The 144,179-nt window shown below is 41.7% G+C and overlaps 2 protein-coding genes across 2 annotated transcripts; one reads left to right on the forward strand and one right to left on the reverse strand.

Moving 5' to 3' along the window:
• Positions 1-17,132: 17,132 nt before the first annotated feature.
• PIK3CA (phosphatidylinositol-4,5-bisphosphate 3-kinase catalytic subunit alpha) lies at positions 17,133-58,213 on the reverse strand. Its single transcript, XM_070944984.1, has 22 exons — positions 57,901-58,213; positions 44,249-44,501; positions 42,252-42,666; positions 38,456-38,662; positions 37,251-37,501; positions 36,242-36,487; positions 35,535-35,620; positions 34,451-34,556; positions 34,102-34,254; positions 33,267-33,401; positions 32,131-32,255; positions 30,999-31,080; positions 30,381-30,545; positions 29,665-29,768; positions 28,468-28,639; positions 27,930-28,036; positions 25,736-25,857; positions 23,804-23,882; positions 22,752-22,922; positions 21,048-21,165; positions 20,086-20,237; positions 17,133-18,570 (listed from the first exon to the last, which is right to left on the reverse strand). Exons 3-22 carry the CDS (start codon positions 42,601-42,603, stop codon positions 18,300-18,302), a joined length of 3,204 nt encoding a protein of 1,067 aa, XP_070801085.1. The 5' UTR covers positions 42,604-42,666; positions 44,249-44,501; positions 57,901-58,213; the 3' UTR covers positions 17,133-18,299.
• Positions 58,214-75,609: 17,396 nt separating this feature from the next.
• Positions 75,610-87,105, forward strand: ZMAT3 (zinc finger matrin-type 3). Its single transcript, XM_070945741.1, has 5 exons — positions 75,610-75,924; positions 77,292-77,411; positions 83,826-83,992; positions 84,361-84,464; positions 86,212-87,105. The coding sequence occupies exons 1-5, from the start codon at positions 75,649-75,651 to the stop codon at positions 86,421-86,423; spliced, it is 879 nt and encodes a 292-aa protein (XP_070801842.1). The 5' UTR covers positions 75,610-75,648; the 3' UTR covers positions 86,424-87,105.
• The last annotated feature ends 57,074 nt before the right edge of the window (positions 87,106-144,179 follow it).

The following is a 144,179-nucleotide window of genomic DNA, read 5'->3' on the forward strand; positions in this document are numbered from 1 at the left end:
CCTTATGCCCCCAGGCTTCAAATTTTGGGCTTAGACAACTTAGAACTACGCCGACTTCGGTCCAACCTAAGCATAATACATAAAATTATCTGCCACAATGTCCTTCCTGTCAATGACTATTTCAGCTTCAGCCACAACAATACACGAGCAAATAATAGATACAAACTTAAAGTGAACTGCCCCAGTCCCCTAATCGACTTTGTTGCTCTTCTCTGCACTTTTTCTAGAGTCTCAACATCTTTTTTTATAGCGTGGTGACCAAAACTGGATGTGGTATTCTAGGTGTGGTCTTACTAAGGCTTTATAGAGTGGTATTAGTATCTCACATGCTCCTGATTGAATCCCTCTGTTTGGGGTTGCCTTGATGTTGGCTTAAGCGTGGCTCTGGGGAAGGAGCCCGTGTCTTCTGAGATGTAGAGCGTTACCTGAGACTTTGGGCATCAAAAACAGCATGGGGTGGCCGTGCAACTCTTAAGGGGATCTGAATACAGATCTACGGCAGTTTCCATTAACCAGTTTCACCTAGCAGGACAGAAGGAGTATGGATGCTTTTGAACTTTGGCGTTGGAGAAAATTCTGAAGACATCATGGACAATCAAGAAGACAAACAATGGATTATCAAACAAGTTGATCCAGAGATCTTATTCGAGACCAAAATGCCTAGGCTCAAATTATATACTTCTTCAGTCACATTATGTAAAAACCTACCATATCTGTAGAGAAGGCTTATAGAATAAAAATTGTTGGAAGGGACCGTGGAGGTCTTCTAGTCCAACCCCCTGCTCAAGCAGGACTGTGGTTGTGTTCCATGGTTCTCTTTAGACCTGGAAAGGTTCTAGTTGATCTTTTGCGGTGTCCTTCAACCTCGTGAACCTGGAAGTTGACTTGGGTTATCCTGTTTGCTAATTTCTTTCTCTGTTCTTTCTCTCTCCTGCAGATTCCTCTGGTCATGAGCAACCATTACTTCCGGAAAAACCAATCGTTCTGAAGTTAGTCCAGGGGTGGGTTCAAAATTTTTTTACTACCGGTTCTGTGGGCGTGGCTTATTTTGTAGCATGGCTTATTTTGTGGGCGTGGCTTGATGGTCATGTGACAATTATTTAGGATTTAGCAGAGGTACTGGTCTACCAGGCTGTACCGATCTACCCATTTATTTTTGCAGGCACTGATCTACTCATGTATTTTTGCAGGCATCGGTCTACTCATTTGTTTTCTTTTAACACTGATCAGCTGTAGGGCGACCCTTTGAAGCCCCGCGGCAACAGTTTTTTTCCCTCTAGCCATCATCTGGGAGTCAGGAGGCAGCAATAGATTGGAGGTGGGGCCAAATAAAAGGTAAGAATAACACGGAGGGTGGGTGGAGGGTCAGGGGGGTCGGGGGGCAGAACCGGTTCAGTGACATCATATCGTCACCGCTACCGGCTTGGCGGAACCGGGAGGAACCGGGAGGAACCCACCATTGAATTAGTCCCACGATAAGGTGGCCGAGAAAGTGAGGAGTAAAACTTAGCCATGTCTGCATCATCCCTATAGTGGATGCAACAGTTATGGATTTTGTCATCTGCAGAACCTTGGAAGAAAACCATTGAAACCATTGAACTAAATACCGGTAGCTTGGGAGAAATGGACCAATTTGCTTTAAGTAGCTCTTATAAGTTTGAAATCATAACAGTGCACTTCATAGGTATGTGGTGGCGAACCTTTTACTCACCGAGGGCTGAACAGGTAGGCGTGTGCGTGTGCTATCCGTGCTAACATGCTCCTGCCCGTGCACTGTGCGCACAATCACACCATCTGCGCATGCGTGTGGCTTTTGCGCGGTTCCCCTGTGCGCTGCATGCACAATCGCACCAACTGCACATGCATGTGGTTTTCACATGCACAAGGTACACACGCAAACACCGTCTATGCATTCATGCGCTATGTGCAAGTACTCTCGTGCACATGCACAAATGTGGGTGCATGCACAGGAGAGCTCCAAAAACCGGCTGGGTCCCCTGAATTGTACACATGCGTACCAGAGGCCCAAACACCAGCTGGAGCGTGTGCACATGCACAGCTGCAGGTGAATTGAGTGACTGCACGCGTGCCCGGAAAAATGGCTCTTCGTGACACCTCAAGCACGCGTGCCATAGGTTCGTCATCACGGTCATAGGTGGAGGAGATGTTAATATTTGTTATTGTTGGTGGTGATGATGTATAACTTGATATTTTGAACATTTTTGACCTATAAATTAAGCTGGTGATGAGTCCAGTTAGCAAAGAGCCTTGGTGGTGCAGGCAGACTAAAGTGCTGTTAAGTAGCACCAGCTGCCTGCAATTACTGCAAGTTCAAATCTCACCAGGCTCAAGGTTGACTCAGCCTTCCATCCTTTCGAGGTAGGTAAAATGAGGACCCGGATTGTGGGGGCAATAAGATGACTTGGTATAAAAAAGAACACCACTTGGGGTGGGGGGCGAAAGCCCTATTAAGCAGGTATATACAAAAGTATGAAGGCTATTGCTTAACGCATTGAAAGCCGCCCTGAGTCTCCGGAGAAGGGCGGCATATAAATCGAACCAACCAATCAATCAATCAATCAATCAATCAATCAATCCAGACTGCATATGTACCTGAGATGGACTGTTCTTATCACCATCAGAATTTGGAAATGTTCACCAAGAAAAATCAACTGAATTTTTTCTCTGTGATATCCGCTGATATCCATCAATAAGTAAAGATGATCTCATCCAGCCTTGGAGAGTCTGGAAACAGTGGCTAGATGGGGCTTTCATTAGAAGGAGTCTGTACCACTGATGAATTTTAATGGTGTTTTAACTAATTATTAAATGGCTTGGTTTGCATTTTGTTTTCACTTTCTTTCACTTTTTTCTTCTTCTTGAGTTGCTTTAGTAGAACCAAGGCGCGCTCAGCATCTCGCCCCTTTTCTGCCCAGGAACTCAAACCATGTGATCCTGTCCATCATTAAACCATCTTTCCAAGCAGTCTCCATGTTTCCAGTGTCTTTTTCCCCACTTGGAACTGAACCCAGATGGATATTTTCTTCCAACAGTTGATATTAGTGTTTGATGGATTCATAGTTGGATGAATGACTGTATAGTGCTGGTTAATGCTTCAGCTTTTGCTTAGAGAGAAGTGTTGAGTGGATTGATTATCAAGTTTGCAGATGACACAAAGCTGGGAAGGATAACTTTAGAGGAGACACTTCAACAAACCTACAGAGGCTTCATTTGGGTGCTGAAATGAATACAATAGAATCTGCATCTGGGAAGGAAAAATGAAAGGACCACGAGATTCTTGTACTGAAAGACTTCTACTGATTGCCAGTTGTTTTCAAAGTGAATATTATTAATCTTTAAAACCCCAAACGCTTAGAGTGTGACTATCTGAGGAAAAGCCTCTCTCGTTATCAAATTATCTTGTTAAATAGAAGAAGCTTACATATCTGGGAACTGGGCCAAGGCCGCCTCCTGTGTCTAATGTTGCCAGGTGTCCACTATTTGAGCGGACAGTCTGCTTTTTTCACATTATGTTCACTATTTTTTTTCACAAAATAGTGGACATTTTTTTTATTCAAAAGCTTTATGATGAAATTAAAATGTAATTTAATATTTTACATATTATTATAATATATTTGATATTTTGAATTTTAAGTAAAGTTTTGAAGTGATTATTTTAATACTTGTTAAAATGTTTGTAGGAAAATATATAATTTAATTGTAAATTTTTTTAAAAAATTTTACTACTTAACCCCCTGGCCCCCGCCCACTTGTCCGCTATTTTTTGGAAGCAGACCTAGCAACCCTATGTGTCACTTTCAGCTTATAGAATGCTTTTAAACATTTTGTTAGAGGCCTTGAGTATTTGTTCAGTAGAAAAGTGGAGTTTTAATTCAATATGTTAAATTGTTCGAGGAAGATTGTTAGTCAGACCAAGACGTAGCACCATGTATAAACCTAATTTGAGTAGTGAACATTCTTTGTATTCTGTCCTACCCATAAACTCTATATTAAAAACAGGTCTTTGAAAATTACTGTTGGAAGGAATGTCCATCTTGGTTCAGTTCCAAGTGGGAAGAAAGACACTGGAAATATGGTGGCTGTTTGGAAAGATGGGTTTAATGGTGGACAGGATCACATGCCTTGAAGATCTTGGGTGAAGAAGAAAAAAAAAGAGAAGAGATGCTGAGAGTGCCTGAGTTTTATATCCTCTCTGGGCTTTTGAATTTGAGCTTGTATTCTGATTGGTTGTCAGACTCCCACGGGGCCATGCAGGGCAAATCCTATCATGTCCGGAGGGCCATGTCTTAATCCCATCACCCTGGAGCTGAAGGTCTTTTGTGTTTTAGATAAGATGTCTCTTGTCTTTCTGGGGCTATTAACAAAGGTGGGGGGGCCGCTTTCCGAGAGCATGTTTCTCCTTTTCTCATCCAGGAAGGTATAATATTCTGCCTTTTTAATATTTCCTAGAATATTTCATTTTTCTAGGACAGGGGTGGGTGCTAACTTCCTACATTACAAAAAAGATACATCATGTCACTTAAATTTCAGAGGTGGGGGGAGGTTGCAGGCCCATAACTCCCCCTCCCCACTTTTTTTGCATTTAGCATATTTTTCCTTATCCTATTTCACCTATAGGCTGAAATGGAACCCAGCCCTACCAGTTCAAGATGGTATCAGCTCCGGTTGCTCTCCTTGTGCTTTTACTCAGCCTTCGTTGTATATCCAAAACCATTTTTTAAAAAAAGTGAATGGCAGCTCAAAGAGGATGATGCCACTCCCACTGTGTTCCCAAGAAATATCAGCGCGCCCATGGACATGTCATCATCAGGCACTTGCTGGGATTTCTACTTTACTTGGCTTCTTTATTTTTAAGAATGTTTCTGAAGCTCCCACAGCATAGATAGAAATTATTTGAAAATAAACTTGGCACCTGGCTATAGTCCATTTTTGTGTGTGGTGATGGTGGGGAAATGTCGACACTTGCCAAGAGTCTTCATGGGAGAAGACAGAATCTTTCAGAATGTTGGGAATTACAGGAAACCGCCACATCCATATTATTTGACAGCTGCATCCCTATGATATATCAAGTCACAGTCAACTCTATTAGCCTCAATATTTGTACTTCGTTCCAATTGGCCTTTGCTTTAGATTAGAATAACACATGCTAATAAATGCAGCATGAAAAGCTCTGGTGGACTTATTCCCTCTTTATTATATAAAAAATAATAATTAGTTTGCTGCTTGAAAAGGGAAATATAAGTTTCACAAGATGAACCTGGTCAAAGCCAGCATCCAATGAATGAGTGGGTCAGCGCTTATTGTGACACGAGGCAGCCAGTGGGGTCTAGGCAACAAGGAGTCAGACCTGGGAGGGCCTGGAGAAATGATCAGGGGGAGGAAGGAAGCTAAGGGTTATGGAGCAGGAAGAAGGAATCCAAGTGGTTTTAGACCAAAACACAAACGCTGCAGTGAAGAGTAGGAAGCTGAATGAAACAGTTCAGGAGCAGATCACAGAGCTGGAGATAACCAACCAGGAGAATATTCTAGAGCAAGAAGAAGGAATACCAGAAGATAGCACAGAGCTGAATGAAGATATCCCAGAAGAGAATGGAAGGGACTGTGAGTTCGTGGCTGGTGCTCGCCCAAAGATCAAAGAGCAAGTTCAAGGAGGACCAGAAGAATTTACAGAACCATCTGATGAAATCCTAACAAGGAACGAAGAATCGGTTGGGGCAGGCCAAAATTTGTTCAGAGGGTTTTCAATCGGAACTCACAAGAAAATCCTGAGGCAGGCTGGGAGATCCTGGGAAGAAGTCACAGAGCGAGTGGGAACAGGACAGAGCCGGACGGCAGAAGAAGACCGCCAAGGCCAAGAGGCAGGCCTAAAGCTAGTCAGAGACCTATTGGCAGTTGTCACCAGGTCTGACCTTCCACTTGAGGAAAAGTTGGAGTTGGAATTTGTGACCCTTCAGTTTATGATGGGAGGCAATGTGCATCTGCTTGGGGAATTGCAAAGCCAGGCGGTGGTGGAGAACTTCCGACAGGAAGTGTTTGCAAAATTCCCTATCCCAGCTTTCCATGTGACCAGCTCAGTGATCTGTTGCGATCAAGCTGTCAGCCAGTGGCCTGAAAGGTCTCAGCTCCTGAATGAAAATGGCTGCTCCAGACAACAAGAAAGAATCTACTCCCAGCTCATCTTCTTCCTGTGCAGAGCTCCTTTCCTTAAGTCTTGGGACCAACTGGATCGACTGGCTGAAATGCTACACAAGCTGAAGAACTGCATCTATTACAACCCAGTGGCCTTGGTTGGAGTCATTGTGCAGGTGGATCCAGACCCAGGATTGGATGCAGAACAGGAGGCCCGAGCACGGCGCTGGCTGAGATGCTTGCTTGATGGGTTCTTTTGCTGTGATTTGTTGTTAGACCACGATGGGACAGAACCAGAAGTTCAAGTCCAGGTAGCAGTCTATCAGTCAGGCCAACCCGAAAGAGCTTTAGAAGTCAAGAGAGCAGCTTGTCAGGCAATCCGAGCAGCCCTGAAGTTCTGAATGGGCACTACTGATGACCACTCTGATCACATGAGGTAAGCTCAAAGGCCTAGAATAACAGTGTGCCTTTGGGTCTCACATTATGCTGAGCTAAAGTTTGCTTTAACAATGTTTGTTGAGTAAACCTCAGCACAACATATACAGCATGCCAAAGCAATGTCAAGCAACCGCCGTCTGCTTCTAGAACTGATGATGTTACCTTGTTGGGTAATGGAACATCTGTACAAAAAAAACCAAGCTCAGAGAGTACCAAGGACCCCATAATATCAAGCAAATTTGGGACTTATTAAAAGAAAGAATTGATATTCTAGTTGGGTCTAGTGGTTTAAGCACCAGGTTAGGAAGCAGGAAACTGTGAGTTCTAGTCTTGCCTTAGCCATGAATGTCAGTTGGGTGACCTTGGGCCAGACATTCTCTCGCAACCCAACCTACCTCACAGAGTTGTACTGAAAGAGATAGGAGGAGGGGAATGTGGTGGATATTTATGCCACCTTGAGTTCTTTGTAGAAATAATAAAGGCAAGATACAAATAAATAAAATCCTAACACCAGTGAAGGAGATAGAACATGTAGAGAGCAGCTGCTCAGTTCTAATAAGAACCAAACAGGCAGAGGTGGTATTCAGCTGGTTCAGACCGGTTCTCCTGAACCAGTAGTGGAAATCGTGGGTGGGCGGGCCCGCCTGCCCATCCCCCCATCCCGGCTCTATGCCATCCTATTTAGGCATGTTTTTGAGGCCAGGCGCATGCACAGAAGGTGTGTGTACGAGCAAAGCACATGCACGGAAGGCCGGACACATGTATGGAAGGCAGGCACACACATGAATCGGGTGCATGTGGGGCAAACTGGTAGTACTGTGTTTCCCTGAAAGTAAGATCCTGTCATATATATATTTTGAACCCTGAAATAAGCACTTGGCCTTATTTCCAGGGAGGTCTTATTATTTTGGGGCATATGAAGCAAGAAGGGGCTCCTCTTGCCATCTTACCTGATTTCCAGCTCTGTCTCCCTAACCCTAACCAGAGGAAATGGCGGGGACCGGCTGCACATGCATTTAAATATTTTCAGGGGAGGGTTTATTTTCAGGGGAGGGTTTATTTTCGGGGGATGTCTTATTTTCGGGTAAACACGGTTACATAATGTGAAACCCACCGCTGCAAACAGGTACCTGAATGAGAAAGAAGCTGAAATAATTTTGTGCGGTAAGAGAAATAAAATAAACCATCCACACACTTGGTCCATGCCTATTTTGAAAGATTCACGGCAGTAGACGAAGGTGGCTGGTTCAGACATCATTGTCTTAAAAAAGTATTCATGAGATTTATATCCAGAAGTTCAAGATAATATATGTAAGATTTGTTTCTCTATTCCCGCCTTCCAAAAAAACCCAGTGTCGTGAGATAGTTGAATTGAGAGAGAGAGAGCCTAAAATCCAATGAGTGTTCATGGCTGAAGGAGGATTAGAATCTGGATCTTTAAAGTCCTTAACTTAGCTTTCCTTGCAAATCATAGTGTGTGTGAGCGTTTGTGATGGGGGAGAGAATGGTAGCATGCAAATGCTGTGACCTGGGCACTTGTGTTCAGAAGTAATGATATTTGTGGGTACTTGTAGTATCTGCAAGTGCTCCATCACTGGAAGTTTTCAAAAATATACTAGACAACCGTTTGATTGGGAGGATAAGGTCCCCTGCCTTTAGCAGAAGGTTGGACCCTTCCAGGTCCCTGGCCAACACCCACATGTGCATCACATGACCAATCCAAGCACCGTCCCAATTGGAGATGCCTCCCAGTTCCAGCCTTCCAGGTGCAGGGCAAGATGGCCTTGACTCCCTGAGAAAGAAATGTTATTATGACTATATATCACCTATGCTCCATACAATTTCCCCCTCCTAGTTTCCCACATGTGGTAGGTCTGAAGATCCAACAAAAAAGATGGCTTCCAGGCCTGACACCAGCCCTATGTTCTTGTATGACATTGAGCATGTTTTATCATCATCCTAGCGTTTTTCCCACAGGTGCAGGGTCTGCTTTTTGGATCAACGAGCACCATCTTGTGAGATGAAATGCAGCATCTGGGTCTAACTGGCTATTTTTCATGTCCGCATTGACTTTGCTTATCCGTCACAAAAAGGGGATCACATGACCACGGGACATTGCAACCGTCATAGTGGTGAAGCGGGTGAATTTTGATCATGTGACTAAATGACTGTTGTGTGTACTTTTCCTGTGTATTCAGTGGGAAAGTCGGATAACTCATCTCATCCTATAGCACAGAGAAGAACGTGCCAGATTTCCTTAGTACTGTAGTGCTGACTATTGCCATTATAGCTGAAAATGTCTGGAAGTTCCCTAAACTTTCAATTTTATCAGCATCCAACTACCTTAAAGATTCATGTTTTTCTGTCATTTTTTCTTTACAGATCTCCAGTACTGTGCAAGATCTCACCATCCCTGGAACATCATTTAAAATTCAGATTATTCCCTCCAAATTTTCTCTGTGTGTTCTTTAATTTTGGAATTGTTTACACCAATATGAAAATGTCTCAACAGGTGGCAGCACCAAGCTGTTCTTTTGTCTGGGTTTGCTAAGCAGGGTCAGGTCTGTTTAAAGGTTACTATTAACCTTTTCATCGTTCCTATCACCCATCTCCTCCCACTTATGATTGTATGACTGTAATCTTGTTGCTGGTATCCTTAAGACTTATATTGACTGTTTCCTAATATGATTTGATTGCTTATTTGTTCCCTATGACTATCATTAAGTGTTGTACCTTATGATTCTTGACAAATGTCAAGAATATACACTGAGAGCATATGCACCAAAACAAATTCCTTGTGTGTCCAATCACACTTGGCCAATAACTATTCTATTCTATTCTATTCTATTCTATTCTATTCTATTCTATTCTATTCTATTCTATTCTATTCTATTCTATTCTATTCTATTCTATTCTATTCTATTCTATTCTATTCTATTCTATTCTATTCTATTCTATTCTATTCTAATGGAAAGACTCAGGGACTGCAAGATTGGAGACCAGTTTGGGAAGTGTCTGTCCATCCATCCATCCAGGAAGAAAACAGTAGCAAACAATTTTTGTATTGTTGCCAAGAAAACTTCATGGAACTTCACTTGGCATTAAGTTTGACTTGAAAAACCCTTTACTTTTAGTATGAAAAAACCTAGCTCTTCATACCCCAGGAAGAAGGGGTGAAGAAATTTAAGGTCAGAGCAGTCGTCTTTTTGATAAAGTAATTTAAGATATACATAATTAAAAACTGAGACAAGAAGTAATACAGGAAGTCCTCGATTTACAACAGTTTATTTAGTGACCACTCAAAGTTACAGCAGCACTGAAAAATGTGATTTATGACCGGTTTTCACAGTCACGTTTGCAGCATCCCCATGATTCATGCGATCAAAATTCAGATGCTTGGCAACTGGTTCATATTTATGACCATTGCTGTGTCCCAAGGTCATGTGATCACCTTTTGCAAAGGCAATGAGGAATCCAGATGTACTTAACAACTGGGTTACTAACTTACCAACTGCAGCGATTCACTTAACAACTGTGGCAAGAAAGGTCATAACACGGGGCAAAACTCACTTAAGACATGTCTCACTTAACAACAGAAATCTTGGACTCAATTGTGGTTGAAAGCCGAAGACTACCTGTACAGGTAGTTCTCAAGATCGACTGGTCACTTAACAGCCATTCAATGTTATAACAGACTCCTCTCCTCAAAGCTACTTATGAGCCTATTTTGAAGTTACAGCTGCTGCAGCACCCGTACCTCTCCCCCCTCATTCCACCTCACCGGGACCCTGCAAGCTTTGGGCCTACTAATACCTGTCACCCATCACACGCTTAGCTTTTGAAGACTTCTGGATCTCATGTTGGGAAAGGAAGTCAGGCTATATAGTCCCTGGGCCACATGGCTGCCTCCTGGAAGCAGCCGTCCTCAGCGTGCCTGCAATTCTTTGTGGGTGCATTAAAATAGTGGGTGCTTTTGTGGGACTGACAGAGAGCCCAGGGACATAACTGCTCCATTTTTTTTTTGCCTTTACACTGTCTACACAGTGCTGCAACTTTCTGCAGTGCTATGCAGACTGTGTTAAGGCAGCAAAACGGAGCAGTTCATTCCTTGCCCACATAGCAGCAACCCAGAAGTGAGGCCCTTTCGGCCCAACCACATGGGCATGCCAAAATGACTGCTTCCATGAGGCTGCCCCATGGCTCAGGGACAAACTGTTACATTTTGCTGCCTTAATGCGGCCTGCGCAGCCCTGTAGAAGGAATTGCAGGTGCACTGAAAATGACAGCCATTTCCAGGAGGCAGCGACATGGCCTGTCCTCTTTCCCCAATATGAGGTCTGGAGATCTTCAAAAGATAACATATTTTTCGGAGTATAAGAAGCACCTTCATTTTTGGGGAGGAAAGTAAGAAAAAAGATGATTGGCGGGTGGATCGGCCTCCTGGAATACCCCCAATCTGCTGTTCACAGAGGTGAATTTTAGCAACAGGTTCGTTGGTTGTGAGCTCTATGCCTTGCTTTTTTTTTCAGCCTCTGAAACTTCTGAAACTCTGTTTCAGAAAAAAAAAAATTCCTGCCTCGGAAAGCCTCCGAAACAGAGCTTCAGAAAAATAGCCTCCGAAGCTCTGTCTGGGGGCTTCTTTTCTGAACCTCTGTTTCAGAGGCATATTTTCTGAAGCTTCCTTTTAGAGGCTTTTTTTCCTGAAGCTCTGTTTGGAGGCTTTTTTCTCTGAAGCTTCATTTCTGAGGCTTTTTTCAGCCTCTGAAACCTCCCTTTGAGAGACTGGGCAGGGCTACATTCAGAGTATAAGATGCACCGATTTTCACCCTCTTTTTTGGGGGAAAAAGTGTGTCTTACACTCCGAAAAATACGGTAAGTGAGGAGGAAGACCCAAGGAAAGGAAAGGCCTCTGGGGACCATTGGGAGGGAAAGGCTTGCAGAGACCAAGGGTGCAAGCGGAGCATGGGGTGTCTTGGGGAGATGACTAAGCCTCCGAAGACCTTCCTCACCTCTGAGGCACCCTGTGCTCCATGCGTTGCATAAGGGAGAGCAGGGAGTATGGGTCATTAAGTGTTAAATGTTCTACGTCGAGGACTACTGTAATATCTATTGCTGTAACTGATACAAAATATAAATCACATTTTGGAATTATTTTTCTAGGAAATTGTTAAAAATCAAATGAACAATTAAAAGACAATAATACCTCTCTAACATTCATTTTTCTTTTAAAACTAAAGTGCAGCCAGGAGAATCTTATACTATTGCTTACTATGCCTCCAAACATCTCAATACTGCCTTTTGGTCTTAAAAGGGTTACCATAATAGCACTAAGGAATTAAAAATACAATTAAAAAAACCAAAGAAGGGCTATAAAATTCCAAATCAATCGTAGTTAGGTCACAATGAGAGCCAGGTTCGTATACTGGTTAAAGCATCAGACTGGAAACCAGGTGACTGATCTCGTCCTGCCTTAAGGACAAACCCATCTGGGAAATTTTGGGCCAGTCACTCGCTCAGCCCTAGGAAAGAGGCAATGACAATCCACTTATAAAAAAAATATTGCCAAGAAAACTACAGAGGACTTGTCTAGTTAGTTGCTAGGAATCAAGAGTGACTTGAAGAGGCACACACAAAAACTGTGCACTAAATGCTTGTTGACTAGGAATTCTACCTTCAGCATATGTGGCCACCGAAAAGCTGTCTTGCATCCCCTGCAATTAGCATTAGCATCTTACCCTTAGGTGCATGCTGAATGCAGTGAAGGGAAAGGCAATAGCGAGCTACAACCAGTTCAAATAAGATTCCACTGAAAAGCATGTTGCATGTACAATGTTGATTTACACATTTTTGTTGAGAGATATTATATATTTGCAAACAAAACATGTGACCAAGATGCAAGTAGCAATTCATCAATATCACTTTTATACACAGTATGTGAAGAAATATCTAGTGTGACAAAATTCTTCATAGGCATCATAGATTCCCAAGGCTGTGACCTTTTTCAAAATTGCTTAAAGACTTAGCAGTGTGAAGGTTCAGACTTCTAGTTAGTTAAACATACTAGTCTGAAACAGTCTGTATCCTGGTATTTACTCCATTCACTTCAACCAACGTGAAGGAGGATTTGTGCTAGGTTTGTTACAAACTAAATTTGAATTTAATTCCATTCTGTACCTCTTGAGAGTCTGAAGAAGCAGCCAGAATAACCACATACACCTACTTGTACACAAAAAAAAGTGAACCGTCAATGCTAGTCTTACATAAAACAGACCTAAAGCACATAACTTGTGATGCAGAAAGTCAACAAATAAGTGCCTTAAGAATTTGTGCAATTCTTTAGCTTTTCAATGTTAACTTAAAATCTGTAAAAACTTTAAAAGCCAGTGATTATTTTGTTTAATGCAAAACTATTTCAGGTGTGAACACACACACAGGTATTTTTGTTTTTCCCTAAAAGAATCCAGTTCTAGTCTGAAAATTGGCAGGCAGTTAAAAATGGGTAAGCTTACACAGAAAATGGAGAATTAATACACATTTTATAAAATGAAGTGAAAAAAGACTGAATGTTAGAAAACTTGCAATGACCATTCATAAAAGTATTTTTTTTCAAACAAACAAAAAAAGGCCAGAGATGACCAAACCATCTCATTTCCTTTGTTCTTGAGTTCTAATTTTCTCATGTGATTTCAGATCAATACAATTCAATGATGCTAACATGTTTTTCAAATTCTTCTGTGAATATTTCTGCAATAAACTATATCAAAGACAGACAAATCACACAGAACTATGAAGTAGTGAAGGATTCCAGATCAGAAGCAGAGTTTGTTTTGCTACGTGTGTATCTGGTTGCCAGCGCAGGTGTGTGATCTGTCTACTCATATTCACAGCAACAATACTGGGTTCTAAACATCTTAAGAGGATGGAGGCCGAGGATCTAGCAAGAACAATTCCAGAAAACTTTGAGAGAGCAACAGAAAAGCAAAGATCGTAAACAGAGGAGCAAAGTTCCTTACTTTTCCATGTATCCAGGTAGAAATAGTAGTTGCTGATAAGTCATTTAAAACCTAAAACCTGACTTGGTGCTTCTTAAAATCCGAACCTGAATTTTTGATCATTATAATTGCCATACCTGAGAATTGTAATATGACACTATATCACAATAATATATGTCAAATTTTAAATAGCACTTTAAAATAGAGTGCCCATAAAATACTTCTGTTCACTGGAACAACAAATAGGAAATTGGAGGTCAAACCAAGTTTATAATGATTTTCAGTAGATATTATATATTTTATCCAAAATAATCCTTCACAAGAAAGCAAATTATAGGTTATAACTGATCATTTAAAATTGGAGAGCTATATTTTCAAGTACTTACTGTATGTATTATTTCCTAAGTAAAAGTGCTGGCAATCAGTGTAGAAAAGTAGAACACAACTGTTATGCTAGATAAAAATATATTTATGATCAGAAGGAGCACAGCTGCAATGACCTGTAGAAAATTCATAGGTTCAATTCCTGGTGTTTCCAGATAAAGGATGGAAAGAATCCTGGATACATCTGGTTTACTAATACAAAAAATACTGAATTAAGTACATCAAATATCTAGTTTGGTATAAAGTAATTTCCATTATTCCTATAAAACAAATACATGGCACATTAGACTTCTGGGTGGTCACCTCTTAGCAACTACATGGGAGTTTCTTCATGATAATCTGTTCTTAACCTGGCGTTTCAGCTCTTCCAACAGAGTACTCACAGCTACTCAGTCTATTCACCTTGCCATGGTTGTCTTCACCTTTCCTTCCACTTTGTCCAGCGAGTTAGGTCTCAACATAATGTGTTGGAAGCATAATTCGAGCCTGGTCATTTGTGTCTCTAGACAGAACTCTGGTTGGTTTGTTGATCCATTTATTTCTTTTCTTGGCTGTCCATGGTTATTTCCAGCAGTCTTCAACACCAACTTTTAAGGATGTTCATCTTCCTATCCAACCTTTTCAACTTTTGCTTCCACAGAATATCACAGGGAATATGATTAGCATGATTCTTGTCTTTGTAGACACAGGGACATCATGGCATTTAAATAAATAACTCCTAAAGACAGTTTGTATCTGTTCCTTGTCTATAGTATTAAAGAAACAAACTTAATCACAAGTGAACAGTAATGCAAAATGAGGATCTTTTTTCAATTGGAGACATTGACTAAGAAACAAAAGTTGTAGTTTTAGATACCTAAAAACAGATTGATCAAAATCCTTCCTATTCTAAAACATCAGATTAAATGTTGCTTTTGAAAGACAATTTGTTTTGAGGGGTTCTTGATCCTCTCAGAGCTTGGTTGTTTCTGGCAGACGTTTCATTGCCCAAACTAGATAACATCTAATAAAAAACAAACTAGGTAAAAAAAAATAGGCAAAAGAATGGGATGGCAGAGAATGAGGTGGCTGGATGGAGTCACTGAAGCAGTCGGTGTGAGCTTAAATGGTCTCCGGGGGATGTAGAGGATAGGAAGACCTGGAGGAAAGTTGTTCATGGGGTCGTGATGGGTTGGACACGACTTGGCAACTAACGAGAACAAGGCAACATCATCAGTGCTAGTAGAGATTAATCGTGGGGTTAATCTCTCTTCATCCGGGTGATGATTGCTGGTGGGGAGGTGTTCTGGTCTTTTTGTTTCCTTTTTTGGCTTGTTGATTGTCTCTTTTGAATGGTATATAGATGTGCCTATTGATGGCTGAGTGCCAGGCTTCCAGGCTTGTCAGAGTGCCAGGCTTCCAAGAATTCTCTTGCGGTTTTGGATTTGGCTTGGTCTATGATGGTCACAGTGTCCCACAGTGTAAATTCACATTCAATTTACCATAGGATGAAGGGATTTTTTTGGGGGGGAGGGGGGAATACAAATCAAAGGCATAGAATTAGAGGTACTTTTTTGTAGGGGGTGGGTGAATCCTAACTGCATACAGATTATCCTCAGACAAATATTAGAATGGTGAAAAGTAGTCCAGATAACCCAAGAAATATTTTTACTCCAATTCCAGGTTTCCACAGTCATATATGCAGGTTAAGGGATCCAATGACTGTGCAGATATTTATTGTAAAATTATGGTTCCTAAGCAACTCTACCTTAAATGATCAATGATTAGGGATATTTTAAGCAAACATGTAAATTGTTGAAATATATATAGAGTAAAATAAATAATAAATGAATAAATGTTCATCAACATTAGGAAGGTTGCAGATTCCTCTGTCCTGCCCTATGGTATCATCTCTACCAACATTAGCTTTCAAGATGCGTGGATTTATGATTTTTGCAAAGAGCTGTGCATAATTGTCATACACATTATCTGTATTTATAAAAATAAATTCAAGATGCAATTACTAACAGATAACAAATGTTTACATTGTTCAAGAAATATAGCCTCTTAACCGTTTATGTTCTATACAAATTTATTTGTTATATTCTACTAGCTACTGTCAGCACACCATATTCAAATTATATTGCACTCTGAATACCTATTGGGGGGGAGGGGAAGGCAAATGCGATCAAATATCCAGATTTCAGGAACATTTTCAAATCCTATGAACTTGGTGAGACAACATTAGTATAAAATAAATGGCACCTTAGGTTCTTGGGCTCAGGATACACAATATTATAAAAAAATATTTATGGAACAATTTGTACCAGCCACTATGCTGGTTGATGCCAATTTTTTGTCAGTTTTATATTGCAATAAAGACATACAGTATATACAGGCACAAACGTATCTATAAAATATTGATTAGTTAGTTCTGCATGCTATGAATTATGTAGCATTTTGAAGACTGTTTAGTGATCAGATTTATATTATTATTTCTGGTTTGTTGGCTATTCTAATTAAGCAATTCCTTTCCAGCAGTCTAGGAAGGAAAGCCAAGGGAGAGGTGGAAGGCAAGTTAAAAATAATCAAGATACACCAAATATTTTTTAAAGAGCATTGCCTGAGATTTTTAGGAAGACCTGAAAGATGTTATGTGATTCTAATGCACCAAAACTAGCATAAAGAAGAATCAGTTTCTATTTCCATAAATAGATTTTCTTATAGAACATTCAAATAGTTACCAATGGAAACAAACTTTGTGGTACTACTTTGGTCAGGAAGCTGAAGACACAAATTCTCCCCTTTTCATCCAATTGTTTCTCAGTCTATTCAAGGTTATTTTCTGACTGTGTTAACCACAGGTATTAAGAATTATTCAACTTTTATAAGAGTGTTATAAATATATGATGTTCCCTTTTGGATAAGCTTAAAATAAGTCAAAACTCTTTAGATTCCTAAATTACACTTAGCTTAACTTTACCATCTGAACTTCAGCAAATATGCTCGAGTTCTGATTCAACTTCAGCATTTAAACATGTTTATTACTGACCATTTCGGCACTCTCCAGATATGTCTGGGTATAACTCCCATCACAAAGCGAGTTCTACCGGGTAGGGATGATAGCAGCTGTAGCCCAAGAGATTTGGCAGATGGAAAGGTAGAAAAGGCAGTTGTAGACAATGGAAATTGAGCATTCTGATCACAAGTCATATTTATTTGGAAGCAAGTGTTACCAGTTTCAAAAGATTTCCCCCTTCCCCATTGTGACGGCACAGACAAGGACTTGCAGGCCCTGACCTCATCCTGGAGTCCTAATGCAAGTACAAACTCTGTGCAGCTGCCGAACTTAAGTAGCCTTCTGAACATATGAACTGTAGGCATACATATCCTATTCAATTTGTCACAGAGAGTTCTCAACATCTACTCAGCACGTGCTGAATAAATCCCTGGATGTAGTAAAAGTATGCCCTGCATTGTCTATGTTTCTGCATGTGAGCTGGTTCTAAAGTCAGGACTTGGTACATACAGAGAAGCCATGCCTGGAACAGCACAGGATTCTTTAAATCTGATCCTACAAGTCACTGCATCAGTCTAGTGGTTTATATAAATCTGTTAGACAAAGAAGTGGTCTGTAAAATTAAAATGACAGAAAATCAACATAAAGAAATATATATTAATAAGTTTCTGTTATATAAATAACGTTTATAAAAATAATCTTTAATTCTAATAACTCACCTCTTTTTTTAGGCTCTGGAAAGCATGCATGAAAAATGTTTTGAGGTTTAGGTTAGAAAAAAAATAAAATCCAAACTCCAAAACCTAAGAAAAACCACTACTCTTAAATCCACAAATTTATCTGACATTATAAAGGCACCATCCCCTCTATTTTTTTTTTTTACTCAGTACAGTTCATGGGAGAAGAAAGCTCTTTTAGAAACAATGAACAAAATTGCTAAACTTTCCTTTTTTTCATTATTCTGTAACTTATCTGAATCCCTTTTTTCACTACATGAAAGACTGGACATATGAAAGATTGGGCTGTTATGCTGGCATAAATTCCCAATTAAATAAACCAAGATGAACAAATCTCCAAGTTACCTTCTTACACTTAAGGCATTAACACAACTACACATATAGGAAAGTTACATGTTGAAATGCATGATTTATAGTGTTCAAAATACTACAAATGTTTTATTTAAATAACTTTGCATTTTTAACCTTGTTGGAAGTTCAAACGCTGGCCTTGGTTTGTGCAACTGTGATGCAACAAGGTTTTTTTTTTTAAGCTGTTGAGACAACAGTGCAGTGGAACAGCCAAAAAACTAGGCTTATCAGTTTTTCATTATCTTTACTTTAGTTCAAGGCATGCTGCTTGATTGTGTGGAAGATCCAGTCCATTTTTGTTGTCCAACCACCATGATGAGCATCATTCATCTGTTTCATGAAATACTCAAGTGCTTCTTGTTCAGTTTTGTCTAAGGCAAGAGTCTTGCGTATATATGCAATGTCATCAAAAGACTGTAATTCTGGCATCCCTGAACCAAGCATCATGGAAAAGAGGTTTATGAAGAGGTTGGCATGTTGTCGAATTGCTAGGTAGGCCTTGTAACACATTTCTTGGAACCTTGAAAAGAGAAAATGCACCCCATTAAAGTCCTATCAGATTAACAACACGCTTGAGATCAGGCCAACAAATACATAGGCATCCTTCTGTTTCAAACGATTATCTGCCTGAAAATTTTTTTGTTTAAGTGTTAAGGAAAACAATTCTACAGTACAGACGCAATCTAGGACCCTTCAGATGTTCTGGATTACAACTCCTCAAATTCTAAACCATCACGCAATCAGATCATGTGAGCTTAAAGCTACAGGAGCTGTAATCCAACACATCTGGAGACATATTGATTGCCAAAAGATATATAATTTCCAAGGAATATCTTTGGAGAAATAGTTTCTTTAAATGTAAGAGTAACAAACATTACTCTTGAAAGAGCTTTACATTATTCAGCTCTGTATACTTTTGATAATAGTCACAACCAACAACCTCTGCACTCAGCATTAATAAGCATAATTATCATGTAAATACACACAGGAAGACAAAAGAAAATACAGCTTTTTTTATATGAGGCTTACGGGTGGTGCCAAATTCATTTGCAATTTTCAGTGTAGAGATAATAATAAGGCCAAGATATGTCTTTGCAAGTTTTCCACTTGCAAATTGTTCTAAATTGTTCATGAACAAAGGCTTATAAAGGTGGTGCTAGATTGGTTCATCACCATCATAATTACCACCGTCATTATTTTGGTAATTTTTATGTTGTCTAGGTGGCTTAAAATATTAAAATGACATGTAACAGATACAAAATGAAAATATCTCAGTTGCTGTGCCAAATTAAAAATCATTGCTTTCAAAAACAATGTACAACAGAACTAATTTTACTATTTTCTAAAGGATAAGAAGACAGTAGCTAATCTGTTTTCAGGAAGGAAGCTGTTCTACAGTGAAGGGGCTCAGAGGAAGTAACCTTCTGGGCCCCAATCCCCTTGAGGAGTGGGTACCTGCACTATAAATACTCCTCTCCTAGCTAGACTATCTAGAATGAGCAGGTTCTACTTGGAGAAGATGATCCTAAAAATATGAAGAACCTAAACAATAAATCACCAACAGCTTCACTTATGGGCATCTCCCACAAAGTAACTGCAACTGTATTATGCCAAATATTCTTGTGATAGGTAAACTTTTGAAGTCCCTTCAAGGACAGCCACATGTAAGGCAAAGTGCAATAGTTTAACTGAAAGGTAAGAAGGATGTGAGTCAGCACCTTCAGTATTTGGTAACATTTTTTTGTGGAAATCTCTCTGTGATCATATGGCAGACTGTTGCCCTTTGGCTTCTAACCAGATTTTTTCTATTACAGTAACAACAGGGCCTCATGGGCAAATGTAATTGTTTACTAAAAAATGTAACTGAAAATTGGACCCAAATTTTTGCTGTTACCTAATGCACAAGGTTTTATTCAGGAAAACTCAAGGCAACTCAAATACCATTTTCTCTATAAGACATAATGTCATGTTTTTGTACCACCCTGCAACAGAAATTTGGTCAGACCAAATAGCATTTCTATTCCCGCTTACTCACCTTTCAAATTCTCTTGTTTTGGTACATTCTTGTGCTCCTTTACTAATCACTATCAAGAAATCTTGGGTTAAGACAAATGGCACGCGCTCCCGTTTGTAACCAAACTTCTTCTTTTTGTGATCCAAAAAGTGTCCAAAATCAATGTGAAACAGCTATGGAGAATATATTTTAGACTGTTATTAATATGAAGAAAGAGCAAATGTTAATTTGCAGAGAAGAGCAAGAAAGATGTGATTGGAGACTAAAACATATAAACAATGGTTTCTGGAATTGGGTATGTCTATTTTAATGAAAAAAAGGACTAGGGGGTTTCAGGATAGCAGTGTTCCAATATCTCAGGGGCTCCCATAAAGAAGAGGGAGTCAAACTATTCTCCAAAGCACCTGAAGGTAGGACAAGAAGCAATGAATGGAAACTAATCAAGGAGAGAAGCAACCTAGAACTAAGGAGAAATTTCCTGACAGTTAGAACAATTAACCAGTGGAACAACTTGCCTCCAGAAGTAGTGAATGCTCCAACACTGGAAGTTTTTAAGAAGAGATTGGGCAACCATTTGTCTGAAATAGTATAGGGCTTCCTGTCTGAGCAGGGGGTTGGACTAGAAGACCACCAAGGTCCCTTCCTACTCTGTTGTCCTGTTATACCTGCTCTGGTGTTTCAGTCCATATGCCAGGGTACAAAACAACTCTATAACATTAGCACTCTTCAAAACATAGTAAAGAACTCGGGCATTTATTAGAAGTTTGTTTGGAAAACCTTAACTATGCCATTGGGGGGGGGGGGAGAGGTTTCCCCAAAACAATGAAGTTTCCAATGAAATGGAAAACAATTGGTGAATATAGACACAGGTCTATAGTATCCTCAACAGCGGCACAAAATATATCTCCAAGATAGAAAATATGACAATTAATGCACCCCTTAAATAAAGATACTGAAAGGGAATATATTTTAAATATTTTTACCTGCCCATCATCTTTTACCATAATGTTGCTATTATGACGATCACCAATTCCCAATATAAAAGTAGCTACACAATAGCCAGCACATGAGCGAGTAAACAAATCGATAGCTGGATCATACCTAGGAAAAATAAAAAAAAAGATGTTAGTTTGGATAAAGACTACTTTGTTATTTTGGACATGTCAAATAATGTAGAACAATTACTAATTCTTGTAGCCATCTTGTAATAATCTTACAAACATTTTGGCAGAAGAAAAAGGTTTTTTTTTTTCATTTTTAAAGATTTTAAAGATTCAATTTTAATTAAAGTATTAATAGCATGATTTTTAAGTTAACAAAATATAGACGGCTGGACTATTGTAATGCTCTCTATATGGGAGCACTCAGAGGCTCCGACTGGTCCAGAATGCAGCTGCGCGGGTGGTTATGGGAGCAACCCATTGTGCCCATGTGACACCCCTCCTGCGTGAGCTGCACTGGCTCCTAGTGGTTTTCCGGGTGCAATTCAAGGTGTTGGTTACCACCTTTAAAGCGCTCCATGGCATAGGACCCGGGTACCTTCGAGACTGACTTCTGCCACCAGTAGCCTCCTACCGGCCAGTTCGCTCCCACAGAGAGGGTCTCCTCAGGGTGCCATCAGCCAAGTTATGTTGGCTGGCGACACCCAGGGGGAGGGTCTTCTCTGTGGGAGCCCCAGCCCTGTGGAATGAACTGTCCCCGGAAATGCGTAAGATCTCTGACCTCAGGGTATTTCGCTGTGCCCTTAAGACCCTGCTGTTCCGCCAGGCCGGGCTATCAATGTAATGATTTTAAATTGGATGTTTTAAATTTTGGGGGGTTTTAATATTGAGTCGAAATTATTTAATAATTTTAAATAATTTTAATTGTTGTTTGTCTTTGTGCTTTTAATAGGCTGTACACCGCCCTGAGTCCTTCGGGAGAAGGGCGGTATAGAAATAAAATTATTATTATTATTATTATTATTATTATTATTATTATTATTATTATTATTGACAGTGCAAAATCGTATGTTGACCTTTGTCCATTATCAAAGGAAAAAGAGAAAATTTGCTTTAGTTATGAAAATACAGCCAAGAAGGTATCACACAAATCTCTTACAGACTGACAGAAAATAATCCCTTTGCACTTACTCTTGTCCAGCAACCCCCCAACACTGACAGACTTCAGAGGAACCCCTGCTGTCCAATAATTTTGTGATGAAATAATAAACCTTATTATATCTATGCTGTAGATCATTACATCAGATTCCAGTGCCAGCTCCAAAACTACAACTTTTACAGTATTTTGGCATTTTCCAGCTGCCAACACCCACCATTAATATACTGTCTATCACATAAATGTAACTAAGCTTCTGTAACATTTACAGAGAACTCTGGCATTTATTAGAAGTTTGTTTGGAAAACCTTAACTATGTGGTGGTGGGGGGAAGGAATTTTCAGAAGATACAAGGTTGTGCATGCTGTTACATCACCCTAACTTCACATCTCAGCCACAATCAAGGAAGCTGGATGACCAGAGTCAATCACCCACTGGGTTCTATACTCTTATGTGTAGAAGAATATAGCGTATGTGTGCTTAATGTCCTTGGATTGTGAGCACAATAGTCTTTAGCAGAGGAAAAGTCAAGATGATTAGCCTTCATCAAGAACAGATGGAAAATAAAAAAGGTTAGTTATTCAACTCACATTTCTCCTTTGTTCTTGTCTTTGAGCCACTGGTGTAATGTGTGGCTGTTGAACTGCAGCGCACCTTTAAGGCCACCCTTGCACTGGATCTGCATGATTGTATGTGAATTTCTCACAACTTCAATAAGCCCCACACAGTCACCAATGGATAAGCATCCATAAGGTAGCATCCTAAAAGAGGAAAATGATACTTTTGTTTTCCGATACAGTTGTCAAAATATTAGTATATGAATATGTCCATCGAACAAAATGCACAGGTATACAACCCTAGACTGCAATAACTAAGTTTGGATTTTCTAATGGAATTTAATTAACTTCACATCCATCATTGAGCTATATTGTCATTAAGAAGAAATTTTAAACAATTGTGCAAATAGTTCCAAGAATCCAGTGCATATATATTTCTATATTTCAAACATGAGCCACCCAACTCATGTCTGAAATAGAGAAGTTTCAAACACTTTGTGGTATAGGGCTAGATCTGTTCTTTCAAATGAGGGTAGGACAAGAAGCAATGGGTGGAAACTAATCAAGGAGAGAAGCAACTTAGAATGAAGGACAAATTTCCTGACAGTCAGAACAATTAATCATGGAACAAGTTGCCTCCAGAAGTTGTGAATGCTTCAACACTGGAAATTTTTAAGAAGAGGTTGGATAACCATTTGTCTGAAGTGGTGTAGGGTTTCTTGCTAAGCAGGGGATTGGACTAGAAGACCTCCAAGGTCCCTTCCAACTCTGTTATTCTATTCTATTCCACTGTGAATGCCTGACAGGGCTTTTTGAATCTTGGCAAATGTGTACAATGTAGATACACAAAACATTAGAACACAGTGGTACTTTCCTGAGCTGCTTGAATGAAATAAAATGCAAAGTTACCCTGCAAAAAGAAAGAGGCTGCAAATAAATTGAAACATTTGTAAAACTGATAAAGCCGTAATAAGTGATGACGTAAAGTTTGTTGCAAACTCTTGATCAAGATCATATTCTTTATTAGACTGAAGCAGAAAGGAAAAACACAAATAGAACTATTGGCAGAATTTAGGAATACTTGCCTAAGATCAAGGCCTTGATTTTGCCAGATGTTCTCCATAATTCGAATTATTTGAAGCGTGAGCATATCCTGGCGTAGGTCTGGATAAAAAATGCATTATGTAAGGGATGAAGTTTGGAAAACTGAATATAGTTTTAAAAACTTTGTTTTTTTTATATAATCAAACATTGGGCATCCTCCTGGACACACGGCTGTCTTTAGAAGAGCACATGACGGCCGTGGCCAGGGGGGCTTTTTATCAGGTTCGCCTGATACGCCAGTTGCGCTCCTTTCTGAGTCGGGATTCCTTATGCACAGTCACTCATGCTCTCGTCACTTCTCGCCTGGACTACGCCAACGCTCTCTACATGGGGCTCCCCTTGAGGAGCACCCGGAGGCTCCAACTGGTCCAGAATGCGGCCGCGCAGGTGATTACGGGAGCGACATGGCACTCCCATGTAACACCTCTCCTGCGCGAGCTGCACTGGCTCCCGGTGGTTTTCCGGGTGCGCTTCAAGGTGTTGGTTCTCACCTTTAAAGCGCTCCATGGCTTAGGCCAGGGTATTTACGAGACCGCCTTCTGCTACCCTCTCAGAGAGGGCCTCCTCAGGATGCCGTCGGTCAAGCAATGTCAGCTGGCGGCCCACAGGGGGAGAGCCTTCTCTGTGGGAGCACCTGCCCTCTGGAACAAGCTACCTCCCGGAATACGGCTGATTCCGGATCTCCGCACTTTCCGTAAGGCCCTGAAGACGTTTTTATTTCAGCAAGCCGGCCTGGCCTGAATAGGTTTTATGAGCTAGTTTTTTAATTGTATAGCTAGGGGTTTTAAATTGGGGAGGCCTTTTAATTTAATTTATTTTTAATTATCTTAACTTTTATATTGTATGTTATTTTAATTCTTGGCTGTTCACCGCCCTGATTCCCTTCGGGGAGAAGGGCGGGATATAAATTTAATAAATAAAATAAATAAATAAATTTTTTAAATTAAGATTACTTTAAAGACTTTTAAACCAGCTGATGTTATCATCCAGTTTTAATCCAGAGATGTCAAGTTTAGGAATAACATTTATAAACTTTGTGATAGACACTATGGAGGACAGAGGCAGAGATGACCAAATGTTATGGTCAGGTCTCAACTTCAACAAACTAACTTCAATTCTTGGTCAAAAGAGAATATACCTATAGCAGTCACTGCATGTATACTCTGTATACATGTATTTACTCCGTGCCAGACAAAGGTAATTCTTTTGTGATCCTATTAGATCAGAGTAAAAGAGAACAGGAACAAACAGCAATGTCCCTGCAAGGGCTTCTCTGTTGAACAAAGCATCTATTCCACCCAGTGCTTCATCAAGAACACTGTAGGATCCCCAAATATTTAGGAGGAAGTTCAACTATGATATCAGCGTTGTTCCCTAGGCTGTAAATTTCCCATTCCACTTATTTCTCATTGTGTCTCCAATGCTCTGTAAATCAATTGCACTGTCTATCTAAATGGAAATGATATGAGTTTTTGCCAGAGGTTTTCATACAAATATGAAGTATAAAATTTCTTCCTTAAAAAAACAGAAAAGAAATTTGCCAGGAAAAAAATCAGTTGAGCATTGCTACAATGTTATTTTCAAAATGAAAAGAGGTCTCTCACATAGGATGAAACACATATGAACTGTTCCATAGAAAAGAATACCTTCCCTGCTCTGTGTGAAACCTTCACCTGATACCATTATGCTCAACAAATATGAATAAATTTGGATTTAGAAGGGCAAGAAGTACCTTCAGAAAATAATCTGAGATATGGGATGCACAGGGATACAACTGTGTCAGCATCCAAAGGACAGATATTCGTGTGAAATGTATGTTTATGCTAGCTAGGATATAAACTCTGAATTGGAGTGTTTCAGGCAGGATAATGAAAACAACAATGCAGAAATTACAACAAAATATTTTTCTTTACCATCTCCATTTTTAAAGATGATCTCATTGTTCTGAAATAGCAGCTCAGACATAATATCTGGGTTTTCCCAATTAAGCCATAACGGCCTTTTGGCAGACGACATAATCCTGCATTCCTCAAGCCTACAAAGAAATCGATAACTGTTTAAGCAAGTTTTGTTCCAGTATACATAAATTTATTAGATTTTTGTAGATCCCTTAGAAGTAGATTAACTTTTCACTTCTAATGATCATTCTCTAATTATAATTTCTAATGAAAAGGTATCACTGTGAATTAGTTTTAACCACAAAACATATCCAGTCTAAAGCAACAGTGTCACTGTTCTTGTCATGAACCAAAAAATTCTTAATTGAAGTCTATGGAAACATTTGTTGGACAATAATTTACATTTTTTTTTTGAAGGAGTAGGTTCTCCTTAATTAAAATAAGCAAATAGAACCATGAGATTGATTTCTGATTAACCCTATCTGATTTTGGAGTGATTTAGAATTTATTAGAACTTAACAGAACTTATAAAACAGTTATAAAGGGAATATAATACATTGCTAATGCTTGAATAAATTTAATTTTATATAACTCTATTTATTGCAATATTACAATGCTATACTCTGCTACAGTGAAATAGTTTTGCAGAATACAGAACATAAAGGCACAAGTTTAATTTGACCTGGTTTTAGGTTTGACCAATTTTGCATTTATCAATGACAATATGTATCAACTGAAATTAGATTTCCATTTGGTTCTATTGGTGCGCAAATACAGCATTAATCTGATTTAGAATGTTCACTCTTAAATAGACACTCAAAGCAAAAAAAAAAATGTAATTGAATGTAGATAATCTAAATAAGGCATGTTATTTAGGTACAATATATGTGTGCAAAATGTTTTGAGCTTGCAACAGATTCTTTTGACTTTATTTTTCCAAGTTTGAAACATTCAAAATTTGAAATACTTTTACTTTTAATCAAAATCAAACAACTGCATTGGACAAATTTAAAAGTTAGTAATAGGAAAGATGCAAGAAAGCTAATTAAGAATCACAGGTTCAAAGAAATCAGCAATGATTGGTTTAATAACCTACCAGTATAGTTTCAGTTTGAATTTGTTAGGATATGGTTTGAGCCTAACTATGTTGTCCAGGCAAGTGTACTGTTACTTTATCTGTATATGTATTATGTGGCTTTAATGCTGAGTCATGCTGTAATCACATAATTACTGGTTGTGAGAATATTTAAGCAAGGTACTGCAACGTGTTCAGTTGCTGCTATGATATGCTGTTGAGAGGTTGCTGCTATGATGCTGCTGTTGATGATAAGCTACCATTGAAAGGAGTTGTTATCTGCTAATTATCATTGGATGGATCTGCAACCATCGTGGTTTGTGAACCAGAGTGGGTTTGTTATTCTAACCAACTACTGTTTGTTGGGTAAGAAGATTCTGTAACTACTGGACTGATTTACTGGCAAAGACTTGGAATTTGTTTAAAGACTATGAAACTGTTTTTCTACTATAAAGTAAGCTTTTGATAAACCAGTTTGCTTATCTCTTATTCATTGCTCTCAGCAACGTTTCTCTGTGCAATCTACTCTGCTGGTTGGTAACACAACAACAATAACCTTAACAGAATTGGTAGACTCTAGGTTTTAACTACAACCAACAAACTCTAGTCATGGAGTGAAAAGTGAAATCTGAGTGTGATAACAGAAACATGGTGGCCAACAGATGATGAGATGTCTTCTCTAGGTCACTAAAACACTTATGCTGACTGAAAAGAGGGAAATTACATCTTGGGTGCTAAGGAGCACACTGATTACTTTTTTCTAACTCTGAAAGTCTTATTTATACTATCTCTTTCATGGTTTCATTGCATTATTTGAAATAAATAATAAAGATATTTCAATTGTTTTATTTATTTTAACACACAATTTTATTCATTTATTATGCTCTGGTTATACAAAATGTAACAATTACTTTGTATCATCATTGGTTTCTTTATGCCAATAAATTTAATTTTTTTCTTGGGCCATCTTAGTCCAACAGTCTTTGTCCCACAAGTGACAAGATCAAATCAGGATGAAGGAGACAAAGTGAACTCATATTTTAAGAACTCATATTTTGATACCATCCTACTGATCCATTGTTCATATTCCATATATATTCCCGGCTCTAATAATTTCTGGAAAGGAAACGATACCTCAGGGTTCCAAGCTGATGAGCAGGATTAAGAGGAGATATGAAGCCTTGAAGAGCATCCATGAAGTCCGGCCGCCTCATTTGCTCCACAAGGAATTTCATCTGTACCTGTTTAATGACAGCTCTGAGTACGTAATGATAGACCCATATATTTCAAAAGTTGCTTTTAGCATGAATACCAGCATGGTATTTGAAACATTTCAACGGGAGAAAAATAGAGCAAATTCTACAAATGCTGCTTTCTAAATACATATAGTTAGAGCCAGTTTGGTGTAATGTCTAAGTACTGACCTAGAAAACAGGCATAGATGAGTTCTAGACCCACCTTAGGCATGAAAGCTGACTGGGTGACTTTGGCCCAGTCATTCACTTTTAGTCACCTGACAGGTGTTGGGGAAAATAAGAGGAGGAAGGAGTATATATGACACCCTGAGGTACTTATAATGTAATAAAGGCAATATGAAAATCTAATAATAAAATAAAAATATAAAACATACCATAATCTTAAACCTTATTTTGCTCATGCATAATAATTTTACCTTTTGTGTTTCATCCTTTTTCTCCTGCTTCAGGATATCTGTGAGATTAATCAATTTTTCCATCGCTTCCACTTGCCGACTCAGATGTTTTAGGTACATTCCACAAGCTCGGCAGTAGGAATCCAAAAGCAGACCAAATCTCTGGCTCACATTTTTATTGTGCATTTCAGACCTATATATAAGAATATATTAGATTAAGTAATGATACAGATTGCTAAAGATGTTCATAAGAGCCTTGATAGTACAAGGGTTTAGTGCACCCTGTTATTAACACAGCTGCCTGCAATGTTTGCTGGTTCGAATCTCTCCAAGGCTCAAGGTTGACTCAGCCTTCCATCCTTTCTAAGGTAGGTGAAATGAGGACCCAGTTTGTGGGGGCAATAAGCTGACTTTGTATAAAATATACAAAAGAATGAAGGCTATTGCTTAACGCATTGTAAGCCGCCCTGAGTCTCCGGAGAAGGGCGGCATATAAATCAAATTATTATTATTATTATTTTTTTAAACACATTCAATTTTATGTTATAATAATGGTTTAATATCATCAACTTTTGGCATTTATTTTACAGCCAAAAGAGTTACTGGAAGATCTTGTTTATCAAGTATATTTTCAACCATATAAAACACTATAAAAATAAAAACTATTTTAGCCTCTTAGTCACAAGATAGTTAAGCTTAGATTCCTTGTCTTTATAATACAAGGTATTATAATGTAATACTCTTTAAGGGAGATGGGTGGTTCAGAAAGTTGAATAATAATAAATAACAACAACAACAACAACGAAGCATACAATTTATTGATATCACTGTACCAGGAGACACCAGAGTAGAAGAAAAAGAACTAGGAAAAAAATCACGAGATATTGCGACCTGGCCATCGAAACTACGCGATTATGGATGAAACATGTCACAGTGATACCCATTGTTATCGGGGCACTTGGCACCATGTCCAACAATTTTACAAAATACATCAAGAAATTACAGCTTCCTGCAATAACATCAGCGGAACGGAAAAAAATTGCGCTACTCGGAACATCATACATTTTAAAAGATACTTGGTCGATACCTAGGATGCTGGCAGCAACCCGTAGCAACCATCAACACCAGTTAATGATACGTGTGATACATTTTTAAATGTTCAGTTGACATGAGTTTCATGTTTAATGAATAAAAGAGATAATAATAATCTAAACTTACTTTAAATGCCAAAAGAAGAAGTGCCCTATTCTCTGATTAGTCAGTGCCTTCTTGAGTAAAAATCTTACCAAGAGGTTATCCAAGTATTGTTCATACTTCAGAACCTAGAGATAACAATGAAATTAAATTGTGATTGGCGTTATCAGTATTTCTAAGGCTGGAACACTCCTGAGGACATCAGCATGGCTATTTGTGTACAGGTAGTCTTTGCTTAATGATGGTAATTGGGAACAGCTGCTACAATGTAACTCTAAGCCTCTTGTAAAGTGTCTGACGAACACATGGAAGTGGGGACACTGCGATGGCAACAACTACGAAGACCTGACATAAGTCCCCCTCATTTAGCACCATGAACAAGCGGTAATTCAATAAAGACATCCTGTACTATGGTTTCTGACTGATAGCTCTTAAGCAGGTATTGGGGTTTGGTAATTGGGCGGGCTAATGATTTAGGATTTTATCTCATTTTTTTAAATGATGCTTATTTGTGAACTGTAGATGCTTGTGCAGAGGTAACTTTTCATATAGCTGCCCATAAAAAAGTTCTTTTCAATTACATTCTTTTCTTGCTCTCCTCTGACTAATTCCAAATCACTTTTAAAATTTCATGAGAAAAATTCTGTCATACTGTCCTTGGGAAATTCCATTTAAGTATGTAACTTTTGAATTCCTGTACATATGATAGAAGCACAGTTATTTCAAACAGAGCACAGTACCTGAACCAGCTGAATCAAATACTGAGAGAGTTTGTCATCTGTCAAGTATTTTTCCAAACACCGAATTGCAAAGGCTCGCACCATTGGATCTGGATAATTGCAGTCCAAAAGCTCCATTGCTTGCTCTGGCCTGATTTGCGGCCAGTCTTTTATCAAGCAGTACATCTGTATGAGATACAGTAAGAGAGCAAAATTGACTATAGTCATGAAAACAACCTTCTGAGTCAGACCAAATTCTTCTCAGTGGACTAACAGGTATCTTGAGAAGGGCAGAAAGAGGATATAAGATAATGGCTGCCTTTTAGTCCATACCACTTAGTAGCTAATGGTGCTTCATCTCTGAATATGGATGTTCTACTAGGCCCAGTAGCCCCAGGGAAGTTTATCATGTTATCTCATATTGCATCAGATATAATATTATAGCATCCTACTATAATGAATGAGCTTAAATGGTCTCCGGGGAATGGTAGAGGACAGGAAGGCCTGGAGGAAAGTTGTCCATGGGGTCGCGATGGGTCGGACACGACTTCACAACTAACAACAACTATAATGAAACATTAAAAGTCCTGCTTAATAAATAAGTTTTTAAAGGCATTTGTTCAGCAATAGAGTTGTTACCTGGACTACTTCATCCCTGGAATTCCATTTAACAGACAAAAGCAGCTTAGGTAGAATTTCTGGCATAGATACACAATAGTGCCTGAAAAAGGAGACAGAGAGAAGTATATTTCACAAATAATTCTATGTATTACTTCTGTATGAAATCTATATGAATCAAGAAATAATATATTAAACTAAGGATAGTATTTTTTTAAAAAAATAGTTTGTTTGAAAAGAACATTCTTAAATGTCAGCAGAATTCCTATGAAAAGAATTCTTTATGAGTCTTAAGGCAGGACATGGGCCCATACTCCAGAAAAGATATATAAAATCAGTGTCACCAATATAATCTCAAAAGACCTTGGTGGCTTTAAATAAAACAGATTTAGATCACCTAACACATTTAATACTTTAGAAATAATCTCCTGTCTTGAACTGGAACTGAACTCTATATATTTAGAGAACTAATATGTTGCTTAAACAAATGCAGATAGCACAAGCTACTCCCTGGTACATTTTTTTAATTTCTACATTCAGCACAGACTAGGACAGTGATGGTGAACCTTTTAGATACCGAGTGCCCAAACTGTGCGCACGCGCGTGCCCAAATGGAAAGGTGCATGTGTTGAATGCGCGCATGCGCAGACATGTGCAAATGGGCACATGCGTGTACATGCGTGTACATGCTCAACAGAGACCCGAAGACCAGCTGGCCAGCGGGATGCGGGGCATCTCAACACTGGCAGTGCGGCAAGAGGTAAGATCTTTTTCTTTCGTGAGCTTCTGTTTTGTCGTTTGCAGGGAAACAGAAGCTCACAAAAGAAATGCCATGGAGATCTAACCTGGGGCGATGGTGCGCATGCCAGCAGAGAGGGTTCTGTGTGCCACCTCTGGCACACATGCCATAGGTTCGCCATCACAGGATTAGGAATGATTTATTTATTAAGATTTCTTTATTTATTAAGATTTTTTTTATGGCTGCCTAATTCATTCATAGTGACTCTGGGCAGCTTACAGAAATATAACTCCATATAAAAAAACTCAATAAACCTCTGCTTAAGGTTTAGGGGCAGCTGGATCATATCTAAGGACCATAGACACAGCTATGCTCTGTAATATCATTTACATACTGAAAAGCTGGTTGTTATACCTGTGGCTCCAAAGGAAGTCTTTTTCTTGTTCAGTTATTTCAGATAAGGGGTCTCTAGTACAGATTGCCCGGAGCTGCTCTTTGTCGTTGTCTCTTAACTCATTATCTCTAGCTATTCTGTTACTCTGTGGAAGAAAGGAATACATAGCATCATTCATATAATGAGCACCTTGTTCAAATGTTGTTATTGACAAAAGTGCTCAAAAAGACTAATTTTATCTTCTGAACCAGCTGACGGAAAACTGCTTGGGAATATTTCCGTTACATATAAAGGTTTGTAATGGAAAAAGTGTTTCTTTGTTTAGCACTAAAGAATGTACATGAAGCTCGAGAGATCTTCGAACAGGTTTTGATGCTTCCTTAAATGGTTTAAAAATACAGCATTATAGACATAGACATGATTTTTTTCCCCACTATGATATAATTTGATGAACTAAAATCTGTGTTTTTCCCCATAAATCAATAATCTTTCAACATATTATTTTTTTTAAAAAAATGTTTATTTTAAATAAAAGCTACTCAATAACTTAATATGGAATATATCCAAAGGAAGGCAATAATATTAATGAGCCTGTTTGGAGTTTTCAGTCAGGTGAGGACTCAGGTAAACAGTAATTTACTTGGTTTCTCCAACAGGTGAATACAGAGAGTTACAATTTTATTGTTAGGTCAAGTCACAACACTGAACTCATACAATTAGTACCATGTTTCCCCGAAAATAAAACTCTGTTTTATATTTTTTTGAACCCCAAAATAAGCAGTTGACCTTATTTTTGGGGAGGTCTTATTATCTTGGGGCACGTGGAGCAAGACGGGGTTCCTCTTGCCGTCTTACCTGATTTCCAGCTCTGCATTTAAATATTTTTGAGGAGGGCTTATTTTCAGGGGGACGCTTATTTTAGCACATGTGCTCAAAAGCCCGATTGGGCTTATTATCAGGGGATGTCTTATTTTCGGGGAAACAGGGTACTATATAATTTTGAATTTTACATTTTGAAGATGTAAAGCAATTGCTATTTTATTTTGGTACCTAGAGAGCAGGTTGATAGCTATATTTCTATACACAAAGGACCTAAGAATTTGTTGTTCATCTTCTTAGCTCCAAGAAAATTAGAGAAGAAAAAAAAAGTACTCACCAGCCCTGCATGGTTGTAATTAAATCCCTGTTCTCGAGAAATAATCCAGATAGCATGTTCTTCTATTACTGACATGTCAGGAAACTTGACAGGACTGCTAAACCAATCAAATTCCAGTTCCAAACAAGGAGTTTCCTAAAGAGAAAACATGATTTAAGAAATTGGCTTGAAACATTTTATTATAAACACAATAATGTGAAATCACAGCTGCCAGTTCATTAGCAGGTATTAGACTTCAGATGCATTGAATTCTGCCCAAGAATTTTGAATGCTATTATGTACCGGAATAGTTTAAGTGCAGATCCAAGCAGTGTAGCCTTTTGTAATTGACAGATGGAAATTTTTTCAATGCACAATTTTTTTAAGTGCCATCCAAGATGTTTTGGTATAACATCTAGTATTGGGATCACCATGGTCATCTGTTTATTTGTATCCTGCCTTTATTATTTTTATAAATAACTCAAGATGGTAAACATACATAATGTTCCTTCCTCCTCCTATTTCCCCAACAACCCTCTTAAGATAGGTTGGTCTGAGAGAGAGAGACTAACGGGCCCAAAGTTACCCACCTGGTTTTCATCCCTAAGGCGAGACTTGAACTCACAATCTCCGACTTTCTAGCTTGCTGTCCTAACCACTAGTAGACCAAACTTCTCTCCAGTTTTTTCAGCTTGGATTTTCATATCTTGGTACTTTTTGATCTTCTCCAATTCTTTGTCTTATACTCTACTCTCCCCTGGTATTATTATTATGGTTGGCCGCATAGTCAACCAGATGCTTGGACTGAGTTTGGCATTTTTATCTTATCTATCGAGTCCTTATTATTATTATTTACCTTATTTGGGTTGGATCCGGTGACTCCAATGGGATTAAGAAGGTCTTCTAACCCATGGGGGACAGGCCACAGATTCAGAGCCATTTTGCCAGAAACAAGAGTGTCTGTGTAATCAAACATATTAATATTTCCCCACGCCAATGGGCAGTGCTCCTTCAAAAGAGCAAACAATCAGTGTTTAGTCTCCTCTATTAGTAAGATATTGCAAGCTCAGATTTAAAGGAAATAAACGAGGAAACATAAATTACAGTACTACTTTCATCAATCAAGACAGTATAAATGTTGAGAATATTTGTAAAACAACAGTTCGTCCTACTTCATTTCTAATAGTCAATGAGGAGAATTTTACCTCCTTTGCACCCTTTCTGCCTTTAACAGAGCAGATAGAAAGGCAAAGCCGAGCAGCACGTGGAAGATCAAGAACAAGCATATCATACTGCAGCCATTCATTCCATCTAAAAGAGATATAAGTTTATTGCCAAATATTTTTCAATTACATGGTAAATCAAAAATTGATAACAAAGATTTTTAGCCGTTACTGATTACTTTCTGGGTAGAACTGAAGCAGCTTATTTAGTTATTCTAATGGGGCAGGTACAGCACAATCAGTGGTTATCTGGAAAGCCCTAAAGAGCTTAGAGCAGAGGCGTCAAACTCGCGTCGTCACGACATGATCGTATGACATATCGTGATTTTTTTCACCCTTCGCTAAACTGGGTGTGGGCGTGGCCAGGGCATGATGCATCTGACCCATAGGCCACGAATTTGTCACCCCTGCCTTAGGGACTGACTTCAACAAGAGCTAATCCTGTTATTAAAAACCTAGGCAAATTTTAATTCCTGCAAATTTGCAGGAAAGGCTATTCTAAACATTCCATTTTGAATGCAAAATGGCTGTTAGTGCTAGCCTGAATGCCCTATGCCATTATCAAAACTCAGCGTGGTATACTTTTCCAATTATTTATGTCAATTAGATAGAGCAAAAGAGACAGATTTCAGCTTTAGAGTTAACAGTTGGCTATACTGCACTTGCACAAAGCATAAAGTAGAAATTGCATAATCCCAGGAAGAAGCATTCTGATACTTGTTCACGAAAAGAAACTAGCCAGATAATGGTCATGGTTGGGACAGGAATTTCTATTGCTGAGTGATGCGGTCATAAAGTGCAATGTCATAAGACAAATTCATTCTTTATGCTCTTGACAAAGAAAATTTGAATCTAATCATCTGGATTTGCTCATATAAAAAATATCAAATTAAGCACAAACGTTAGTTGACACAACTCTTCATTAAGTGAAAAAGTAGCATGCTACAATATGCCAGCCTTCTACACTTGGATATAAGTAAACACATCCTACAATTTCATCTTGATGATGTGTTCTGTTAATACAAAGGGTTAGTTTCCTTTTTTAAATTTCATTTGTATCATTTACCTGGGATTGGAGCAAGGTACTCTTTGAGTATTTACATTATCACATAAAGGCTCTCCTCCATGATAGATACCAGTTCTGACATAAATCTGAAAAAAGTATAAACATAATCATAGAGGCACTAAAAATTGACACTGATTCAAGAAAAGCAAAATGTACACCGAAAATTAATCAATTGATTGATTATTTTTTATGTTTATTTTATTTCTTTATTGATTTCCTGCTTGTAATATTTTTATAAACAACTCAAGGCAATTAAGGGCAATTTTCAAATTAAATAGAATTAGCAAGTACAGGCCAATAAAAATAGTTTTCTTTTTAACAGAAGAACTTAGCAAAATTACTTTTATTTTATATTGGAAATCCACCACATTTAAGAATAAATGCAAGCATTAAAACTGCAGAATAAAATCAAGCCCTCTGTAAAAGTTTACCAAATTTCTGATATGGTTCAAACTTGGATGAGTATCCAAAGGAAAAACAAGTTTGTAACAAAACATATTTTAAGATGATCCAAGTGAACTAAAACACATAAATTTCAATAAGAGGTATCCATGCCACCCTCATCAGAACATTCACTAATCGACTTCCATTTCTGTTTGGACTGTTTTTGTTAGATAGTCCACAGAGAGTTCAGAATCAGACATATTTTGATGTTGCTAATCAAGAACACAACTATCATACCCGCACAGCCAGAGTTCCTCTCCTACCTTGTCAATGTCCCGAATATTTACATTTACATAAGTAGCACAGAGAATCTTAATTCTCAGATGACTGTTAATAGCCCAGAGAGATTTGGCAGAAGCTTCCCCATTCATGTAAGGAGTAGCTGTAGAAATACGCCTAGAATAAGATGGCATTGCAAACGTATCCAATGGCAGCTGGGCATAGAGACTCTCTTTAGTCATCAGCATCAAATTGGGCATTCGGCCAAGCATGATACAGCTCCGAATATACTGAAATAGGTAAGCAGAACAAAACAAAAGCACAATGACATGGACATACCTTTTCTGAATCATCTTTACTTAGTTAGGAAGTTCACAATGTCAGCACTATTAAGATTTTACTATTTAGGGCCAAGAAGGCAACACAACATCAGCATCTAATGAAGCTAACATGCAACACTCAGGCTAAGGTTAAATAAAGTATTACCATTTTATTTCAAACAGTTGACCTGTCAGGTGCTGGAGTCAATGATTTCCACTATATAACAATACATTATATTAAGTAAGTGGAATATTCAAAACTGAAATTTCCCAGTAACCTGCTAAATAACACACACATATAAAAATAGTTTCAGAGCATCATATTTTGCACCCTGCTATATCAGTTGCATTTTTCTTATTTACACAGGTCTGTTTTCCCATAATTCGGAGGATCCCGGATCTGCGCACTTTCCGCCGTGCTCTTAAGACCCTCTTATTCCAGCAAGCTGGCCTGGCCTAATTTTTTCTCCCCTTTCTTTTAAATTTTAAATTGGAATTTTAATTTGTTTTAAATTTATTGGGATTTTAAATTGTCGTGGGCCAAATTATTTAATTTGGTTTTAAATTGTTTTTAACTTTTGTATTTCTGTATTTTATCCTGTGCCTGTTCACCGCCCTGAGTCCTTTGGGAGTAGGGCGGTATACAAATTCAATAAAACCTAAAATCATAATTCCCCGACTCCAGTTTGGATGAATGACATTAATTCTGAAAATATACTTGATATTCACTTACCTTATACTGACTCAGTGGGTGCTTTTCTAACAAATACTCATCACAACCACAGACTTTTAAAATATATTTCCCCTGGTACTCCAACACACAGAGTTTCAGCTGTTCTGGCGATAGCAACATACTACGTGTTTTTTTCCTGATTGCTTCAGCAATTACTTGTTCTGGCACATTATCGTGATTGATTTTTAAGGTGTACTTCTGTTTGTCATTGTTGGGGGAGACTATAACCCAAATCACTACTATTATTTGACCTGAAAAAGAAGAAATTTGGTTCAGATTGCATTAGGCATCATACCATGCAACAGCAGACAGACAGGAACAGCTCTGCCTCTTTTATGTTACTCTACTTCATACATATCCTGAAATTAAAACAAAACAAAAAATGAACAGACCCGAAGGACTAAATACTATCCATCTTTTTCTGCCATAACGGTAACAATTAGGTTTTAGAAACATGAATAAAAAGGCTATAAGGCAACAGGATTATAAATTGGCACACTGATATACTGTAGCAGGGCGAGAGGCAGAAATCAGTGAATAGGGCTTGGATAGATTCAGGCTATATCAGCAATAATAGCAGGAGGCAGATGAGATGGAGGATCCTAGGACCCAGAGGTGCTGCACCTTTTCTGGTTCTGGAACAAACTGAAGGCAGCACAGGAAGGAGGGGGGAGAGAAAGAGAAATTGCTGTTGCAGAACAGAAAGAGTCAGTTTGGAAGGTAAAGGGGAACTGATTGTATCACGTCAAGTTTCTCCTTTTGTTTAAAATTGTACATGCAAATAAATCTAACAGGGAAAACTGGAGGGGGTATGGTGGGTGGGAGGAGGGGAGAAAGGCAAAGGGGAAGGATATCTACAATCTTGCTATAACATTTAAATTCCACTTAGGAAACAATAGCTGAACTCATTGGTGGTTTACTATACAATAAATAACAAATACTTCTGGAAACTTTGTGATTGTTATTTATGTTGAAAAGAAATGGTTACACCAAACAATTTAAGGTATATCTTTAAAATAAACTGTTTGTACTGAATAGATTACTCTGATGTGAGAACAGTGTACATCAAATAAAATCTGCTCTGGACACAGACCAGCATGGTGTGCATTTCAAAGTTTGCTTTACAATTTACAGTACAAATTCATATAAAATATCATCCCAATTTCTCTGAATGCTGAAAGAATTAAGTGATGCATTTTCTTTACCTTTATCAAGTTTATTGTATATATGCTTTGGTAGATCAGATGATTCTATGTTTGGGGGACAGACGTACAAGGCTCTGCTATGGGGGGCATTAGCATCTCGTAGTTCGACTGCTTCTTTACAAACATTAAGTATGTTTCGTCTGAAATCCTGAACTTCTGGATCCTTCACCAAGTCAAATTCACAAACAGGCATGCCAATGGCAAAACCTAAACAGAAAAACACCTCCTTTGATACTGTGCCAGAGTTCAGAGCTCCACTATTACATCTCAAAACCTGCTGGAGATTTGACAAAACCCAGCTCTGGGCTTGAATATCAAGCATGCTGCAACTATTCCCAGGTGGTAATCCAAGAATGGGGGTGGGGGTGGAGAGTGGTTCTTCAGTCCAAGCTAGATGTGAAATGTGTCTCCTTGTCATGCTAACCCAGTTGTTTTAAGCAAGATGTGTAAAACAAACAACAAAAGTCTGGCTGAAACAAAATGTTAAACCATAAACATGGCTTAGAATACAGTAAGAGCTGCAATCACACGTCTTGTTAAAAGCCAAAAGCAAACCATATTTCTCTTCAATATGGGATGGCTCCAGGACTGCGGTGACAGCAGGTTCATTTAGTCAAAAGTGGTATGATTTGTTCTATTTTGGGGATAAATAAAGTTTTGATGCCATCACTCCAATATGATACATTTGGTGTGCTTTCAATCTATATGTAATTTCTCAGTCATTCAGGTCATGGTTGTCCCAAAGGTGTTTTTTCAAAAGGCAACTGGACTTTCTTGGTTTTTTTCTTTGAAAACATTTTGCTTCTCATGCAGGAAGCTTCTTCAGTTCTGTGCTTCTAGTGGTATTATCTTTTCTCTTATCAGCCAATGTTTCCCTAACAGAGGAACTTAGAACTGGCAGAGAGGGGAACTGACATCCTGCCTCCCATTTACTTAGAGGTTCTAATAGTATATGGACCCTGCTATTATGTGGACAGAAAACATGGGGGAATTGTTTCTGTTTGGAGATACAGAACAGTGTGCTTATTTACAGAATTATGCAGGTAGTCCTCGACTTACAACTGTCATTTAATGACCGTTCAAAGTTAAACTGGTCATGAAAAATGTGCTCATAAAGCATCACATTTTGGATGCTTGACAAGCAGCCTCCTTGACTGGTTGCTATGTCTAGAAATCACATGACTGTAATTTGTGCTCTTTTTTCCAGTGTGCAGCAAAATGCCCATTTGGGAGAATGGATTCCCTTAGTGACCATGTGATTCACTTAATGAATGTGTAATTCAGACCTATGACTATGCAATTCATTTAATCACCACTGCAAATATGGTCAAAATATTGGGTCTAGGCAAGTGGGCACTCCGACTTATAACTGCAATGACTTATGAACAAAAATCAAATCCCAAATATGGTCCTAAGTTGAGGACTAGTGGTAGTCTTCTTTGTCCTAAGAGGCACCAACTTCCCTTCCCCTGTCTTTTTCCTTCCAGTTAATCCTTTATTTATCTTAATAGAATGGAGGAAATTACCATTTCATTGAGTTGTTCTAAAAGTTGGCTCATAGGAAAGGAAGGATAAAAGCAAGGAGTGGTGCATGCAGTTTTGGTTGTATGTTAAAAGACTGTTTCATTATTGGAAGAGCAAAACAAACTTTTTAAGCTACTGAGCACATCAATTTTGGAAGTGTGGATACAGCCATATAATTACAGCAACTAAGGTGAGGGGATTGCATATTCACAAAATGACTATCGAGGCCTGGCTGATCACAAAACAACCATTTGTTCCCCAACCTCTACAATATTTCTTTAACATTTAAACATATTTTTTCCTACTTTGCGGGTCAGTAAGCACACGTCTACACAAGACACTGGATTCAAATCACTCAACTTTTAAATTTTCTTATAAGGTTATTAACAGGGGTGAAATGCTACCTGTTCGGGCGAACTGGTAGTGGAGATTGGGGCTGGTTTGCTGAACCGGTAGCAATCGCTATCTGGCCACGCCCCCAAACCAGCCCCCGGCCCACAGTCCTGCCATGCTTCCCTGCCTTCCACGTAGCCTTCCTGGCATCCCCATGGCCAGCTTGCAAAGGCAGGCAAGCAGAAGGCCATGGGGAAGGCAGGCAAGCATGGCAGGGTTGCAGGGAAGGGAGCTAGCAGCCTACTCTTCCCCACAGCCTGCCATGCTTGCCTGCCTTCCACACTGCCTTCCCAGCGGTTCCCCAAGCCCACTAGCCTTCCGGCCAGTGGGTGGGCAGGTGGCCCGTGGTGGAGACACAGCCGCTGCTCTGGGGCTGAGAGGGGCAGCGGAGGTGTTTTGGCAGGGCAGGCGCCAGGCGGATGTCCCGGGGCTGTCACCGTCAGCCTTTCCAACGCGCTGGGTCCGTTGGGATGATGGGCATGCTGAATACGCTGGCAGAGGATCTAGAAGGTAAGCCGACGCTGGCGGCGGTGGAGGGGGAGGGAGACCCGCTGCACTGGGCCTCAAGGGGACATGGCTAGGCTCACTCACCTGTTGGGCCTGGTGCGCTTGGCTTTCGTGCTCGGCTCCCGTGGAGCCTTTGGCCTTTGCCTTCCCCCCCCACATCGAGCCCATGACAGGGGACGTGCCGCTTCTGGGCTGGCCACCTGTCTTTGGGTCCCCAAAGGGCAGGGTGTGCTCTGCCGCTGCTGCTGTCACCACGGCCACACAGGAAAGCTCCCCAGTGGCGCAGTTCTGGGATGGCGGGAGAGCCCAGGCAAGCTCTGCCCACACCGCCACTGCTGGGCGCGTCCGCACAGGAAAATTCCCCGGGAAGGGCTCTGTCTATCTGCCCAGACCAGAGGTGTGTGTGTGTGTGTGTGTGTGTGTGTGTGTGTGTGAGAGAGAGAGAGAGAGAGAGAGAGATATGGAGAGAGAGAAAGAAAGAGGAAGGAAGGGAGGGAGAGAGAGAAAAGAGAGACAAGAAAGAAAGAAAAAGAAATAGAAAAAGAAAGATAAAGAAAGAGGAAGGGGGAGAGAGACAAGAAAGAAAGAAAGAAAGAAAGAAAGAAAGAAAGAAAGAAAGAAAGAAAGAAAGAAAGAAAGAAGGAAAGAAAGAAAGAAAGAAAGAAAGAAAACTTAAGACCACAATTGTGTGCAAAATTTTGATTGTTAAGCAAGAGCGTTGTTAAGGGAGTTTCACATTTTACAAGTTGGCCAGACCCACCCGGTCACATAACCACCAAGCCACGCTCACCAAGCCACGCCCACAGAACCGGTAGGGAAAATTTTGGGATTTTACCACTGGTTATTAATTATATTTTTATACTAGTCCAAAAACTGTAGTTTCTGGGCACATTACAAAATTTTTTAAATGCTAAATATAACAGCAAAAACATAAATAAAAGAGCTTATTTCACTTAGGGCTGCAAATACTTCGAGTAAATGCACAGACAGCTCCATATGAAAGGAAATCTTCTTTGATATATTCTTGCCCCAAGTCATTTAAAGATTACCACCCCACCTTAGATTGTGCTAGAAGACTGGCAGTCAACATAGTTGAGGAAGCATTCAAACATGTGCTAAATTATTATTTTGTATACATGACAATGCAGAAAATATATCTCCTCACCCAATTAAAAACAGGTGAAAGGTCATTCAATCACATTTCCCGAAAACTAACAGTGCCTATCATATGAATCATCTCCCCTTGAGGTTGGAGAGAAGCGAGACACCTTCCTTTACAAGTATTTTAAATTGCATGCAATAAATCATATATAGGTGCAGTAAACAGGAAATCATACGTATAGTTGCAATAAATTAAGAGAGCAAGCCTCACCAATTTCTCGATTCAGAATTTTCTCTTCTCTGTTGCCCACTGGTTCTATCACTTTTAAAAAAGGCTGGAAGAGCCGCAGATCACACAATCGCCGGGTTTCATCAAAGAATTCTTCTCTTTCTGCTTCTTGGGTAACACTTACAAAAATGTAAGATGACTCGTCTTGAAGGAGCTGATAGAGAGGGTATTTTCTAGCTTCTTTAAAGAGTTCATGTTTAATATTTAACAAGGTGGCCTCACGGAGGCATTCTAAAGTCACTATCATACCGTTAGGTAGAAGACATTCTACTAGGATTTTTGGTGGCATTAAGTGCATGCCCCATAATTCACCGGATGATGGTCGTGGAGGCATTTTGTTAGGCCTCTTCTTTGAATAATATCAAAAAACTATGATTGTAGATTCCTGTAGGAAAGACTAAGTAAAGATAAATAGGTTTATGTGTGTTTTCACAATCACAATTTATCTCATATCACACCTTCAGAACTATGCACTGCAGCAACAAATACAAGATGCGTCAACAATTTTCCTTCCAGTCTTCATAATTAGGTTAATTGTACCACCTACGGCTCATCGAAAAGTTAATAATATTGCAAATGGCTAGGAGCATGTTTGCAGTGACAAAGTATTTCACCAGGCCTAACAGGGACCTAAAAACCCACCCAACAGAAAATATGAAACAAAAATGGCAGCAAAGATGGACAAATTACAGTTTAACAGAACAGAAAGGTAGTGTGATCAGGTATTAATTAATTAATTAATTATATAATTTATTAAATTTATCCCCCCCCCCCGGTTCAGGCAACACTTTGCAGCTTACAGCTAGATAAAGCAAAATCCAACAATTATAAATATAAAAATGGATTAAAGTTACAAAAATTGAAACAAGCTTAAATAACAAGGGTTTGGAAGGAAGAGGTGGACCCCATGCCAGTTGGCATGGGCAGGTTTTAAGGCTTATCCTGAAGGCCGAAAGAGGTATATAGCTATTCGGTCAGAAGTTAAAAGCGTCACAGTTCTGGCCATAAACAGATTTTGGAACAAATATTAAGAGTCCAGCCAGTTTACCATGACATACATTAATTTTGTTGCAGTGGATAAGATTCTCCCCTCCCTATCCAATACCTCCTCCAATGATAGCTTAATCTGCAATCTGAGTCACTGGATAGAAATATAGTATGTTTCAGTTTCTAATTCTTTTGCTATAATTATAAGAATATCCATATTTGAATAAAATAAACCCCTTATTTTACTAAAAAAAAAATCAAAATGTAAGGGTAAATTATATTTTTAATAAAGTAACAAGGAAACTTTACTAGATTTGCATTTGGTAAACACGTATGTTCTTAAACTCATAGTTTTTTGCTCTGTGAGAGAACTTTGTTTGTGCTATACATGGGATAGTTCTCATACATATAGTGCACATGCATACCCACTTTAACAGACCTCCATTCATGGAATTTTTAAATTTAAATCTCTCAAGTTAGAGCTTGATCACTCTAGCACATTTTGCAAAGCAGGTCTCAAGGTAATTCAGGTTTGAGAATTTCTGCACTAACCAATAAAAGTACATGTAAAACTGAAATGTAAACTGAAAGTGGATCTTCTTTAAAAATGCAAAGGATTGAAATATTTTGAATTCAACAACGGCAAAGTCTAATTTATTCTTGGACTGTGCCAAATTAATATCTCCCAGTTAAAAGAATGGTGTTTACTCCAATAAAGTCACATACAAACTTCAGCCATACTCTTCTTGTTAGTCAGGGTATCAACTCTTCAAAGGATTCCCTAGAAACAATTTTTTTAAAGCCTAAAGCTTTTTTTATTATGCTTGGAATTAAGGTATAGCAGCATTTGAATGTTTGTCACATATCTTATTTGTTTCTGCAAGTTAAGAGTAGATGATGTGACTTTCTCATTGCCTCTAAAGAAAATCACGATACCTGCAGACTAGTGGGTTTGGAAGAGAAATAAACAAGCAAATAAAATAAAAATGTACCTGTAAGTATTATTTTGGAACAGGGAGATCCCACACAGCTCCCTACTTCACATGATGGTCACATTATTGGGAAGTTCTCTGTTATCCAATTGTTGCAAGATAGGAATGGATTTTTTCTATCATCCAGAAACATTCTACAATCTTTATATGAACTTCTTCTCAACTCTTGGACATCATACTGTTTGAATTTTTACTGAAAACACTAAACTCAACATAGCTATTAAAGGGTAAATGTTCAAGTCATATGACTACCCTAGAAAAAAAAAGAGAGAGACAGACAAGAAAAAAGAATTATTTCAACAAGTTATATCATGGAAAGCTACATAGAAAGAAGGACTCAGATAGTAATAGCAATAGCACTGAGACTTACATACTGCTTCATAGTGCTTTACGGCCCTTTCTACGTGGTTTATAGAGTTGGCATATTATCCCCAACAATCTGGATCATTTTACTGACCTTGGAAGAATGGAAGGCTGAGTCAACTTTGAGCCAATGAGAATCGAACTGGCAGTGAGCTGAATTAGCCTGCGATACTGCATTCAAATATTATATACTATAGAATGGGAAAGGGATTTTAGGGGCAGAGATCATAGTTTTTTTTTCTTTGTAACCTTAGATTCTTTTTTATGCCTCATAGCACTACCAATTAATATTTGTTCTAATTTATTAGTTATTGATTAAAGCTGATATCCTAAATAGAATAGAATAGAATAGAATTCTTTACTGGCCAAGTGTGATTGGACACACAAGGAATTTGTCTTTGGTGTATATGCTCTCAGTGTACATAAGATATAAAATATAGTGTGTCTTCTTGGAGTTGGCCAGCCTTAAGAATCCAATCAATCAATACATGTCTATATAGAGAGCTGACTTTCATCTTTCTTTCACATCTCTCTAAAATTTGTAATGCCTTCCTTACTGCCTCTTCTGTAATGACACATAAGACTAATTTGATATGTAAGAATTTATATTTTTATGTTAAATTACTTAATGAAATATCACCAGGTTACAAAATACGAACTATGCACATGTAAGACAATATATTATTTTTTGATTAAGCAACATTGTGTGAAGCTCAGAAAAGGATTCTGAAATTAGACTATAATGAAAAATATATTAATAACCCACATCAGTAGAGACAGCAACACAGAACATGCAACTTACAGGACAGCTATCATAGATGGGATTGCAATTAGCCTGTTCCAGGATTTACTGAAAATACCAGATTTTTTTTTATGTAAGAATATCCCTTCCACTGTCTGGCCTTATTGTGGTGGTGGGGAGAAATTCCTGAAAGGGATGAGTGAAAATGCTGGAAGTTTATACAATCTCAACAGGATCACCCAAGATGTTAAGGACACCCCAGCTGTTCAGATAAAGCAAGCAGGGGGTTATATAGAAAGTTGGAATTGGAAAATCATTTTAGTGAGAATGGCAAAGGAATTGTTTCATCCTGTGTGGGAAAAGGTAATGGTACAGTCCTTGTTTAGTAATTGCCTTGTTTAATGACTGTCCATAGTTGCAATGGTGATGAAAAAATAACTTTATAACCAATCACATCTACAATCTTCGCAGGTCTATAAAACAAAGGAAAACTGAGTAAGATTATAAAACACAGTCATAGTTTCACTCAGCAACCGTGTCACTCAGTGAGCAAATTCCTGATCCTAATTGTGATAGCTAAATCAGGATTATCTGTAATCCAATCCGGGATTTTATCAAGAAAATTGTATGGATCAACAATATAAAGTGGTTGAAGATACAGTGGATAATGAACTCCACAGGTTGGATAGCATTCAATGTACTATTAAGGAAGAGCAGAGGATCTTTCAGAGTTGTTAGTTTAAAGCCTTCAGGGCCTCTAGCTGCTACTGTTGCAATGCAGGAAAAAAAGTTTCAAAGGTACAAAAACAGATTTATAGCGGAAACATGGAAAATAACAAGTATGAATGTGGGAAAGCTTAACATAATGAAAAATGAAACGAACTGGCCGCATTTTGACAGGCAGCAGTAAATTGAAAAGGACTGGAATTGGATACTTTCGGTAAGAAAGTGACTGAAAGAACTATTTATTACTTAGAACACACACATACACAAAAGGAGGAGGAAGAGGACTGCTTTTATAATCAGGAAAGATAAAGCAAGACAATACTTGGTCACAGTGCAGTCAATGAATGAATATCATCAGTTGACCTCTTGGAAAACCCATTAATATGTTGATTATCCAAGTTTATGGTCCAATAGCTGATGCAGAAGAAAAAAACAGGTTGATGATTTTCAAGTTCAAGCATGTTCAACAGAACTTTCAAGCAGGTTGTGCTACTTGTGGTTGAAGATCGGGATGCCTAAGCTGAAAATATTAAGAGAAAAACATAGTTGGATTGCGTGGCATTGGAAATGAAACAGGGGGATGACTTAATTTCTGCCAATCCAGTTATTTCTTCATTGCTAATACAGTCTTCCACATGTACCATCACCAGAAGAATATAAAGAAATCAAATCAGCTGTATTATACTATACAATGGAATAGAAAAACAGAGCTTTTACAGCAAAGAGGTTATCAGGATTTGGCAGTGGAACAGTTCCTGCGCAAGTTCTAAATCAAGCTAAAGTGGAAGAAGAAAATCAACCAGTTGTCATGATATGAATTTCATTGCATACCTAGCATGTTCAAGGAGAACATTAGGAATTGTTTTAAAGTCCATTGACAGGCAACCAGAGAACTGTGGAATGAAATGAAGTAAGTTGTTAGGGATGAATATGAAACAAAAGATACAGAAACACAAGAACTCAAAATAAATCTCAGATCAAATGGCAGAAATTGTTAAGAAGAGAAGCAAAAGCCAAGAAATATTATGACCTCTAAAAGGAACTTAAAAAAATTTCTTAGAGCTATTAGAAGAGACAAGAAGCAGCATTGCAATGACATTTATAAAGACATGGAAGAGTGAAACAGACAGAAAAAAGACGAGAATCATCCAAAAGATCCCCAAACACTGAAGGAGGTTCCAACTCTGAATTAATAAGCTAAAGGATGGTGGTGTGTGTGTGTGCATACGTGTGTATGTGCACACATATGCATACATGCACATGCATACTTTCAAGTCAATGTTGTCTCTTGATGACTGCCTGGACAAGTCCCTGCATTTTTTTATGTGAAAGGCAGGATTAGAATTCATGGTTTCCCGGTGTCTAGCCTGATGCTTTAACCACTACATCAAACTAGCTCTCTTAATGGATGCTAATGGACAGATTCTAAGTAAATCAAAGAAAGATAATTGTGTACAGTAGAAATGTTATCAACCAAAATAGTAGAAAATATATTCCCTTTTTATAAGGACCGTTAGTACTAGAATATGAAGTTAGAGTACCATTCTAATCATTACAAGTTGGAAGAATACAGGAATTTATAGAATATCTACAGAAATATGACAAGCAATAGAAGAAAAAGGTGAAGGTTCTAATCAAACAATTCTAGTAAAGCTGAAGAAGGACACATTTGCCAAAAGATTTGAAGGAATCAGTTTATATATCAGTATCAAAGAAAGGAGACTTCACAAAGTGTGCAAACCATGGTATATTTGGTACAATATTGTTAATTTTGCATGCCATCACCACCCAGAGCTCCTCTCTGAGTGAGATGGGTGGTTAAGAAGTATGAAATATAAACAAACAAACAAACAAACAAAATGCCAGGTGTTCAAATTGGCTGAAGAATAAACAGTGTTACTGATGATGCCAACTGAGAAAGCCAAAGAGTACAAAGTAAAAATCAGGATATGCTTCAATAATTACAGAAAGGCCCTTGATCATGTCGACAATGTCAAGTTGTGGAATGTGTTTAGGAAAATTGCAATCCCATGTCATACTGTCATCAGTTGCTAATGAAACAATCCAGATGCTCTCTGGAAACCAAGCAGATCTATCAGATCCCTAGAATGGGCAGATCAGTTGGGTCTGTATTTCTGGAAAGGGGAGGGGAAGCAATGGGAGAAAACAATGGGAGAATGGTCTGACCCTAACAAAAGACAAATCTTAACGTCCCGTTTCGGTTGGCAAGTTCCAATCCCAAAGAGAAGGGATGTAGTTTCCTCCTTCACTTGGAGAGAAATTGTCCACTCCCCCCACCATTCCTATCTAATACAACTCTACCAATAAAGACAAATTGTACTTAGTCTATGGACTTCATCCTGCAATCCAAGCTGACGTTTTCAGGTAGCATCAAATCAGATCTCATTCCATAGTTGATATTCCGAATGGCCAATGGCCATTTGTCCTCTTCTCTAACAGACTGCAAGGGAGAAATTATGGTGGCCACATCAACTGACATCCATCATCAGGACAGCTACATGTCTTGGGCTGATATTACCCCCGACTTGCTCTTATTGTTCAAACTGCTCCAAACCAACACATCTCCACCGACTTCCACTGCTAGCAGTCCCAATACACCAACTCAGCCAAGATGCTTGGTAAATAAATCTGCAAAACCCTCACTGGCTTCACCCACCATATTCTCCACCTCTGAGGGAGAAAGGTTTGTTACCAACATTACTGCAGGAACTACAGACACTTCAGTCTCAATGAGCGCTCCATGGCTCAGGACCAGGGTACTTACAAGACCGCCTCCTGCCACAAATAGTCTCTCATCGACCAGTTCGCTCCCATAGAGAGGGACTCCTCAGGGTGCTGTCGGCCAAACAATGTCGACTGACGGCCCCCAGGGGTAGAGCCTTTTCTGTGGGGGCACCTACCATCTGGAACGGGCTTCCCCCGGAGTTACGAAACATCCAAGACTTACGCATATTCTGCCGTGCCCTGAAAACATTTCTATTCCAACAAGCTGGTCTGGCCTAACTCTCCCTTTTTAATTGGCTTTTAAACTGGCTTTTAAATTGGGTTTTAAACCTCTTTAGATAAATTTGGATGTTTTTAATCTTTGAGCCTAAATTACTTAATCTGTTTCTTAATAGTTTTTAACTTCTATATGTATTTGTATTTATTATGGCTGTTCACCGCCCTGAGTCCTTCGGGAGTAGGGCGGTATACAAACATGAAAAATAAATAAATAAATAAATAAATAATGAACATCCCAAATCCTGGCTCCTACAGCAGCAGCAGCAGGCTGCCAGTCCAGCTCCAACTTGATAGATACTGCTACGTCTTTGTCACTACTGCTGCTACTCAAGAACTTGTTCATACCACCTCAACATTCCCATCCTCTCTTTTTCCTTGATAAAAACAATGATATATTATGGTACTATAATGCAATATAATTCCTTACAAAAATTCATAAAAGGAAGCTTCCACACTATATTTCTATCTAGAGCCATCTCTGCCACTGCAAGAACTTGTCTCAAGTAGAGCCCCCAACTTTTTTGAGCTAGGGTCACGTCTGATATTTTGAGAAAGTGGTAGCCTTGATGATATGATTAGGAACCAAACAATATTGTCAAAAACTGGTAAAGTTGTGCCACTAATGCCACTAATTTTAGTCTCTGCCTCCCCCCCAAAAAACCCCTTCAACATCAATTTTTCAAAATGGTTTAAGCATGGAATTTCAAGCAGTACAGAGCTGCCATTTTGAGTGTAAAATGGGCCTTCTCAAGGTATTTCAGAGCCCATTATGGTTGCTTTGCAAGTACAAGAGACTTCCAAATTGAAACAGCAGTTCTACACAGGACATTTCACAAAATTTCAGATTAGAGAAGTTTGAAAATAAACCATTTTGTACACTATCATTATTAATCCCAAATTAGGTTTATCTTCCCCAGTTGCAATCACTTATTTTTATTTCTAAGAGTGCCTATGTAGCTTATTCAAATCCAGATTTTGTTAATGTATTTTTCCTTCTGGAAAAGCCTACAGTAGTTTGTTGGAAAAAAACCTTAATAAGTAAACAATTAAAACAATACAAAAATTAAAAGAAAATTCAATTGGTCATTGCTCAGATGTATTATCATCACACTTATCTGCCCTTTAGGCTTCCAGGTGACTACACATCTGTATTTGATTATGTAATGTATTTGTAATGTAATGTAAATCTACCTCAGAAAACATCAGCTGAATAAACATCAGCTCCATTTTACTATGTGAAATAAATTATAGTATCTTGTCTCATACTTACTGAAACATGTTTACAGGCATTTCTTGAGCACAGAACATTTTTAGAAATAATGTTGTGATTTAGCTGTAAAATTATCGGTATTTTGCAGTTCTTTGTATGGTTTGGAACAATCAGATTCTAATAATGCCACTGTTACTATGCAACAGATTAGCAAAGCCACAAAGTGAGCAGAGTAGCAATCCTGCCAGTTCTTGCACTGTGTTTTGGACTACAATGCCCAAGAAAAAGGCTTTGGGATCTATTGAAAGGTAAAGCCTTTCCCTTTCTGAGGTTTGAATTTCCTGGCTGGGAGATGTGGTGGAAGGATTCAAACAGAAGCAGCTGTGTGAAAGCTGGAACTCTTTATTTAGTTTATTCTCAGGAACTGTAAGTTTTACGTTTTTATACTTTTTTTCTTTGGGTTTGGTTTCTATGGCTTCATGTAGTTCTCTTTGTGTTCGTGATTAATTTAATAGTTCTAATCCTGATCTGTGTTTGTTTTCTTCCATCCCGGGAGCGATATCAGTGGGAGGATGGATCTTAAGTATCATTTTTTATTAATCCAATCTTCGTGTCAGCTTTTTTCAAGTTTTGCTTTTAGAGCCAATCTTTTCCTGGTGTTTGTCTTTTGCCATGTCCCAGATCCTTTGTTTGTTCCCCTTTTGGAATTTAATTATTTTCTTCCTGCATGTCCTGTATATTGTTGTATTTTGTAATGACTCTGTTACTTTTAAACATTTTCTTTTCTAGTGTGCCTTGCTTCTTTAATTATTCTGGCTTGGTTCTTTTCTTTAGGATGTTTTAATGTTTTCCTATTCTAATGTGTTTAAGTTCCAGTTTCTTAAGCTTAGGTTTTTCTTTTTTTGGGGGGTATAGTTTCTTATTTTCCTAAAGGCTTCTGGTCTGGCTCTATTGGTGACATCGTTTTAGAGGTTTCTGGTCTTTGCTTTACCTGTGACTACACTGTCTTAGTGTGGTTTCTTTGGCATATGAACCAACTGTTTCATATAGGCAAGCATTTTTATCCCTGTGAAAGTGACTTGATATTACCTCTGAATAATGATCAATTAAGTCATCAAATGTTAAACAACTGTTTTTTTCCCCTATTTGGTGATCTTTATGTCTAATTAGATGTAAATTTGTAATTATACCAAAAGATAATTGTCAATGATCAATATTACTACATTATAGATAACCCCCAACTTATGATCAGTCACTTAGCAACTATTTGAAGTTATGATGGACTTCCTCACAGTTACTTATGACCTGAATTCAAAGTTCCCGTGGTCATGTGATTGCCTTTTGGGCGATCGGCAAATGGCCCACATCTATGGAATAGATCAGTCCAATATTTTCTGCCGGAAACCATCATTTACTTTCATTATCCAGGAAGAAATACCCATTGCAGGTAACAGATTTGCTTAACGACTGCCTGCCTCATTTGCTTAACAACTGTGATGAATTACTTAACTGTCACAAAAAAGTCACAAAATCGGTCAAAGTCATGTGGTGATCTATTTAATGACTGGCACAGATTAGAACTATAATTCTGGGTTCAATTATGGTTGTAAATTGAGGATTACCTCTGTGTACATTTAGGACTAGATGATGGTTTCAACAAATTTAAACTGTTACACTTCTTTCAGAATTTTTTGATGTAAAAATACTTTTCCTATTATGGCTCAGGAATAAAATATATTGGCAACAAATTCTGCTCTATTTTTATTAAGTTTCAAATGCTATATCACTTTAAAAATAAGAGCTATTGATTTCATTTAGAATAATATATTCCCCTCAGTCTGGATATTGTCTATATTTTTTTAATAAAAAGGTTTCTGGACAGGATGTCTTCTACATTTATACCTGTGTTGAATAAAAACCTTTATCTGACCCTTCAGTTTTAAGAAAAGTTTGTCTTCTTTCCCTATACTTCCTTTTTGAATTGGACCTATAATATTCAGATTACACGTAGGGACAGAGCTGTTTTGTAGTCTGTCTTTTATCTTTGTAGAACACCTCTGAAAAGTGCTTTAAAAAGATTAATTTCTACTTTGGAACTAGTTAATTGTTGGTAATGATATTAAACATTGAAACAAAAGTTTCTATTAGTATGCCTAGATGAAACAAACATGTAAGAAAAATTTGTTACTTCCAAGAACTAACTCAAAAATCAATTCTGCCTACAGATGGATAAACCTGCTGGATTAGACCAAGCATCAATCAAGTTCCTCATAATGGCCAACTAGATGTCTATGATAAACCCACCAGAGAATCAAGACAATAATTGCCTTAATTGTCTCCCCATTTTCAAGGAATATGCACAGGCTTAGTTTTTATAAATTACACATCAAAACAAAAAAATTTCAAATACACAAAAATGCTTATTTTTTTTTTTTTTTTAGAAAAAACTAAAATACTACATATAAAGTTAGGCTCAAGATTCAGAAGGATCTTGACAAATTTGAGCACTGGGCTCTATCCAACCAAATGCAATGTAGTGGTGATAAAAATAAGATTTTACACTTTAGGCAAAAAACAAAAACAAATGCACAGGTGTAGAATAGGTGGTACCTGGCTCCACAGCAGTAATTGTGAGAGAGATCTAGGAATCCTAGTGGACAATCGCCTAAGTATGAGTCAACAGTGCACTGCAGCTATCAAAAAAGCCAATGCAGTCCTAGGCTGTATCAACAGAGGGACAGTATTAAGATCATGCAAAGTGTTCATACCGCTTTATATTGCACTAGTAGGACTACACTTGGAATACTGTATCCAGTTTTGGTCGCCAGGATAGACAAATATGTTGAGCCTCTGGAAAGAGTGCAGAGAAGAGCAACAAAGATGATTAGGAGACTGGAGGTTAAAATGTATGAAGTTATGAGAGATGGATATCTTTAGTCTAACAAAGAGAAAAACTAAGGCATGAGTTTTTAGAAACTCATGCCTTAGAAAAACTAAGACATGATAACAGTCTTCCAATATTTGAGGGCCTGTTACAGAGAGAAGCGGTTCAGTCTATTCTCCATAGCCTTCTCTGAAGGCAAGACAAGAAGCAATGGATGGAAACTTATCAAAGAGATCCAACCTAGAATTAAGGGGACATTTCCTGTCAGTGAGAACAATCAGTTGAACAACTTGCCTCTAGAAGTTGTGGATGCTCCTTCATTGGAGTTTTTAAAGAAGAGATTGGACAGCCATTTGTCCAGAATGTTATAGTGTCTCCTGCTTAAGAGGTTGGACTAGAAGACCTCCAAGGTACCTTCCAACTCTATTATTCAGTAATTCTGTCAATTGTAGCATATTACTCTATACTTCAGACTAAGTTAACAGAAGATAATTTTCCCTCTGTAGAATCCTCTTGTAAACAATGTTACTTCGTTACTCTGTATTTAATCTCTTACTGAACTATAGTTCCTCTTATGAAAGGACAGCTGTTCTTAAAATAAGAAATTTAACATTTGCTAAAAGGAACGAAGATAATCCCCAGGTTCACAATTTTTCCAACTTCAAAAATGTAAGGAACAATTATTTGGTTTGTTTATTTATTATACCAATTTATGTAGCAGCATCTTGTAACTGTGATTCTGGGTGGTGATTTTAGGATAGTTTAATTCTCTCACTCACACTCCTAGAGAAAGATCTTTGTAGAATATCATAACTGTGCTCAGACTTTCTTTACCGATAATCAGATATATTTCATTACAGCATTAATTCTTCTTTTCAGTGTACCAAATTATTCCATCTAGGTTTTAGAACTTGGGGCAATCAACCTTAACAATCAATAATAGAGTCCTGAACCACCTAAGAGTTTTTAAAAGAATTCAAAGATGAACTGACTAGCATCACAGAAAACATGTGCAACTTGTACTCAAACAGGGCTCAGTACCAGAGGGTAACCAGTGTTCCACCCGTTTAAAAAGGGACCTGGGAACATCTGAGAAATTATGATCTGGTCACATTAATGTGATTCCATTGATGTGATTCTACACTGATTCCAAGCAAATGGGTAAAACATTATTTTTTTAAAAAAACACAAAATCTATAGAACAAGTCTAAGTGGTTTACAAAGTCAGCATATTGCGCCCAATAATCTCGTTCCTTATTTCACCGACCTCAGAAGGATAGAAGACTGAGTCAACTTTGAGCCGGTCAGGATCAAACTCCTGGCGGTGGACAGAGTTAGCCTGCAATACTGCATTTCAACCACTACACCACCATGGCTCTTACAATAAAAAGGTACAATTTGTTTTTTCAGGTAGCATGGATATATTTAATGATATAATTTAAGAATGGGAAGGAATGTGGTTCTGAGATATTTATAAATGCATTCATTGATAAGGTTTGCCTTTGCTACCATGATATCTTCTTTTTAAAGTCTTTCTAAATGTGTTTTTCAAGTCAATATTTACATAAGAAGCAGCTCTCAGTGTTTATGGAAACCATATTCCTCTCATCCTATGTTAATCACAAGAATGAATTCCAGACTGCTGCAATAATAAATGGAGCAAGGTGTAATCAACTACATTTTTGTCCTACTAGTCTGACTGAGATTACTCAGGTTTGTTTACGCAAATGGAAACACTCTAAATGGCAAGGGACAGATTGTTGTTATTGAAAATTGTACTTATAAATAAACAATATTTGCAATGTTCCAGTTTTTACTGTTTTCCCCAACTATATTAACTAGGCAGCCAGGTAAACATTCCACATAGTTAAAAAATTTGGAGGGGGGTATGGGAATTCTATTCATCTACAACTGCTTTTGTAAAAAGGAAAGATGTGTAACGGATATAAACATGACAATCCCGAGAGAAGGGGAAAAGGTACAAAAACAGGATTGGGGAGGAACAGCCCATAGAAATAGAAGATCCAGGAAACAGGAAAACAAGGAGGCTATCACATGGCAGAATGTAGGTAAAGAAGTAGGGACTGACAGTCTCGCCACCCCAATCACATTTGGGAGAGGAGGAAATCACATTTATGTTGGAAAATAGGAGGAGGAAATGTTGGATACCTTGAGTTATTTATAAAAATAATAAAGGCAGATACAAATAAACATCAAAAATCTTGTATGAAGGAGCATGGAGGAATAAACAAAAGGAAGGCATGTCCACAGCATGTATTATCCCTGTAGAAAACTAAGCTGTGCTCTTGAGTTAATGTGTCTATAATTTGACTACTACATGTTTACTGGATCATAATCTTCCACTGACATTTTGTAATCCCAAATAGGACAGTCTTCTCTAATGTGACACTCTGGATGTGACTGGATCAACTCCCATAATTCTCAGTCTGCAGCCATATTATCCAGGTATTATGGGACTTGAAAGGTTAACATATTTTGAAGGGATCATTTTAGGGAAGGCTGAAAAACACTGCATTTTAAACATTTACCTTAAAGTTTCCACCACCCTTTTGGCTTTCCTACAGAAGTTGTCTCTAATATTGTTCAAGGAGGGAAAAAGTGATATGGGAAGAAAGCAAAAGAAGAAAACAAAACAGCATTAATTTCTGTTGATGAGAGACAGATATGCAGAATTATTGGTGGTGAGTTTCAATAACCAGACAACCACTAGACCGCTGCAAGAAACATAGATAACTCAGTTGTTCTCAAATTAAGGGTTATGACAGTTTTAAAGTATTTCACAGACAGGGATTATTAATGTAAATGAAATGGCCAAAATTTCAGCGTATGTTTACACATTTTCAGGTTTTGATGATATACTATCATCAGTCAGCAATATTGGAAGCAACTATTCTAACAAATATTGGCACAGTTTCAGCACAATGTACTGCTATAGTCTTTGTAGTAGCTGTAGAAAGGTGATAATGAAGTTCAATATTTTTATTCTTTTTATTTTAGAAAGTTGCACTGCTGTATCTACTTTTATTGAAGTACAAGAGGTCTGTTAGATGGATGCTATTATAGTGACTGTTGTTTCCTTCAGCTACCACTCTTTGTATATTTATTGTTATTGTTCTTTTTCTATTGAATTTTAATTTTAGATTAGCCAGCCAGAGTTGCTGTCGTGAGATGGACAGCCATATAAATTGATTGACATACAATAAATAAAACCACTCCTAAAAGTAAATGGCATGTTTGCTTCTTGCTGAAAATCAAGTCAATAAAATAATTAATATTCAGAGGAGTGTCACACAAACTTGTTTGCTGTCGGGAGACACAGTAGTCTATCGTAAAGTTTGTGGAAAGCCTCAGCCTAACTCCTTTTTACAGACCTTTTCAAACAAGTCCTTGGGAAAGCTCTATTGCAGAAAAATATTCAAGATGCTCAACATGGGTATTTTTAAATTATGGGTATTAATTCAGCCAAATTTATTTAATCCATTTTATTCGATTTTAAATTTTGTATATTTATGTGTTTTATTTCATGGCTGTGCACCGCCCTGAGTCCTTCGGGAGTAGGGCGGTATAGAAATTCAATAAATAATAATAATAATAATAATAACACCCTGAGCATCTTGAAATCAGGATGGAATGAAAACGTAATAAAATATACAAAGGATGAGCCGGGGACACATGTGGGGTGCGGATGAGATTTCCCAACCACAGCTATGTACAGGTAGTCCTCAATTTATGACCACACCTGAGCCCCAGATTTATGTGGTTAAGTGGGAAATTTGTTAAGTTGAGTTCTTCCTCATTTTACGAACTTTTCTCACCATGCCATTGTTAAGTGAATCACTGCAGCCCTTAAATCAGCAACACGGCTGTTAAGTGAGTCCGGCTTTCCGCCATTGACTTTGCTCGTCAGAAGGTTGCCAAAGGGGATCACATGACCCAGGAGTGGGTTCTACTTACCTTTACTACCAGTTCGCAATGGGGCCGCGCGCGCACTTGCTCACACACATGCGCAGAAGGATTTTGATAACATCGGGGTCGGTGGGCGGAGCCTCCTGCCGGTTTTACTACCAGTTCTTTAGAACCGGTGTGAACCGGGGGCAACATGACCCCAGGACACCATCAACCGTCGTAAATGTGAGTCTGCTGTCAAGCATCCGAACGTAAATCAAGTGACCCTGTAAATCACATGACCCTGGGGATGCAGCAACGGCCGTTAAGTGTGAAACGCGTTCGTAAGTCACTCCCCCCCCACAGTGCCGCTGTAACTTCGACCCGGTCACTGAAGGCGGTGTTGTAAGTCGAGGACTACCTGTAACTCCTTGGGTCCCGTATGCAGATTTGTTTTAAAGGCTGAAAATAGCTTTCGTATTTCAGCAGGTGCGAAAAAGGAGGACAATAAATAAGCCGAAGGGAGGAGAGGTGGGCGAAACCCCGAGCTTGTTTATGGTGAATTAAGCGAGGGAGGCTGGAGACCGCCGGGGCGAGGAGGCTCCCTGCCTGGGCTTCCCCCTCGCCCGAAGCGCCGGGCTAAGAGCGCCGCCGGTTCTCCCAGCGAGCCGAAGAAGGGAGACCCGGCAGCCCACGAAGCCCCCTTTCCGCCACTGCGGACGTCTCCTCCCGCCAACCCACCCTCCGTCTACGGTTCTTGGCTTGCGGGACCATCGTCACTTCGCCGGTTTACTCACCCTTGGCCGGCCTGGCGTGGACCGGACTGGACCCGAGGCGTCCGGGGGCGAATCCCTCACCACCACCCCCGCTTCCCTCAGACGACGACGACGCCCGTGGTCTCCCGCTCCTCCGAAGGTTCCAGCGGGTCTGTGGGGGGCGGGCCGGCGGGCGCGCTCCCTCGCTCGCACACGTCGCCCTGGGTGTTTGACAGAGCCGCGCGCCGCTCTCTCGCTCGCTCGCGCGCGCTCCCGCTCTCCTTTTCAGCGGACGGGGCCCTGCGGCCGCGCACGCGCACCAGCGCCGGGGGCTCGCTTTTCCATTGGAGCTTTTCCTTTCCTTTCCTTTCTTTTTTTTCCCGCCTCCCCTCCCCTTTTCCCTTCTTTTCTTCCTTCCGCCTTCGCTCCACCCTTACAAACAAACAAAAACACCCACCAACGCCCCTCCCCTCTCCCTCCCCCTTCCCCCTCCCCACTCCGAACAGGAAGCGAAAGGAGGCGACCCCGGATGCAGACCCAGGAACGGCCGTTGGGAAGAAGAGAGGCCGCGCGCAAGGAGTTTTGGAACGGGGGGGGGGAAGGAGAGAAATCCGATCACAGGCACCGATCGGTTTCTAAAGCGCATGCGTCTCTCGGTGACGCAAGCGCGGTGTTTTGAGAGGTGTGGGATGGACAGAGTGGGGGGTGGGGAATCTGAGCCACATATTGTAATAAGTCTTCGTTTGCTTAACTATGGTGTGCTGTGTTCCTCGACTTACGACCACAATAGAGCCCAACATTTCTTCTTGTTCATTTGTTAAGTGAGTTTTGCCCCAGTTGTTAAGTGAATCACTGCCATTGATAAGTTAGAAACCCGGTTGTTAAGTGAATCGGCCTTCCCCGTTGACTTTTGCTTGTCGAAAGGTTGCAAAAGGGGGATTGTGTGACCTTGGGACACGGCAATGGGTCGTAAGTATGAACCAGTGGTGAAATCTAAAATTTGTTACTACCGGTTCTGTAGGCGTGGCTTGGTGGTTTTTTTTTTACACTTTTAAAACCATTTTTTCTACAACCTCTTAGGCCAGTGTTTCTCAACCTTGGTAGCTTGAAGATGGGTGGACTTCAACTTCCAGAATCCCCCAGCCAGCGGTGCTGGCTGGGGGATTCTGGGAGTTGAAGTCCACCCATCTTCAAGCTACCAAGGTTGAGAAACACTGTCTTAGGCGAAGAGGTTGTAAAAAAATGCTTTCAAAAGGCTCTGATGATCCCAGCCGAGTTGCCTGATCGGCAGAGGCTTTTTTTCTTTTAAATGCCTCTGATAATCCAAGCCAAGTTGCCTGATGGTCAGAGGCATTTAAAAGAAAAAAAAACCTCTGCCGATCAGGCAACTCAGCTGGGATCTTCAGAGCCTTTCGAAAGCATTTTTTTCTACAACCTCTGAAGAGATTGTAGAAAAAATGCTTTTAAAAGTAAAAAAAAAAAGCCTCTGATGATTGTGCAGCTCAGCTGGGCATGTGGGGGGAGGGGGGGCAGGGATTTTTGCTGCCGGTTCTCCGAACCACCCACTTCCATTGCTACCGGATCGGGCGATCCGGTCCGAACCAGGAGCATTTCACCCCTGGTATGAACCCGTTGCCAAGCAACTGAATTTTGATTGCGTGATCATGGGGATGCTAGAAAGGTGGTCGCTGTGAAAAATGGTCATGATTCACTTTCTTCGGTGCCGTTGTAACTTTGAACAGTCAGTAAATGAACTGTTGAAATCGAGGACTACCTGCATTCAATAGGACACAATCTATATAGGGAATTGCATGGAGCGCTAAGCCATGTGCCAGGGATTAACAGATCCCCAAAGCTACAGTTACAGAACAGACCAATTTAAGAATGTGGCTTTTTGAACTTGATGTGCAAATCTGACACTGTTGCCTCTTTTCTCCACAACAACAACAACCCTGTGAGTTGGGTCTGGCTAGGAGACAGAGTGACTGGCCCAAAGTCACCCAGCCAGTTTCATACATAAGGGAGATAGATCTAAAACTCAACTTCACCACCGCAGGAAACTGGCTATATATCAGTACGGTGACTGTGTGTCTCCCTGCTAACTTCATGGTGTGTAATCAAATACAGGGAGGAAAAGGTATAGTTCAAGGGTTGAAATGCGGAGTCCTTGGTACTTTGAACTTGGTTGTTTTCTTGCAGACATTTCATTACCTAAACTAGGTAACACCAGTGCTAGTAGGAAGCGGGAGTTTGCTCTCATTTTATATTCTCATGGTTTGCTCTGTCAGTGTGGGTGGGTGTCTTGGAGATCCCTTGACTGGGCTGCTAAAACAGCAGCTGGTTAGTATGGAAATGTGTGGTCATGTATATTTGTGAGAGCTGCTGGGTGAAAGCTACAGTTGGTGAAGTTTTCTGCTGGGTGAAAGTTGCCCCCCCCCTTTGAAAGGAAGGAGTCCCTAAGTATTGCTCTTAACACATTTTCTCGGCTTGTCGTTCGTTCAGAACTGCGATAGGAAATAATCACCAGTAACACACAGAGAATCAGGGTTTACTTTGGCAATGATAAGCTTGCAGTCAAAAGTAAAGTACAAGTCGGTGTTTTGGTTCAAAGTCAGCGCTGGGTGTAATCACACCACAGCGCTATTTAACAAAAACTCAGCCCCTTAAACATACATCCGGTGATTATCAATCAAGCACCCCCCACTCCCTTAACAGTAACAGCTGCGAGCAGCGAGGACAGCAGAATCGGAGAGGCCCAGCAACGTCATCAATCATTGCCCTGAATGCTGCTATCCAGGAACTGTTTGTGTGTTCTCTGCGGCTGCTTATCTCCACTCCTTCGTCTCCCACACCCCCCATCAATGGCGAGCTCCGGCAGGACTCGACACATTTCCTCTTATCACAGGTGGCAAGAATGCGCACAGCCGGCTTTTGTAGCACACAAATATAAAAACGATATCGTTAGTCATCCTGCACTGAATCATGGGTTACTCCCTGGGATTCCTTAAGGATTTCCGAGGGGTGCCTGGTGGAGCCATGTTTTGGAAGGGCAGGGATGCAGTCATTTGCAATTAGTCATGAGCTGATGATTGATATTCAATCATTCAGCTAGCAGAATGTATAAATGGTTACTCTTTGGTGTACAAATGGGTATCTAATTCTGGAAAGTCCAAAATCCCAAGTGTTAGAAAACAGGTACTTATTATAGAACTTGGAATAATTGGACTATTCCTTTTGTCAGAAATTATGAACCTGGCATCATGCTGGATGCAGCTACTAAGAGGATTGAATGAATGTCATCAACTGGTTAAATATAGTAATTTATATATGCGCATTCAAAAGGATGAAAGAAATATATAAGCTATAAAAACAGCAATATGATGTATTAATTAAATGTTGGAAGCCAATGACATTTTTCCATTTATGAACGCATCTTGATATCATCTTTAAAAATCTTTGCTTGATAATGTTTTTACATTGCATTTCCACTGAAATTCGATCTGGGTGAGTTGTAACAACATTAAAATATTAGTTTAAGACTTTAAAAACAAAATAGGGCAAAGCTAAATTTGAAAGACGACTTTATCTTTACTAAAAGATGTATACATGTTTCCATTTGAAACATCTTATAGAATAATAACAAAATAGGCCCTTCCAACTTTATTATTCTACGTTCTATGTTTCCAATCTCTTCTTAAAAGCCTCCTGTGTTGGAGTACCCACAACTTCTGGAGGCAAGTCATTCCATTGATTAATTATTCTGTCAGGAAATTTCTTCTTAGTTCTAGGTTGCTTCTCTCCTTGATTAGTTTCCATCCATTGCTTCTTGTCCTACCCTCAGGTCCTTTGGCGAATAAGTTGACCCCCCTCTCCTTTGTGGCAGCCCCTTAGATATTGGAACACTATAGAATATTAATAATTTATAGTAATTAATCTAGTATATATATTAATAATATAGAATAGTAATATAGAATAGAAAGCCCTTTCTAATGTATGCCTTGCAAGGAGTTAAGCAGGAATTATAGTGCCAGAATAGAATAGAATAGAATAGAATAGAATAGAATAGAATAGAATAGAATAGAATAGAATAGAATACAACAACAGAACAGAATTCTTTATTGGCCAAGTGTGATTGGACACACAAGGAATTTGTCTTGGTGCATACGCTCTCAGTGTACATAAAAGAAAAGATAACTTCATCAAGAATCATAAGGTACAACACTTAATGATAATCATAGGGAACAAATAAGCAATCAAATCATATTAGGAAACAGTCAATATAAATCTTAAGGATACCAGCAACAAGGTTACAGTCATACAGTCATAAGTGGGAAGAGGTGGATGATAGGAATGATGAGAAGACTAATAGTAATGCAGACTTAGTGAATAGTTAGACAGTGTTGAGGGAATTATTTGTTTAGCAGAGTGATGGTGTTCGGAGAAAAACTGTTCTTGTGTCTAGTTGTTCTGGTGTGCAGTGCTTTATAGTGTTGTTTTGAGGATAGGAGTTGAAACAGTTTATGTCCAGGATGTGAGGGGTCTGTAAATATTTTCACAGCCCTTTTTGACTCCTGCAGTATACAGGTCCTCAATGGAAGGCAGGTTGGTAGTAATTGTTTTTTCTGCAGTTCTAATTATCCTCTGAAATCTTTTACAAGGGTCATTCTGAAAAAGGCAGTTTTTGGAATAGTTAGCTTAGGGCTTAGAACCAAGATTTGCAATTAAGTCTAGAAATATTTGGACTAGACTGGGACTAATATGGCTGTTACTACATTGTCATGAATCATTAAACAAGGAAGATGGGAACTGGCCAGCCAAATGCTTCTAAGGCATCATGTGAAAGTTATAATTAGTCTACATCACTTACCAGTGAGAGGTTTATTTTTCTGTTTTGCCTTTGAGTCATACTTGATTCCTGGAGACTACAGGGGCAAGGCCATGCAGTTATCCAAGCAGCAGTGCCGGAAGTATTTTGTCACTACCTCCTTGGAGCTGAGGGAGACCAGCCTGAAATCATCCAACTGGCTCCTGTGCCTAAAGCATTCCCCAATGCTAGTCCACCCACTTAACCACTAGAACCAGACCAGCTCTCATTCAGAGTGATCCATTTTAATTAAAGAAATTCAATTGCAGCTGTTCTGTATAATAACGTGAATATTATTTAATGCGCTAGCTAGCAGTATCAAAGTTATTCTCCACAATTATATTTAACACACTTAATTTAACCCCTAATCAGTGATTTTGCATCTAAAGCCAACAGTTCCATAATAATGACCTTCTTGCTCTAAAACAGGACTGTCAAACTTGTGGCCCGTGTGGCCAGATGTGTCATGAGCTGGCCATGCCCACACCCGGTTTAGTGAAGGGGGAAAAAGTCCTGATACATCACCTGATGTTGCTGTGATGATGAGAGTTTGACACCCCTGCTCTTTTCTAGGTTCTGCCATTAGGGAAGGACCAAACAGTGTTTCCAATCATTTAGAGACATTAAGACACGGGTGTGAAACTCAATTGTATCACGTGACGTATTATGATGTATCGCGATGTGTTTTGCCTTTGCGGAGCGTGACCCATCCGGCCCGCAGGCCGCCAGTTTCACACCCCTGCCTTAAGACAATAAGATTTTAAAGCCTCCACAGGAGCAAATAGAAGAACAGAGTAATTACAACCAACTAAAGGTAAAGGTAAAGGTTCCCCTCACACATATGTGCTAGTCGTTCCCGACTCTAGGGGGCAGTGCTCATCTCCGTTTCTAAGCCGAAGAGCCAGCACTGTCCGAAGACGTCTCCGTGGTCATGTGACCGGCATGACTAAACGCCAAAGGTGCACAGAACACTGTTACCTTCCCGCCAAAGGTGGTCCCTATTTTTCTACTTGCCTTTTTTACATGCTTTCAAACTGCTAGGTTGGCAGAAGCTGGGACAAGTAATGGGAGCTCACCATTACGCGACACTAGGGATTCGAACCGCTGAACTGCTGACCTTTCGATCGACAAGCTCAGCGTCATAGCCACTGAGCCACCGTGTCCCTTTACAATCAACTAGTTGTAATCAAAACAGTACATCTTAAAATCCAGACTGTGAAGCTTTCTTTAAAATAGTTCTTAATTAAGCAAAAATAACCCAGAGTTATTGGTAATTGGGCAATGTATACTGCTCAAAAAAATAAAGGGAACACAAGCAGAAGACATCCGAGATCTGAATGAATGAAATAGCCTTATTAAATACTTAGTTCTTTACATACAGTAGTTTATACACTGCTCAAACAACTAAAGGGAACACAAAACTACTGTATGTAATGAACAAAGTATTTAATAAGGCTATTTCATTCATTCAGATCTCGGATGTCTTCTGCTTGTGTTCCCTTTATTTTTTTTAACAGTGTATATACCCAAGGTGCAGACTACAGAGAGGCAGTCCAACGCTTAGTAACAGGATATGAGAGGCAAGTACAGTAGGAACAGCTTACACAAAAAGAACCAACTAGCTGGTATTATGTATGGGAACATCTGCAGTGTGTGCGGACTAGATCCTCCCAAGTCCAGAGGAAGATTTCCACAGAAGGTCATGGACAATTAAGAGGGCTAAGATCCTGTGGAACTTCTGGATCCAGATGGACAAGCAGGTATAGCAATGGCACTTAGACTTATATAACACTTCATAGTGCTTTACAGCCGTCTCCAAGCAGTTTACAGAGACAGCATATTTCCCCCAACAATCTGGGTCCTCATTTTATCAACCTCGGAAGGATGGAAGGCTGAGTCAAGGTCAATCAACAAGACATTATGGTAGAAGTCAAGAACCAGAAGACATGATGGTGATAGATACAGCAGTACCAAATTTATTTTATTTTTTTATTTTATTTTATTTGATTTCTATACCACCCTACTCCCGAAGGACTCAGGGCGGTGCACAGCCAAACAATAAAATACATACATACAAAATTTAAAAGTGGAATTAAAATCAAATTAAATAGTTTTGGCCCAGACAAATTAAAACCCCAATCAATTTAAAACCAATTTTAAAATTTGAATATATAAAATACTAAAAAATATTAAAAATTAAAAATCTTTTATAAAAGAGGGAGAAAATTAGGCCAGGCCCGCCTGGTGAAATAAAAAGGTCTTTAAAGCGCGGCGGAAGGTGCGCAGATCCGGGATCCTCCGTATCTCTGGGGGGAGCTCGTTCCAGATAGTAGGTGCCCCCACAGAGAAGGCTCTCCCCCTGGGGGCCGCCAGTCGGCATTGTTTGGCCAACGGCACCCGGAGGAGCCCCTCTCTATGGGAGCGTACCGGCCGGTGGGAGGCTATTGGTGGTAGTAGGCGATCCCGCAAGTACCAGGTCCTCAGCCATGGAGCGCTTTAAAGGTGACAGCAATAGCTTGAAGCAAATGACAGCAATAGTTTGAAGATGATGGAATATGAAATGCTGGAAAACTATTGTGGCCTGAAGGAGGTACTAGAAGGGATGTGGAAAGTAAAGGTGAAAATGATACCAGTGGTAGGAGGAGCACTTGGGGCTGGGAGAGTGGCTCCTACAGACAGCAGGAACAACAGCGCTTTGTGTATTTCATGTCTCGGTGAATATTGAATAAGGGTTGATTGCGTTTGCTTTCCTGTTGGAGATGCAATTAAGGAAATGAAATATTAATTCATGTGGTTTCCATTTATCCTAGCAGTACAACCTTTTGAGCTGAATTTGAATAATTAATTAATAGGATAATTAATATGACCTGTTGCATATGGAACATACATATATTCTTCTTAGTTATACATGTGGTCCTCAATTTACAACCATTCATTTTTTTTTTTTTTTGGCTTTAATTTATATGCCGCTCTTCTCCGGAGACTCAGGGCGGCTTACAATGCGTTAAGCAATAGCCTTCATACTTTTATATATTTATACAAAGTCAGCTTATTGCCCCCACAATCTGGGTCCTCATTTCACCTACCTTTGAAAGGATGGAAGGCTGAGTCAACCTTGAGCCTGGTGAGATTTGAACTTGCAGTAATTGCAAGCAGCAGTTGTTAATCACAGTGCTTTAGTCCACTGTACTACAGGCTCGTTTAGTGATCAAAGTTACAGTGACACTGGACAGTGACCAAAGTTTTTGCTGGTTTTCCGAACTGCTCAAAATTTCTGCTATCGGTTCTCCAGAACCTGATGGATTTCACCCCTGCTTCTCACCGGATCTCCAGTGTTTATCCCTTGTCTGGACTGTAAACTTCGGGGCAAGTAACTTTGGATGACAGCTGAGAGTCTGAAACTTCAGTGCCATCTAGTGACCATCTAGATTTTTGCAGCCTACATGTGATAATCCAGGGCTTTTCGGTAGGTGGATGTTTTTGTTTTCCATCACTCCATTCAACAAGAGGGAGATGCAATTCAAAACCCTAAATGGCCCTGCTCAACTCCGATTTTTTTTAAGGCAATACTCCATTTATAGAATTACGTGCCAGCATAAAAGTCTTATTCCTTCGGTAGCTACGTGACTATACTCTTACTTTGCTGTGGGTGGAGGGGTGGGAGTGGGGGGAAGCAATCATCTGGAAACTCTTTAACAAGAAGTTAGGGGCGCGCGCTGTGATTAATTATATATCTCTATTACTTCGATACGTGTTAAAACACGTTCGCTCTGTTTTGTACGTCACGACTTGACGATTTAGCATCGGCCAAATCCAGCAGCTGTTCAGTGCAACCGTGGTTTAAAAACTGAACCGCGCAGCACGCGAAGAAACGGGTAACTCCTAACCGGGTCTGCAAATCGAGGCATCCTTGCAGCGGTTTCTCCACCTCCACTAGGACTTCCCCAAATATCACTTATTGCTTGTATGTACACTGAGAGTTTATGCACCGGAGACAAATTCCTTGTGTGTGCGATGGCACTTGGCCAATAAAGAATTCCATTCCATTCCATTCCATTCCCCTTCCCCTTTCCTTCCCCTTTCTCTTTCCCTCCCTTCCCCTCCTTTCCCTTCCTATTTCTCTTTCTCTTCTCTTCCCTTCCCCTTTCTTCCCCTCCTTTCCCTTTCCCATTTCCCTTTCCTTCCCATTTCTCTTTCCCATTCTTCCCCTCCTTTCCCTTTCCCTTTCCCATTTCTCTTTCCCTCCCTTCCCTTCCCATTTCTCTTTCTCTTCTCTTCCCTTCCCCTTTCTTCCCCTCCTTTCCCTTTCCCATTTCCCTTTCCTTCCCATTTCTCTTTCCCTCCCTTCCCCACCTTTCCCTTTCCCTTCCCATTTCTCTTTCCCTTTCCTTTCCCATTCTTCCCCTCCTGTCCCTTTCCCATTTCTCTTTCCCTTCCCTTTCCCATTCTTCCTCTCCTTTTCCTTTCCCTTTCTCTTTTCCATTTCCCTTTCCTTCCCATTTCTCTTTCCCTCCCTTCCCCTCCTTTCCCTTCCCATTTCTCTTTCCCTTCCCTTTCCCATTCTTCCCCTCCTTTCCCTTTCCCTTTCCCATTTCTCTTTCCCTCCCTTCCCCTCCTTTCCCTTTCCCTTCCCAATTCTCTTTCCCTTCCCTTTCCCATTCTTCCTCTCCTTTTCCTTTCTCTTTCTCTTTCCCATTTCCCTTTCCTTCCCATTTCTCTTTCCTTCCCTTCTCCTCCTTTTCCTTTCCCTTTCCCTTCCCATTTCTCTTTCCCCTCCTTTCCCTTTCCCTTCCCATTTCTCTTTCCCTTCCCTTTCCCATTCTTCCTCTCCTTTTCCTTTCTCTTTCTTTTTCCCATTTCCCTTTCCTTCCCATTTCTGTTTCCCTTTCCTTCCCTTTCTTCCCCTCCTTTCCCTTTCCCTTTCCCTTTCCCTTTTCCCTTTTCCCTTTTCCCTTTTCCCTTCCATTGCATATAAAAAAAAAATACTGGGCTTCGGTCCTGGGAATCTCTCGGCACCTTGGGAGTTGTAATCCAGCGCGATTCCCGGCGGGCGCCTGGTTAGATTCATGCGCTCTGGGGAGAGACGTGGCAGGGTAGCTTTCCCCGAGTCTCCACCCCTCCAAGCTTGGCTCTGCGGTCACTTCCTGCAGCTGTTCGCATCTGTGTCCGGTTATGCTACGCCCTCCCCGGTCTCAGCCTCCCTCCCTCTCTCTCTCTCTCCTCGGCTATACGGGCAACGGGGCTGGGGAGATGGGAAGAAAGAGCCGGAGGTGCTGCTGAGCCTTGCCAAACGGAGCGCGATCCGCGTCCAGGAGGCGAGACTGACGCCCTCGCATCTCCCTCTCCGCTTCCAGTTCGCAGAAAGCCGGTAGGTCCGCGCCGTCTTCCTCCCTACCTTCCGGAGATCAGGCGTGGGAGAGCCGCCAGCCGGCATCTGGATTTTGGGTGGGTGGATGGGGGGATGCGGGGCGAGGAAGCCCCGCTGTGGACTCCCCGGCGAGGCAACGGAGGCTCCGATTCTGCCTTTTGCACCTCTGTTGTTGCAGCTGTGTGTTGTTGGTTTTTTTGTTTTTTTTTTTTAATTTGATTTATATGCCGCCCTTCTCCGGAAACTCAGGGCGGCTTACAATGCGCTAAGCAATAGCCTTCATCCCTTTTGTATATTTATACAAAGTCAGCTTATTGCCCCCACAAACTGGGTCCTCATTTCACCTACCTTAGAAAGGATGGAAGGCTGAGTCAACCTTGAGCCTGGCGAGATTCGAACCTGCAGTAATTGCAGGCAGCTGGTCTTAATAACAGGGTGCTTTAGACCACTGTACTACCAAGGCTCCTTCCGCTTGATTTGGAGGGGGAGGGGAAAGTCTTTGGAGTGGCCGCAAAAGGCGATGCACATCTGTATTCGGAGAGAGGGAGATGCCAGGACTAGATCGGGTCGAGGAGGCGAGAGAGAGGCAGGAAGCTCATGATGATGGAGATGATGATGATGATGATGATGATTGCAAGGATGACGATGGTGGCATCAATTCCTTGCAATTTAGCGATCCCTCCGTAGAGATTCTCAGTCATCCAGATTGTCCCAAAGGTGATTTTTTTTTTTCAGGGGGCAACTGGACTTTCTTTCTTTCTTTTTTTTAAAATTTGATTTATATGCCGCCCTTCTCCGGAGACTCAGGGCGGTTTACAATGCCTTAAGCAATAGCCTTCATCCTTTTGTATATTTATACAAAGTCAGCTTATTGCCCCCACAAACTGGGTCCTCAATTTACCTACCTTTGAAAGGATGGAAGGCTGAGTCAACCTTGAGCCTGGCGAGATTCGAACTTACTTTAATTGCAGACAGCTGGTGTTAAATTACAGTGCTTTAGTCTGCAGAGCTATCCAGGCTCTTGGGTTTTTTTTTTTTCCCTTTTGAAGACCTTTTGCTTCTCATTGAAGAAGCTTCTTCAGCTTTGACAAGGATAATGGGGAATAGGAAGGATTGATATTCCTTGCAAGACAGCTGGTCATTTGCATCCTTTGAGAGAGTCATTGGAGGTTTGTCGGTGTCCTCGGGGTTACTTGGTTCCTGTAGTCTGCAATTCCACCACCCCCCCTTTCTGGAAATCCAACCCTACTCCCACACCGTTCAAAGGGTGTTCATCCCAAATTGTATAGTTAAAAGTCTGTAGAGATTCTCAGTCACCCAAGGCACGGTTGTCCCAAAGGTGCTTTTTTCAGGAGGCAACTGGACTCTTGCAAGAGAAGCAAAACGTCTTCAAAAGAAAAAACAAGGAAGTCCAGTTGCCTCCTGAAAAAAAGCACCTTTGGGACAATTTAGCAATCAATGTATGGTGAGATCCCTAGAATATTGGGGCAAGCGAGAAAGAAAAATATATACAGGTAGTGTTCTGCCCCAGCTACGGACCCCAAAGAACGCAGCACATACAAAGTCTGTACATACCTTAGTTTACTAAATTAAATCAGTCTTTTTCAAACAAAGGCTGTTAATTAACTTTCTTAACAGCCTACAAGAATCCAAAGAATAAATAATCGTAATCTTACTATGGTTGGCAGAAAGCCCAGAAGCAATTTGCAGGAAACTGATAAGAGCACTAAGATCAAGACACGAAGGAGAGTGAACTAAGTTGTTCCCTGCAAATTGCTTCAGTTGGCGTCCTTCTTTAAATAGGCTGAGGGAGTGGCCAATTAGCCCCAAGCCTTACTCTCAAGGAGACCTCCTTCTGAGGAGCCACTTCTGCCTTTTGGTAGCTCTGCGCCCCCGTGCATCGAGAAGAGGCTCCTCCTCTTCTTCCTCTTCACTTAAGGGAGCTTCTGGAGGTTCTGAAGGCCCTGGCTGAATCCCTGCCTTTGGCACCACATCTTCTCCAGCCTCCTCATTGTCTGACTCGAGTGCCAGCTGCACAGACTGCTGGTGCAGCACCACACCAGCCTCCTCACTGTCAGAATCAGCTACTAGCTGCACAGGCCACTGACGGGCCACAACAGGTAGTCCTCAACCTACGATCCTGATGGAGCCCAAAATTTATCTTGCTAAGTGAGACATTTTGTTAGGTGAGTTTTGCCCCATTTTACCACCTTTCTTGCCACCGTTGTGAAGCGAATCCCTTCTGTTGTTAAGTGAGTGACAGTTGTAAAATGAATCTGGCTTTCCCCATTGACTTTGCTTGTCAGAAGGTCCCAAAAGGCTGATCGCATGACCCTGGGACAGTGCAACTCTCATAACTATGAGTCAGTTGCCAAGCGGCCGAATTTTGATCAAGTGGCCACGGGGATGCTACAACAGTCGTAAGTATGAAAAACGGTCCTGTCACTTTTTTTCAGTGCCGTCATAACTTGGAAGGGTCGCTAAATGAACAGTTGTAAGTCGAGGACTACCTCTGATGCTTAAATTAACCATAGGAGAGCCTGCTCTGCAACCTCAGCCATACAAGGAAGTTCTCATAAGCCTCGTCCTCAGCTGTGCTGAATCTGTTCTCTTTTGTGGAAATACCTAGTTACAAAAATCTCATTCGGTGGTGTGAATTTTCTGCATGAAGAATCAAGTCCTCCTATTTTAAGAGGCTCTCCCAGGGTGCTCCTTTCCATTTCATGAACCTGGGATCCAGCACCAGAGAGAGAATAGAATAACAGAGTTGGAAGGGACCTTGGAGGTCTTTTAGTCCAGCCCCCTGCTTAGGCAGGAAACCCTACACCACTTCAGACAAATGGTTAGCTAATCTCTTCTTAAAAACTTCCAGTGTTGGAGCATTCACAACGTTGCTTCTTGTCCTGTCCTCAGGTGCTTTGAAGAATAGTTTGACTCCCTCTTCTTTGTGGCAGCCCCTGAGATATTGGAACACTGCTATCATGTCACCCCTGGTCCTTCTTTTCATTAAACTAGACATACCCAGTTCCTACAACTGTTCTTTATATATTTCAGCCTCCAGTTGAAGAAGAAGAGCAAGAAGTTGCTCTTCTCTGCACTCTTTCTAGAGTCACCACATCTTTTTTACATCGTGGCGACCAAAACTGGATGTAGTATTCCAAGTGTGGCCTTACCGAGGCCTTATAAAGTGGTATTAAGACTTCACGTGATCTTGATTCCATCCCTCTGTTTACGCAGCCTAGAACTGTATTGGCTTTCATTCCTAGATGAGTTGCTCTACCTTTCAACTGCTGAATGAAGCTTGTTTGTTCTTTCTGGAAAATCTGTCCAGTTTCTCAATTATGTATGTCTTTATTTAGGCCGCCGTGGGAAGATCTCTCTTGACGGTTCACTTTTATTTGCCGTAATGAAGCATTGCAAAACCTGGACATCGAGACCAGTGCAATGGCAGTAATACTTCTCCAGGAAAAAAGTCACAACAAGATAGTATAGAATGCACATGTGTTCTTGTTAAGGTGCCTCATGAACAACAGTTGCCCTGCTCTGAATCTCTGAATGTCTAGGGAGTCGCAATCATCCAGGTCATGGTTGTCCCAAAGGTGCTTTTTCCAAAAGGCAACTGGACTTTCTTATTTTTCATTTTTTTGAAAATGTTTTTGCTTCTTCAGTTCAAGGCAGATGAAAAGTGAGACGTTTTCAAAGAAAAAAAAACACGAAGAAAAGTCCAGTTGCCTTTTGGAAACAAACAAACAAAAAAAAAGCCTTTGGGACTGCTGGAACATCTGAGCACCCTTGTCTAAATTTAATAATGAGTTCCCCCTTTCCATACACCAATTGTCCATCTGCAGGCATTTATAGGAAGGTCTCGTGTTTATTTTGTTTTATGAGGTTTTCTCTTTGAACTGTCTGAACTTGTCGAATCCCTAGTACAGGTCTCCTTCGTGGGCAGGGGGTTGGACTAAATGACCTCCAAGGTCCCTTCCAACTCTACTGTTACTGTTCAGATGGGGTGGATTTGAATGGGAAAGATCTTTCAGATGGGGTTACGTGAAAGAAATATTGCTGAACAGGGCTTACTTCTTTCTTTCCTTTCTTTGGGAGAAGAAGAATTAGGAAATGTATTTGCAGATCGAAAGCAAATTTCAGTTCGGTCAAATCAATCACCTTAATAGTGAAGCATTTAAAAGATTGGATTTTAGTCAGGTCCCCCGCTAAGCAATGAATTTCACTGTATGACCTTCATTAGGTCCATTTCTCAACTTATTTTGCAGAGTTGTTTCCTCCCTTTGCTTAAAAGTAGAAAGCAGAAATGCCATTCTCTGAGTTCAGTTTTGTGTTTTTGTGTGTCTCTCTGTATGTGTGTGCATTGCATCTAGAAAAAATTATAACCTGCCCGTCATGTATATGCACACATCACTTAGAGTGCCTAACATTACTGCATGCTGACTTCAATTTTTGGGGAGAACAGGGAGAATATAATAATAGGAAATAAGTTTAGACAAATGAAAATAGTGTTGTCTAAGCTACAAGTGTGTTCCTTGGCAAGGTTTGCATAGAATGCCAGAAGATACCTGAATCTTCCTCCTGTAGTGATAGCAATCCACGATACAGTTAGTCCTCGAGTTATGACCACAATTGAGCCCAAAATTTCTGTTGTTAAGTGAGACATTAGTTAAGTGAATTTTGCCCTGTTTTACGACCTTTCTTGTCTCAGTTGTTAAGTGAATCACTGCAGTTGATAAATTAGTAACCCGGATCACTTTCTGAGACTTTCTGACCAGCAAAGTCAATGGGGAAATCAGATTCACTTAAGAACCGTGTTCCGAACTGTGGCAACAAAGGTCGTAAAATGGGACAGAATTCACTTAACAACCACCTCACTTAGCAACAGAAATTTTGGGCTCAGTTGCGGTTGTAAGTCGAGGGCTACCCGTATCCTATGCTAAACCAGAGACAAGTTCCATTGAGGATCACACCAGGCTACTGGTAACATGTCAAGGGCTACACTCCAAAGTCCTCTGAGGTTATATCCCCACTTTGGAAGCAGATTTGGGGAGTTGTGCAGCAGGTCAATCATTTTGACCTTTATAGCTCCCCAAATCCCGCAAAGTACCCTAATACTCCAAATTTTGGATCCTACTCAGTAGTGGGTTCCTCCCGGTTCAGCCTGGTTCTCCTGAGCCGGTAGCGGTGACGATATGACATCACCGAACCAGTTCTGCCCCCGCGCCCCCCCATCCCCCGCGTTATTCTTATATTCTTACCTTTTATTTGGCCCCACCCCCAATCTATTGCTGCCTCCTGAGTCCCAGCTGATGGCTAGAGGGAAAAAAACTGTTTAAACTCTTGCCGCGGGGCTTCAAAGGGCCGCCTTACAGCTGATCAGTGTTAAAAGAAAACAAATGAGTAGACCAGTGCCTGCAAAAATACATGAGTAGATCAGTGCCTGCAAAAATATATGGGTAGACCAGTGTCTGCAAAAATACATGAGTAGATCAGTGCCTGCAAAAAATAAATGGGTAGACCGGTACAGCTCTGCAAGCAGGTAAAAGCCTGGTAGAGCAGTACCGCTGCTAAATCCTAAATAATTGGCACATGACCATCAAGCCATGCCCACAAAATAAGCCACGCCCACAGAAGCGGTAGTAAAATTTTTTAGAACCCACCCCTGGTCCTACTCTCTCCCCTGTAGGGGGCAGAATTATGGAAGGAATGATGGTGCATCTCATATAGCTCCCGAGCCTTCCCTGCCCCCCCCCCCAAGACCTTCAGCGCTGGTATGTGTTGGCAGCAGAGGTGGAAATTGACCTGGCCAGAGACTGGCACTGTGGGGGCCGCAGCTGGAATAAGCCTTCCCCTTCTACCCTGAAAGAGGCCCCTAGAGCTACTGAAGGTGGGCCAGTGGCCAAACCCAGGTCCTCAGATCAGTGGTGAAATATAAAATTTGTTACTACCGGTTCTGTGGGCATGGCTTGGTGTGGGGGAGTAATGTGACTGGGTGGGCGTGGCCAACTTTTTTTTTTTTTTTTTTTACTTTTAAAACCATTTTTTCCATTTGTAAAAAAATGCTTTTAAAAGGCTCTGCCGATCAGGCAACTCAGCTGAGATCGTCAGAGGCTTTTAAAAGCATTTTTTCTACAACCTCTTCGGCCGAAGAGGTTGTAGAAAAAATGCTTTTAAAAGCCTCTGACGATCCCAGCTGAGCCACACAATCATCAGAGGCTTTTTCTTTTTACTTTTAAAAGCATTTTTTCCGGCCGAAGAGATTGTAGAAAAAATGCTTTTAAAAGCCTCTGACGATCCCAGCTGAGCCACACAATCATCAGAGGCTTTTTCTTTTTACTTTTAAAAGCATTTTTTCGGCTGAAGAGGTTGTAGAAAAAATGCTTTTAAAAGCCTCTGACGATCCCAGCTGAGCCGCGCAATCATCAGAGGCTTTTTCTTTTTACTTTTAAAAGCATTTTTTCGGCTGAAGAGGTTGTAGAAAAAATGCTTTTAAAAGCCTCTGACGATCCCAGCTGAGCCGCGCAATCATCAGAGGCTTTTTTTTTTTTACTTTTAAAAGCATTTTTTCGGCTGAAGAGGTTGTAGAAAAAATGCTTTTAAAAATAAAAATAAAATAAGTGGGAGGAGATGGGTGATAGGAACGATGAGAAGATTAATAGCAATAGTAATGCAGACTTAGTGAATAGTTTGACAGTGTTGAGGGAATTAACATAGTTGGAAGGGACCTTGTAGGTCATCTAGCTTCTCATCCAAGAAGCTTCTTCAGCTCTGACTGGATGTTGGGGAATGGAAGGACTTACACTCCTTGCAGACAGCTGGTCATTTGCATTCTTTTAGAACAGGGGTTGGCAACCTTAAACACTCAAAGAGCCACAGAGGTCCTAACCGGAAGTCCCCCGTTCAATTCCGGAGCCAACTAGAAGTTCGGTTTCCCCACCATAGAGTCTCCTCCTAGCGCGGCATCCGTTTTCTTCTACTTGTCCTAACTGAAAGTCCTATCAATTGTGGAGCCAACCCCAAAACCTGCCCCTTGCCATAGAGTCTCCTCCTGGCGCACCATGCTTCCCCCCCCCAACCGGAAGCACCTCTGAAAATTGTGGCGACAGAGAGCCGCAGCAGAGGGATGAAAGAGCCACATGCGGCTCCAGAGCCGCTGGTTGCCGACCCCTGTTTCAGAGAGTCGTTGAGGCCACTTGGAGGTTTGTCTGTGTCTTCAGGGTCACCTGAGTAGTGCAAATGTGTGTGGAGCCTTCTTGGAACTGTTGAAAGGACTGTGTTGTAGACTGGAGATAGATGATGTTGTATCCCTCCCCCTCTATTGAGAGAGGGCTCTTCAATTTTTCAAGCCAATTGTGACTTAAGAGACTTTATAAAAAAAATCCTTAGCAGGTGGAATACTGTTGAATGAGTTGAACCAAATCTTGCCCTGCCAATCCAACCCAACCCAATTTTGACGTTCGTTGTTTGACTTGAATTTTCTCCTTGCTTTTCAGTCGCGATCTGAAGCCGCCTTTGGGTTCCGAAGAAAGAATGCTAGAAGCTCTGTCAGCCAATGATTCTTTTGCAGCGCGCTGGGTTCCCTCCTCTTCCTCTTCCTGAAACGCCCCCATCTCTTCCTATGTCAGTGGCCACCAGGCCTACAGCCACCTTGCGACTTTCTCCACCGAAACCACTGGGACCGGGGCCATCCTTGCCACTTGCACAAGATGAGGAACTCGCCACGAGGGGGGAGCAAGACCCCTTGCTGGAGGAACTCTGCAAGCCATTGTGCTGTAGGCTTTGCAACGTCACCCTGAACTCTGCCCAACAAGCCCAGGCCCACTACCAGGTGAGGATACCATGCCTGCACCTCCAAACCGCCGTGTGACTCTTTCGGTGTTGAGTTGAGTTTCACAGCCCAAAACGTTGCCCCTTGTTTTCCAAGGTGATATATACAGGTAGTCCTCAACTTACAACAGTTCATTTAGTGACCGTTTGAAGTTAAAGCGGCACTGAAAATAAACCCCAGTTTTCTTACTTACGGCCCCTGTAGCATCCCCATGGTCGCGTGATTAAAATTCAGATGCTTGGCAATGGACTCATATTTATGACGGTTGCAGAATCCCGGAATCATGTGATCCCCTTTTGTGACCTTTTGACAAGCGAAAATTAGTTTGACTAATTTAGCAACTGCAGCGATTCACTTAACAGCGGTGGTAAGAAAGGTCATAAAACGGGGGCAAACTCACTTAACCAATGTTTCAATTAGCAACAGAAACGCTGGGCTCGATTGTGGTCATAAGTCGAGCACTACCTATAATCGGGAGTCATGGTTCACACGATACCTTTGCCATAAGTGTGCAATATAGAGATTATAAATGAAGCATCTTCTTTTTTTAAAAAAAAAACCTGTTTTAAGCGTGTTGCGCTTTATTTTACAACCTTTTTGTCACAGTTGTTAAAGTGAATCACTGCAGTTGTTAAGTGGAGCACATGGTTGTGTTGCGAATCTGGCTTCCTCCGTTGATTTTTCTGGCCAGATGCCAGCTGAGAAGGTTACAAATGGTAAATCACATGACCCCCCCTGGACAGTGCAACCGTCATAAATACATGCCAGTTGCCAAGCCTCCAGATTTTGATCAGGTGACCACGGGGACGCTGCCACGGTTGTAAGTGTAAAATCCAGTCATAAGTAGCTTTTTCCAGTGCTGTTGTAACTTCAAATGGTCACTAAACGAATGGTTGTAAGTCAAGGACTACCTGTATCTGTCCCAAAATTAGGGAGTTATACCTGTTCTAAAATAGAGGTAAAAATCGCCTTTTGAAATTATGCTGGGGGTTTTTTTCGCCTTCCTAATCTGATTGCAAAGACCTGCTTCCTAGTACAGGAAGGAGCAACCAGCTTCTCTCTCTGTTCAAGAGCTATTTTAGACTGAATGGCCCATTGGGACTCTACTCCTATGTGTATGTGTTCAAAACTCTTTGGTAGGGAGCTGTTTCAGGCATTCTAGGGGGTAAAAAGGGTCCTTCAACCCAGGGCTGCTATTCAGCAGGTTCTAATTCGATTTTATTCAGTTTTAAATTTGTATTTATGTTTTTTATCCTGTGGCTGTTCACCGCCCTGAGTCCTTCGGGAGTAGGGCGGTATACAAATCAAATAAAACTAAACTAAACTAAACTTTATGCTAGGCTAATAACAGAAATTTGATTTTCCAGGGTAAAAACCACAGTAAGAAACTTCGGAACTACTATGCTGCCAACAGCTGCCCAGCTCCTGCCCGAGTGAGTAACTCTCTTGAGCCAGCTACTCATCCGATGGTGTCTCTTGCACCCCAGGTAAGGATATATAGATAGCAGTGTCATATTAATGAACCAGTAAGCGCGTGTTCTTCCAGAAGAGAAAAGATATTGTGGTTCATCTGCCTACCCATTTGCAAATTTCAGTGGTCGCCCATCTTAATCAAATATGTACAAATGCGGTACAAAAGAAAAATAAAGTTTATATTTTGGACCCATAATGTGAAGATTTAGTTCTCTTGAGAAGTCTATAATGCTGGGAAAGGTGGAAAGAGGATGACCTGCAGAGGAAGACCTGAAAGATGAGGTTGAGAACAGATAATCCTGGTCTTTCTAGCAATTTGTTGTTGTTAGTTGTAAAGTCTTGTCCGATCCATTGTGATCCCATGGACAACGTTCCTCCAGGCCTTCCTGTCCTCTATCATCCTCTGGAGTCCATTTAAGGTCACGCCGACTGCTTCAGTGACTCCATCCAGCCACCTCGTTCTCTGTCATCCCCTTCTTTTTTGCCCTCAATCTTTCCCAGCATTAGGCTCTTTTCCAGTGAGTCCTTCTTTCTCATTAGGTGGCCAAAGTATTTGACTTTCATCTTCAGGATCTGGCTTTCTAAAGAGCAGTCAGGGCTGATCTCCTATTGGACTGACCGGTTTGATCGCCTTACAATCCAAGGGACTCGCAGGAGTCTTCTCCAGCACCATAGTTCAAAGGCTTCAATTCTTTGGCGCTCAGCCTTTCTTATGGTCCATTTCTAGCAATAGCATTTAGACTTACATACCACTTCACAGTGCTTTACAGCCCTCTCTAAGCGGTTTACAGCCTATTTTCCCCAACAATCTGGGTCCTCATTTTACCGACCTTGGAAGAATGGAAGCCTGAGTCAACCTTGAGCCATTCAGAATCGAACTCCTGGAGTGAGCTGTGAGTTAGCTGTATAGTACTGCCTTCTAAACCACTGTGCCACCACAGTTTCTTTCTTTGTGCTTGCAAAGAGTTGACACTGATTTGATGGACCATGACGCTGGTCATAAAATGAGACACAATTCTCTTAACGTCCTTGCATAGCAGCAGAAATTTTGGGCTCAATTGTGATCGTAAGTGGAGACCACAATTGAGAAGATCCCTGTTTGTATGACTGTCATGGTTCCAAGTAATAATTCCATAGAAAGCAGAACTCTGGAGGCAGGCATATTCCTCAAGGAACAATTTTATTGGAGATAACATATTGGCACAAAACCGACTCTGACAGTTCCTGCGGTTTTCACCTGATTAAAAAGTGAACATTCCCCTTTCCCCAAACAATCAGTCACATTGTCCAATCAAGGTGGACAAGCTGGTTGCATGGTAACCGGACTCCTCCTCCTCTCCAGCCACCTGTTGGAATGTCCTTGGCTCCCACAGGAAACTATTTCGTTTTGGCAACAAAACCCCCATCTATGTTCCCCCCCTCCTTATCTCATCTTCGCATTGTGGCAATCCTACAGCCTCCAAAATGGCTTCAGCCAGGTTCACTTCAGAGTTAACAATGACAGGAATGACCCAACAGTTCCCCTTTCCAGTCAGTTGATTGATTAATTGATTGGGTGCCATCAAGTTGTTTTCAACTCTTAGGACCCCATAGATAGATTTTTCATCATGACGATCTATCCCTAACCTATTCTTTCAGATCTCCCAATGATGTACTTCTGTAGTCGGTTTCAAATTTTTTTACCACCGGTTCTGTAGGCGTGGCTTGGTGGGCATGGCATGGCTTGGTGGGAGTGGCAGGGGAAGGATACTGTAAAATCTCCATTCCCACCCCACTCCAGGGGAAGGTTACTGCAAAATCCCCATTTCCTCTCGATCAGCTGGGACTTGGGAGGCAGAGAATAGATGGGGGCGGGGCCAGTCAGAATTTTTACTACCGGCTCTCCAAACTACTCAAAATTTCCGCTACCGGTTCTCCAGAACTGGTCAGAACCTGATGAAACCCACCTCTGATGTACTTATCATGACTGTAGCTAAGTCCACCCACCTTGCTGCTGGCTGTCCTCTTCTTCTCATGCCTTCCACCTTTCCCAGCGATACAGCCTTCTCCTCTTTGCATAATGTTTACAAGTAGAATAATCTGGGCATGTGTGCCTTGAGTGACAACTCTGGGTTGATTTGTTCAATGATCCATCGCTTTGTTTTCTTGGCTGTCGCAAGTTATCAGTCATCCAGAGACTTCCTTTAAATGTATTGGCTGGGTGGAATAAATTCAGGGTTGGAATTTGAACAAGGCGCTTCTTCCTTCCTCATGATCAAGTAGATGTGTCATGTGAAGAAGACTAACAAGTATGAGAGATCATCAGTCTCTGTGTCTGCAGATATTCCTTGTCTCCCATCAAGTTTCTTTCCTCACCCCACTTCTTTGAGTTCTATAAAAATAAGCATGCATATTTCTCTAAGCAACCTCCATTTATCTCTGTTACAGATAGTCCTCAACTTATAACCATTCGTTTAGTGACCATTCAAAGTCACGACAGCACTGAAAAAAGTGGTTTATGACCGGTTTTTCACACTTATGACTGTTGCAGCAATCCCCATGGTCGTATGAGCAACATTTGGATGCATGGCAACTGGCTCATATTTATGACGGTTGCACTGTCCTGGGGTCATGTTTTGCGACCTGACAAGCTAAGTCAAGGCGGAAAGCCAAATTCACTTAACCATTTTACTGACTTAACAGCTGCAGCTCTTCACTTCACAACTGTGGCAAGAAAGGTCATAAAATGGGGCAGAACTCATTTAACAACTGTCTCACTTAACAATGGAAATGTTGGGCTCAGTTATGGTTGTAAGTCGAGGGACGACCTGTATAAAACTGACATTTTGGTGTGGATCATGGGAATAAATAAATATTAGGGCATTTGATGACCAGATTTCATGTTGCCTATGTATTTGGCCTTTCAACATATTGTTACCGTATTTTTCGGAGTATAAGACGCACCTTTTCCCCCCCTAAAAGGGGGTGAAAATTTAGGTGCGTCTTATACACCGAATGTAGCCCCGCCCACCCACTGGCCCCCACCCTTTGGCCTCTGCCTCGCAGCAGTTACCTCCTTGCAAGCAAACAGCAAGGAAAAACAGCTCCTTTCAGCTTCAGCACAGCTTAATTAGCACAAGTTGATTGGATCAGCCTCCCGAGTCTCAGCTGATTTGCTCTCAGCTGTTTTGCGCAGGTCTCTGCTGCTTGCTGCAAAGAGGTAAATTGCTGAAGCAGATTTTTTTTTCCTTGTGTTAATCAAGCTATGCTGAAAACGAAAATGAAAGTAAAGCAGGCTGTTTGCTATTTGCTGCAACAAGGCAAAATTGCTAAGGCAGAGGGAGATTTCTTTTTCTTCTTTTCCTCACCAAAAAAGGTAGGTGCATCTTATACTCCGGTGCGTCTTATACTCCGAAAAATACGGTATGTATTTTATAACTAGTTCCTGGCCTCTATCTAATATTCGGATTCATGTACAAGTTACTTTAATGGCATCTTCACCAATTTATTTTCTGAGAAGCAGGACACTCTAGCTCAGGGGCATCAAACTCGAATTCATTGAGGGCCACATCAGGGTTGTGTTTGATCTCCGGAGGCTCAGGGAGCATGGCGGGGGTGCGTGGCCAGGGGATGCGTGGCTGGGGGGGCATGGCCAGCTTGACATCATGTTGAGGCTCTGTTTTCAGCCGCGATGGCCTCCTGCAGCCTTCTGTCAGCGAAAATGGAGCTCGGGGGCACCACGCACGACCTCCCCGAGCTCCGTTTTCGCTGACAGAGGGCTGCAGGAGGCCGTCATGGCCGAAAATGGAGCCCAACCCGCCCGAGCTCCAATTTCTCTGGAAAAGGCACTGCGGGCTGATTCTTTGCTGTTTCCAGGGCAGCCCTGCGGGCAGGCCGGATTCAGTCCACAGGCCTTGAGTTTGACACCCCTGTTCTAGCTGCCAGGTGGAGAATACAACCCCTAAGACACATTCAGACGTATCCATAAGCCTGAAAGGATTGAGGAACTACAAAATAAACGATTCTGTGTATTCTAGAAGAAACAAGAGAAAATTGAGTTTCTCATATCTCTTTCAGCGTAGTTCAGATCCCTTAATTAAGGGAATTAATTATATTCCCTCAATTCAAGCGTAAATTCATAAGGTTGGCCACTGGGGGGAGGCAGCTTCTTAGATTAAAAAAAGAGCAGCCTTAAAAATCTAAAATGTCTTTCCATAATACTTACTCTCATAAAAGCAAATGTGCTGTGTTGGGATTAATTTCCAGTAAAGTCATCTATGATACTATGATTTTACAAAGTAGTTTAAAAAGGAGACTCATCAAAAATGTACTTAGTAATGGTGAACCAGTCAATATCTCAGCCTAAAGACTGTTGGACAGATGAATAGGAAAATGAAAATTGAAAAATGTTGAATTTGCTAAGAAAGTAGAATATAAATATACTAAGGATAAACTTTAAAGTTGATAGGCTGCTGAAGCGCAGAATTTTGGGAGTAATTTACAAAAACAGTAACATGCAATTGTAATCCTTTAAAGCCAGAAAGAAGATTAACTATTTAAAACATGTTTTTATGTGGCGATGGTACCAACTTTAAAAATATTGAATGAAAATAAAGGTAATGAACAATAGGAAATAATAAAAGGCCTAAGATAGTTTGAATCAATATGGAGTAGAAAGTACTGGCTTGTGATGGATTTACAGCCGGTTGAAGAATTGTATCTGGATGATTTTTTTTTTTTTTTTTTAATTTGATTTATATGCCGCCCTTCTCCGGAGACTCAGGGCGGCTTACAATGCTTTAAGCAATAGCCTTCATTCTTTTGTATATTTTATACAAAGTCAGCTTATTGCCCCCACAAACTGGGTCCTCATTTCACCTACCTTAGAAAGGATGGAAGGCTGAGTCAACCTTGAGCCTTGGAGAGATTCGAACCAGCAGAAATTGCAGGCAGCTGTGTTAATAACAGGGTGCACTAAACCCTTGTACTATCAAGGCTCTATCATCTATCAATGATACTTGTAAATAGTTCTATATTATCCTGGAGGGAAATGTCAAATGGAGATTCTTTGTTAGAAATGACCTTGAGATGGAGGGGAACAGATGCTTGCCACATTTGCAGGTGTCACCAAGCTTGTTGAATTGCCTAATATTGAAGAGTATAAAATCACAATTCAAAATGACCTTGACTGGCTTGCGTGTGGGGTCAGATATAACAAGATGATGTTCATCTATCACAAGTATGTGATCCTGTTTCTGGATAAGAAGACCTGGCTTGAGGGCATTGCTTTCAAAAAGGATCTGAGAGTTCGACGTGTAAAATGCTGCAGGGACTTTAAAAAGGCCAATGCAATCATGCACTGAATTGCGTTACATCAGGGGTGTCAAACTCGATTTCATTGAGGGCCGCATCAGGGTTGTGTTTGACCTTGGGGGGCTGGGGTAGGTGTGACCAACTCAACGTCACTTGTATCGGGGGCGCCTGTGGCGGCCCAAGCGCTCTGCCAGCAAAAATGGGCTCCCGAGCTCTGTTATCGGCTGCGACAGCCTCCTGTAACCCACTGCCAGCGAAAACGGAGCTCAAGAGGGCCACACACAGCCCTCCCTAGCTCCATTCTCACTGGCAGAGGCTCTGCCGGTCGGTCCTTTGCTGTTTCCAGGGCGGCCTCATGGGCCAGATCTAAGCACCCCGCAGGCCAGATCTGGCCCCTGGGCCTTGAGTTTGACATCCCTGTTTTACATCGTGATCTTGATGTTTGGAATTCAATATGCTAAAAGCTCTAGAGGAACTTAAGGGAAAAAAAGTGGCTCCGTGGTCACTCCATGATTCTGGAAGTGGTCTTAGTTCCGATCGTTTGAGCCCAAGCACAGTGTGGCAGGGTGAGCTCCTGATGATTCCTGATGATAAGAGCTGTTAAATCAGGTGTCTCCAATCTTGGCAACTTTAAGAGCTGTGGACTTCAACTCCCAGAATTCCCCAGCCAGCTGGCTGGGGAATTCTGGGAGTTGAAGTCCACAGCTCTTAAAGTTGCCAAAATTTGACACCCCCCCTGTGTTAAACAATGGAACGGTCTCCTTAGAGCTCTGATGGTTTTCCAATTGGTGGATTTCTGCACTCTAGAAATCTGGACCTATAACCTTGCCTTCAATTCACACATGAAAATAGTCTTTAAAGACTAAATGAGTTTCTCTGTAGAAAATTGAGGATTGGGGAGCAAGGGCAAAAGAAAGTATCTTTCAGCTGTCACTCACTGCATTTCATTAAGGTGGAGACATCTAAGGATGCTTAGCATGTAATCATGTAGGCAAATATGACCAAAATCAAACCTGTAACACGAGGTCCCAAGATACTGTATTGACAGCTTTGGGAGAGGGCTCATTCAGAACTTTTGTTTGGAAAGAAAAACAATTGTTTTGATATATCTGAATCTATTTTCCTGTTTTGCCCAGGGGTCCTCCCCGAAACCTGGAGGGCGAGTGATCTTGGCCACGGAGAACGATTATTGCAAACTGTGTGATGCGTCGTTTTCTTCGCCAGCGGTGGCTCAGGCTCACTACCAGGGCAAGAATCATGCCAAGAGGCTGCGCCTGGCCGAGGCACAGAACAACTCGTTTTTGTAGGTATTATTAAAACGCTCACCAGCGGTAACAGCAGGGGGTGAAATTCAGCAGGTTCTGACAGGTTCTGGAGAACCGGTAGCGGAAATTTTGAGTAGTTTGGAGAACCGGCACATATCACTTCTGGCTGGCCCCAGAGTGGGGTGGGAGTGGAGATTTTGCAATATCCTTCCCCCAGGAATGGGGATCCTTCCCCTGCCTCGCCCACCAAGCCACCCCCACCAAGCCACGCCCACAGAACCAGTAGTAAAAAAATGTGAATTCTACCACTCCAGCCAAAAGTTCTGCTAACTTTTCCTGCTGATGCTTGTAAAATCTTCCTCACTTCCCTGCAATTAATTTGTGTTTTTCGTATCGTCAATAATAGAGAGTCGCCCGAAGTGGCCGGCAAGAGGAAAGCGCGAAAAGAAGGGAATGAATTCAAGATGATGCAGAACAGAAGGAATGTTTATGCGGTGCAAAATAACACAGGTACGGTCAAGAGTGGCAAGAGCCCTTGGTATCCCTCCAAGCCATACCACAATAATTTGGTGGGATTTGGGTTTTTTTTCCCCCCCTTAAATAGAGTAAACTAAAAAGCAGAACTCTAAGACAGAGGTCTCCAAACTTGGCAACTTTAAGACTTGTGGATTTCAACTTTCAAAATTCCTCAGCCAGCCATTCTGGCTGAGGAATTCAGGGAGTTGCAGTCCAGAAATCTTAAAGCTGCCAAGTTTGGAGAGTCCTGTTCTAAGCCAACGAAACACCCACGTTTCAGCCCTAGTTCCTTTCTTTTTTAAAAAGGTTGCAGAACTGAATATCAAAAAGTCCATTTATCCTACTCCCTGGAGCTCCTCTGGAACTCATGAGCTCTTCCACCCAAAGCTCTCATGTTGCGCAACTTTCTCCCCACTCTTAGTGCTGTAGCTTAAGTCTTCTTAATATAGGTGGTCTTTGATTTATGAGCACAATCGAGTGCAAAATTTCCGTTGCTAAGCAAGACAGCTGTTAAGTGAGTTTTGCCCCATTTTAACCACCTTTCTTGACACAGTTGTTAAGTGTATCATTGCGGTTGTTAAGTTAGCAACACGGTTGTTAAATGAATCTGGCTTCCCCATTGACTTTGCTTGTCGGAAGGTTGCAAAAGGTGATCACATGACCTCCGGACAATGCTACTGTTGTAAATACATGCTGCTTGCCAAGTGGCTGAATGTTGATCATGTGAGTCCAGGAATGCGGCAATGGTTGTAAGTCATTTTCCCCCCAGTGCTATTGTAAGTTTAAAACAGTGATGGCTAACCTTTTTGCCATCGCGTGCCAGGAGGGGGGGTGGGAGGGTTACACATAATTCTATGCATCCTGCCCCCGTGCATGCGCACGTGACCCCACCCCCTCCCCCCGCTCCCGGCACGTGATGGCCCAGTAGGCTCGTTTTTCTCTCTCACCTGGCTCCAGAGCCTTTCTAGGAGTCTGGGGAGGGTGAAAACAGCCTTCCACACACCCCCAGAGGCCCTCCGGAGGCCAGAAACGGCCCATTTGCCAACTTCCAGTGGGCCCAGAAGGCCCGAAAATCAGCTGGCCAGCATGTGCATGCGTGCCGGAGCTGAGCTTGCGTGCCCACTGATATGGCTATGTGTACCACCTGTGGCACGTGTGCCATAGGTTTGCCATCACGGGTTTAAAAGGTTACCAAACCATTGTAAGTAACAAACGGACTGCCTGTATCAGTGGTAGAATGCTGCTGGTTTAACAACCAGTTTGGTGAGCATGCGCTTTGCATGTGTGCGTGCACCTAAGGCGCTTGTGCGCAGCGCTGAAAATGGAGCATTTAGAAACTCAGCTGCTTACCTTCCAAATCAGCAAGTAGAACAGTGAGGGGGGGGGGAATCAGCTGTATCGCACGATTGAGATGAGCTACAAAGCAGGAAATAAAGACAGGATAGAGAGGGGTAGGTGGGCGGGGCCAACTGATCGTTAGAGCTACCGGTTCGCCTGAACCGGTCCGAACCAGCTGAACATCACCCCTGGCCTGTATTCAAGACAACGTACTGGTTCTTATGAGTTGTTGATGTGCTTTGAGGATGGAACCAGCTGAATTCATGTGAGAATCACCCATGATAGAAACAACCCCACAGCCCGGTCAGATTCAGGCTTGACATCTAATGGATGTCACTTTCTTGGGAAATTCTTCCTGGTTGGCTGTATCTCAAAAATGTCTCGCTTGCTTGCTTTCCTCCAGGCCCTTATTTCAACCCACGTTCCCGTCAGCGGATACCTCGTGACCTCGCCATGTGTGTCACCCCCAGCGGCCAGTTCTACTGCTCCATGTGCAACGCCGGGGCCAGCGAAGAAGTGGAATTCCGGCAGCATTTGGAGAGCAAGCAACACAAGAGCAAAGTCTCCGAACAGCGGTATAAGAACGAGATGGAGAATCTCGGCTACGTCCAATGAGACTCGGTCCCTGATAGCTGCTCTTCTTCTGTTTTTTGGACTTTTCCCTATGTAGGGAGCAGCTTCTGCTTGCTTGCCTGCCACTGCCCTGCATCTGTGCTCTGTGCCTTAGGAGGCCTGCTCCCCAGCTCTCTCCGTGCTTCTCAAAAACTCGCAAAACCTATCCGTGAAGTCGATGAATTTCAGTCAGAAGACAAAGAAAAGCGGGGTCACGCTCCCAGTTGGCAGGAATGCGTGCCACAGGATATTGGATGTTGATGTGTTCGGTCCATTAGCTGCCTTCGAAGGAGAACCTGCCCCTTTCACTGGTCCCCTGCCCTTCCCCTTGCATGAGTGAGCTTTGCTTGAGAAGATAGCGTGAAGGGTTCATCCCCTCTCTCTCTCTCTTTTTTTTGCTGTGCATTGTGCCACTTTTGCATATGGTGACTTGGTGAAACAAATGACAAAGGGTCAGCTTAAGGTGTCACCTATCTGGGGAACACTTCCAATTCCTCCTCCCAGTGGTGGTATTCAGCCGGTTCTATCCGGTTCGGGCAAACCGGTAGCGGAGGCTGTGGGAGGCTCCGCCCACCCGCCCGGACATCATCACATCCCGTTTTTGACACGCATGCGCAGAAGGTCCTGCGCATGCGTAGAGGTGTCGCGCACGAGCAAAGCAAGCGCTGACGCTCTCATTTGCAAACCGGTAGCGAAGGTAAGTGAATACCACCCCTGCCTCTTCCCTGGTGAAATCCCACAATCTCTAGTTGTAGAGCAGTTTGGTAGGGGTAGGGGAGTAGAGACAGGAGAGGCCTCTGTGGCTAGGCAGAGTGATAAGAACTGGGCGAATTGAACCAGTAGGGACTCGGCTGCTATTAAAAAAGTAAGCGGGGGGAGGGGAAGGAAAAATGTAGTGCACTGACTGACCCCTTGAGTGAGTCTTGGAAAGAGAGAGAGAGTCTCGGGATTTAAATTCTTTTTAAATCAATGTCTTTTTCTTTTTTAAAGGCCCATCCAGAAGCCAAGTGAATGATGCGTTGTTTTAATAAATAGCAAACGGATGCTATGCCCTGGTGTGGTCTGAAGCATTTTCAAGACAGGAAATGCACTGGAAAAGGCTTCCGGCTTCAACTCGGTAGCATCCGGTTCCTCTACATCAGGGGTGTCAAACTCAAGGGCCGCGGGTTAGATCCGGCCCATGGGGTGCTTAGATCTGGCCCACGGGGCCGCCCTGGAAACAGTGAAGGAGCGTCCTGCGGTGTTTCGGCCAGCGAAAACGGAGCTTGGAAGGGCCGCACGTGGCCCTCCTGAGCTCCGTTTTTGCTGGCAGAGGGTTGCAGGAGGCCATTGCAGCCAAAAACAGAGCTCAGGAGCCCGTTTTCTCTGGCAGAGCACTCAGGCCACCACGAGTGATGTAAAGCTGGCCACACCCACCCTGGCCACCCCCACCCCCACCCCCCCGAGGTCAAACACAATCCTGATGCGGCCCTCAATGAAATCGAGTTTGACACCCCTGCTCTACATACTCGAGTTGCTGTAACTCCTTGCAAAATAATAATACTTTTTTATTATTGGGGAGGGAAGATCCAGTGCTGGATTCGAAACCTAATTCAAGTATGCTTGGGTGCAGTACGTTAGAATGAATGAGAGAATTTCCTTTCCCTAAATTGGGGCTTTTTTTTTTTATCTGTTGGAATTGCCTCCAAGGTGATGTTGACTTGCGTACTTTGAACGAAATAGGAAAAGCCGTTCTCAAATTATTTTGAAATAGCTGGTGTCTTTTCCCATCCTCATACTTTCTACCATTAATTGGGTTTTTTTTTTTTTTAATGCTTCCCATTTTGGGGCAAAACAGTCACAATCAGTCCTGGCATTCTTGATTTGAGAACAAAAATCTGAAAATGAATTCTTTTTCTTTGTACTGTACTGTATTGTTTCAGTTAGATTTAGTGATCTCTAGAATTCTGCTTTCTGACGCAAGTGCTTCCTTTAAAGCACATCTTAGACCGGAATGGGCAGCTATGGCTCCTTTATATCACCTTCAGACTTCAAGTCCCAGAATTCCTGGCTCAAGAATTCTGGGAGTTGAAGTCCAGAGGTCATAAAGCCGCCATAGTTGGCTACCTAGACAAATGCATAGCTACTATGCATGAATATGTATGCTGTCTTTGTGAACTTCTAACCCAAATCAAGTGAAGCTGCTCTCATTAGAAGTCTCCGTCTTTCTCTGGAGGTTGACCATGTAGAGATGGTCACCAACTCCTATCTTGGGCATGCTTGCAGGAATCATATTTCCTAGCAATCTTAACTGTTAAAAGGAATTGGTGTTCTCTCTCTCTTTTTTAATATGCTCGCGTGGTGTTCGGGTGACAACAATGCAGCATTCCACCACAAGACCAACGTGATGCAATGGGTACCTTTTTGTTTTTAACTTTTCATTTGTAACCTTCTGAGTTTTAAGCTTTGGGAAAGTTGCCTTTCCAGTTCTCCTAAAATTAGTCTTTAGAGATGGATGCTACAGTTCTCCACCCCAGCCCTATGCTATCCAGGTGGGTTGGACTTCAGTTCCTATAATTCCACTACCCAGTGGTGGGATTCAACCGGTTCGCACCACTTCGGCGGAACCGGATGTTTAATTGCTGACTGGCCCCTCCCCTTCCCACCCCTCCCATTCCAGAAGTTCCCCTGTGGTCCGTTTTTGCTCCCAGGAGGCTGCAGGGAGGCCCACTAGACCCAAAACGGGGCACTGGGGGGCAGTGTGCCCCCCACGGCCTATTTTTGCTCCCAGGGGTTGCAGGAGGGTGAGTGCTGCCTGTCACACCCCTTGGCCGCACCCAACATGGCCACACCCACCCAGCCGGTCATTAGGGCAGAGAACCAGTTGTTAAATTATTTGAATCCCACCACTGCCACTACCACATACGAGAGTCGTAAACTCGGCACTTCTGAAGGCACTAACAAGGGTTTAATCCTTTGCTAGGTTCAATCCTACTATTAGAGGTTTCATTTATAAGTGGGAGAAAAGACTAGATTTGAAGGTAAAGGACATATCCATGCAAAGAAATAAAAAAAAACCCTGAGATACTTACTTAAGACAGGGGTTGAGATGGAGGAGTGCCTAATTATTGTTTGTCCTATAACTCAGCTGATGATTTCACTGAGGACAGTACAGATCTATCAAAAATCCAAATGGACTATGAAGGACATATTAGCTCTTACCATAGAAGAGAATATCTTTAGCTCAGGGTGAACTGTGGAGTCCTTGGGTCTCTCTGAGCTCGCAGGTTTTCTTGCAGACCTTTCATTACCCAACGAGATATCATCATCAGTACTAACATCAACTGAGAGCAAACCCCACTCCCTTCTAGCACTGATGATGCAAGAAAACACGTTCAGAGAACATCAAGGACTCCACATCAGCTCTTGAAGGTAAAGGATTGGTATCTTTTTGGTGTAAATCTTCAGCCTGTTCGGAAGTTTGTAGACTTAATGAATGATTATAAACCCTAAGAGGCGACAATTGGAAAGGGGAAACAAAGAAAACGAAATATTTATCAAAGTTGCCTCACTGGCCAGTAGATTGATTTTTTTTGTACGTGTGCTGCTACTAATCTGTATATTTTTGTATTTATTTTGATCATGCTGACCATTAATAAGCTCACAAATATTTAAGGTGTTATCTTATGGGTTTTATTTTATTTTTTTGGTTCGCTTTGTTAACTTTGAAAACACCCATATCATTACCTTTTGAAAAGTTATTTATTATGTTTCTAGAAATGTGTTTTCTTTTGACCTTTCTATGTATGTTTTGTTCTTAAATGATTATGCAATCATTGGAATTGAGTGGCCAAGCAAATGCTATGCGGTAACATCAATCTTTGATTGTTTTATGACTATGATGCTACTTAGGATCTGTAGCTTTGTCTCTGTAGAACATTGGAGCATTATTTTTATTGCAACATTGCCATTTTCTTATGAGTCTATCCGACCTGGCTCACATATCACACTAAGCCATGTTTTATTAATAACCCACAACTGAGTTCATGTATCATGCTAAGCCAAACAAATATGGTTTACAAACCAAAACAGTTGGTCTAAGGATGGCAGTGAGTGGTGGTTTTTCTGGAGGATAGTTATGGTATTTTAAATAAAGGGTCAAATCATTAAGATCTTGAGTTTAAATTTTCTCCCAAGATGAGCAATGTTTCCGTATAGCTTGTTACCAGTTCAGACATAACCTAGATCATCGGTGTCTAACCTTGCCAACTTTAAGATTTGTAAACTTCAACTTCTAGAATTCACCAGCCAGCCAGAATTCCAGCCTGGGGAATTCTGGGAGTTGAAGTCCACAAGTATTAAAGTTACCAAAGTTGGATACCCCTGATCTAGATCTTGCCATGTTTCTTTATAGCAAGATAATGTCAACCAAAGTGCTTAAGCCTAAGTAGAACTTAAATGTGTCAAGTTTAATCTAATGTACTTTCAATATGCACATTGGGTTTTAATATACCCAAATGGGGAAGAATTTGTTTCCTACGTTATTGTGTGATATCGGCCCACCTTTAGCACCCATCTCAAGCATGTTGCCTGCAGTGAAATCAAATCAAACTTTGCTGTAGAATGAATGAATGAATATTACACGGATCCTTTCTAATCTTTATTCTTATAAGGTTTTTTTATGTCTTCTTTGTCTTCTCCTTGGTTGACTTCCAGAATAGAAGTAGCATCTTTTGCAGGATGCTTTCACAAGTCACCCAGAATTTTTTAAGGGACTTCTTGGTAAGTTTCAGAATGGATGAGCACTAAACTGTTGCAGCAGGATCTGAGGCTGGGACCTTCTTTTTAACAATTTAGGAGGAGCTCAGAACATCTATTTCTGTGCATAATAATTGAAATGGTTTTCAATAAGAATTAAGTTTCTATACAGGTAGTCCTCAGGTTACGACCGCAATTCAGCCCAAAATTTCTGTTGCCAAGTGAGACATTTGTTAAATGAATTTTTGCTCCATTGTACGTGGTTTTCTTGCCACAGTTGTTTGGAGTGAATTGCTGCAGTCGTTAAATTAGCCACATGGTTGTTAAGTGAATCTGGTTTTCCAATTGACTTTTCTTGTTAGAACGTCCCAAAAGGGGATCACATGACCCCACCACAATGGTCATAAATGTGAGTCAGTGCCCAAGCACCTGAATTTTGGTCACACGACCATGGGGACCCTACAAACAGTCGTAAGTGTGAAAAACGGTCATAGGTCGTTTTTTTCAATGCTGTTGTAAATTCAAACAATCACTAAATGAACTGTTGTAAGTCAAGGACTACCTGTATAATGCTACTCCAAACACCGTGAGAGGCCTACTCCTACAATTTAGTTAACCATTCTTCAGAAGAGAGAATCTTCTTAAGTATTAAAATTTTCCATTTGTCAGGATGCTGATGATTGAACTACACTTTGTCAAGGGCAGGATTGATACTGCATCCACAAGGCTACCTGCAACCAGCATTTTCTTCCTGCTGCTTAAGCAGTAGGTTCAGCTTGTGTTGGTAAGTCTATTTTGTCATTGCAATAACACACATCGTTAATGTTTTCATACCGAGCAGTTGGCCACAAAGTTATAGAACAGGGGTGTCAAACTCAAGGTCTGCAGGCCAGATCTGGCTCACGGGGTGCTAAGATCTGGCCCGTGGGGCCACCCTGTAAACAGTGAAGGACTGGCCCGCGGTGCCTCTGCCAGTGAAAACGGAGCTCAGGAGGGTGCTCCCGAGCTCCATTTTCGCTGACAGAGTCTTGCAGGAGGCCATTGCAGCCGAAAATGGAGCTCATGAGCCCGTTTTCTCTGACAGAGCGCTCAGGCCACCAAAGGCACCCCTGACATGAGTGACGGAGAGCTGGCCCCACCTACCCCAGCCCCCCCCCGAGGTCAAACATAACCCTGATGCGGCCCTCAATGAAATTGAGTTTGACACCCCTATTATAGAACGTTTGAATGTCCGAACTCGCTTAGATCTTATTTGGCTCTTCTTCATTATTATTAGATCAACCTGATGGCATTGATGTTTATAGGAGCTGTCTTAGAGATTTGAGTGCCCCAACAATCCTTACTAATTTTGTTAATGCTCATCTGTAGAGAGACCGGGTTAAATTAATTTAAATTATTGAATCTAAGCACCTCCTGACTCCAAGATAGAAAGTACAATTCAATAAAACCGTAAAAGAGAACAGGAACTTGGATGGCAAATCTGTCTAACCATACCCCCACCCCCAAATAAATCTGACAGGGGCCCCAACTACTCTAATCCAGGGCCCAGAAAAATAGCCAGTTCCATTACGGCTTTCAGGAAAACCCGGTTCAATTTGAAAGGTTCGTTGGTTCTTATCTTCTTCTTTTTTTATTGCACAATAATAAAAGATTCTGTCTGTGACATATTCTTTCTTTTGTTGAGATAAGAGTTGAAAATAGGAATTTAAATTTATCTCCCAACAACGAACACTGATAACTCTCTCTTAATATAGTGTTTTGTGCTTCCGTAATAATTGTTAAATTTAGCTACATGATTTAGGATAAAAACCTTCAACAATTTTTGTTAAAAAAAAAAAAAGAAAAAAGAAGAAGCCCTTTCTGCTGTTTATTGTTGTTAAAGATTAAAAAGTACAAATTACTATCTGGCATTAATAGACATTGCCTAGATATAAAATTTGAGGCAGTTTTTATTTCCATCATGTAAAATTGCCACCAGGAATCTCTTGTAGAATTTAAATTGCCATGGGGGTGTGTGTGGCCGTGTGCGCTCCGATAGCAGTTGTAAAGAGATCATTTGTGCAATGTTTCTGATTATCTGATTCTTTCCAAAAGAAGGAAGAGATTTAATTACTTTTTCCTCAATCTCTGCTCGAGATTGTCCCACTCTAAAGCATTGTATCAATTTGACATACAAGTACTGTAGGACTTGTATTACTGTTACACAGTGGTGAGATCCTACCAGTTTAACAACCGATTTGGTGATCGTGTGCTTCACTCACGTGTAAGTGCTATGTGTACTATGCGTTCGTGCGCAATTGAACGAAAAATCACCTTCCGCATTAGTGCTAGGGAGTTAAAACAGCTGAGGTGTGGCAATCTGCTCTGCCACGCTAATCAGCTGCGAAGATATAGGTAAGTAAAGCGCAGGGGCAGGTGGGTGGACTCAGCTGATTGTCGGAGCGAATCGGTTCGCTCCTAGCTGATTGTCGGAGCTACCGGTTTGCCCGAACCGGTCCGAACCAATAGAATCCCACCCCTCCTCTTATGTACAGATTCTCATTCTTGAATGCTAAGCAGGCAGAAATGTGGGGTTGTTTTGAAAGCTTGGAAGGGACGTTGAACCCTTCCTTCTTTCCCTCTTGCTCCAAATTCATAGATCCATACAGAAGAGCTTGGAGGTCTTCTACAATGCCCTACCCAGGACAGAACCTCATATCTCTCACAGAAGTCACTATCCAATCTGTTCAGCAATGTTCAGTTTCCAGTTTCACATTCTGGCTTAAAGAAGATTGCAAGCTAACTCTGAAAGCGATTCATTTCAGTAAGAAGATTTTAATTAATTTGCCAGATTAATTTACCAGGACATGTTTTTTTGGAGAAAGGAAATGTGGAATTTTAATATTCTCTCAAGGATGGCACCAGAGGTGAAATCCAGCAGGTTCTGACAGGTTCTGGAGAACTAGTAGCGGAAATTTTGAATAGTTCAGAGAACCGGCAAATACCACCTCTGGCTGGTCCCAGAGTGGGGTGGGAATGGGGATTTTGCAGTATCCTTCCCCTGCCATGCCCACCAAGCCACACCAGACCAAGCCCACCAAGCCACACCCACAGAACCGGTAGTAAAAAAATTTGAATTTCACCACTGTTGGAGAGCCTTGGTGGTTTTAGCTTAAACTCAGAGCTGATGAGATAAAGGGCCTTAAACCACATAGAAGTGGGTCACAACTTAAACAAAAATTAATCAGCGTGGACAGGCAGAGTAGCAGTGCTATAAAAGCTTGTTTTGGACTTAGTCCTAGTGGACAATGATTGACACCTGCATTGATATATTGACATTATCACTGTCAGATTTATTTCTTAGCTAACACTACCAGCAAAGAAACTTTTGTTGGGTATTTGAAGTGGGGGGAAAGAAAACACACAAATTGTTTTTAGCGTCATGATACTGCAAACTTTGAAGACTGCTGGCTTAGTGTAATATGTGAATCCAACCACTGTGATTTGTGAACCATTTGTGGCTTAGCACCAGGGATAAACTCAACTGCTGTGGCTGAGTCAATATTGGAACCATATTTCCGCAGAGATGTACTTATTGAGTTGTGCAGTGCAAGAGTACCCACCTAAATACACCCATTGTTACCAAAACAAGAGGGAAGAAATCTGCGTGTTTTAAGAGTTTGGTTGTAAATCACCTCAGGTGATTAAAGATGTAAAATGTATTTCGGGGTTCAGCTGGAACTTTTGTATTAAGAGACATCCTTTTTTATGTGGGTTGTAAACTGTGACATATTGCAAGAGAGCTTTAGGAAATAACAGCATTTGCGGTTGCCATTTATATTTTTTATGGCCTTGAGGATCTACTGTCTCTGTCTTTTGGTTTCTATGCCAAAAACATGGCTTTAGGCCTTTCATTTTTTAAATTTCCTTTTTGGAGTCTTAAACACGGCAATTTCAGTCTTTATGTCTCGTGATGCCTCACTTCAGCCCCGCAAAGCCACTGACAAGATCAATACAGTATGCAGCATTTACAGACTTTGCACAGCTTTCTAATAAAATGTACCGTTTGGATTGTGATGAATATTAAATGGTTGTGTTGTGTGGAAACGTGTCACAGGTTACATACATTTCGACAACCAGCAGGCCCTCCCTTCTCTGAAGACCAACTTCTTTAGATTATCTGAAGCAAGAGTGGAGAACCAGGACGTCCCATTTGGTAAAATCCTTCAGTAAGTGGACAGGTCTGGGCCTAAACATACATTATTTGAATTAATTTTAATTCAGATAATATAACATAGAACAGGGTGTGGGATTCGTTGTCTAGTTTGAAATGATTGCAAGCCAAAACTTATAAAAGAAAACAGTGGCAATTTTTATTTTATTACTTTGCAAAGAGCGTGTATTGCATACTCGCAGGTACAGTTGGGTGGGCTGCTACAGGTCTGCCCAGGTTCGGGAGAACCCATAGCTAATGTTATGGCTGGTTCAGAGAACCTTCCAATCCCACCCCTGGCTGGCCTTTCCCACCCCGCCCCTCCCAGGAGTCTCCGCATGGCCTGTTTTGGATGCAAGGTAAGTGCAGAGCCCACGTGGAGGCTTGGGGAAGGAGAAAAAAAGGCCTCCTGGAAGTTCTGGAAGGCTGAAAACAGGCATGTTTCTCACCTCCAGAGGGCCTCTGGAGCCTGGGGGAGGCAGTTTTTGCCCTCCCAGAGGCTTAAGGAAAGCCTCTGGAGCCTGAGGAAGGTGAAAACGGCCCACCCCGCCATGGTGCAGGAGGCTGACTAGGTCACGCCAGAGGTGAAATCCAGCAGGTTCTAACAGGTCCTGGAGAACCGGTAGCAGAAATTTTGAGTAGTTCAGAGAACCGACAAATACCACCTCTGGCTGGCCCCAGGGTGGGGTGGAAATGGAGATTTTGCAATATCCTTCCCCTGCCACACCCACCAAGCCACGCCCACAGAACCAGTAGGGAAAAAAATTGGATTTCACCCCTGGGTCACGCCCACCATGGCCACGGTCACGCCCACACCCACCCAGCAACTGGGCAGAGAATCTGTTGCTGAAATTTTTGAAGCCCACCCCTGGATACAGTGGACATACCTGAAGCCATCAGTATACTTTCTTTATATTCCCTATCCCCGTCCAGGTTTACCTCCCACTTGTGGTCTGATCTGGCCTTCGCAGAAGCAAGAAACAGACTCCCTGCAAAGAAAACCCCCACTCTGTTTACACATTGGGAATGAACTGCATTCACCAACAGAAAGTCCAGACAAGACTAACTCTATCAGATGTGGGTTTCAGCAGGTTCTGACCAGTTCTAGACAACAGGTAGCGGAAATTTTGAGTAGTTCGGAGAATCAGTAAATACCACCTCTGACTGGTTCCACCCCCATCTATTCTCTGCCTCCCAAGTCCCAGCTGATCGGGAGGAACTGGGGATTTTGCAGTATCCTTTCCCTGGAGTGGGGCGGGAGGGGAGATTTTTTTATTTATTTAATTTGTATACCACCCTTCTCCAACAGGACTCAGGGCGGTGAACAGCCATGGTAAAACATAACATATAAAATTTAAAAGCAATTTAAAACCATTAAATAATTTGGCTCTCCAATTAAAACAACCCGGGTTAAAACCAATTACAAATTAAAATTGAAGGGATGGGATCAAGCCAGCCCAGCTAGGTGAAAAAGATGTGTTTTCAGGGCCCGAAGAAAAGTCCGGAGGTCTGGTATCGTGCGTATCTCTGGGGGCAGGTCATTCCAGAGGGTGGGTGCCGCCACAGAGAAGGCTCTCCCCCTGGGGGTCGCCAGCCGACATTGTCTGGCCGATGGCACCCTGAGTTAGATTTTACAGTATCCTTCCCCTGCCACGCTCACCAAGCCACGCCCACCAAGCCATACCACACTCAATAAGCCACACCCACAGAACTGGTATTAAAAAAATTTGAAACCCACCACTGGACTCCATCCTGCATGGGCAGGCATGAATCCCTCTGGCAGGCAGGGCTTTCTCAAAAGAGGCTGGCTGAAAAAATTCCTTCCTGAAATTCAAAAAGAGACAGCCATCTCTGGAGGCTGTCTAAAAAAGACCTGTCTGTCTTTTTCTCCTGATTGTTATTTTATGTTGCCTTTTGCACTTAGGCTTTGCAAAATATAATAAAATTATTTGCAATAATAACAATAACAAAAGATCCACCCTGTCTGATGAAAAGAAGGACTAGGGGTGACATGATAGCAGTGTTCCGATATCTTAGGGGCCGTCACAAAGAAGAGGGAGTCAAACTATTCTCCAAAGCACCTGAAGGCAGGACAAGAATAGAATAGAATAACAGAGTTGGAAGGGACCTTGGAGGTCTTCTAGTACAACCCTCTGCTTAGGCAGGAAACCCTACACCAGTTCAGACAAATGGTTATCCAACCTCTTCTTAAAAACTTGCAGTGTTGGAGCATTCACAAGAAGCAATAGATGGAAATTAATCAAGGAAAGAAGCAACTTAGAACTAAGGAGAAATTTCCCGACAGTTAGAACAATTAATCAGTAGAACAACTTGCCTGCAAAAGTTGTGAATGCTCCAACACTGGAAGTTTTTAAGAAGATGTTAGATAACCATTTGTCTGAAATGTTTCCTGCCAAAGCAGGGGGTTGGACTAGAAGACCTCCAAGGTCCCTTCCAACTCTGTTATTCTATTCCAGTGATGGCGAACCTATGACACACGTGTCAGAAGTGGCACGCAGAGCCATCTCTCCAGACACGCCAGCCATCACCCGTTGCTCTTCCGAGTTCCGGTGTGCCGGTGTGCTGTTTTTCGTGTGCGCAGGAGCATTGGAAATCGGAAGAGCAACTCCCTGGCATGCATGCGCCGGAAACCGGAAGACCAGGTGGCTGGTGTGCATGAGCACAGTGGAAACCGAAAGAGCCAAGGAACTGCTCTTCTGGTTTTTGGCGCCCCTGTGCTTGTGTGCTGCGGAGCTGTTCTTCCGGTTTCTGGCATTCCCCCGCACGCGCTCCCATTTTGGCACTCGGTGCTGAAAAGGTTCACCAACACTGTTCTATTCTATTCTATCCTAAAATCTAAGCTGGTGGCAAACACCCCATTCTGCAAAGGCTCCAAGTCAAAATCTGTGCTTGGATTTTAGGACTGGATCTAAAAGAGTTCCCTTCTAGTTGTGTTCTAGGCTGGAGAAATGAAGCGAGGATCTTTGCAATATGAGGCTTTCAACACAGGTGAATGACTAGGACAACTTTCTTATTTTGAACTTACAAAAGAAATATGTTAGTTAAGGAGTTTTTGAGAAAAGATAGAGAGAATGAAATGAGTTTCTGTTCTGCCCCAGCTTCGGATTCCCAGAGAATGTGACACACACCAAGCTTCGCAAACACTGTTTAATTCCAAACAAACCCCTTTCAAGAATGCAGGCTTCCCGTACAAAGGGTCCTTATCAAAGTTATTAAGAACAAAGTCTGACAAAGGTTGGCAACCAGCCCAGAAAACCAGATATGAGAAGTCGCTCGCTCTCCCAAGATGCTCTGTAGTAATGAGACGTTGTTTCTAGCAAGAAAGCACTAGCTGCGTGCGATTTAAATAGGCTAAGGGAGTGGCCAATTATCCTCAAGCCCTACTCTCGAGTAGACCTCCTCCTCCTCCTGAGTAGCCACTCCTGCCTTTTGGCAGCCCTGCGTGCCCGAGCATTGAGGAGAGGCTCCTCCACTTCGCTCTCTCCACTGGAAGGAGCCTCTGGAGGTTCTGAAGGCCCTGGCTGAGTCTCTGCCTCTGGCACCACATCCTCTTCGGCCTCCTCGCTGTCCGACACGAGCGCCGGCTGCGCCAGCTGCTGGCACAACACCACACCAGCCTCCTCGTCGTCAGGACCAGCCACGATCCGCGCAGGCCGCTGGTGGGCCACAACAGTTTCTGGGACATCACTTAAAAAGGCTAAGCATTGTGTATCTTAAATGAAATTTTAAAAATAAAGTTGGCTTATTTGACCAAGGTTAAAATGTAAGTGGGTTTTTTTTTTCTCTTCTCGCAGCTTTTAATGGCTCTTTCCTGACCAGGACTGAATGTTGAAGATTTAAAGATTTGTTTATACATAACATAAGGGAAAAAGAGATTTTTGTTGTTATTGTACTTTTTGAGAAACTGATAAGCTACCCTATTAAAATTGAGAGGAAGTGTTAAATCTGTGAAGGAGTTTCTGAGAGGAGATGAGAAGAAAACGATAAGGAATTAATTTGTGGAACATTATTTGATGGGATTAAATTTTAATATTTCTGATAGCTCTTGATGGATTTTTTTTTCTGATTAACTCTGAAAGATGAGGCTTTAAAGGTTTTTTTTTTTTATGGATATGAGATAAGATATGAGAAGAGAGTTTCTTATATTTTTACAGAATAATGATAAGTTACTGGCTATAGTAAATAAAGTAAATGTGAACCTGATTGATTTATATATAGTTATGTTTGGTGGTTCTTAATGGACGTTTGACGATTAAGGTTGAATGCTGAGACTTCATTATTATAGATAAACTTTGAGATATGGCATCAAGAGATTTTAGGTTGAAATGTTAAACAATAAATTGTTGAAATTGTTTGTACTTGTCTTGTTGAAGGAGAAAATCATTTCTTTAGTTTAAGGAAATGCATTGCTGCTTAGATTACTTTATCCTTTTATTATTTTCCTTTTAAAAAATTGCACTGAATTTTGGAACATTATGACTCTGTTATACTATATGTGGCACAGTTTAGTAAATTTTATTTTAGTTGCTTCCCCTTTTCTTTTGGCCAGCTCTCGTCTCCCTTCCCACCAACCTTATAAATTAAAAATTCAGTATTAAACTGAAGGCACTCCGACTTAGACACATAAAAGGCGTGGAACTGAAACGGCCCCAATTGTCCATAATTCGGGACAACTGGCCCATAATTTCTGCAATTACACCACAACCGAAGTGCTATTGCTGAAATTGTTCGGAAAGCAAGAGAGGAAAATTAGTTGCCATTCTGGGTTCATTGTAATTCATATGCTGTGGAAAACATTCATTCTATCTGCTAAGTATGTAGCAGACAACTGACCTTGTTTTCACATGGTTTGAATAAACCACAGTTAGTGAAATATGCTCTTTTGAACCCCATAACCTAATTTGTTGGGCTTTTGTTTAGAGAGAGTGCAAACCCAGCTCCCCCTCTCTCCCATCTATCTATCTATCTATCTGTCTGTCTGTCTGTCTGTCTGTCTGTCTATCTATCATCTCTCTATCTATCTACTGCGTTTTCCCAAAAATAAGACCCTGTCTTATATTTTTTTGAACCCCGAAGTAAGCGCTTGGCCTTATTTTCAGGGAGGTCTTATTATTTGGGGGCGCATGGAGCAAGATGGGGCTCCTCTTGTCGTGTTAACTGATTTCCACTCTGCGTTTAAATATTTTTGGGGAGGGCTTATTTTCGGAGAGAGGCTTATTTTAGCACATGAGCTCAAAAGCCTGATTGGGCTTATTATCAGGGGATGTCTTATTTTTGGGAAAACAGGTTATCTGTCTGTCTGTCTATCTATCTATCTATCTATCTATCTATCTATCTATCTATCTATCTATCTATCTCATTCACAGATTCTTCCTTTGGTCATGAGGGAATGCATCCAGGCTCAAACACATAACTCTGCAACACTGCAAAAGCTGCCATATAAATAGTTACTGGATTTGTATTCAAGTTAAGTTGCATTCAGTGGCCATCTTGCCCCCAGTACGCTTAACTTGGTTAATGTTCTAGCCCATTTTCTGGGTTTGCGCAATACACTGAATGCCCAACTTACCACACCACACACATGTATATCTGCATACCCAGGGTGGATTAAGGCCAATTGATACTTGGTGTATCTTAACTTGAAAAGAGCCAGTTTGGTGTAGTGGTTAAAGCCTCAAGCTAGAAACCAGGAGACTGTGAGTTCTAGTCCCTTCCTAGGCATAAAAGTTGACTGGATGACTTTGGGCCAGTCTCTGTCTCTCAACCTTAGGAAGAAGACGACAATGACAGAAAAGACATTCAAAAAATATTCCCCAAAAAACTGGAGGGACAAATCCAGGAAGCTGCCCAGAGGCAACACTATTTGAAGGTATAGAGCAGTGATGGTGAACCTTTTAGACACCGAGTGCCCAAACTGCGTGCGCGCGGATGCCCAAACTAAAAAGTGTGCATGCATGCATGAAGGTGCACATGTGTGGACATGCACGAATGCGTGCATGCACAGACATGTACAGACATGTGCGGATATTCACGCATGCACAGCAGAGACCTGAAGACCAGCTGGCCAGCGGGAGGCAGATGATCCCAACACCAGCAGCACGACAAGAGGTAAGATCTTTTTCTTTCGTGAGCTTCTGTTTCGTCGTTTGCAAGGAAACAGAAGTTCACGAAAGAAACGCCATGGAGATCTGACCTGGGGTGACGGCGCGCGTGCCAGCAGAGAAGGCTCTCTGCGTACCACCTCTGGCACGCGTGCCATAGGTTCGCCATCATAGAACTAGACTGTGTTGTTTCTCTGTGTCATAGAATATATGTGGGTGTGTAGGTATATGCATAATTTTTTTGGTCATGTTTATGTAGTGTCTATTGGAGGCAGTGACCCTTTGAGAGCTGTATGCAACAAAATTTCATTTTAATGGATGCTGATTAGTGCGCATTTAAAGTGACGATAAAGTTGCTGTCAGGGGGTGCTTTACAAACCTGTCAAACAAGTTGCCAAGCACTCAGATCGCAATCACGTGACTGCAAAGATGTTGAAATGACTGTCCATCTTGGCCCCTTTGTTCAATGCCGTCATAATTTCAAACTGTCGCTGAACAAATGGTCATTAAGTGGGGACGACCTGTATGAGTTTTCTCACCTTGAGGATAATTTCCACTGCTGTTTTAATGGACTTTTAACAATGCATTTAGAAGCACTGGCTAAATTCGAAAGGTTAGAAAGCTTAAAAACCATTCGTTTTCACTGATTTTTTCCCCCAGACTTAATTATATCACATCTTTTTTTTTTTTTTAAATTAGAGCATTTTGTTTTCCTCCTACATAAACAGGCTTTAAGTGAATCAGATAAGGTATTAACCAACCCAAACATAATCTCTCTGGCTTAATTAGTGTTATTGGGGTCAGCTAAAAAAAAAAAACATTTCTTGTTTGAAAGCAAATAAGATAAAAGGCACAGTTCTGTTAATCAGTTAACCAAGCAGTAGCTTCAAAATACAACACAGGAACAGGAAAACCCAGAATAGGGACAGGATGGAAGTGTTCGATATCCAACTGCTTAAATCCCAGAGCTGCATAGATGACTCCAATATTTCTTAGGCATGCGTTCAGGAACATGTAGTACAGGGGTGTCAAACTCAAGGCCCATGGGCCGGATCCGGTGCTTAGATCTGGCCCGCGGGGCCACCCTAGAAACAGTGAAGGACTGGCCCGTGGTACCTCTGCCAGAGAAAATAGAACTCGGGAGAACTGCTCGTGCCCCCTTGAGCTCCATTTTCACTGGCAGAGGGTTTTAGGCCGTCGTAGTAAAAAACAGACCTCAGGGGGACTACGCGTGGCCCTCCTGAGCTCTGTTTTTGCTGGCAGAGGGCTGCAGGAGGCTGTCACAGTCAAAAACAGAGCTCAAGGAAGCCTCATGCAGCCCCCCCCCCCGAGCTCCATTTTCACTGGCAGAGGGTTTTAGGCCATCACAGTAAAAAACAGAGCTCAGGGGGACCATGCGTGGCCCTCCTGAGCTCCATTTTAGCTGGCAGAGGGCTGCAGGAGGCTGTCACAGTAAAAAACAGAGCTCAGGGGGACCATGCGTGGCCCTCCTGAGCTCTATTTTTGCTGGCAGAGGGCTGCAGGAGGTCATCGCAGCCAAAAATGGATGTCGAGCTGGCCACACCCACCCTGGCCGCATCCCCTCTCCCCCCCTCAGAGGTCAAACACAACCCTGATGCGACCCTCAATGAAATCGAGTTTGACATCCCTGATGTAGTGTTTCAAACTCAGGATGTTCATAATTGCGCAACATTTACCCATGTACCTGATAATGGACAGGAACATCAAAACCTTTTCAAGAGGGGACACTCCTCTTGAAAAAGTTCAGAAGTGGTTAGACTACAAAGCAAAATACATCATCCTGGAAGGAATGGCCAAGAACTTCCCTGCCATTGCCTGTTCAACTGCAGGGATGTGTGCAATCAGGAAAAATGGAGCTAGCTGTGATTGGAGGCAACTCCATTATTATGAGAAGATTTTCCAGTTGAAGACGTCTTCTTTCTGAAGGGCTAAATTTGGAAGGGATGTTCAATCCTAGGTCAGTTTACGAATGCAAAATTGCATGCCAACATAGAAGCTTTGAGTCGGTCTATACATAGTATGTGATCAATAAATTAAAATGACAGGGATCAGAAAAAGTAATTCTGGTTTCTTAAGATTCATTCTCTTTTCTATTGCAGGCTCGCAGTTACATCTGCTGCAGCTGACGAATAAGCCAATGCAGTCCTAGACTGCATTAACAGAGGACAGAATCAAGATCATGTGAAACCTTAGCTCCACTTTATAATGCTTTGGTAAGACCATACTTGGAATATTGCATCCAGTTTTGATTGCCACAATATAAAGATGTTGAGACTCTAGAAAGAGTGTAGAGAAGAGCAACAAAGATGATTAGGGGACTGGGGGATAAAACGTACAAAGAACGGTTGCAAGAATTGGGTATGTCTAGTTGAATGAAAAGAAGGACTAGGGGTGACATGATAGTGTTCCAATATCTCAGGGGTTGCCACAAAGAAAAGGGGGTCAACCTCTTCTCCAAAGCACCTGAAGGCAGGACAAGAAGCAATGGGTGGAAACTAATCAAGGAGAGAAGCAACCTAGAACTAAAAAGAAATTTCCTGACAGTTAATCAGTGGAACGGCTTGCCTTCAGACCTCACATTTATGCCTGTCAGATATTTTAACAGAAGGGACCTTGGAGATCTTTTAGTCCAACCCGTTACTCAAGCAGGAGACCCTATACCAGTGCTGGTGAACCTTTTAGGCTCAGAGTGCCCAAACCGGAAGGCGCGCATGCCCGTGCCAGAACACCAGAAGCCCAGTGGTGAAATTCAAATTTTTTTACTACCGGTTCTGTGGCCATGGCTTGGTGGGCGTGGTGTGGCTTGGTAGGCGTGGCTTGGTGGGCATGGCAAGGGAAGGATACTGCAAAATCTCCATTCCCACCCCACTCCAGGGGAAGGATACTGCAAAATCCTCATTCCCTCCCCACTCTGGGGCCAGCCAGAGGTGGTATTTGCCGGTTCTCCAAACTATTCAAAATTTCCGCTACCGGTTCTCCAGAACCTGTCAAAACCTGATTGATTGCTTATTTGTTCCCTATGACTATCATTAAGTGTTGTACCTTATGATTCTTGACGAATGTATCTTTTCTTTTATGTACATTGAGAGTGTATGCACCAAGACAAATTCCTTGTGTGTCCAATCATACTTGGCCAATAAAGTATTCTGTTCTGTTCTGTTCTGTTCTGTTCTGTTCTGTTCTGTTCTGTTCTATTCTGTTCTATTCTATTCTATTCTATTCTATTCTATTCTATTCTATTCTATTCTGCTGGATTTCACCCCTGCGGAAACCCAACAACCAGCTGGCTGAACTGGGGCGATGGTGCACATGCCCACAGAGAGGGCTCTGCGTGCCACCCCTGGCACGCATGCCATAGGTTCGCCATCATGGCCTATACCATTTCAGACAAATGGTAATTCAATCTCTTCTTAAAAGCCTCCAGTCATGGAGTACCCACAACTTCTGGAGGCAAGCTGTTCATCTGGTTAATGGCTCTGGATGTTGTGAATGCACCAACATTGGAAGTTTTTAAGAAAAACTTTGGACAACCATTTGTCTGAAATGGTACTATAGGCTTTCCTGCTTGAGCAGGGGGTTGGACTAGAAGACCTCCAAGGTCCCTTCCAAGCCTGTTATTCTGTTATTCAGTATATCCCACTTTTTTCCAAGGCAGTCACCTGGGCAGTAAGACAAAAACCACTGACCTCCTTCTTTTACTCTTTCATTGCTGATGGTTTCATCAATATACTGCATCTAGATGAACCTATATTTTTAAAAGAAATATTAAACACCTTCAGAGCTCACTCAACAATTTCTGGAAACATTCATTCCGAATTGCTTTCTACTGAACTAAATGGCTGCTCTTCCAAAATCATTTGTTTTCCCTTTTAGTGGATGAATAAAAATAACCCAGTCTTCCAAGAACCATCTCGGTTTAATTAGCATCTTAAATAATTCTAGTTTGATTTTGGTCCTTTCCAGAGCACTGAACTATTTCAGATGGCAGCGGATTATCTTTTCGAAAATGAGATTCTTTCCATTTTAATTAAAAAATACAATCAAGGGAAAGGACGGTTTGATCCCACGAGATACACGGAAAGTGGTTGGGGGTTCGATTAAGAACTGGATCATTAGCAGGAACGGCAGCTGCTGAGAAAGTTACCCATGAAAATTATGCCTTACTCAAACTGTCGTTTCTGCCTGAGCATGTGTATTTACGTGAAAGAACAATGCAAGAGTAAATGTGCTTGATTGTTGCAAGATTTTAAACTTAAAATTTGATCTCTTTTTGAAATGATCAGTATATGAACCCACATTTTTAATCATTAATTTAGCTTTCCACCGTATTTCAGTTTTGTTAATATAAATATAATTTACAGACCCTCTCGCATCTTGGAGATAAACTGTTTCAACCCCTACCCTCAAAACAATGCTATAGAGCACTGCACACCAGAACAACTAGACACAAGAACAGTTCTTTCCTGAACGCCATGACTCTGCTAAACCAATAATTCCCTCAACAGTGTCAAACTATTCACTAAGTCTACATTACTATTAATCTTCTCAACGTTCCCATCACCCATCTCCTCCCACTTATGACTGTATGACTATAACTTGTTGCTTGTATCCTTACGATTTATATTGATATTGTTTCCTGATTGCTTATTTGTACCCTATGACTAACATTAAGTGTTGTACCATATGATTCTTGATGAATGTATCTTTTCTTTTTATGTACACTGAGTGCATATGTACCAGGACAAATTCCTTGTGTGTCCAATCACACTTAGCCAATACAGAATTCTATTCTATTCTATTCTATTCTATTCTATTCTATTCTATTCTATTCTATTCTATTCTATTCTATTCTATTCATGTATTCTATTCTATTCTGGTTAATATAAAGCAGTGTTTCTTAATTTTGGTAATTTTAAGATATGTGGACTTCAACTCTCAGAATTCCTCAGCCAGAATGGGGAAATTCTTAGAATCAAAGACCACCCATCTGAAAGTTGCTACGGTTGAGCAACATTGATTTGAAGAATTATATTAACACAATTGCAACAAAACACACACTCTTTGGCCCCCTTCTGTTTTCCTTCTGCCAGGGATGCAACAGTTGGGTTTTGAACCAATGGGTGGATTTCGGATTTTCAAAAATGGGAAAATGTGATTGCTTCTTTCTTCACTCTATTATCTATATTATATTATCACTCTATTATCCTTTTGGGATAATCCCAAGTACATCCTAGAAATCCAAGTACAAGCATTCCTGATACATGTATGCCTTGTCCTTCAATTAAACACATATAGGGAAGAGGATCGCGCCACAAGTGTGTAGAACTGGTTGCATTGTCAAACTGAGCTTCCTCTTAGGAAACGTTTCCTAAAGTTTGAGTGGAATCTGCCTTTCCCTAAATTAATTCATCATTTCATGCCTCAAACCCTGGAATAATAAAGAACAGGTCTTGATCTTCATTGCACTGACCTCCTTGAAAACTTTGATGTTGTATCTTTTCTTGGACTTCTCTCCTGACTATCATCCTCAATTTTTCTTCAGAGAAACCCTTCACAGGATTCAGCTTCCCTTTCCTATACATAGTGGCCCTAAACTGCATCATACCATTTCACGTTTTCTCTAGAACATGGGTGTCAAACTCGATTTCATTGATGGCCACATCAGGGTTGTGTTTGACCTCAGGGGGGCTCGGGTGGGTGTGCCCTGGGTGGGAACGGCCAGCTCAACATCACTCCTGTCAGGCGTGCCTCTGGTGGCCCGAGTGCTCTGCCAGTGAAAACAGGCTCCCGAGCTCCGCTTTCAGCTGCCACAGCTTCCTGCAACCCTCTGCCTGTGAAAACGGAGCTCAGGAGGGCAGCGTGCAGAAGCACCGTGGGCCAATCCATCACTGTTTCCAGGTACCACTTCTAAGAACCCCACAGGCCAGATCCGGTCCCAGGGCCTTGAGTTTGCCCCCCCCTGCTCTAGAATAAAGGGAAAAAAGGGAAAGGTGCTGTCTCACCCCAGTGAGAATAGCTTGCCCCACTCATACCAGCAGAAGAGGCCGGTTATGGATTCTGTCTGCAGAGGAATTCCAGTGGGCGGGCTCAAATAAAAGAGCCTTTTCTGTGGTGGCCCCATTCCTTTGGAACACTCTACTGCCAGAGGTGAGAATTGCTCCTCCCCTTTTGGCCATCCAGAAGGGTATCAAAATTTGGTTTTGCCAGTTGGTTTGGGGCCCCAAGGGAGGGTGAACTCACTACTGGAAGTGGTTGATGGGATAAGATCATTTCAGCCATCTCTTTGGCCTACTTTTGTATAGTTTTAAAATTTTAATTAGCATAGTTTTACTATTTTAACTACTTTTCTATTTATCTTTTTATAATATATAAGCTACCCAGAGTAAGGATGATGAATGGCATAAAAATTTAATAAATGCATAAATGAATAAGTGTGCTTAAACTTCAGGTCCACAACTTGGAATACTGCATTCAGTATTCGTGGATGCCACGATGTAAAAAAGATATGGAGACTCTAAAATGAGTGCAGAGAAGAGCAACAAAGATGATTAGGGGACTGGAGGCTAAAACATATGAAGAACGCTTGCAGGAACTGGGTATGTCTAGTTTGATGAAAAGAAGGACTAGGGGAGACATGATAGCAGTGTTCCAATATCTCAGGTGCTGCCACAAAGAAGAGGGAGTCAAGCTATTCTCCAAAGCACCTGAGGTAGGACAAGAAGCAATGGGTGGAAACTAATCAAGGAGAGAAGCAACTTAGAACTAAGGAGAAATTTCCTGACAGTTAGAACAATTAATCAGTGGAACAACTTGCCTCCAGAAGTTGTGAATGCTCCAACACTGGATTTATTTATTTAGCGTATGGTTGGTCACACACAGTATTAAAACACTTCATTTTTACAGGTTAAAAATAATTAAAACAATAAAAAAAACAGTAAGAAAACCTAAAAGGAAAACAGAAATAACATTTCAAAGTTTAATGTCGAGTTTGGAGATCCAGTCAGTGAAAGATCCAACAGTGGAAGTTTTTAAGAAGATGTTGGATAACATTTTGTCTGAAGTGTTGTAGGGTTTCCTGTCTAAGCAGGGGTTGGACTAGAAGATCTCCAAGGTCCCTTCCAACTCTGTTATTCTATTCTTTTCTAAGTCCTTGGTTGACATTCGGTAACAGCCCACAGCTTAAATATTAAATGGCTGGAGATGCCAGGGGTCCATTGACATTACGAAGCATATTCCTCAATTTTTGTTACTTCACTTTTATCAGGTTGAGTCTAGGTTTTGCTAGACCTCTTTTCACATGCCCTGACCAAGCCTCCTTTGAAGCTGATTGCTGTGTGGTTTGCAGCCCATGGGACATCATCGACACATTTAGATATGACTTTGGGGAAAGTATGAAAGAGTCATTAAGGAGGAACTTGGACAAGAGCTTACATAGTCCAAAGATTGAAGGAAGCTTCAAGCTAGTTGTGAAGTTGAAGGATATTTCAACTTTTTTTTTTTGTACCATTTGCTCTCGCTGACTGTTTTATGCCCAAACAAACATAAATCTTCTTGAAGTCGATGAAAAAAACTACTTTGATAAAAAAAAGCATTCTGTATTTTAGCATCTTGGAAGTACAGAATGTTTTATATTTATCTGTCTTGCTAGGTTGGTAGCCCTCAGTTGACTCTGTTTGACCTTGAAAGGAGGACGGCTAGACTTTATGTCTGTCTGTCTGTCTGTCTGTCTGTCTGTTTATTTATTTTGTATTGCTATGTTACATTAGGCAGGAGACTACAATACTAATTCAGAGTTTTATCTAATACTGCTAGCCCTATTTGGTTCCACTCTCGTGTGCTTTCCAAGGTGCACCAGAAAGAAAGATGAGCAAATGTATACAGTGTCATCCAAGGCCTTCTCCCTTCACTGAAGCCACCTCACAAATAGGGGTTGCAACCAGGAAGGTTCAGCACCAGCACGATTTTAACCGTCCACATGAAGCACCGGCTTGACTTCTCACCAAAGTGGTACTTAACGTATTTTTCGTAGTATAAGACACACTTCCCCCATCCCCCTAAAAGAGGGTGAAAATTTGGGTGCATCTTATACACCGAATGTAGCCCTGCCCAACCGCTGTCCCCCATCCTTTGGCCTCTGCCTCCCAGCAATTTATCTCCTTGCAGCAAGCAGCAAACAGCAAACAGCCCATTTCAGCTTCAGTACAGCCTGATTAGCACAAGCTAATTGGATCGGCCTCCCGACCTTCAGCTGTTTCAGGCTGCAAAGAAAAAAGGCTTTTAATATTAAAAAAAGCCTCTGATGATTGCGCGGCTCAGCTGGGCAATGGGAGGGTGGGGAGGCAGGGATTTTTGCTACTAGTTCTCCGAACCACCCACCTCCATTGCTACCAGATTGGGCGATCCGGTCCGAACTGGGAGCATTTCACCCCTGGTTGGTAGTAAAATCACGTCTCTTTACCTTCTGGGGCACACACACATGGAATGGTTATTCTTTTTTTTTTTTATCAAGTTTTAAATTTTATATTACATATACATATCAGTGCGTGAACAGAGTGACACCTGGGTGCCATACATTACAGTACAGATAAAATAGTATTACTGATCATAGTTATCACATTTATCCAGCTTATATATTTCTAGTAGTAATACACATTTATATCAAATTATAAACTTTCATTATTTCATATTGTTTAAACATACATAATACTACCGCCGTTCAGTTTCTAAACCTCCCTCTTATCCTTGCACTTGTCTTATTTTATAAAAACGTGTCTACTAATATTCCCCTTTTCTCTTATTTCTGTCTTTATTCTAACTTTTATTCATGTCACCAATATATTAAAAGACATTCCCTTTGCATTGCAATACTGTCCTTCATTATTTCATTGTTCAATATTTAAATATACAATTCTAATACCAATCACAATATTATCTAAACATGCAAATTAATTCTATTCATATTCTTTACATTCTTCCAAACTACATGATTCCACTATTAATACACCTATTTATATTAAAATATGTTCTTTCATCGTTTTATTACTCATTATTTCACTTTATTATCCCACTGCAAATCATAATATTATTTAAACAAACTCAATAATACCTCATTGAATGGTTATTCTTTGGCTCTCCTTCAGAGGTGGGTTTCAGCAGGTTCTGACCAGTTCCGGTAGCGAAAATTTTGAGTAGTACGGAGAACCGGTAAATACCACCTCTGACTGGCCCTGCCCCCATCTATTCTCTGCCTCCCGAGTCCCAGCTGGGAGGAAATGGGGATTTTGCAGTAGTCTTCCCATGGAGTGGGGAGGGAATGGAGATTTTACAGTTTCCTTCCCCTGGAGTGGGGTGGGAATGGAGATTTTACAATATCTTTCCCCTGCCATGCCCACCAAGCCAAGCCACGCCCACCAAGCCACACCCACAGAACTGGTAGTAAAAAATTTTGAATCCCACCACTGTTCTCCTTGTAGGATGCAGCTGGCTTTATGTTGGGCTTACTTATTTCTTGCCTTCTCTATTAGTATTTCTTGGAAATAAGTTTCCTTTCTCTAACAATATTATAAAATCACAGTTGTAAATCTGCTTTACTAGTCCTTGCTCAGGTAAAACACCCACTCTCAGGAACATTCAGAAGCACACACAGAATGCTTCAGCTTCCAATAAAAACCCAGTATAAGTCTGCCAGAAGAAATGTCATTAGGCTGGAAAGAAAACCTATCAAATGAGAAGCAACTGTTGATTATCCAATTTGGCTGATTGCCAAAATGTAAAAAATTAACTTTGGTAATTCATTTGTGAATGCACATGATGGATCATATTAATTTCAGAAATAAATGGTTCAAAATAACTGTATATTAGGACAGAAAATAAAGGTATGATTATCAGTCCTTTGATGATCCTCTCTACATCTCCCTTGCTGCTTCTTGGATGGGCATCAGTGCTTGGAAATGCTTGAGTTCATTTAATCTACTCACAATATCACACCTCATTTTAATTACCAGAGATGGTGGCAACCAAAGAGTAAGCTTTAATGCCTATCAGATTTTATTATACAAGATACTGTGGATTTTCCCTATATTATTTTTTTTCTCCCTATATTAAAGAGAGCATTTACCACATGTTTATTTATTTACATTTCTAAGAGTTTGTTCTTTTTTCTATCTTATTTTAAATTACGTTTTTTTTGTTTGATTTCAGTTTTAACCCTCAAACTGTCCTGCTTCTGCTCTCAATTGTATGCTCACATCCATAGTTGGAATTTAGCAATTTACTGAAGGTCAAGACATAACAGCAGATGAGGAATATAACCCAAATCAGAGTCTCTGAAAGAAACTTGCTTGAATAGTTTTAGCTGAAGCACGCAGAATAATAATCCAAATCCAGTCCAGAGTGCCAAGATCCAGTTCAGGGTTGTCAGCCAGTCCAAATGTTAAAATTTAAAAGACAGAATCGCTATGAACATCACACAACAGCCAGAGACCATATGGTTGATTCCAATGAGGGGTCATGGTTCAGGGCTGCTTCTTAAATCAGGCTGCAGCTAACTGCTATTAATCAAGGGATTTACTCCCTTATTTGGCAAGTAGTCTCACAGAATGTCTTTGCTCTGCTCTTCACTCTATTCAGCAGGTGTGGGGGCTGGGAGACCTGACTTCATCATCATCTGACTGTGCCAACTGATGGTGGCACAGTCAGTTCTGATCGAACAGATGGTGCCTCTGTTCGATCAGTCTCAGGTGATTCATGATTTTGTGTCCTAAGTCTGATATTTCACAAGTTTTGTTGGAGCTTCTTACTTAGCATCTTAGTTCTAGTCTGAGTACTAGCCCATAACACAAACTGTCTCTGTACTTAACAAAACCTTTCTTTGCATCACTTCTCTCTTCTCCCTGATTATCTAACTCAGGGGTGTCAAACTCATGTTGTCATGGTGGCGTCACATGACGTATGGGGACATTTCCCCCTTTGCTAAACCGGGTGTGGGCGTGGCCAGCGCGTGATGCATTGGCCCGCGGGTCGGGAGTTTAACAGCCCTGATCTAACTCCTTGATAATCTTGACTCTTTTATTGTTTTACAACTCAGCTGTTAGGCGTTTTTAGTTCTACAATCTCTCCTCTTTCATCTTTTCTTTCCTTAGAATATCTTGTCATGCTTCTTTCCATTTCTGAGATTCCAAATTCCAAATATATGGGATTGAGGTTGGTTGTTCGCAATATTAGGATAGTAGTTTTTCCAATATCTTTCCCCCTCTCTTAGTCTTCCCTTTTAAAGGATTGGTAGAAACAGCAAAATTGCTGACATCTTCAAGCTTCTTTCCCAGGTCAACTTTCTTCTGGAATTCCTAAGATGTTTCATCCCGTGGGTTGCCAATGACAGTTTCTCCAGTCCTGTGTCATGTATATCACTTACACCTTCAACAGCTCACAAGATTAATCACTTCATTCTCCTTTTCCTTCAAACATTTTGTATGCCATGTTTTAAGGCTTTGTGACATCTCCCTTTCTTTCTATCCAAATATTTCAAGTGCCCCCGAGCCCCTCAAATGCAATGCGCATGCACCCCCGTGAATGAGCCCCACCCCCACACATGTGTAACATCCCTGCACATGTGTGCTGCCCCTGTGTATGTGTGCACCCCCCACATATGCCACATGCCTTGCACATGCGCGCTCGCCCCCCCTCACGCCCCCCCGTCTATGCGCGGCAGAGACCTGAAACCAGCTGGCCGGTGGGAGGCATGTGCAGATGCACAGCGGAGCTGAATTGGGGTGATGGCTCGCGTGCCATCAGAGAGGACGCTACGTGCCACCTCTGGTATGCGTGCCATAGGCGTGCCATCACGGGTGTAGGGTCTCCTGCTTGGGCAGGGGGTTGGACTAGATGATGTACAAGATCCCTTCCAGCTCTGTTAATTTGTAATCTGATTCCCTTCACAACCAAGTTACTAACTTATCAACTGCGGTGATTCACCTAACAACTGTGGCAAGAAACGTTGTAAATTGGGGCAAAACTCACTTAACAAATGTCTCACTTAACAACAGAATTTTGGGGCTCAACTGTGGTCGTAAGTCGAGGTCTATCCATATTACTGATATTATATATTAATATTATACATATTGTTTCTCTGAATTGATTATACTTTATTCTTTCCTGTTTTATTTCTGCTGCTTTCCTTCAGCTGCTCTTTTGGTCCTCTTGAATCCTTGACCCAGATAAAATTAATGTCAATCATTTAAAGGAGTTAAAAGCTTTTTGCACCCCAGCCTCAGGGGGGTGCAAAATTTTTCCTACACGACATCTTGTTTTGACATCCACAGAGAATTAAGCTGCGGAGAGGATTTTTTCTTTTTTTTTAATTTGATTTATATGCCGCCCTTCTCCAGAGACTCAGGGCGGCTTACAATGTGCTAAGCAATAGCCTTCATACTTTTGTATATTTATACAAAGTCAGCTTATTGCCCCCACAAACTGGGTCCTCAATTTACCTACCTTAGAAAGGATGGAAGGCTGAATCAACCTTGAGCCTTGGATACTGAAGTTCCATCTCAGTGACAGTTGAGTGCCTGTATTTTAAAAAGCATAAAGCTCTTTATATTTTTATAGATTCCACTCCAGTGTCACACATTTCTTATTTTGCTCTCTCTAAAAAAAATGATACTTTTAGCCCCATTATTTTTCTTTTTAAAAAAATAGGGGCAACTCAACGTTATCTCCGGAGACTCAGGGCGGCTTACAATGCATTAAGCAATAGCCTTCATACTAAGCTTTTCTCCTATAAAGTATGAAGGCTATTGCTTAACGCATTGTAAGCTGCCCTGAGTCTCCGGAGAAGGGTGGCATATAAATTAAAGCAAACAACATGCTGATTCAATTAAAATGTGATTGTGTAGTTTATGGCTCTAAAACAGTCAAACACACAATTTCAAGTCACAAAGAGCCATAAACTACACAATCACATTTTAATCGAATCGGCATGTTGGTCAAATCCAAATTGAAAGTTTATGGTTCACTATTGTTTTAATTAAGAACATTGAGACAACCCACAGCCTTCCATGACTAATTTGCATGCCAAAAAGTTGTGTGCTTGAGTGGTAACTGATACAGAAATTGCATACAGGTAGCAATAGCACTTAGACTTATATACCGCTTCATAGTGCTTTTACAGCCCACTCTAAGTGGTTTACAGAGTCAGCATATTGGCCCCCAACCAGGGGTGAAATGCTCCCGGTTCGGACCGGATCGCCTGATCCGGTAGCGATGGAGCGGGTGGTTCGGAGAACCGGTAGCAAAAATCCCTGCCCCCCCCATGCCCAGCTGAGCCGCACAATCATCAGAAGCTTTTTTTTACTTTTAAAAGGATTTTTTCTACAACCTCTTCAGCTGAAAAAATGCTTTTAAAAGTAAAAAAAAAAAAGCCTCTGATGATTGCGCGGCTCAGCTGGGATCCCGAAAGGCTTTTAAAAGAAAAAAAAACCTTTTTTTCTTTTAAATGCCTCTGACAATCCAAGCTGAGTTGCCTGATCGTCAGAGGCATTTAAAAGAAAAAAAGTCTCTGCCAATCAGGCAACTCAGCTGGGATCGTCAGAGCCTTTTGAAAGCATTTTTTTACAACCTCTTCGCCAAAGAGATTGTAGAAAAAATGGTTTTAAAAGTAAAAAAAAAAAAATTGGCCACACCCACCCAGTCACATTAACCCCCCCATCAAGCTACTGCCCACAGAACCGGTAGTAACAAATTTTAGATTTCATCACTGCCCCCAACAATCTGGGTCCTCATTTTACCGACCTTGGAAAGATGGAAGGCTGAGTCAACCTTGAGCCAGTGAGGTAGTCCTCAACTTACAACTACAATTGAGCTCAATTGTGTTGCTAAACAAGACAGTTGTTAAGTGAGTTTTATCCCATTTTATAACCTTTCTTGCCACAGTTATTAAGTAAATGGTTGCAGTTAAGTTAGAAACACAGTTGTTAAGCAAATCTGGCTTTCCCATTGACATTGCTTGTCGGGGGGGGGGTGTCACAAAAGGTGATCACATGACCCCAGTATGCTGCTACTTAGATATGTGGCTACCATGTAGTCAGTGGAACGTCTATGTCATTGCACATGGAATCATGACCTTTGTCGAATCTCACACTCTCCAGGAGATAAAATAGGAGTACAGTATATTATTTCCAATGGATTCTGCAGCTATCAAAAAAGATGATTTAGGGCAGGGGTGTCAAACTGACGGCCTACGGGCTGGATGCGTCACACACAGGCCATGCCAGGGGTGGGTTCTAAAAGGCCACGCCAGGGGGAGCAGAACCGGTTCGGTGACATCATATCATCACCGCTACCGACTCGGGAGAACCAGGCCAAACCGGGAGGAACCCACCACTGGACCACGCCCACCCCAGCTTCTCAAATGGGAAAAACATCACGGAATGTCATGTGATGGCAATCTGATGCCACTCCCGTGATTTAGGGCCAGCCATTCTTAGCTCAATTTACCTCACAGGATTGTTGTTGTGGGGAAGAGTGGCAGGGACGGGGAAAGCAACAGGTACATCACCTTGAACAAAAGATGAGATAAAATCTGTCTCGTCTTCTTCTTTGTTTGGCTGGTGGGAGACAGAGTGGAGATATGAAATGGAGATATGATAGTGACAGCTTGTTCTCCATCCTGGACCAGATATACGATAGCAATGAAGGAAATCCTAAGAAGTTGTAAAGCAATGGGCATAAAATTAAATTGGGAAATAGCCCCATATCATCTATTGTCTGGTTTGTAAAACTAAGTCATACTATCTTGGGTTTGGTTTTAACTTAATTGGAAGTATGAATCCAATTGCTATGATTCATTCATAACAGAATTAATTCAGAATTCAGATTAATTCATAACAGAACAGAACAATTAAAACTTGGACCACACATTTTCTGAATAGTTTTTATCCCAGAGCTATAATTGCACTCAACAATGAACTAAAGGGCCACCATCAGTGAGCTGTTAGATAGCATTACTTGGTCTGTTGTGTGGATGTTTGGGTGGTTTAGAGGTGGGGAATTTGTGGTGGTGGTGGTGGGTGTTTGGGGATTGTTATGTGTGTTGGACCTGGTCTTTGGGTGTTAAGTGAATTTCGTTGTATGGGTAAACTGTGTGTACACATACAATGACAATAAAGTTATTATTATTATTCCCCGTGGTTTGTGGCTTAACACTGTGTGAATGGAGTTGTGCATACAGTAAATCAAGGTTTCCTTAACATGCTTTAACCCCATATTAAACCATGATTGATAGGATTCATAATTCACACATGATTTACAAGCCACTAGAACCAGGTTCCGATAAGCCAAAACCAGCCAATGTGAATCAGGAGGCTGAACTTTGCTCCAGAAACCAAACCACAATTTCTCATTATGATTTGACTCGGGCAGTAAGATCAAACAAAGATGCCTTGAATTAGGCTACAAATACTTCACACAACAACACACTCTAGCTGCAGAATTTGAATATAACCTGATTGGTAGTCAGAACACGTCTGGCTGAGAACATCCATGAACATAAGTAGCAGAGCGTGAACAAGATTTTCAGAGCTCATTTGATAAACTGAGGGCATCAGGCAAGGCTGTACTATGGCGTCTTTCCTGATTTCAGTGAAAAGCCGTCTGCCTCTGAATGAGGTCAAGCACAAATACTGAGGGCAGGGACTTCACCAAGTGCAGGAATTAAAGATTTTGTTGTGTGCTGTTGATTCTCTCTAACTTTGAATCAAATCAGAATAACAGTTGGAAGGGATCTTGGAGGTCTTCTAGTCCAACCCCCTGCTCAAGATTTCCCCTTGCTCGGGAAATCTGCTATCCCACTGCTCAGGAAACCCTATACCCGTGATGGCGAACCTATGGCACGTGTGCCACAGATGGCACACGGAGCCATATCTGTGGGCACATGAGTGTTGCTCTAGCTTGGCTCCACAGCTAATTTTTGGGCCTTCTGGGCCCACTGGAAGCTAGGAAATGGGCCGTTTCTGGCCTCTGGAGGGCCTCCAGAAGGTGGGGAAGGCCGTTTTTGACCTCCCCAGGCTCCAAAAAAGCCCCTGGAGCCTGGGGAGGGCGAAAAACGGGCCTACCGGGCCACCGGTAATCTTTTTGCTGTTGCATGCCAAAAGCAGGGGGGGCACGGGGGCATTGAATTATAGGTGTGGGCACGCACGCATGCGACCCCCTCCACAACCCCCCACTTTTGGCACGCGATGGCAAAAAGGTTAGCCATCACTGCCCTATACCATTTCAGACAAATGGTTGTCCAATCTTTTCTTAAAAACATCTAGTATTGGAGCACCCACAACTTCTGGAGGCAAGTTGTTCCACTGATTAATTGTCCTAACTGTCAGGAAATTTCTCCTCTGGGTATCAGAGGCAATGAATGTATCCCTCAATACAAGTTGTAACAGAATAAGAGTTGGAAGGGATTTTGGAGGTCTTCTAGTCCAAACCTCTGCTAGAGCAGGAGACCCTATACCTGTGTTGGCGAACGTATGGAACGCGTGCCAGTAGTGGCACACAGAACCATCCTGCGAGGGATGCGTGACCTCGCTGGCTCCTCATCTGCGTTCCTGTGCACACATGCGCGCCAGTCAGCTGGCCGTCACACGCGCGGGATCACCAAAACCCGGAAGAGCAGCGTTCCGTTGCGCATGTGCGAGCTGACACCTGAACTTCCGGGTTTACGTTGTGTGCATGCGTGACGGCCAGCTGTTCGTTGGGCGCGCGTCCATGCCAGAAACCAGAAGCTCGGGTGCCGGCTCGCATATGCGCGATGGAATGCTGCTCTTCCGGGATTCGGTGCTCCCACGTGCGCAAAGGCCAGGGAGGCCGCGCGGTCCAGGTGGGATGGTTTTGTGTGCCATTTCCAGCATGCAGGCCGGTGCGCGGTGACATAAAAGGTTAGCCATCACTGCCCTAAACCATTTCAGACTAATGATTGTCCAATCACTTCTTTAAATTCTCCATTGATGGAATATCCACAATTTCTGGAGGCAAACCATACCATTAATTGTTCTCACTATCAGGAAATTTCTCCTTAGTTGTAGTTTGGTCTCTGCTTGATTAAGTTTCCATCCATTACTTCTTGTTCTACCTTCAGTTCAGTGGTGGGATTCACATTTTTTTACTACCGGTTCTGTGGGTGTGGCTTTGTGGGCGTGGCATGGCTTGGTGGGCGTGGCTTGGTAGGTGTGGCAGGGAATGGCTACTGTAAAATCTCCAATCCCACCCCACTCCAGGGGAAGGATACTGTAACATCTCCATTCCCTCTTCACTCCAGGGGAAGAATACTGTAAAATCTCCATTCCCTCTCCACTCCAGGGGAAGGATACTGTGAATTCTCTATTCCCACCCCACTCCAGGAGAAGGTTACTGCAAAATCCCCATTTCCTCCCGATCAGCTGGGAGTCGGGAGGCAGAGAATAGATGGGGGTGGGGCCAGTCAGAGGTTGTATTTACCGGTTCTCCAAACTACTCAAAATTTCCGCTACTGGTTCTCCAGAACTGGTCAGAACCTGCTGAATACCACCTCTGCTTCAGTTGCTTTGCAGAATAGGTTGACCTCCTCTTCTTTCTGGCAGCCCCTCCAATATCGGAACACTGCAATCATGTCATCCCTAGTTCATCTTTTCACTGAAAATTACTTTAGGCATTTTGGATTAGAATTAAGTCCACCCTTTGACATGACAGTTTAACTGAGTGACTTGGATGAGCCCAACATACTTCATAGAATTGTTACTGTGAGGGGAAATCGAAGTGGGAGACCTAGGGGCCTTGCCATAATAATAATAATAATAATAATAATAATAATAATAATAATAATAATAATAATAATAATAATAATAATAATAATAATAATAATAATAATTTTATTTCTATACCGCCCTTCTCCCGAAGGACTCAGGGCGGTGTACAGCCTATTTAAAAACACAGACAAAACAACAATATAAAATTTAAAATAATTAAATAAAGTGGCTCAAATTTAAAACCCCAATAAATTTAAATACCCCAATTTAAAACTATTGTGTTGATAGTCCGGCCTGGCGGAACAACAGGGTCTTCAATGCGCAGCGAAACACCCGGAGGTCGGAGATCTTACGAATTTCCGGGGGCAGTTCGTTCCACAGGGCTGGGGCTCCCACAGAGAAGGCCCTCCCCCTGGGCATCGCCAGCTGACATAACTTGGCTGATGGCACCCTGAGGAGACCCTCTCTGTGGGAACGGACTGGTCGGTGGGAGGCTATTGGTGGCAGAAGACGGTCTCGGAGGTACCCGGGTCCTATGCCATGGAGCGCTTTAAAGGTGGTAACCAACACCTTGAATCGCACCCGGAAGACCACTGGGAGCCAGTGCAGCTCGCGCAGGAGGGGTGTCACATGGGCACAACGGGTTGCGCCCATAACCACCCGCGCGGCCGCATTCTGGACCAGTTGGAGCCTCCGAGTGCTCTTCAAGGGGAGCCCCATGTAGAGAGCATTACAATAGTCCAACCGGGAGGTGACAAGGGCATGAGTGACCGTGCGCAAGGCGTCCCGGTCCAGAAAGGGCTGCAACTGGCGAATCAGGCGAACCTGATAAAAGGCCCCCCTGGCCACGGCCGTCATGTGCTCTTCTAAAGACAGCCGTGCGTCCGGGAGGACACCCAGATTGTGAGCCCTCTCCGTGGGGGGCAAAGATTCACCCCCAATAGTCAGCGATGGCACCTGCTGACTATATCGGGGCGCCGGAAGCCACAGCCACTCGGTCTTGGAGGGGTTGAGTCTGAGCCTGTTCCTCCCCATCCAGACCCGCACGGCCTCCAGGCAGCGAGACATCACATCAAGGGCATCGTTGGGGTGGTCTGGGGTGGAGATGTACAGCTGAGTATCATCAGCGTACAGATGGCACTTCACCCCAAAACCACGGATGATCTCACCCAGCGGCTTCACATAAATGTTGAACAGGAGGGGCGAGAGGACCGACCCTTGCGGCACTCCCCATGCGAGACGCCTCGAGGTCGACCTCTGTCCCCCTGCCAACATGAACTGCGAGCGGTCGGAGAGGAAGGAGGAGAACCACCGCAAAACGGTGCCCCCTATTCCTAACCCCCTCAACCGCTGCAGCATGATACCATGGTCGATGGTATCAAAAGCCGCTGAGAGATCTAATAGGACTAGGACAGAGGAGCAACCCCTGTCCCGAGCCCTCCAGAGATCATCCACCAACGCGACCAATGCCGTTTCTGTGCTGTACCCCTGCCTGAAGCCCGACTGGTACGGGTCTAGATAGATAGCTTCATCCAGGTGCCGGGGAAGTTGTCGTGCCACCGCGCTCTCAACAACCTTCACAACAAAACGAAGATTGGAGACTGGACGATAGTTGGCTAATTCAGCCGGGTCCAGGGAAGGCTTCTTGAGGAGGGGCCTCACTACCGCCTCTTTCAAGGCGGCAGGAAAGGCACCCTCACTCAGAGAAGCACCTATAATCCCCTGGAGCCAGCCTCGTGTAACCTCCCGGGAGGCCAGTACCAACCAGGAGGGACACGGGTCCAATAAACACGTGGCGGCACTAATCTTACCCAGAACCCTGTCCACATCCTCGGGAGTCACAGGATCAAACTCCTCCCAGATAACATTCTCAAGACCTGCCCCGGTCTCCTCCCGTGGACTCATCCAATCGGAGTCCAAGCCATCCCGAATCCGAGCGACTTTATCGTGCAGGAATTGCACAAAATCCTCAGGGCGACCCTGCAAGGGATCTTCCCGCACTCCCCCCCGAAGAAGGGAGTGGGTCACCCTAAACAGGGCGGCTGGGCGGTTCTCTGCAGATGCGATAAGAGCGGAAAAATGGTTAGATTTTGCTGCTTTTATCGCCACTAGGTAGGTCTTGATATAAGACCTCACCTGTGTCCGGTCGGAATCGGATTGACTAGTCCTCCAAATGCTCTCTAGGCGTCTTTTCCGACGCTTCATCTCTCTCAGTTCCTCAGAGAACCAAGGAGCTAATTGGGATCGGCATCGGGTCAGAGGCCGCAAAGGCATGACGCGGTCCAAAGCTCCAGCGGCCGCCCTTTCCCAGGCGGCTACCAGCTCTTCAGTCGAGTCGTGTGTTAGAGTCTCAGGAAACGGCCCAAGCTTCTGGAGGACATACTTCTGGAGGACATACGGGACATGAATAAAGAATAAGAAGCTTCTCATGGTGAAGACAAAACAGTAGGCTAAAGAGTCTTCATCAGATCCTGCACTCTGTGTTTTTTTCTCCAGACACTAAGGTCGGCAATTTGGCATTCGAATCCCTAGTACAGGTCTCCGGCATGAGCATGGGGTTGGACTAGATCAGGAGTCGGCAACCTTAAACACTCAAAGAGCCACAAAGACCCCATCCGGAAGCCCCATTCAATTCTGGAGCCAACCGGAAGTTCGGTTCCCCCATCATAGTCTCGTCCTAGCGCGGTGTTCTTTTTCCTCTGCTGACCGGAAGTCCAATTCCCCCGCCATAGAGTCTCCTCCTAGCATGGCATCCTTTTTCCTCTGCTGACTGGAAGTCTGTTCCTCCACCATAGAGTCTCCTCCTAGCACGGCATCCTTTTTCCTCTACCTGTCCTAACCGAAAGCCCTATCAAGTATAGAGCCGACTAGCAACAGGGAGCCGCAGCAGAGGGATGAAAGAGCCAGACCCCCGGGCTAGCTGATGAGAGCTAAATAGCTTGAAATAGATCTACACTAGTCTCCTTTTATTTCTCTGTCGGTAAAACTTAAATTTAACATCCTGCACTCTGCTTCACTTTTATGTTCTGATGACAAAAAATGGTTGCAACATTATGCAAAATGTGCTTCCCCACCCCCACCCCAATTGGGCACTGTGACATGCAAATAACATTGTTCGGATAATGTGTGGGTCTAATTGTCATGCTTCTTCTTCTTTTTTTTTTTTTAACCACCCATAACTGGGGGCCAGATGGGTCTTTAGCCCAATCAGAAAAGGCAAGCCGCCAAGGCAGACAATCCATTATAAAGGGTGTTTGCTAAATAATCAATCTTACACAGGAAAATAAGACTGTTGATACTGTGCACAGCTGGCAGGTAAGCTCAAACATTAGGCAGTTCAATCCACATCAGTTGGCTGAAAGTACAGAAGACTAATGTAAATAAAGCTGGGAGCTATTGACTAGTAAGGGCTTTGGCGTAGGCACAGCTGCAGCGCGGATCGAATCTTACCTCATTCTGACAGACTAAAAGGGTGGCATGAATCATCCTTAATTCTAACATGGCATGCTCTGGAGCATTCACAAATTGTGATCTATGACAAGTAAGATCAGCAAAGGAATTGAATTTTGTGCGAGACAAGAGACGGAGACATTATAGATTTGGGAAAGGATTTTTGTTTTATGGTGCCGAGAGATGCTCTCAGCTAAACCACATGGGTGATTATGCAGAAGTCAACCCCATTGTCCTCTGTCCAGTTGATAGGTGCTGTAAATATGCATAGTCTGATTTTAATTTACATCTTGAGGCAATATAATTGTTCCCATTGCCCCCCTTTTTTTTGTTCTCATAAAAACAAGAGGGGGAAGAGATAAAACTGAGAAGGTGGGATTGGCTTGAGGTCCACCTAGCAAGACTTGGTAGCTGAGTGAAAAGTTCAACTTCTTTCTTTCCAGCCTTTAGATCAGGGGTGGGTTCTACTTACCTTTACTACCGGTTTGCAACAGGGCAGGGTGCAAGCGCAGAAGCATTTTGATGACGTCGGGGTCAGTGGGCAGAGCCTCCCACTGGTTTTACTACCGGTTCTATAGAACCGGTGCAAACCAGGGGCAACCCACCACTGCTGTAGATGCTAATGCCAAATGTCCAGATGCATAAACTAACAAGACCATGGACTTTCCTAGTTTAGTAGGAGATTTAAAAGAGCAGAAGTGGGGGGGGGTCCTTGTTTCATCCTTATAATCAGGGGTGGGTTCTAAATTTTTTTACTACCGGTTCTGTGGGCGTGGCTTATTTTGTGGGTGTGGCTTGGAGGTCATGTGACTAGGTAGGCGTGGCTAGCTGGTCAGAGTCATTTCTGGAAGGTCCTCGCACTTACGACCAGTCCTCGCACTTACGACCCAACTCATTTGTTTGCTTTTAATACTGATCAGCTGTAGGACGGCCCTTTGAAGCCCCGCGGCAAGTTTAAACAGTTTTTTTCCCTCTAGTCATCAGCTGGGACTCAGGAGGCTGCAATAGATTGGGGGTGGGACCAAATAAAAGGTAAGAATAACGTGGGTGGGAGGGTGGGGGGGCGGGGGGGAGAACTGGTTCGGTGACGTCATATCATCACCGCTACTGGCTCGGCCGAACCGGACCGAACCGGGAGGAACCCACCACTGCTTATAATTAAATTAAGAAATCATTCACGCATCTATGTTGAGGTACATTTTAATTTAAATTCCAGGACGGCTTTGAAAATAATTTTGAGTTTGTTAAATACTGGTAATCCTCAATTTACGACCACAATTGAGCCTGAAATTTCTGTTGCTAAAGGAAACATTTGTCAAGTGAATTTTGCCCCACTGTGCGACCTTTCTTGCCACAGTTGTTAAATGAATCACTGCAGTTGTTAAACTAGTAACATGGTTGTTAAACTGGCTTCCCCGTTGACTTTCCTTGTCAAAAGGTTTAAAAAGGGGGACTCACATGACCCTGGAACACTGTAACCATCATAAATATGAGTCAGTTGCCAAGCGTCTGAATTTGGAGCACGTTGACCATGGGGATGCTGCAACAGTCATAAGTGTAAAAAATGGTCATAAGTTACTTTTTTCAGTGCTGTTGTAACTTTGAACGGTCACTAAATGAACTGTTGTAACTCGAGGACTACCTGTACATGAAGAGAAAGCAAGTTTCATTGAGAAGGGGAATGGGAGTAGTATTCAAATAAAGGAACCTCAAGCTGACCAATTCATACTTGAATGAGATGATCAGATGTTTTCCAAGTGCTTCCAATGTTCACTTAGCATAATAAGGCTATATCCTAAGGCCGTGATGGCGAACCTATGGCACGCGTGCCACAGGTGGCACCCAGAGCCATATTGGTGGGCATGCATGTGTTGCCATAGCTCAGCTCCAGCACACATGCACGCGCTGGCCAACTGATTTTCTGGGCCCACCGGAAGTCAGCAAATGGGCTGTTTCTGGCCTCCGGAGGGCATCCGGGGGTGGGGGAGTGGGGAATGCTTTTTTCGCCCTCCCCAGGCTTCTAGAAAGCCTCTGGAGCCTGGAGATAGCGAAAAACGGGCCTATCATCGGGTCCACTGTGCCAACACATGCCAAAAGCGGGGGAGCACAGGGGGCCGTGCGCACATGCGCGGGGTGCAGTGCACATAGAATTATGGGTGTGAGCACGTACATGCACGACCACCCCGCACTCCCCCCACTTTTGGCACGCGATGGCAAAAAGGTTAGCCATCACTGCCCTACACCATTTCTAACAAATGGCAGTCCAATCTCTTCTTGAAAGCCTCCAGTGATGAAGCTCCCACAACTTCGGAAGGCAACTTCTGTTCCATTGGTTGATTGTTCTCCCTGTCAGAAAATTTCTCCTTATTTCCAGGTTGAATCTCTCCTTGTTCAGTTTCCATCCATTATTCCTTGTCTGGCCTTCAGGTGCTTTAGAAAATAGCTTGACACCCCCCCTCCTCTCTGTGGCAGCCCTTCAAATATTGGAACACTGCTATCATGCCTCCCCTGGTCCTTCTCTTCACTAGACTAGCCTCCAGTCCCCTAATCGTCTTTGTTGTCTTCTCTGCACTTTTTCTAGTGTCTCAACATCTTTTTTTATAGTGTGGTGACCAAAATTGGATGTGGTCTTACTAAGGCTTTATAGAGTGGTATTAGTACCTCACTTGATCTTGATTGTATCCCTCTGTTAATGCAATTTAGGATTGCATGGCTTTTTTGGCTGCTGCTGCACACTGCTGGCTCATATTTAACTGGTTGTCTACTAAGACTCCAAGATCCCTCTCACAGTTATTGCTATTAAGCCTGGCTTCCCCATTGACTTTGCTTGTGAAAAGGTCTCAAAAGGTGATCACATGACCTTGGGACACAGCAATGGTTATATGTATGAACCAGTAGCTAAGCATCTGAATTTTGATTACATGATCATTGGGATGCTACAAAGGTGATCGCTGTGATAAATGTCATCAATCACTTTTTTCAGTGCGTTTGTAACTTGGAACGGTCTAAATGAACTGTTGTAAATCAAGGATTACCTATAATAGTAATTGCAAAAGGCAGCTTTACTCGGGACAACTTACATCCTGCAGTGTCACCTTTAACATCATTGAACGACAATATCTGCCTATCCTACCTCCTTGGGAAAGACTCAGTGACAAAAATGCCAAATCTAGTCAAAACATCTGGCTGACTCTGTGACCACCCAAAATAATAAACAATAATACTCTTCTCCTAACAGGACCTACAGCTGGACAGTAAAAGTGATTGCTCAGACAGATGCTGTGTTCCTTCCTCTCCTACGCAAACATCCACAAGTTTTTCCAACTCTTTCCAATAAAAATCTCAAAGGCAAATTCCAGTTGGCAATTATACCCTGAAAGTAACAGATGTGGATTTGAATTAAGATTAATGTTCTTCACCGAGTTCAGAGGAAATTCAGCTCAGAAATTGCTCCACAGTCAGTAATTCTGGTTTGTGCGTGGAACCGCACAATATTAAAGTAAATTTTCTCTGGTTAAATTTGTATTAGTCTCAACTGGAGATAATAAAAATGAATGGGGACTATGTTTAGTAAGGTCTGTTTGGGGACCTGCAGTTAGAAAGGTCATGGAAATGTTCCTTATTAGGATGGGGAAAGTCTAAAATGCAATGGAAGGTGCAGGAATGCATGCTAAACACTTGTTTATGAATAATTCAAACAGCCATGTCCTTTAGCAGCTCATATAATTTCTTTAGGTGTTACCCTCAGCTGTCTCTGCATGTGGGTATGTGCATCACTCTTCAGTTCAACGCATATGCATGCAACAACAACTTGAACATGTGTTGGAAGAAATATCCATCTGGGTTCAGTTTAAGGTGACCAGATTTTAACATTGGTAAAGAGGGACATTGTGGGCGTGGCTTATTTTGTGGGCATGGCTAGCTGGTCATGTGACCGGGTGGGCGTGGCTAGCTGGTCATGTGACTGGGTGGGCGTGGCTAGCTGGTCATGTGACCGGGTGGCCATGGCTATGCGTATAGGGTAAGGTGAACAGATTTTAACATTGGTAAGAAGGACACCATTGTGGGCGTGACTTGTTGTGTGGGCATGGCTTGGAGCGCCATGTGACTGGGTGGGCGTGGCTAGCTGGTCATGTGACCGGGTGGCCATGGCTATGTGTATAGGGACTACTCAGAGGGCTGAAAAGTCATTTCTGACAGGTCCTCACACTTTTGACTGGTCCTCACACTTATGACCATCCTCACATTTATGCCCGTGCAGTATTCTTAACAACCATGTCACTCATTTCACAACTGCTTCTCTTCACCATGGTGACAAGATAGGGCAAAAACGTAAAATGTGAGGACAGTCGTAAGTTCGAGGACTGGTCAAAAGTGTGAGGACCAGTCAAAAATAACTTTTTCAGCCCTCTGAGTAGTCCATATGCACAAAAGGACTAACCAGAGGGCTGAAAAAAGTCATTTCTGACAGGTCCTCGCACTTTTGACTGGTCCTCACACTTATGACCATCCTCACATTTATGCCCGTGCAGCATTCTTAACAACCATGTCACTCATTTCACAACTGCTTCTCTTCACCATGATGACAAGATAGGGCAAAAATGTAAAATGTGAGGACAGTCATAAGTTCGAGGACTGGTCAAAAGTGTGAGGACCAGTCAAAAATAACTTTTTCAGCCCTCTGAGTAGTCCATATGCATTAAAGGATACAGCAATAGAGAGGGATGAAGGAATGGAAATTAGAGTAGGAGTGAGGGTAAGAGAGGGAGGAAGAGAGGAGGAGAAGGAGAAAGGAAGAGGAAGTAGGGAGGAGAAAAAGAGGGTGGGGGGAAGAGAAAGTAAGAAGGAAAGAAAAGAGAGTGGTGGTAGGTTTGAGGAGAAAGATTGCTGTACAATAAAAAAGATGAAAGGGAAGAAAGCCAACCCCAAGCAAATATAAAGATATTAAGATTAAGAATGAATTGTTAAACTTTAAAGAATAAAAGAGAACAAATATGAATAAATAGCAATAATTAGAATTTAGAAACACACATACAAACATGCAATGTATTTTCTTTGAACAGAATATTTGGCTGGTTCACAAATTTAAACAGCGTTTAGTCATTTCAATTAAATTTACAATTTCTATATTTCCTTTTTGCCATATTTATTCCTCATCTATTTTTTTAAAAAAACAATATTACCCTTCATCCTCATCTCTAATCTTAATCAAATTCAATTTTTCCCTTCTATTCTATATTATACCCCTTCCCATTGTCATCTATTTTTATATCTATCCTCACATTGGTTAATTATGTAATTATGTAATACAGTTGTTTAATACAAATTCAACATTTTAATATAAATCAATTAGTTATATAACTATATTTTTTTGTATATTAATCAATATGAACGTGAATATTCCAATTATTTCCATGCAATCCAATTTCTTACAAATCAATTAATTATATTTACCAATAATAATAAACCAAATAATTTCCCCCATATATTCCTCCAAACCACAACTTAACCATTTCTGCTTTCAACACAATATACAATTATTAATAGTATCTCAATTATTACAATTCCCTAGTTAAATAGAGCTTTTTTTCTTTTGTGTTTTAAAATCTTGAACTCTCCTCTTTTGCCCAAAATTTCCCATTGGTTGCAGTTTTGTACCTACCTTTTTTGGTGAGGAAAAAGAAAAAGAAAAAGAAAGAAATCTCTCTCTGCCTCATTTTGTCACGTTGCAGGTTTAGTTTCGCTTTCGCCTTTGTTTCAGTATAGCTGGGGGGGGGGGAATCTGCTCCAGGAACTTTTTGCAGCTTTTTGCAGCTAATTAACCTAGCGGAAGCTGTTAACAGGGGCTGTTTTTCTATTTTTGCAGGCATGGGTCTATTCATTTTTTTTTTAACACTGATCAGCTGTAGGTCGGCCCTTTGAAGCCCCGCGGCAAGAGTTTAAAGAGTTTTTTTTCCCTCTAGCCATCAGCGGGGATTCAGGAGGCAGAATGAAAAATCGGGACTTTTTTAAAACGCCGCGGGACGCGGGACAAATTGCTCAAAAGCGGGACTGTCCCGCCAAAAGCGGGATGTCTGGTCACCTTAGTTCAGTTCCAAGTGGGGAGAAAGACACTGGAAACATGGAGGCTGCTTAGAAGGATGGTTTTAATGGTGAACAAGACCACATGGTTTGAGGTCCTGGGCAGTTGAGCACATCCAAATTCAAATCCCGCCTTGGAACTTCCTGTTCCTGTGTAAGGGCAGGTATCCCATTGGTTGCTGTAGAGGTCATGGCTAACCTTATAGGTTTTCTGAGTCAAGCTTGGTTGAACTGTGCTGGGTGATGTAATGAAGAGGCATGTGTTCTGAAAGGGGCAATTCCTGTTATGGCTTAATGGCTTTGTCCTGGTTTGGATCTTGAGTGAGGGCTAATCCCATCATGTCCTAAGGGTGAAGGTCTTTTGTTTTGTAGATAAACTGGCCCAGCCTTTTGTCTTGTAGATAGGTTGACACCAGTCTTTTTGGGGCTATTAACAAAGGTGGGGGCTGCTTTCCAAGAGCATGTTTCTCCTTTTCTCATCCAGGGAGGTATAATACTCTGCCTTTTTAATATTTCCTAGAATATTTCATTCTTCTAGGAGAGGGGTGGGTGTTAACTTCCTACACATGTATAAGCCAACATCTCCTAGCATAAAGATTTAAGTAGTGGCTGGTGATTGGGGAAAAAAAAATCAAAGTAAAGAGGTCAGTCATTTATTCTGCAAAGCACCTGAGGGTAGGACAAGAAGTAATTGGATGGAAGCTCATTAAAGAGAATCCAACCTGGAACTGAGGAGAAATTTTCTAACTGTGAAAACAATTAATCAATTGAATAGCTTCCCTCCCAGAGTTGTGGGTGCTCCATCGCTGGAGGTCTTCAAGAAAAGATTGGACAACTACTTGTCTGGGATGATATAAGGTATCCTGCCTTGGGCAGAGATTTGGATTGAAAGACTTCCTTTCAATCCGAAAATGGAAGCCCTCCTCAGGGAGGGCTCCGTTTTCGCTGGCAGAGGGTTGCAGGAGGCTATCCAAAAATGGACGGAAATGGAGCTGAAAATGGAGCCGAAAATGGAGCTCGCGAGCCCGTTTTCGCTGGCAGAGTGCACCACAGGCACCCCCAACATGATTGACATCAAGATGGCCATGTCCCCCGGCCCCCCCCCGAGGTCAAACACAACCCTGAGGTGGCCCTCAATGAAATCGAGTTTGACACCCCTGCCTTAATCTATGTGTGATATACTTATTTATATTCAATGTATCTTTAGACCGATGGATGGCTATAAAAACCGAATGGAGGCCGTAGAATGCAGGGAAAAGCTGACTAAATCTTGAGATACCAAGATGTTTTTTTTTCTCATTTGTTCCTAAAATAACTCTCTTTCTCTTCCACAACTTTTTTTTGTTGACTCTACTACTAAAAACCTGTCACCAATGTTTATATTTCCATAAAGGAATATTTTTGTGTCACTTCTAGAACTGCATGGAATTAGTAATGATCTTGGCAAAAGGACATACTTAAGATCAGCTATTTCACAATGTGCTGATCTTTAAAGAATACCTTTGTTCCTTTTAAAATAAAGCTGCTACTCTTATCACCACACACGAGTATAATGTAATTGTCATTCAAGCTAGCGATATGTTGTTAAAAGGAAGCTAGAGACTCCTAAAAGGAGATAATGAGACATGCTTAAACAAGGATAATGAAAGTTTCTGGGATTAGCTCTGAAAATCAGGTAGAAGGTCCTTGTGGAGGACAAAGAAAAGGAAGTTCATGAGAACAGGAATAACACATTGTTTTTATCGAGCAGGGGTGTCAAACTCAAGGCCCATGGGCCAAATCCGGCCCACGGGTTGCTTAGATCTGGTCGCCGGGGCTGCCTTGGAAACAGCAAAGGACCTGCCCACAGTGCCTCTGCCAGTGAAAATGGAGCTCAGGAGGACCAAGCTCCATTTTTGCTGGCAGAGAGCTGCAGGAGGCCGTCACAGCCCAAAACAGGGCCCCGGGCAGCCGCACGCCCCCCCCACCAGCTCCATTTTCGCTGGCAGAGGGGTAGCAAAACAAACTAAAAACAAAATAAAAGGAGAAATGTTTCCCCTTTTGCATTTGAGCATGCAAGAACGGACAGGAAAGGAGAAAGGGAAAGAGAAAAGACAAAGAAAAAGTAGGGAAGATGGGAAGAGAGCAAGGAAGGAAAAATAAAGAGGGGAAGGAAGAAGAAAGGAGAAGGAAGAGGGAAGGAAAAAGAAGAAAAGGAAGGAAGGAGTTTATAATGAGAGTGAGGGTGGGTCTGAGGTAAGTCCTGCTTTAGCACTTGGCCATCATAGGTGCCCCCGACACGAGTGATATCAAGCTGGCCACACCTACCCCAGATACACCTACCCCGGCCATCCCCCCCAGCCCTCCGAGATCAAACACAACCCTGATGCGGCCCTCAATGAAATTGAGTTTGACACCCTTGTTATAGAGTCTCTGAAACTATTTTTAAATTACTTTATGGAGAATCCAGTTCTTCTCATCAGATAGACACATTTTACAATTTTCATATGTAGCCTTCCCACATTTTTTTCTGACTTGATTTATTTCTATTTATTTATTTATTGAATTTATTTGCCACCCAACTCATAGAGAACAATTCTGGGCATTTACTTATTTTTTTTTTTTTGGTATTAAAAGGCAGTTGCAGGACCGCTCACTCTGCTGTGAACAGGCAATGTGTAACTCTGACGGTTTATAAACATCTTGTATGGAGGTTGAAGACACTGGTTTGTTTTCTCTTTCTGCATGAAAGGTTATTGATGAGATGCCTCTTAATCCTCTTTTCCAGGATTTTCTACCTTTTCTTTTCAGAAAGAACACCAAAGATTTAGTGTAAAGGCAAGCAAGGAAAGAAAAGAGTATCTAAAGCGGAAACATCAACTTGGTTCCTCTTGTTGACAACTTGCGATTCAATCAGCAATAGTAAACATTGAAGATAATGTTGTTCCTTCTAGTTCAGTATTTCTCAACCTTGGCAAGAATAGAGTTCAGCTCCCAGAATTCCCCAGCCAGCCATGGGTAGCTGGGGAATTCTGGGAGTTGAAGTCCAACTTCTTTAGAGTTTGCAAAGTTGAGAAACACTGTTTTACTTAGATCAGGGGTATCAAACTTAAGTCACGCGGGCCAGATGCATCACACGCTGGCCATTCCCACCCCCATTTTAGCAAAGAGAAAAAGTCGTGATATGTCATGTGACAACAATGTGACGATGTGAGTTTGACATCCCTGACTTAGAAGATGGGAAATTCCAGGGCCGACTATGAACTGAGTCTGCTTTCTTTTGAAGAATCTTTTAGGCTAAACAATTCGTTTACAAGTGGCAGTGTTTGGATGAGCTTGTCTGGACTCAAAAATTAAATAAAACATTACTTCAAGCAATTCTCCCTTTAGTTTCATCTCAAATCATTTCATCCCTTTGATTTTTAATTCCATTCATATGTCTGGAAGTACTTGAAGCCCTGTTCACCAACTTCCAATTTCTATCAAAATCACTGTACCTTTTCTTTGGAACAAATGAATGCATGCGTGCATGAATAGAGCAAGGAACATTAAGTTGTTTACTATTTGCAACTCTCTTCTCTGTATACACATTTTTCAATAACTTTTGCAGATGCTCATTTTTTTTCTTTTTTGCAGCAATGTCTTTTGTAGGCATTTTTTCTCTTATTTATCATCCCGCTATGCGTTCTGTTTCATGATTCCCATTAACATAATTCTGAATACTTTTGTACTGTAACATAATTCTTATCACTCCGTTGCAAGCAGCTCTACAACTTTTTTTTTCTCCATTTTCTGTTCATTCTGTTGGGAATTACATTTATCTTCTGATACTTTTTAATACTGAATTTGTATTTTATCTTGCTGCAATCGTTGCACTTTTAAGAAGCAAACAGAAAATTGACAGCAGAAAAAGACTTAGTAGTCCATTGATTTTCTCCTTTGAAGGTTTTTTTTTGTTTTTTGATTGTTTTCTTATTTATTTATTTATTTTGGATCATGGAGATGTGTTTATCACAATTAAATTTAAACTCAGTTACTGACAATTGATCCACTACCTCTGCTGGAAATTGGTTCCAAGCTCCCATTACTCTTTCTGTGAAGTCATACTTTCTAACATTACCTTTTGAACTTCCTTCAAGTCAGTTTGAGGTTATGCTCCTGTGTTCTTGATTTTTGCTTAATATTGAAAATACTGCCGTATTTACATGCTTAATATATTTAAAGGTCTCAGTCATGTCCCCCTTTTCCTTCTATTCTCCAGGTTGTACATATTCAATTCCTCCAATCTCTCCTGATATGTCCCAGGACCTTATACCATTTTTGTTGCCTGTCTCTGGACTTGCTCAGTCCAGAATGGGAAAACTTGCCACAGCCAAGTCACTGCGGCCAACTCGCCATGGCCAACTCGCTGCAGGACAACTTGCCATGGCCAACTCGCTGCAGCCAACTCGCCATGGCCAACTCATCATGGCCAACTCGCTGCAGCCAACTTGCCATGGCCAACTCACCATGGCCAACTCGCTGCAGAATAACTTGCCATGGCCAATTCTCCATGGGACAACTTGCTGCGGGACAATTTAACAATTCTATGTAATGATTTAAAATAAATAAATTTATTTATTTATAAATTTATTTATTTAAACTTATTTAAATTTATTTATTTAGGGCCGGGGTACTTACGGGACCGCCTTCTGCCACCAATAGCCTCCCACCGGCCAGTTCGCTCCCACAGAGAGGGCCTCCTCAGCGTGCCGTCGGCCAGACAATGTCGGCTGGCGACCCCCAGGAGGAGAGCCTTCTCTGTGGTGGCACCTACCCTTTGGAACAATCTACCCCCAGAGATACGAGTGATCTCCGACCTCCGGACTTTTCGTCGGGCCCTAAAAACTTATTTTTTTCAGTTAGCCGGTCTGTCCTGATTTTATGGTTGGTTTTAAAATTTGATACGGATTTTTAAATTGATAAGTTTTAAATTACGGGCCAAATTTATTTAATTATTTTAAATCTATTTTTAACTCTATGTATAAATGTTTTTTATCTTGGCTGTTCACCGCCCTGAGTCCGAAAGGAGAAGGGCGGTATAGAAGTTTGAAAAATAAATAAATAAATAAATAAAATATTTTTTTTTTTGCAATTCACATTTTATTCTATTCCTCCTTTTGCATCTTTGCTTTAATGATTCTATTCCATTATTTCCTTGATATTGGTATAACTCTTCTTCCACAGCAAGTTGTCCTGCAGCGAGTTGGCTGTAGTGAGTTGGCCATGGCAAGTTGGCATGCAAAGCCATGCCTCCTCCAGTCCACAGAAAAACCTTTCTCCATGGAACCGGTCCCTGATGCCCAAAAGGTTGAGGACCACTGAACTAGTGAAATTTTCTAATGCCTCCTTAGGATGCTCAATCACTCACCTGAATAAAGCAACAAGACCATCCCAAAGGTGCTTTTTCAGGAAGCAACTGGGCTTTCTTTTTTTTCTTTGAAGACGCTTTGCTTCTCATCCAAGAAGCTTCTTCAGCTTTGAAGCTTCTTGGATGAGAAATGAAACGTCTTCAAAGAAAAACAGGAAAGTCCAGTTGCCTCTTGAAAAATCATCTTTGGGACATCCATGACCTGGATGGCTGAGAATCTCCACAGACGTAAAGCAACAAGAAATCCTACTAGGAAGTTCAGGTAAACACAAGAAGTTTCAATCTGGTTCTAGAAAGCTTGAACCTTTGACCTAAACGGTGCCTATCCATTGATTAAATTCCCAAGACACACTAACCCATACATTAGTCAAACTTATTCTTGTCTTATATCAGTGGTGGGTTGCTACCAGTTCACTCCGGTTTTGGCGAACCACTAGCAGCAGTGGCAGGAGGCTCTGCCCACCTGTCTGGACGTCATCAAATATGCTCTGCACATGAGCAGAAGCTTCTGCGCATGCGCAGAAGTGGTGCGCGCTTGGGCAAACCGGTAGCAAAGGTAAGTGAAACCCACCACTGTCTCATATATTTTGTGAGCTCACCTCAGTAATCATTTCACATTTCAGTGTACTACAAGCACAAACACAACTGGGTTAATTCAGTAAACCATGGTACAGCTAACATTCATATTGCATGGAAAGAAACATTGGTCTCTCTGCTAACAGTCTGTTTGCCTCTAGATGGCTGGGGCTAACCTTCTCCGCCCTGAAATAGTTAATTTGAAGTGGAAGCTGGGATATTTATTTTAAGAAAAGCATAAAAAGCTGTCAGAGAGTAATTACAGCCTTTGATTTAACAGAGGAAGGATGTTTGATTTTTTCCAAGATCACATGATGTCCCAGCTACAGCTGTGCTTTTAATTTCACTGCTGTTTGCTTTGTATAATGTGTGTGCCTTGGTTATCTTAGAAAGCAAGGCTGCCTCCCCCCCCCCATAAAAATACAATAGAGTGGGGGTGGATGAGAAGATATTTTCCATCACCACTAAAAAAAAATCCATTTGCTCTGACACCATGCATCACCTTGACTGTTGCTAGAATCTGAGAATGACCTTTTTGTTATTACATTGGCAAGCAGAGGGAATCAGGGAGTAAATAAATGAATGTCTCTCTCTCTCTCTCTTTCTTTAAAAAAATTTCCTCCTCTCCTGGCAAGGCAACTGATGTGCAAAGATTCAGGAAATGAAAACCACAATTTTGGAGTTTGGCCTTATTCTGCTTTCTCTCTCAAACCCCTTTCTGAACAATATGCAAGGCTGGAGAGTTTTGTAAAGGAAATGAAGAATCAACTGCAGTTGATAAAGATATCGATAGTGATACTACTGTTATTACTACTACTACTACCATTACTACTACTACTACTACTAATAACAAGAGCCTTGGTAGTACAGTGGTCTAAGGCACCCTGTTATTAAGCTGGTTATTAAGACCAGCTGCCTGCAATTACTGCAGGTTCGAATCTCGCCAAGGCTTAAGGTTGACTCAGCCTTCCATCCTTTCTAAGGTAGGTACATTGAGGACCCAGTTGTGGGGGCAATAAGCTGACTTTGTATAAATATACAAAAGGATGAAGGCTATTGCTGAGCACATTGTAAGCCGCCCTGAGTCTCCGGAGAAGGGTGGCATATAAATCAAATTTAAAAACAAAACAAAACAACAACAAAAAAACAACAAATGTCAAACCAGGGGTGCTATTCAGCAAGTTCTCACAGGGTCTGCAGAACTGGTAGCGGAAATTTTGAGTAGTTCGGAGAACTGGCAAATATCACCTCTGGATGGTTCTGGTGCAGCTGACAAAATGGAGTTGAGAGTGGAAGTACCTTCTTTGAGCTTTGCACTTGAGCTTCCTGTTCCTGTGCAAGTACATGTATTCTATTGGCTGTTGTCAGACTCCCATGGGGCCATGTAGGGGTCACAGCTGGCTCTATAGGCAAAGTATAAATCCTAGGTGTTTCTCTGAGCTAAGTTTGGTTGAGGTTTGGACTGCTCTGAGGGTGATGCAATAATTCCTATTGTGGCTTAATGGCTTTGTTGGATCTTGAGTGAGGGCTAATCCTACCATTCTGCCTTTGTTTCAATTCTGCCTTGAATGGATTACCAAATCTGCATTCCTAAAAACTGGCCCCAGTATCTCCTGGAGCTATTAAGAAAGACTTGGAGGCTGTTTCCAATAGCATGTTTCTCCATTTCTCCTTTAGGGAAATATAATATTCTGCCTTTTTAATATTTCCCAAAATATTTCATTCTTCTGGGAGAGGGGTGGGTGCTAACTTTCTACAGAAGGAACTCTTCCTGTAGACTACGTAAGATGGCAAGTCAGAGGGTGTAAATTGATAAAAATTGGTAACATTTACCAGGCAACTATGGAGGAATGTAAAAGGATTTGAAGGCAAATATATATGTCCCAGGAGAATGTTGCAGGATCCAATCTGAGTCAGTCACTGGGAGCAGAGCAATAGCAATAGCAATAGCAATAGCAATAGCAATAGCAATAGCAATAGCAATAGCAATAGCACTTAGACTTATATACCACTTCACAGTGCTTTACAGCCCTCTCTAAGCAGTTTACAGAGTCAGCATATTGCCCCAACAATCTAGGTCCTCATTTTACTGATCTCGGAAGGATGGAAGGCTAAGTCAACCTTGAGCCAGTGAGAATCGAACTGCCAAACTGCAGGCAGCTGGCGGTTGGCAAAAGTAGCCTGCAATACTACACTCTAATCACTGAGTCACCATGGCAGAGGTTTAGTCTTCCAAACTTTTGGACACTTTTTGGAAAGAGAAAGAGAGAAGTTCCCCGAGAATGGGCTCCAGCACTGAATGACTCAGTTTGGATCCTGTAAAAGGATTTGTCTGATGGACCTATGAGAAAGTCAAACTGTGGGGTCTTTGGTGCTGTCTGAGTTTGGAGGTTTTCTCGCAGACATTTCACTACCAAACTAGGTAACATCGTCAGTGCTAGCTAGCCCTGAGCTACAAATATTCTTTTCTGTCAGAAAAATCAATCTCTTGGTAAAGCTGCTATCTGTCTTACACAAAGTTGACTGAACTATAAATGAGAAGGAGGAGAAGGAACAATACATTGCACTAGTGAAGCATCCAGTTCATGTGGTATACACACTTAGCTAATCCCACCACTGGCTGCCCCTCCCCCGCCCATTTTTTTGCCTGTTTTCAGGCCGTTTTTTAAGGCTGTATTCAGCCCTTTTTGGGAAATTTTCAGGTTGTTTTTCGGGCCATTTTCTGGGCCGTTTTGAGGCCATTTTTGGGGCTGTTTTCAGGTTATTTTTCAGGCCATTTTCAGGCTGTTTTTGGGCCACTTTTCAGGCTGTTTTTGGGCCATTTTTGGGCCATTTTTCAGACTGTTTTCAGGCCATTTTTCAGGCCATTTTCAGGCCAGTTTTTGGGTCGTTTTCAGGCTGTTTTTTGGGTCATTTTTGACCCAAAAAATGGCCCAAAATGCCTCAGAAAACAGGCCAAAAAACAAGCAGGGGCGGGGCCAGCCAGTGATGGGATTTGCCAGTTCGCCGAACTGTGCAGAATCTTAACTACCAGTTCGCCTGAACTGGTGCGAACCGGCAGCAACCCACCTCTGTTCTGGGGCAAAGAGAATCTATTACAGCAGTGTTTCCCAATCTCAGCAACTTTAAGGTATGTTGTCTTCATCTCCCAGGATTCCCAAACATTGCTAAGAATTCTAGGCATTGAAGTCCATCCATCTCAAAGTTGCCCATGTTGGGAAACAATTCCTCCTCCTCCTCCTCCTCCTCCTCCTCCTCCTCCTCCTCCTCCTCCTCCTCCTCCTCCTCCTCCTCCTCCCTTTCTTCTTCTTCTTCTTCTTCTTCTTCTTCTTCCTCCTCCTCCTCCTCCTCCTCCTCCTCCTCCTCCTCCTCCTCCTCCTCCTCCTCCTCCTCCTCCTTTCTTCCTATTCTCCAAAGCATCTGAAGGCAGACAAGAAGCAATGAATGAAAACATGCACGTGTGGCCCCCCTGCATGCGCCCCAGCCCCGCACATACACGTGCCCCCCTCACATACCCCACCCCCCGCACATATGCAGAGAGACCTGAAAACCAGCTGCCTGGTGGGAGGCGCCCTTGTATGTGTGGCGGAGCTATACTGGGGCGACAGCTCGCGTGTCCACAGAGAAGATGCTGCATACCACCTCTAGCATGCATGCCATAGATTCGCCATCACGGGAGTAGAAGATCTCCAAGGTCCCCTCCAACTCTGTTATTCTGTTATCTTGCCTCTTTGTTCTAGCTATCTCATGACTGTAGGGTGATCAGCACTTCCACACTCTGATCAGGAGTTCTCGAGTCAAGGGGGATTTTTGCCTTCAACAATAATTCTTCCAAAGTTTTTAAAACAGGGGAGTTGAAAACTCACCATAGCCCATATTGCCATGAACTTCAGGAGAGCCTGTCTTTGTAACCCCCATTGCTGTGTAATGAATGAAACATTTAAGCACATTTGGAGAACTTGCCCGAGGAGCACTGATTTCATTTTCTCCATGAAGGACTTTGTGCTGGTGTGCAGTGACGCAGCTAATCTGTCGCCGGTTGCATACTGCAGCAAAAAAAATGAGGCTACAGGAAGAGAGAAAAGATGTTTCTTACACACACACACAGCCAGGCCTGTTCCCTAGAGGCAGCCAGCACTTTCTTTGATTCAACATGCCCAGCTGAACCACTGAGAATATTGCCAGAACAAAGGTATCGCTAATCGCATTTTAACATCAGGCAAAATAAGATGATATGCTGCTCTTGCATGATTTGTTATTATCATTCTGATTTGCATTCTTAGGTGGCACTGCCTACAAGAAATGAGGTTGGTGCTAGAGCAGTAGTGGGTTGCTACCAGTTCACCCTGGAACGGGCGAACCGCGGGAGCGGGAGGCTCTGTCCACCCACCCAGAAGTCTCTGCGCATGTGCAGAAGCTTTTGCGCATATGCAGAAGTGTCGTGCGTGTGCGTGAGTGCGCGCATGCCCATGAGCAAACTGGTAACGACGGGATTTGAAACCCACTACTGTGCTATAGGGTGCATCCAGTCAGGAGGTTGCACAGAAAGAAGTGAGAAGGCCTCCCATTCCGTGGTTGGGAACCATGGTTTTAAGTGAGAGGAAATTAAATCTAAATGGAACATTAGAAAAACTTCCTAAAAGTTGTAGCATTCTGAATGTGGAACCCATAGAATTAAAAGCAAATCAATGTGAAATATACTATAGTATATACAATTTGGCAGTATTTTGCCAATTTAATTTGGCAAATACTGTCAAATGTTATGTACTATTCAGGTCTATCACCTGAAAACCTTTTAACCAATTAATCATGTGGCCAGGATTTCTGGATAGGTATGGTGTATGACAAGTTGGTGTGGTGGCTCAGCGGTTAAAATGGTGGTTTTGTCATCTGGAAAGCAGGCAGCCCAGGTTTGAGACCTCAGCACCATGCGATGGGGTGAGCTCCTATTACTTAATCATAAGTTTATTTGTCAAGCATATATAAGATAACAGGTAAAAGTATAAACATAATTTGAATACATGAAAAGAGTAAGTAAAAAGGAATATTAGGACAGGGACGGTAGGCACGCTGGTGCACTTATGCACGCCCCTTACAGACCTCTTAGGAATGGGGTGAGGTCAACAATAGACAGTTTAAGGTTAAAGTTTTGGGGGTTTGGGGAAGAAACTACAGAGTCAGGTAGTGCATTCCAGGCATTGACCACTCTGTTACTAAAGTCATATTTTCTGCAATCGAGTTTGGAACGGTTTACCTTGAGTTTGTATCTATTATTTGCTCATGTATTGTTGTGGTTTAAGCTGAAGTAATCATTGACAGGCAGTACATTGTGGCAGATAATTTTATGTACTATGCTTAGGTCAGACTGCAAGCCGGGAGACGATGAAGAGGCAGGCAAGGGGGGGTTCTTCACAGTGCTTGGTGGCTAGGAAGTAAGCTGAGGAACCAGGGTGAAATGGAACCGCCACTTCGCCGGAACCGCCGCACCTACCGGAATGGCAGCTCTGACACACGGGCGTGTGTCGGGGCTGACATTAAGAAGGTGGGGGATTGGGAATGGGCCTTTGTGAGTGGGGCAGCCCTCTGGTTATAGAATCTCATGTCTTCCTTTACCCTGGAATTAGATCCTGTATTTTACTTTTTTGGGGGGGGGTTTGATCTGGTCAAAAGAGGAACCACTCACTAAATTATCATTCTTTGTCCCCTCAGGTAATAGGAGTTCTCACCTCGATTGCATTTGTAAAGCCAATGAAACCATTTTGTTCCAATGGGCTCCTAGATTGGAAAAATTGTGTTAGGATGTTTCATTTTTTATTACATAAACTGCCTGGAGTCCTGAGAAGGGGAAAGTTATGAAAATATAATGGATGGATGGATACAGAAATAGATGAGTTGATGGTACGTACAACTGGGCATTAAGATAGCATGCAGATTTTCTGAATTGAAAATAGTTTTTGGATTTTGACTGTCTGGCCAGGAGACGCACTCCAGAAAGTAATGGTGGAAATAGAAAGGGAAAAAAAACTGAACTTGATTTCAGTTCTTTAATATTGAATTATAATTCAATGGCTAATAGACATTTTCCAGTTACTTATTTAATTTCCCCTCCTTTTGGTACATTAAAATGTAGGTATTTTTGTATCGGGGGTGGGGGGGTGCATGAGGCCCTGGAACTTTGGGATGTGTATTTCTATTTATTTATGTATTCATTTTGGGTATTACCCAACTTCTGACCACCTCTGGGCAGCTCACAATACAAGTACAAGATAAAAATGTACAATCTAAATAGAGATCATTAAACAAGCTAGGGAACCTAGCCAAGAACACAAATAATATTCCACACTCACAGCCATCCTAGTCCAGAGCTTGGGAGAAAAGCCATGTATTTAAGGACCTCTGAACACCATCAGGGTGGGAGCCATCTGAATTTCAAGGGGACCCTCATTCTATAGGGCAGGTGCCACAACAGAGAAGGTGCACTTTCAGGTAGATAGATGGCATTCTCTGAAGGTACCTGGAGCATACTAACTTTGTTGGTTCAAATCAGCCAGGTAGATGCCAACAGTCCCTCAATACGTTGATGAAGTTTCTCAGTCATTCAGGTAGAGTTGACTGAAAGTTGAATCATGGCATCTGGTTTAAAATATTTCGCTGCTTATTCAAGTAGCTTGCCCCAAAGATGCTTTTTCAAAAGGCAACTGGACTTTGTTTTTCCTTGAAGACATTTCACTTCTTATCCAAGAAGCGTCTTCAGTTCTTGGATGAGAAGCAAAACATTTTATTTTATTTTATTTTATTTTATTTTATTTTATTTTATTTTATTTTATTTTATTTTATTTTATTTTATTTTATTTTATTTTATTATTTTATTTTATTTTATTTTATTTTATTTTATTTTATTTTATTTTATTTTATTTTATTATTTGTTTATTTATTTATTTATTTGTTTGTTTGTTTGTTTGTTTATTTATTTGTTGAGTATGTATTAGATAATATATATAAGCATGAACTGAATACATAAAATGAACATTAGGACAGGGACGGTAGGCATGCTGGTGCTGTTATGCACGCCCCTTACAGACCTCTTAGGAATGGGGTGAGGTCAACAGTAGACAGTCTAAGGTTAAAATTTTGGGGGTTTGGGGATGAAACCACAGAATCAGGTAGTGCATTCCAGGCATTGACCACTCTGTTGCTGAAGTCATATTTTCTGCAATCGAGTTTTGAGCGATTCACTTTAAGTTTCTATCTATTGTGTGCTTGTGTATTGTTGTGGTTGAAGCTGAAGTAGTCATTGACTGGTAGGACATTGTAGCAGATGATTTTATGAGCTATGCTTAGATCATACCGAAGGTGGTGTAGTTCTAAATTTTCTAAGCCCAAAATTTCAAGTCTGGTGGCATAAGGTATTTTGTTGCGAGCGGAGGAGTGGAGGACTCTTCTTGTGAAATATTTCTGGACACGTTCAATTGTATTAATGTCCCATATGCAGAAACAAAATCCAGTTGCTTTTTGAAAAAGCACCTTTGGGACAGCCACGACCTGGATGACTGAGAATCTCCACAGACATCCATGTAGATTCTTTAGTCTGAGCAAGTTGGTTAGGGGGACCCCATGGATGTCCTCTAGGATGCTTTCATTTCTCACTAATCTCAATAGGCTCATTAGATGAGACTTGTTAAGGGTTGTTGCTCCTAAATCCTTCTCTTAGATTGATCGTTAAATTAATGAACCTGTGAAGTGGTCTTGATCTTCCTGAGGGCTGATGTAAGAGCAGCATTAAAAATGGGGGACAGGTTGTGTCTATTGAGGGAAGAATTCCCCACTTTAGCATAAATGGATTCCTTCACTCCTCTCCCAAATCATTACCAACTTGCTCAGACTGAAGAGGTTACTTGGATAAACAGTGAAATGTTTCAAATCAAAAAGAAAAGATGTCCAATTTTCATGACTCATCTTCTAGACAACAGTCCCTCAAGTAAGCAGAATCTATGCCATGAAGGCTGTCTACTTCTTTAGAGTCACCAGTTCAAACTCATCCTTGGTACACCACAAGGCCAGGCCCAGATAGCTTGGCTGGATCTGTCCACTCCAACTTAGAGTGCATCTGAGTGACTTTATCTACTAATTTACCAGAATATTCTGTGTAGTGGTCCCATAGATGCTCCTGGGGGCCCTTGCTATTTATTTAGCAGGAATAGTGTCACCTGAAGTAGGGCTGTTCAACAGCTATTTATTGTTAGTGTAGTTTTAGTGGGTTTTAGTATGATTTTTTTTTGTTTTTATTTGTATTTTGAGCCACGGTGGTCCCACCGGAAGTTGGCAAACGGGCCATTTCTGGGCTCGGAGGGCCTCCAGGGAAGTGGGGAAGGTCATTTTTGCCCTCCTCAGACTTCTTTAGAGGCTCTGGAGGTTGGGGACAGCAAAAAACGGGCCTTCCTGTCCCACCAGAAGTTGGCAAACGGGCCGTTTCTGGCCTCCGGAGAGCCTCCGGGAGTGTGTGTGGAAGTCTGTTTTTGCCCTCCCCAGACTCCTAGAGAGGCTCTGGAGACTGGGGACAGCAAAAAACGGGCCTTCCCCACCACCCCATGAGGCCCTCCAGAGGCAGGAAACGGCCTGTTTCCCTATTTCTGGTGGGCCCAGAAGGCCCGAAAATCAGCTGGCCGGCACGTGCATGAGCGCCGGAGCTGAGATTGCATGCCCACTGATATGGCTACGCATGCCACCTGTGGCACGCGTGCCATAGGTTTACCATCATGGCCCTAAACAGACAAGCAAACAACTAAAGAAATAAAAATAAAATCAATGGATGCAGTAAGAAAAGAGAAAAAGTAATGTTTCTTCCCCTTTATTGTCACAACGCCATCCTTAATATGGGCTCTTACCCATGTTTGACCAGACTCACTGAATCTACTAACAGCAGGCAAGGTGTTTATGGTGGAACATATGCTTTATTTATTAATTTAAACAATGCTTAATTAGGCGTGCATAAGGTTATTTCATGAACTCTTCAAGTAGGCTATTTTATGAACCATCCACTATATTCTTCTCATTAACATATATGGCAGCATCCACGGGGGTGTGGAGGTATCAGAAAATGAGCCAGATGGTGAACCTGGCATTGCAGTGCCAACTCTTGACACTTTTATAATGTGCCTAAGTAAAGTTTATGATCAGAAAACATCATGCTGAGATGAAACCTAGTCATAGAAAGCAAAGTAGCAATGGCTAATTTGGGAAATTAACATGCTCTTCTCTCTTTTTTTTCTGGAGAACTTGATAATCTGTGATTTCATAATGTGTGGCACATCATTAGTTAACAGCGGCTAGATCACAAAGCAGCTATGTACGTAGGTGCAACATAGGCTGGCTGAATGTGTACTGTACTTGGTGCTCTCTGAGCCTGGTGGTTTTCTTGTA

The sequence above is a fragment of the Pituophis catenifer genome, unplaced genomic scaffold (assembly GCF_029215685.1).
Source record: "Pituophis catenifer annectens isolate HBS135680 unplaced genomic scaffold, rPitCat1.0.hap2 SCAF_6, whole genome shotgun sequence".
In the NCBI taxonomy this organism is placed as follows: Eukaryota; Metazoa; Chordata; class Lepidosauria; order Squamata; family Colubridae; genus Pituophis; species Pituophis catenifer.

Bases quoted from the DNA above. Each gene is read 5' to 3' on its own strand.
- PIK3CA (XM_070944984.1), bottom strand. From the start codon at position 42,603: ATGCCTCCACGACCATCATCCGGTGAATTATGGGGCATGCACTTAATG. The intron at 34,255-34,450 runs GTAAAATTCTCC...GCTCTTTTGAAG, and splicing joins GCAGAAAGGGTGCAAAGGAG to GAGCACTGCCCATTGGCGTG. The intron at 30,546-30,998 runs GTAACAACTCTA...TATCTCATACAG, and splicing joins CCAGGGATGAAGTAGTCCAG to ATGTACTGCTTGATAAAAGA.
- ZMAT3 (XM_070945741.1), top strand. From the start codon at position 75,649: ATGATTCTTTTGCAGCGCGCTGGGTTCCCTCCTCTTCCTCTTCCTGAA. The intron at 75,925-77,291 runs GTGAGGATACCA...TTGATTTTCCAG, and splicing joins AAGCCCAGGCCCACTACCAG to GGTAAAAACCACAGTAAGAA. The intron at 83,993-84,360 runs GTAGGTATTATT...CGTCAATAATAG, and splicing joins GCACAGAACAACTCGTTTTT to AGAGTCGCCCGAAGTGGCCG.